The sequence below is a fragment of the Phyllobates terribilis genome, unplaced genomic scaffold (genome assembly GCF_046119375.1).
Source record: "Phyllobates terribilis strain yellow unplaced genomic scaffold, ASM4611937v1 Scaffold_4__5_contigs__length_816908805, whole genome shotgun sequence".
In the NCBI taxonomy this organism is placed as follows: Eukaryota; Metazoa; Chordata; class Amphibia; order Anura; family Dendrobatidae; genus Phyllobates; species Phyllobates terribilis.
The window spans coordinates 160,554,915-160,699,093 of NW_027362764.1; the positions used below are offsets into that span (position 1 = coordinate 160,554,915).

Below are 144,179 nucleotides of genomic sequence, written 5' to 3' on the forward strand. Positions count from 1 at the left end.
ACCAGTGGGGCTCGCCCGAATGTTCTCAGACACCCAGGCCCATTCCTACCCAGTACTCCTGTTGGGTCATTAGAAATACCTGCAATAAAGACCCTGGACTGTTTGAAGCAGACTCTGAACCCTTATTATTGCGGCCTGCACCATCACCCCCAGCATCCTATTATACTGCCCCGTGGCTACACTCTTCCCATGGGGAGTTATCCTATCCCTGTGCTGCATACCAACATCAGCCTCAGCGGTCTGCCTTGCAGCGGCGGTCATCCCTGACCAGAATCCACGGGTGGCATAGTCGGACATTCAAAACCCTACAAATAGACTGCCACAGCATTTGGTCTGACCACCCTGAGCCACGGGATCGGGTTGCCAGTACTACCCCCAACATTGCACTGAAGCCCGGTTCCGGGTTGCCCCACGGCCCAGGGGGTGAGTCAGCTTTGGAGTAGTCGGCAGGATTGTGACCAACCCGCCACAAACGGGTATTGCGTGCCTGAAAAAGACTGTGCACATACCTTTAAAAGAGATTTCCCACCATCTTCAGTCGTTTCCCGCCATCTTCAGCCGTTTTCCCGCCATCAGACGCCATCTTCGGGACGCCGCGCGGGAAGAAGAGGGGCGTCGACGTCCAAACCGCGCGAGACTTGACGCCCCGCCCTACGCACCGACGCTGCGCAAGGTCCTGGAAGGAGCGAGAGCGACGCTGAAGTCACCAGGACGCGACGCAAGGTCCTCGCCCGGAGCAGCACCAGCGGAGCCGCGGCCTACGGAAGAGGATCAATGGAAGGTAGGCCACGCTTAACTAGGGGGGAGGAAGATGACGGACGCGGAGGGACCTTCTACCACCAGCGTGGCTGCAGCAGCGGTGATGCCATTCTCCATGCCCTACATCCCCGGAGCAACCTGGCGGCCCCAATACTCAGGGGAATCCCATACGTTAACTGACTTTAAGGAAAGACTGCACAGTTTATTTAAAGTTTATCCCCTGACAGAAGAACAGAAAGTGAGCATTCTGACGGGGCAGCTAACCGGTGCAGCCCAGCGGGAAGTGAAATCATGGTCAGATGAGGAGAAAAGGACTGTAAAGGACATTCTGACCCGGCTGCGGAGTACCTTTGATACCCGTACCTCAGCCAAAATCAAAATGCGGTTCTATGGCTGTAAGCAGCAAGCCCAAGATAATATCAAAGACTATGTCTTGAACCTGCAAGAAGCTCTGGGAGCAATTAAACAAGCTGACCCTGGCAGCGTGCAGGACACCGATAAACTGTTGACTGACCAGTTCATAGATGGTCAGCTGTCCAGCGCCCACAGAACCCAGCTGCGCCTCATGGCCCTACAGAACCCCGATCTGACTTTTGCGCAGTTCAAGGATAGGGCCATCCGGGTGCTCCGAGAACCCGCACCAAGTGGCGCTGTAGCTTCCCGGCGCCCTGCCATCACTTACCACCAGGGGGCGGCGCCCTACCCCGCAGACCTTGTGGGGGCTGATGCACAGGCCCTAAATCCATCCCAGCCTGCAAACTTGTACCATCAGGTCCAAGAGCTAACAAAGAGTGTGGCTGCACTGACCAGGACCGTACAATCGCTGCAGGTGGAACCGTCAAGACCAATCAAGCTGGCTTCCAGTCCGGAGGATGTCCCGTGGCGTCGACAGAGGAGGATCCCGTCGTTCAGAGGGAGGCACGCCTACCGTTACACTGAGGATGGACAGCCAATTTGCCGCTGTTGCAGTCAGCCAGGACACATAGCAAGGTACTGTACTTTAAATGGGTCCGACCTGGGGCAGAGGGCCAACCCCCAGGCATAAGGTCATCAGGCCCGTCTAATTGGCGTGATAAGTACGTGGGGGGACGCCCGGTCTTACCCGTAGTGCTGGACGGTATCCCCATGAGTGCACTGCTGGACACCGGGTCCCAAGTGACTACCATCCCATACGTACTTTTCAAGCGGTACTGGAGTGACACGGATATAACCCGTTAACCAGACGATGACTTAAGCATCATCACCAGCAATGACCAACCCGTGCCGCAGGTGGGGTTCAGAGAGATGACCATCAAGATTGGTAAGGTGGAACTGCCGGCACAGGGAGTGATCATTGTGGACATTGACCGTCGTGAAAGTCACCCTAAAATAATCTTGGGTACTAATGTGATTAAAAACTGTCTTTCAGAAGTAATTGTGATTTTGCAGCAGGTGGCGATGAATGCGAGCTCCAGCCAACAGAGGGTCCTCCAGAAAGAGATAAGAGCCCTGATGAGACGGCAACAGGTAGAACTGTCTGGTGGTGAGATTGGTAGCGTGAGGATGAGCGACCCATTCCCCATTGCCATGCCTCCCAAAAGTGAAATGATGATCTGGTGTCGGACTGCAATTGGGTTTTAGAGGGAGAGACTACCAAGCCATGGTAGAACCCGTGTACTCAGACAGCAGGCCCACCATTTTGACTGCCAGGGGGGTGGTTGATGTCCGCCATGGAAGGATGCCCGTCCGGATCTTAAACATCAGGGAAAGGGAAGTACACTTGCCCCGGTACGCTACACTAGCGAAATTGTTTGCCGTCGAACACAATGCTATAAGGTTCGTGGAACCCTTGCCTCCATCTTCCCCGGTGGAGGGTAATGGCTCCCAGAAACACAAGGAGGACTGGTGCCAGAAACTCCATGTGGGTGCTGACTCCACTCCCCTGCACCAAAAACAAGGAGTCTACCGGGTGGTTCAGGAGTATGAGAGAATTTTTAGTAAGCACCCGCTAGACTTAGGCCGAGTAAAGGGAGTAGAACACCACATCCCCACGGGGAGCCACCCACCAATAAAAGAGAGACACAGACCTGTACCCCCTGAACATTATCAGAACGCAAAGGACATGCTGAGAGAAATGAAAGAAGCCGGGGTCATTAGAGATAGCTGTAGCCCCTGGGCAGCCCCCTTGGTTCTGGTAAAAAAGAAAGACGGTACCATGAGAATGTGCGTGGACTATAGACAAATCAATCGTATCACCCATAAAGACGCGTACCCTTTACCTAGGATAGAGGAGTCTTTAGCAGCCCTAAAATCAGCTAACTTCTTCTCTACTTTGGACCTTACTAGCGGGTACTGGCAGGTTCCTGTGGCAGAGGCTGACAAGGAGAAGACCGCCTTCACCACCCCGATGGGATTGAGCGAATTCAACTGTATGCCATTCGGGCTCTGCAACGCGCCCGGGACCTTCCAGAGGCTGATGGAATGCTGTCTAGGGCACCGAAACTTCGAGACGGTCCTACTTTACCTGGACGACGTGATCGTCTATTCGAAGACCTATGAGGACCACCTAAAACACCTGGCAGAGGTGTTCGAAGCCCTGGCAGGCTATGGCCTGAGGGTGAAACCCTCAAAGTGTCACCTGTTGAAACCGAAGGTCCAGTACCTAGGCCACGTGGTGAGTGCTGAGGGAGTAGCCCCCGACCCCGACAAAGTTACAGCCATCAAGAGCTGGCCAAGCCCCTCTAACATCAAAGAAGTGAGGCAATTCCTCGGGTTGGTAGGCTACTACCGAAGGTTCATCCCCGGGTTCACAAAGATGGCAGCTCCAATGCAGGACCTCCTGATAGGCCAGTCTAAATCCAGAAGTCACAAGCCACCCTTCAAGTGGGACAAGCCGGAAGAGGAGTCCTTCCGCCAGTTGAAGATGGCCCTCACGGGGGATGAGATCCTGGCCTACCCTGATTATGGCCAGCCTTTTATCCTCCACACAGACGCCAGTAATGTGGGGCTGGGAGACGTACTGTCACAAAACCAACGGGGCCGAGAAAGGGTGATCGCGTATGCCAGCTGGAAGCTGAGGCCCACTGAAAGGAACCCGGAGAATTACAGCTCCTTCAAGCTAGAATTCTTGGCAGTGGTGTGGGCCGTCACAGAACGGTTTAAGCATTACCTGGCCTCCGCAAAGTTCACTGTGTACACGGACAACAACCCGCTGACACACCAGGACAATGCAAGACTAGGTGCCCTAGAACAGCGGTGGATGGCCCGGCTATCCAATTATGACTTCACAATCAAGTACCGGGCAGGCAGGACCAACGCCAATGCAGACGCCCTATCAAGAATGCCCCACCTACCTGAAGGAGAAGAAGACTCGGAAGAACTGGAGGAAGTAGAGCTCTCTGCGTTCCACCGGTATGGGGCCACTCAGTATTCACACCGGGTAAGAGACAAAGACCTAACCACCGTCATGTTCAACCCCTTACCCCACCACGGCTGGGCTGAAACGCAAGATAGTGACCCTGCAATACGCCTGGTGAAAGACCTGTTATTCCCAGGCAGACGCTAGCCCTGGCCCGGACGCTCCAGAGGAAGCCAAGCAGATATGGAAGGAGAAAAGCAGGCTATTCCTCTACGAGGGTAAGCTATGCAGAAGGCTTGTCAACCACCGGATCCACGAGCTGACCTGGCAGATAGTGGTCCCAAGGCGAGATGCAGCGATGGTCCTGGAGGCCTACCATGACAGAGCGGGACACTTCAGGTGGAAGAAACTGGAGTTCCTACTGAGAGAGCGGTTCTACTGGATCGGTATGAGAGGGGCCATAGAGAAGTGGAGCAGGGACTGCAGTCCATGCCACCTCAGAAGGAAGGACCGTACCAGCCAGAAGACACCCTTGAGGCCCATCGTCACCAGGCAGCCTCTTGAGCTAGTAGCTCTGGACCATGTGAAGTTGGCTCCAAGCCGGTCCGGCTACGTCTATGCCCTCACGATTGTGGACCATTACTCCTGATTCCTGGTGGTGGTTCCTGTTAAAGACCTGACAGCCCAAACAGCGGCCAGAGCCTTCCAGCAACACTTCTGCCGTCCACACGGGTATCCGGAACAGGTCTTGACAGATCAAGGTCCAGCGTTTGAGGCTGGAGTATTCCAGGAGTTCTGCAACCTCTACGGCTGTAGGAAGATTCGGACAACGCCTTACCACCTGCAAACCAGCGGGCTGTGTGAGAAAAAGAACAATATCGTCATTGATCTCCTCAAGACGTTGCCCCTGGAAGAACGCAGCCTGTGGCCGGAGAAGCTGCCAGACCTGATTGACTTGTACAACCATATCCCAGTGAATGCTACAAATTGCACCCCGGCTTACCTGATGCGAGCAAGACCAGGTAAGCTGGACCTGGAGATGGGAGTCCTGACACCAGAGGACACCTCCCCAGACGCGGACTGGGATACGGAACGGCGGCTACAGTACAAGAAGGTACAGGAGAGCGTGGAGAGGAGTCTGGCTCAAGCGAGAGAAAAGCAAGAAAGGCTCTTCAACCAACATGCCCCTGCTGGTCCCCTGGAACCTGGTGAGCAGGTCCTGAAGCGGAAGAGAAGGCTTCACAAGCTGGACGACCAGTGGGAGAGAGACCCATACACAGTACTGCAGTCCGACCACAACAACCCAAAGGTATGTGTGATTACCAAGGATGGAGGAAAAACCACTAGCACCGTCTCCAGAGACCACCTAAAACTGTGCCCTGAGCAACTGCAGAGTCCAAGAGAAGATCAAGATGACCTTGAACCCGCAGAGGACAAGGAAGAAATGATCAGCACCGTTCTCGGAGAGTTCCCCCGCACCTGGACTCGAATAAATGATGCCATAGTGGTACCCGTCCTACACTTCCTTCAGCCTACCCAGCAGGAGCCTACAGAAGAACAAGAGGAACAAGCAGCACCAGAGGCAGCAGCCCAGGAGAGTCAACCCTGTGCTGACAGTGAGCCTGCCATGCCTGCGGTAAGCCAAAGAACCCGCAGACAGCTGCCTGCCCTGCCTGTAAACCCAGCTAGTAGCTGTACCCTTAATACTAGTGGGGAAAGCCAGGTTAGACCACCACCAGACAGTGGGCTACGGAGGTCAACCCGGAGCACTAGGGGTCAAATACCAGCTCGCTGGAAGATCTAAATGTATAATGTATCTATTTAATGTGTTATGTTTGTACCCTGGTTATTAATAATGTTTCTCCAGTTTTCCTAGATGCAATGGACTAACAGGTTATAGACAGTGAATAACCGGAACTACCATGTAGATAGTTGCACCTGGTGCCCTCTTATGAAGTTGGCCACAGAAGAAAAACCTGTCCGGCGTGGCCTCCTTGTGGTCCAAAGTATGTAGCTCAGCCTTGCCGCCACACCCAAGGCCAGGAACTTGGGGTTTATAGGGACAGGTCCCCACATCGCTCAAAAAACTTCGCCTTATTGGGTGAAATGAACACCCGGTCACGGATCATACTGTGACCCTCTTCTTTTGTTGGTGATATGGACACCCGGTCACAGACCATACTGTGACCTAAAAAACTCAATATGTGGTGTTGTTTGTTATTTATTTCCCTGTTGTGTTTATGGCCATGCATTTATACCCTGTATTTGTGTTTCCTGTTTAGTCCCGGAGTACTAAATTTTACTAGGGGGGAATGTGTCACTCCAGGCCTGGATGCCACAAATATTAAAGGCTATGTCTGAGAGTAGGAGGGAGGTTCCCTGGTCAGGGACTATTAGCGCGCAGCACCTCCTGTCCCAGGCCAGTAGGGGGAGCAGGCTGCCCCTATAAAAGCTGGAACTGAGGGCAGGGTTAGGGAGACCAGGACCCACTTCTGAAGCATCCAGAAGGGTTCCCAGAGGAAAGGGACAGGTCAGCAGCAGCTGCGTAGTCTGGGAGGCAGAGGAGGAACAGCAAGCCAGGGACAGAGGCGACGATAGACGGTCCTGACTGAGAGAGAACTACACAACCGGACACTGGGGTCCGAGGCTGTCAGGGTTGCAAGCCCGGCAGCAGAAAACCAACCCGCAAGGGATTTCAGGTTCCTTGGCCTAAGAAGCCTGGAGGCTCCGCCACACAGGGACCAGTACAGCACGGAGAAGTAGCAGGTACCTAAGGCCCGAGTCGCAAGCCATACAGGCGAAGTACACGGCCAGCTCAGGGACGTGGGCTATCATACCACGAAAAGGGGGATAGTCAGCAAGGGCAGAGAGAGAACGGTAGGCCTTCACACTCACCCTGACCAGTGGGGCTCGCCCGAATGTTCTCAGACACCCAGACCCATTCCTTCCCAGTACTTCTGTTGGGTCATTAGAAATGCCTGCAATAAAGACCCTGGACTGTTTGAAGCAGATTCTGAACCCTTATTATTGCAGCCTGCACCATCACCCCCAGCATCCTATTACACTGCCCCGAGGCTACACTCTTGCCGTGGGGAGTTATCCTATCCCTGTGCTGCATACCAACATCAGCCTCAGTGGTCTGCCTTGCCGCGGCGGTCATCCCTGACCACAATCCACGGGTGGCGTAGTCGGACATTCAAAACCCTACAAATAGACTGCCACAGCATTTGGTCTGACCACCCTGAGCCACGGGATCGGGTTGCCACTACTACCCCCAACATTGCACTGAAGCCCGGTTCCGGGTGCCCCACGGCCCAGGGGGCGAGTCATATACATGGAAGGGGCCCAGGATGAGGGACATTACTACATAATGGGGGAGGGGTGTGGCGATATGTAATGTATGTCCTTATAGGATTTAGAATTTTACAAGGACCCATACATCTGACCCACATGCAGGAGGGGGGGCAGGTCCAAATTTTAGAGGCGGGGGGAATATCAGACTTTAGTTACGCCATTGTAGGGAGTGCTGAAAAAGCATACCCCCAGAGAAGACTCTGAAGAAGAATTGGCCAGTTGAACTGCAAGCAGAAATTTCACATACTGGGCTTTAAAACCAACAGATGTGAATATCTCTGCAATGGAGTAATGCAGCACAAAATGGGGAAAAAAATGCAGAACCAGGGGAGCTAAAGGAGTTTTACAAGGTAATTCATGCAACTTTTTTGAGCAAGTGACATGTCCTCTTTAAATATTGCACCCTTTTGCAGCAGGTCAGATCACTCTCTCATATTCATAGAGGTCTCTAAATACATTTCTTGGTATTTCTTTTTTTGTCTATACATTTTTAATTGTATCTCATAGGCTAAAACTACATGGCAACATGTGTCGCAAGACAGAAGTTCTCTGACAAGTCGAGCAACCAAAAACATTTGTGTAATTGTCTGTGACTTGTTGACATATGACTATTTTAGAGCCCTGATGACTTTGCTGCAAATAAAACAGGCAAGTTCCATGTCATATGTGACTTGCATTAAAGTCTATGGCAAGTGTGTCACTTTCAAGTTTCGACCAGTGACAGAAAATTCTGTTGCAGTGTCTAGCAGGATGCAATGCGACACCATAGAAAATCATTACATCCAACGTTGCAATGTATCACTGTGATTTCAGTTTTGCGCAACACATGCTACCATTTAGCTATAGCCATTTCCTAAATAAATCTATTTTTTAGTAAAATCACCTGTTAAGACCAGATCTTTGATAGGAGCACAGATTTCCATATAAAGTGAATCGACCATTACAATATCATGTGGCAGCAAGTTCCATAATCTCACTGCTCTCACAGTAAAAAATTGCTGCCTGCGATGATGGAGAAATCTTTTACCTCTAGATGTAGAGGATGCCCCCTTTGCCATCATTGCAGGCCTAGGTGTAAAAAGATCATTAGAAAAAAATTCCTTACTGTCCCATCATATACAAATGCTTCTCACTAAATTAGAATATCATCAAAAAGTTAATTTATTTCAGTTCTTCAATACAAATAGTGATACTCAAATATTATATAGAGTCATTGCAAACAGAGTGATCTATTTCAAGTGTTTATTTATGTTACTGTTGATGATTATGGCTTACAGCCAATGAAAACACAAAAGTCATTATCTCAGTAAATTAGAATATTTTATAACAGCAGCTTGAAAAATAATGTTTTTAAAATCCGAAATGTTGGCCTACTGAAATGTATGTTCAGTAAATGCACTCAATAGTTGGTCGGTGCTCCTTTTGCATCAATTAGTGCATCAATGCGGCGTGGCATGGAGGCGATCAGCCTTTGGCACTGCTGAAGTGTTGTGGAAGCTCAGGTTGCTTTGATAGCAGATTTCAGCTCGTCTGCATTGTTGGGTCTGGTGTCTCTCATCTTCCTCTTGACAATAACCCATAGATTCTCTATGGGGTTAAGGTCAGGCGAGTTTGCTGGCCAATCAAGCACAGTGATACTAGTGTTTTTAAACCAGGTATTGGTACTTTTGGCAGTGTGGACAGGTGAAAAGTCCTGCTGGAGATGAATTTCCATCTACAAAAAGCTTATCGGCAGAGGGAAGCATGAAGTGCTCTAAAATTTCCTGGTAGATGGCTGCGCTGACTTTTGTCATGATAAAACACAGTGGACCTACACCAGCGTATGACATGGCTCCCCAAACCATCACTGATTGTGGAAACTTCACACTAGACCTCAAGCAGCTTGGATTGTGTGCCTCTCCACTCTTCCTCCAGACTCTGGGACCTTGATTTCCAAATGAAATGCAAAATTTACTTTCATCTGAAAACAATACCTTGAACCACTGAGCAACAGTCCAGGTCTTTTTCTCCTTGGCCCAGGTAAGACGCTTCTTGCGTTGTCTATTGGTCATGAGTAGCTTGACACAAGGAATGCGACACTTGTAGCCCATGTCCTGGATACGTTTATGTGTGGTGGCTCTTGAAGCAATGGCTCCAGCAGTAGTCCACTCCTTGTGAATCTCCCCCAAATTTTTGAATGGCCTTTTCTTAACAATCCTTTTAAGGCTGCGGTTATCCCAGTTGCTTGTGCACCTTTTTCTACCACACTTTTTCCTTCCACTCAACTTTCCATTAATATGCTTGGATACAGCACTCTGTGAACAGCCAGCTTCTTTAGCAATGACCTTTTGTGGCTTACCCTCCTTGTGGAGTGTGTCAATGACTGACTTCTGGACATCTGTCAAGTCAGCAGTCTTCCCCATGATTGTGGAGCCTACTGAAACAGACTAAGGGACCTTTTTAAACACTTAGGAAGCCTTTGCAGGTGTTTTTTGTTAATTATTTGAATTTACTGAGATAATGACTTTTGTGTTTTCTTTTGGCTGTAAGCTATAATCATCAACATTAACAGAAATAAACACTTGAAATAGATCACTCTGTTTGTAATGACTCTATATAATATGAGTTTCACTTTTTGCATTGAAGAACTGAAATAAATTAACTTTTTGATGATATTCTAATTTAGTGAGAAGCACATGTATTTGTACATTTTAATAAGATCACCCCTAAGCCTTTGTTTTTCCAAACTGAACAACCATAAGTTTGATAACCTGTCTTGATATTGCAGTTTACCAATTTCTGTAAGGCTGGAATCCCAAGATCGTGTCAAAAAATCGCTCCGATGTTGATCCAGAAAAGTGGGACAAGTGTCATGCGAGTGTCGTGTGAGTACAATGCGATTTTTCTCACCTAGAATCCTTATGACATCCATATGCAATGTGTTTTTAACATCATGTTTTACATACTGTAATTCTCTATGTAATTTAAAGCTAGTTTACAAACTAATAAAGCAATCTTATATACAGATATAGATTGATAGAATAAATAAATAGAATAGATAGGATAGATTAATAGGATAGATAGAATACCATAGATCGAATATACAGATATCCTCTAAACATATAATTTGACAAGCCCCCTGTCACAGGGATACTGTGACAGAGAGGGGCCAGCAGATCATGGCGTCTGGTTACCCGAACTCCTGCACTGGTTAAAACTGCTTCATCATCATACTAAACAGTGCAGATTTTCTTTGCTTTGGCATTGCTAGGGTTAATCGGTTCAGTTGATCTCCTGGAGCTCTCCATCATGGATTGCCTCAGCTGCTCTGTATTGGACACTCCCCTCTGCTATACATATTTCCCACTGGCACTTGGGAATTGACAGTGATAGTTCATTCTGCCTGGCTTGGGGTTGGAGGAGTTGTTTGGTGTTTTGGAGTTGGCGGTTGGAAAGTTGTTCTGGACATTTCTGCGTGTAGTTTGTTTGCGTGTTTATCATCATCCTCTTCTATTTGGTTTTACCTATATTACCCTCCCCTGTGTTCCACTTGGTTGTTGGTGAGTGTATTTTGCATGATTGCAGTTTTCATTTATGCCTGTCACACCTCCCTGGGTGGGGGAAGGTACAGATGAGGGTAAGTCAGGAGCATAGCAAGGCACGTGACCCCGGTGTCTACACTTTCTGGGGTAATTCAGGGGACAGGGATAGATTAGGGCGCTCCCTAGCGTGAGGGATAGGGAAGTACCCCTTGCCCGGAGAAATCCTTCAACAGTACCATGACATTATCACTGACCTTACCTTTTTGGATCCATTATGGATCTGTTAGCTGCTCTGGAAGGGCAGCTACAAGAACTCAGTCTGGAGGTGGCAGACTTGCACGCAGTTGCTTTGCAGCACCCATTCATTTCAGGCTTAGGACTCTCTGCTCCCGGGAAACCCTTGGTGGAGCACAATATTGCTATGCTGGATGGGTTCTATGGGGTCGGGATAAGTTTTTTGTTTTCAGGAAGGCCTGTGAACTTTTACATCATTACTCTTACGTCCTCACTCCTCAGATACCGAGGAGCAATGGTTGGGTATCGTAATTTCTCTCCTCCAGGGAGACCACCAAGCCTGGGCATTTTCTCTCCCATATGACTCTCAGTCACTTCAGACGGTTGAGGATTTTTTTCAGGCTCTGAGTTGTATCTACGATGACCCTGACCGCGCCTCTCTGGCCAAGTCTAAATTATGTCGGCTTCACCAGGGAGACCGGCCAGCAGAGTAATATTGCTCTGAGTTCCATAGGTGGTCTAAGGACACTAAGCGGAATGACCGCACGCTCCATAGTCAGTTCTGTCAGTGGCTTTCTGTTAGAGTAAAGGATGCCTTTGCCCTGTAAGAGACCCCGGATTCCCTGAAGGCAGCCATATCCCTGTGGACCACAAACAGCTGCTGTAAAACTAAGCAGCCGGGTTACGGGGAGGTTCGCAACCGTGGTATACATATTTCCTCTGTGGGTAGGTCACAATTCTTTTTACCGGTCGAGATTCATTTTGGCAAAAGTAAGGTGGTTATTTTAGCCTTTTTGAGCAGTGGGTCGGGGTTTAATCTGATTGACGCCTGGTTCATCCAGGACCAGGGTCTCAGTCTAAATATATTGTCTAGACCTATACCCGTAATAGCTATAGACTCTGCACCCTTGAACCAGGTGTATTTTACTCAGGTCATTCAAAAGATACGTCTGCAGGTATGGGCCATGCACTCAGAATCAATTGATTGTTATGTTCTAGAGTGCTTGCGCTCTCCTGTGGTTCTTGGACTACCTTGGCTTATGCTGCATAATCCATAATGGACTGGAAGACTCGGGAGGTAGTAAGGTGGAGTGAATACTGTCAAGAACTACTTGGACACCTGTTTAGCCAGGGTTGATACCCGGTCTCTGCCAGAATCCCTGTCTGGCTTTGTGGCTGTGTTCTGGGAACAGGGGTGTCAAGTCAAGGGTCATATCAGACCTTCCTCATCTCCCTCTGCAGCAGATTTTTTCTTTGTTAAGAAAAAAAGACCGGGGATTACATCCCTGCCTAGATTTCCGTGAACTAAATTGGATCACTGTCTGGGATCCATATCCTCTCCCTCTCATTCCGGACCTCTTTAATCAGATCTTCGGTGAGAAATGGTTTTCTAAACTGATCCTCGGAGGAGCATATAATCTCATCCATATAAAGAAGGGTGAAAAGTGGAAGACTGCTTTTAATATACCTGAGGGACACTATAAAAACATTGTTATGCCATTGGGGTTGACTAATTCTCCTACCATCTTTCAGCACTTTGTAAATTACATTTTTTGTCATCTGGCAGGAAGATTTGTGGTAGTCTATCGTGATGACATATTGATTTATTTGCCAGACCTCGAGTTATATCAGGCGCATGTCAGGCAGGTCTTACAAATACTCAGGGACAATAAATTATACGTCAAACCAGAGAAATGCATGTTTTCGGTTCAGGAAATCCCTTTTCTGGGTTATTACTTATTGTTCACCGGTTTTCTCATGGATCCGGCAAAAGTCTAGATTGCGATCGTCCTGAAGACTTAAAAGCCTTACAAAGGTTTTTAAGGTTCGCCAATTACTACTATAAGTTCATCAAGAACTCTTTGGGAGTGGCCAAACCTCTGACAGATATGACCAGCAAAGGGACAGACTTTTCTAAATGGTCCAGTCCTGCCAGTGAGGCATTTACTACTTTAAAAAATGTTTTGCTTCTGCGCTGATTCTAATACAGCCTGATATCACTCAGCCATTCATTGTAGAGGTTGACGTGTCAGAAGTGGGGGTTAGGGCTGTTTTGTCGCAGTGTTCATCTCCAAGTAAATGGCATCTGTGTGCATACTTTTCAAAGTAACTGTCATCCGCCGAGAGAAACTATGACATTGGTAATAGGGAACTCTTGGCAATAAAGTGGGCTTTTGAGGAGTGGCATTATTTTTTGAAGGGAGCAGTTCATCCAGATATGGTAATCACTGATCACAAAAATCTTTTGTATTTGGAATCTGCAAAATGTCTGACACCTAGACAGGCAAGATGGTCATTGTTCTTCATCAGATTCCACTTTTTTGTGACGTTTAGGCCGGGGGATAAGAACATTAAGACGGATGCCTTATCTCGATGTTTTTCTGGGGGAGGAGGTAATTGCGAACTGGTTCCTATATCACAGAAAGGGGTAGTTATTGCAACTATATGTTCGGATCTTGAGAGGGAGGTCGTAGAGGCTCAGGGGGACGCCCATGCGACCTGTCCTTCAGGTAAACTGTTTGTTCCTGTGAACTTCCATCTTAAAATTTTAAATGAACATTATGATTAATAATAATAATAATAATAATTATGATTCAGTTTTGGCCCAACACCCTGGCAGTAAAGCCACCACAAAACTTCTTACTCATCGTTTTTGGTGGGCTGGAGTGCACGGGAGTATGTAGCTGCCTGCAGTACTTGTGCCTGTTCTAAAACCTCACATACCTGTCCGTCTGGGGTTCTTTGGCGATTCTTTGTAGACCTTGGACTCATTTATCGCTAGATTTCCTCACTGATCCACCCATATCTGCAGGCAATGCTGTAATACTAGTGGTGGTGAACAGAGTCCGCAAATTTTTATTAAAGAAATTGTGAAATTGCATGGTATTCCATGTGATATTGTTTCCGACCAAGGGGTGAAATTTATTTCCAAACTTTGGAAATCATTTTGTACCCGTGGGGATTCATCTTTCATTTTCATCTGTCTTTCATTCAGAGTCTATGAGATATATCTTAGGTTTTTTGCATCCGAGAATCAGGAGGATTGGGTTTCTTATTTACCTCTAACTGAGTTCACTGTGAATAACCATTGCCATGAATCTACTGGTAAGTCCCTGTTCTTCATAAACTTGCACCCTTTAGTGCCTTTCATGTGGCACTAAAGGGTGTTTAACCTTATTTAACCTATTAAATATATAATTTTAAAACTAACTTGGGGTCCCCCCTACTTTTGTTAACCAGCCAAGGTAAAGCAGACAGGTGTGGGCTTCTATTATCAGGCTGTGAAGGTCCCTGGTTATTATGGCCTTCCCAGCCTAAAAATACAAGCCCGTAGCCACCCCAGAATTGGCACATTTCATGAGATGCAACAATTCTGTCGCTTTGCTGGGCTCTTCCCAATTGCCCTGGTGCGATGACAATCGGGGTAATGGTAGTTGGGGTTGATGACCACTGTGATTTGTCAAAAATCACAGTGCCATAAACCCCTGGGGTTAGTGATGAAGATGTGTCTATCAGACACCCCCATTACTAACCCAGTACTTAAAAATAAAAAGACACAGACAAAAAAAGTTTATTTGAATAAACACTCCCCCACACATTCCCTGGTTCACCAATTTATTAAAAAAAAAAAACATGCAGGTCCGCCGTAGTCCACTGAATCTGCCTTAGTCCACCAAATCTGCCATAGTCCACAAATGGATACCTGTAAGACATAAAAAGCAAGAAAAATAAACAATGCACTTCCCCTCATTCACCAATTTATTCCCAAAAACATTGCCATGCAGATCCAACGTAGTCCAAGGTTTCTTGAATCCGATGCCGGTGACTGTGAATAGCAGGGACGATACTGCTATTCACAGGCGTCGGGTACTGACATCACCAAAAATCTGAGTTGCCATCTACCCATAAAACTAAGTCTTTTTTAGAGACATTTTTAAAAAGTGTTTTACAATTTAATACATAATTATACATTTTATTTCCTCTGCCCAAGTGCATGACCGTACATGTATCTACATAAAACTTCAATTGCTATTTCTCAGCCTAGTCCTCCAGATTACATAAATTGATCTGTAATAATAAATTATCTTACTTGCACAGTTTAATGTCATCTGAAAATATTTAAATTTTACTCTTTATTTTATCTATAATGTTTATAATAAAAGTTAAAAATAAGAGAGCCCAATACTGACCCCTGAGGTACCCCACTATTAAATATGATTCTATCAGAGTGTGTTCCATTAATAACCACCCTTTCTTTCTATCATTGAGCCAGTTGGAAATCCAATTACACATTGCTCTCATTTCATGCATTAAACTTTTGTGTGGCACTGTATCAAAAGCCTTTGAAAAGTTCAAATATACAACATCCACTGCCTTACCCTGGTCCAGTCTGGAACTTACTTCCTCATAGAAACTGATCAGATTAGTTTGACAGGATAGATCCCTCATAAACCCATGATGATGCGGGGTTATGAGGTTATTTTAATACAGAAACTCCAGGATAACATGTCTATGAAAACCTTCAAAATTTTTCCCCAGAATAGAGGTTAAACTTATCGGCGTATGATTTCCAGGCTCAGATTTTATCTCCTTTTTGAACATGGTACCATATTTGCTATGCACCACTCCTGTGGTACAGACTCTTTTATCATGGAATCCTATGATAACGAACACTCATATAGTGACAGTTAGTAAGTTAGCTGTTAGTGGTTGTAACCATGGATATTTAAGCTACTGCAATGCCCTGCACATGGGGTAAGCGCCATAGCTAATCAGAAGAACTACACCACATTTCTAATTGGAGGTATATGCTAATATTATTATTATTATTATTATTATTATTATTACACCTACTATATATTGGGATATGACCTTGGAGATGGGAATACCCCTTTAAGTCAAACTTAAAAGGGTTGTTTCTTTTCAGCTAAATTTTAAATTTAATTACATTTTACTCCCCTGGCTGCAGTCTGCTATAAAAAAAACGCACTATACTTACCTTCCCGAGGTCCACCAGTGAGTTTCTGCCGCTATGCCTTGTGTTTGGCATTGGCTGTGGCGCTGATGTCTAGTTGACAGCGTGGCAGCCAATCAGTGAGCTCAGAACGGGGCATTCAGTCCACATGGAAACAAATAAACAGCACTTTCTGAGGTGACAGGTTTTCTTTTAGTTATAACTTTGCTACAGAGGTAGTAGAGTTAAATATATTTAGCACAAGAGGAATAGCAGAAATGTAGTAGAGGAGATGGACAGTCTATCATAGTAATGGCTGCTATATATGTACAAACTATGCAACTAGGATTTTTCAGAAAAAGAGATGATTGGTGATGATGAGATGATGGTGCATTCCTAATTTTGCACTACCATGCCGACTGGCTATATATTACATACACTGTGTTCCAAATTATTATGCAAATAATATTTTCTCAGATTTTCCCAAATTACCTACAGTATATGAATTGCAGTCATTGTAATTTTCCAGTCAAATAACTATTAGAGTACAATTAAAAGGTTTGTGTACCAACTGCCTATGATAACAGTATATTTTTAAAAAAATAAAAAACTCAAACTGCACTGAAAATGCATGTTCCAAATTATTATGCACAGCAGAGTTTTCAACCTTTTCATTTTAATAAAGAACAAAAAAAATGGTCATTTTTGAAATTATAAGCATTAGCAGGTTATTACAAACTGAAATCAAACAGTTTTCAACTCAAAACTTTATTCTAGGTGTTGTTACATTTGCACATAGGACCTCTTGTTCGAAAGGAGCTTCAGAACTCTCTCGTCCATTGAATTTGTCAGGTTTTGGATGGTTTCTGCTTTAATTGTTTTGCATGAGGACAGAATACCCTCCCAGAGCTGTTGCTTAGATGTGAACTGCCTCCCGCCATCATAGACACTCCTTTTGATGATGCTCCAGAGGTTCTCAATGGGGTTGAGGTCAGGGGAGCATGGGTGCCACATCATAAGTTTGTCCCCTTTTATGCCCATAGCAGCCAGAGATGCAGATGTGTTATGTGCAGCATGAGATGGGGCATTATCATGCATGAAATGATCTCGATGGTCCAGATGGATGGAGTGGAGGATGGCTGGTTGATGGACACCCCATGCAAACACGGCTACGGCGCTATCAAGGAGGAGGTGGAGTAATGTTTTGGGCTGGAATCATGGGGAGAGAGATTGTCGGCCCTTTTAGGATCCCTGAAGGGGTAAAGATGAACTCCATAATGTATGTTGAGTTTCTCAAACAGCACTTCCTTCCATGGTTCAAGAAGAAGAACCATGCATTCCGCAGCAAGATCATTTTCATGTATGATAATGCCCCGTCTCATGCTGCACATAACACATCTGCATCTCTGGCTGCTATGGGCATAAAAGGGGACAAACTTATGGTGTGGCACCCATGCTCCCCTGACCTCAACCTCATTGAGAACCTCTGGAGCATCATCTAAAGGAGTGTCTATGATGGCGAGAGGCAGTTCACATCTAAGCAACAGCTCTGGGAGGGTATTCTGTCCTCATGCAAAACAATTAAAGCAGAAACCATGCAAAACCTGACAAATTCAATGGACGAGAGAGTTCAGAAGCTCCTTTCGAACAAGAGGTCCTATGTGCAAATGTAACATCACCTAGAATAAAGTTTTGAGTTGAAAACTGTTTGATTTCAGTTTGTAATAACCTGCTAATGCTTATAATTTCAAAAATGAAGATTTTTTTGTTCTTTATTAAAATGAAACGGTTGAAAACTCTGCTGTGCATAATAATTTGGAACATGCATTTTGAGTGCATTTTGAGTTTTTTATTTTTTTAAAAATATACTGTTATCATAGGCAGTTTGTACAAAAACCTTTCAATTGTACTCTAATAGTTATTTGACTGGAAAATTACAATGACTGCAATTCATATAGGTAATTTGGGAAAATCTGAGAAAATATTATTTGCATAATAATTTGGAACACAGTGTAAATGTGTGCTGAACATCGCATGTGAATTTAATTAACTACGGTCTCATATCAGCATGCACATATCTTCTATAAACAAATTGAAAAAGAAAGTGAATTTCTTTCCTTTTTCTTGACATATTCATAAAATGACTGTGTGCTTTATTTGTAATGGGATTTGGGTAAAAGTCATCTAATCAACAAGCGCTACTAGATTGTGTTTCCTTTAGTGTTCTGCAATATTATTTTAAATAGATATGACACTTATTTCTCATGACTATTTCTCATGTGCTGGATTAGCAGCTTTATGGACGGTAGGCTGGTTTGTGGTTCTGGTTTGCAATAAACAGTTCCTGAATAAATTCTTCGTTTAGAATAGGTATTAAATACATTTTTACAATGTGCTAATTTACATATTAATTTAATACATTCTAATAATATATTGCATTTAATAGTATAGTGCACTTAAGGCTCATGTACATGCATGTATTAAGGCTTTGTACACAGCTATGATAGGACTGCTATACAGGTTCATGTTTTCTTTAATGTACTTCTGTATGCCTCCAATTTATTCTGGGAACATACAGAGTTTTACATACTTACATAGTTGCACAGGTTGAAAAAGAGTCCTAGGTCCATAAAGTTCAACCTTCCTCCCCCAATTGTACATTTTGTCACTAATTTAACTATAACCCACAATATTATGTGTATCGAGGAAATCATCCAGCCTTTTTTGAAAGCTGTTATAGTGTCAGCCATTACTACCTCTTGTGGTCGGGCATTCCACAGTCCGACTGCTCTGACTGTAAAGAACCCTTTCCTGTTTAGGTGCTGGAATCCCCTTTCTTCCACCGGTAATGAGTGCCCCCCGGTCCTTAGTATGGTCTTTGGAAGGAATAAGTCATGTGCTAGTCATTTGTACTGACCACACATATATTTATACATGGAAATGAGATCCCCTCTGAGGCATCTTTTTTCTAAGCTAAACAAGCCCAACCTTTCATCATATGAGAGGCCTTCCATCCCTTGTAATAATCTAATTGCCCGTCTTTGAACGGACTCTAGCTTCTGAATATCTTTTTTAAAATGTGGAGCCCAAAACTGGATCCCATATTCTAGATGTGGACACACCAGTGATTTATAAAGGGGTAACAATATGTTGGGATCGCAAGATTTTATCTCTCTTTTTAATCACCCTAAAATCTTGTTTGCTTTTGCGGCTGCCTGACGTTGAGTACTGCTGCTCAGGCTTACTTGTAACCAGAATACCCAAGTCCTTCTCCTGTTCTGTAGTCCCAAGTATACTCCCATTTAATGTATATGCAGCAATAGGAATACTCCGTCCGAGGTGCATTACTCTACATTTAACTACATTAAATCTCATTTGCCAAGTGTATTTTCATAGGAATAAAAAAAATGAGATACCATTCCGTGAACTCTGTACACTGCTTTCAGTCAACGGCTTTACTAGTCAAAGGTGATAATTAGGGGCATACACTGACAGCTTGGGGCCCCTGTGCAAGAAATATGTCTGGGCCCCCCTTGCTGCTCGGCATGCTGCTTATGGTGAGGGCAGTCTGGCCATGGCACCCACGGAGACTTGGGCTCTGAGCAACAGGCAACATCTCCGTTAGGATTCGGTTCTGCTGAGTAGTGTTGAGCCACCCCCGTAGTGTTCGAGTTCGGTTTGGTTCGTCGAACACCTTCGAACACCGTTAAAACCAATGGCAGGCAAACAAAAACACATAGAAACACATAGAAAACACCTTCAAAGGTGTCCAAAAGCTGACAAACTGTTCAGAAGACATAACTAACACATGGAAAAGTGACAAGTACATATAGTCATGCGAAAAGAAAAGAGGTGGAGGAGTAAAAGGAGGGGGAGACACAGATATAGGCATGTCATGCCGTTCTAAAATCCAAAAAGTGAGAAGCCGACACGGCCAGTCCGTTCCTGCCCGTGCCACCTCCGTTTGTGCCAGAGCCGCGGTGGACCCTGACGGCAAGCCCCCCTCTCCCAATACTGGTGCCTGTCCGCTGGTGGGTCGAGCGAGCCCCCCTGTGGTGGAGGCAGCTCTAAGCTTTTTAATTTAAATTGTCTCTCTAATTTGAATGAATACACTATAAATCCTTTTACAAGGATCTATTGAAGGGCAAGTCTCATGCCAGCAGCCGCGTAATTCCAGCTCCAGTAGCGTCTACTAAAGCTGCTGCAGTTAAAAAGCTTTTATAAGGATCGAGCTCAGCTGTCCACCGCAAGGCGTCCTACCGCCAGTCCCAGCCCCTATGCCTTGGTGTGCCTCCGATGCTCTTCACTGAGTATCCCGTGGTCCCGAAGCATTTCCTTTGAAAAAATTAAGTGTCCAAACTACAGGTGGTGTAGCTTGCTTAACAGCCGGGATAATCCGCTGACTAGCAGACATTGCTACTAGGCACAAAGTATTTCCTGGGCTAGATGCAGTTAAAAATTTGTAATTAGATACTCTCGTTGGATGCTGAGAAAGCATTCCATAGAGTCTCCTGGCATGCCATATATTATTCTCTTAAAAAGCTTGGGGTAGGGGTCTAGGGGACCCTTTTATAGCCAAAATCATGGCCCTGTATCGCAATGCGTCACCTAGTCTGAAGATAAATGGAACTGTAGCACCCCGAGGGCTCGGTTGCTGCAGAGGTATTGCACCTCACCCAGAGGTGTGATATATCACTCTCAGGTAAGGATGGAGTGTGGATCAGGACCCCGACACCTGCATGCATTACACCACATTGCCGTGGGGCAGGGCGACCAATATGCCCCTGAGATGGGCACGACAGTCCCTGTCCCTGGCTGGAGTGGGGGGAGGGAACACTGAGGAAGGGGAACCCTGTAGTGCAGGAGCAGGGAGGAAGCAGTTCCTGGGTGCATTGAGAAGGGAGTATAAAAGGTGGGCACCATCTTAGTTCAGTGCAGAGAAGTCTGAGCAGAAGTGACAGGGAGCAGGGGCTCTGCATGAGCTCTGCTCCGGAGGTGGGCCCAGTAACAGAGGCCCAGGCCTGGAAGAGGGAGAAGGAAGGAAGAGGAGCGGAGAAGGCTCCAAGAACGAGGAACGAAGGGATCCCAGGTGTGTGGACGGGCGAGTCGCCACCGCACGCCCGAATCCACCTGCGTGGAGGGGTCAGGCCAAAGGGGGAGACCGGTCGCCGAAACTAGTGGAGGCGGGAAACGACCCTCAGCTAGAAACCGGAGGCTGTGACAGTTTCTGTTGCGCAGCCCCTCGCTACACCCGCTAGGAGGGCTGCACATAGGGTCAGGGAAACTGGCGCCAAGTTTACCAAGAGGAGGCCCGAGGCAGCCGGACAGAAGGGTTGGTAAGAAAGGCCAGACAAAGGACACACAAAGGGGGTCTTGTGAAGCGCTCCAAAGTTATCTGGGAGTTGTCTGAGCCCCTCACCTGGTGAGCACAGTACGACGTGGGCAGCCGTTACCTGCAGAAGTGGTCTGGATAATAAGAACTGTGAGTAAAGGCCCTGGACTGCATCACTGACTCCGTGTCGTTACTGCTGCTGTCCTGCACCATCACCCCCAGCCTCCGCATACACTGCCCTGAGGCTATACTCCTCCCGTGGGGAGTTATGCTACACTCTGCTGCACCCACAACACCAGCCTCAGCGGTCTGCCCTGCAGCGATGGTTCACTCTGACCCCAATCCACGGGTGGCGTAATCGGACATTAAAACATCAAAACCACATAAATAGTTCCGCCACTGCTTTGACCGCCAAGACTACAACCACCAGCATCCACCAAAAAGGGTCCGGCTCCGGATGTCCCAAGGCCCAGGGGGCGCGTCAGAACATTTTCATCACCTTTCATAATCACCAATGGGACAAGGCAGGGATGTCCTCTGTCCCCTCTCTTATACATCCTAGTGATGGAGCACCTGCTCTCATCAATTCGCCATAACCCCAATATTAGGTGGATTGAGGTAGGAGGCACCGAGTACAAGTGCTCTGCATTTGCTGATGATGTCAATCACATATATCCATCAGCAGGCTGTTATGGCTGAAATAGATCACTTTGTTACATGGTCAAATTTTAAAATCAATACAGCGAAGTCTGAGGCCCTCGATGTCTCCCTCCCCAAATCCATACAGGATTCCATCCAGTCCAACTTTCCCTTTGCCTGGCCCTCACAGGGTATCAAATTCTTAGGAATTCCTATTCATAGAGACCTCTCCCGTCTATGTTATCTTAATTTTGGGCCCTTTATTGAACAACTCCATACAGACCATGGTTGGCAAGTTAGAACTGTAAGATTCATTACGTGAACCACTGGTGTTTTGTGGAAAAGCACATGTACACTGTGTTCCAAATTATTATGCAAAAAGTGTTTAGGAGTGATAAGGGAAGAATTTGTTTGTTTGTCAGTTAAACTCATTGATGATGATGTGTGTCAGGGCTCTTTATATCACTGTAAGCAATTGCAGACTCCTGTGCTAATTAGTTTGGCAGGTGTGTCCAATGAACGGCAAGACTACTTATGAAGGCTGTCCCACATTATTAAGCAGCCTACATTTTCTGCCAAAATGGGAAAGAAAAAGGATGTGTCGGCTGCTGAGAAGCAACAAATTGTGGAGTGTTTAGTTCAAGGCATGACTACAATCAACATTGTGCGATGATCAGGATGAAGTGTCTTGGCAATCAAGAAGTATGTAGCTGATTCTCAGTACACACGTGTGCGTGCTGATAAGGGCAAATTGAGGACTCTTTCCTACAGGCAATTACGTCAGGTTAAAAGAGCAGCGGCAAAAAAGCCTTGTCATAGCAGCAGACAAGTTTTTGAAGCTGCTGGTGCCTCCAAAATCCCCCGAACAACATGAAGCAGGCTCCTTCAGAGGTTTACAGCTGTGCGTACGCCATCCTGTCGACCTACTCTATCCACTGCACACAAGCAGAAACGGCTCCAGTGGGCCAAACATCACATGAAGACTGATTTCAAAACTGTTGTGTTCACGGATGAGTGCCGTGCAACGGTCGATGGTCCAGATGGATGGAGTGGAGGATGGCTGGTTGATGGACACCCCACGCAAACACGGCTACAGCGCCAACAAGGAGGAGGTGGAGTAATGTTTTGGGCTGGAATCATGGGGAGAGAGATTTTCAGCCCCTTTAGGATCCCTGAAGGGGTAAAGATGAACTCCATAATGTATGTGGAGTTTCTCAAACAGCACTTCCTGCCATGGTTCAAGAAGAAGAACCGTGTATTCCACAGCAAGATCATTTTCATGCATGATAATGCACTGTATCATGCTGCACATAACACATCTGCATCTCTGGCTGATATGGGCATAAAAGGGGACAAACTTATGGTGTGACCCCCATGCTCTCCTGACCTCTACCCCATTCAGAACCTCTGGAGCATCATCAAAAGGAGTGTCTATGATGGCGGGAGGCAGTTCACATCTAAGCAACAGCTCTGGGAGGGTATTCTGTCCTCATGCAAAACAATTGAAGCAGAAACCATCCAAAACCTGACAAATTCAATGGACGAGAGAGTTCAAAAGCTCCTTTCGAACAAGGGGTCCTATGTGCAAATGTAACATCACCTAGAATAAAGTTTTGAGTTGAAAACTGTTTGATTTCAGTTTCTAATAACCTGCTAATGCTTATAATTTCAAAAATGACCATTTTTTTGGTCTTTATTAAAATGAAAAGGTTGATCTAAGAGTGTGGGGGATCTAAGAGTGTGGCAACCCAGTAGTCAGGATTACTTTGAATTCTGACAATCTGAGGGTCATGTTGCAGGTAGTGCAGCAAGAAGGCACTTATGTGTCTTGCGCATCTCGGAGCCCCAAAATTATTTTCCGGGCTAGATGCAGCTAAAAATTATTATTAATTTTTAATCTGGTGGAGCTTAGTATAGATGGCCTAATAGAATCAGTACTGCACACTGCTACAAAGCCCAAATTATTTTCCAGCCAAGATACAGATAAACATGATTAGTAATTTTAAATCTGGTGGAGCTTAGTATAGATGGCCTAATAGAATCATTACTGCACACTGCTACAAAGCCCAAATAATTTTCCAGCCAAGATACAGATAAACATGATTAGTAATTTTAAATCTGGTGGAGCTTAGTATAGATGGCCTAATAGAATCATTACTGCACACTGCTACAAAGCCCAAATAATTTTCCAGCCAAGATACAGATAAACATGATTAGTAATTTGAAAGCTTAAAACGGTTGGTGAGGTGATTTTAACCAAGCATCAAGCTTTTACTCTCCCCAGGATGACACAGGGGTAGAAAAGTCGTTTCGGATCCATTATTTGTTCATCTTTATGAACGTGAGTCTGTCTACATTATCAGTGGAGAGCCGCGTGCGCTTATCTGTCAGCACACCACCTGCAGCGCTGAACACACGTTCAGACAGAACGCTGGCTGCGGTGCATGACAAGATCTCCAAGGCGTAAGTGGCGAGCTCCGGCCATTTATCCTGATTGGAAGCCCCAAAAGAGCAAGGGTCCAGTGACACAGTCATGGCTTCAATGTTTACTTGGAGATACTCCTGTACCATCGTCTCTAGGCGTTGACTATGTGTCAGACTTCTTGTCTCCTGTGGCCATGCAAAGGATGAGCTAAAAAAGTGGTGAAATGATTCTGCAAAATTGATGTTACCAGCAGATACTGTGTTTATGTTACGGTTTGAGTGCTGAACACTCGACGGTCCCACGGTTGGCAAGTTGGAACTGTGAGATTCACTACGTGCACCACTGGTGTTTTGTGGAAAAGCACATGTAAGATTCTGCAACAGTCTCTGCTGATACTCCTGCATGCGTGCATCCCTTTCTATGGCAGGAATTATTTCTGCAAATTTACTTTTGTACCGGGGATCTAACAGTGTGGCAACCCAGTAGTCAGGATTATTTCTAATTCTCCCAATTCGAGGGTCATGTTGCAGGTAGTGCAGCAAGAAGGCACTCATGTGTGTTGCGCATCCAGGAGCACCAAGTCCCTGTTGTGTTGGTGGCGAGGTAACAATCATGCTTCCTTCCTCTGTCCTCTCCCCCCAACCTCGCACAACAGAAATGTGATCAAGGTCTCCCTCATCTGATGAGTCTTCCATCAGTTCGTCCTCCACTTCTTCCTGGGCTCCTGCACCTTCCTCACTAGTTTGGCTGCTACCATGCGCCCTGGTAAAACCATCTCCCCCACCCTCACGTGCCTGCCGCCTTGGTGCTGCCGACCGTCTGGACCTTGCAGATGTTAGCCCTTCCGCATACAACTCCTCCTCCTCTACTTACTCCACCTCCTCTTGTGCCACCACCTGACTCCGAATTCTGTTTAACATGTGCTCCAGCATGTAAATCACTGGAATAGTCATGCTGATAATGACATCGTCAGCATTAAACATCTTCATCGCCATTTCAAAACTGTGCAGAAGGGTGCATAGGTCCCTGATCTGAGACCACTCCTCCAGCTTGATTTGCCCCACCTCTGGATCCCGTTGGCACAGGCTATACGTCAGAACGTATTGCACCAGGGCTTGTCGGTGCTGCCACAGTCGCTGCAACATGTGCAGAGTTGAATTCCACCGGGTATGCACATCGCATTTTAGCCGGTGAAGTGGCAGGCCCAACGACTTCTGTAGAGATGTAAGTCGCTGAGCTGCGGGATGCGAACGGCGGAAGTGAGCACACAGCGACCGTGCCCTCTGCAGAAGGCCATCTAGTCCGGGATAGTGGGCTAAAAATTGCTGGACAACCAGGTTCAACACGTGAGCCATACAAGGCACGTGTGTGACATTGCCCCGGCGAAGGGCCGCACCCAGGTTTGCAGCATTGTCGCACACGGCCTTCCCTGGTTTCAGGTCCAGTGGAGACAACCATTCATGAAATTGGTTCTCCAGAGCTGACCACAACTCCTCAGCTGTGTGACTCACATTTCCCAGACATTTCAAAGTAAAAACCGCCTGGTGACGTTGAGCCCTACTGCCAGCATAGTAAGGAGGTGTGCAGGATCCCTTCTGCGCAGTTAGAAAGCTTGTGGCATGACCAGACAGGCTTTGGGTGCAGGTGGAGGACCGAGAGGAGGTTGAGGAGGCAGAAGCAGTGGAGGAACTTTGACAAAAAGAGGATTGACGCACAACTCGTGGGGACAGCAAGACTTGGACAGCAGCCCCTTGTCCTGCTGTCACCATAGTTACCCAGTGCCCAGTCAGCGACATGTAACGCCCCTGTCCATGCCTACTCGTCCAAGTGTCTGTGGTGAAATGCACCCTGTCACACACAGAGTTTCTCAAAGAAGCGGTGATGTTGTGTGCGACATGCTGGTGGAGCGCAGGCACACCTTTCTTTGAGAAGTAGTGCCGACTGGGCATCTGGTACTGGGGCACTGCGACGGACATAAGGTCTCGAAAATCCTCTGTGTCCACCAGGCGGAAAGGCAGCATTTCTGTAGCCAAGAGCTTGCAGATGGTGAAATTCAACCTCTTAGCTTTCTCATGGCTAGGAGGAAATGGTCTTTTACTTGTCCACATCTGAGGGACCGAGGGCTGGCTGTTGTGCTTAGACGGGGTTGATAAGGGTGTCCCCGGCAAACTGCCGGTCTGTGAGGAAGATGCAGGCGGACATGTTAGGTTGACTTGATCCAAAGGTGGTGCTATCGATGTCGGACAGCGCTCAACACCAGCTGGTGTTGCCACCTCCAAAGAAAATGATGACCTGCCAATCACGCTGGCTGTTGCGGGTAAAGAGGTGGCAGGTCTGCGTCCCAAAACAGGTGTGACTGCTGTCCCCCCAGTCACAGAGGATAAAGAGGCCGCAGATGCACAAGATGGGGCAGACGGTGGTTGGCCCGGCCGGCTAGGCCACATTGTAGCACAGTGAGCTTCCCACTGCAACTTATGTTTCATGTCCATGTGCCGGTTCATGCATGAAGTACTCAAACTATGTATTTTTTGGCCTCTACTTAGCTTTTATTGACAAATGTTTCAGATAACACGAGTTGGGCCATCTTTATCGATCTGAAAAAATGCCCAGGCTATGCAAGGCTTAGCACCCATGCGACCTGAAGAGCCACCACGACTTGTGGTCAGAGGCAGAGTTGTGTTTGAGGATGCAGTTGTTGACGTGCTTCCAGTATTACGTCTCTGTCCAGGAAGGCGCAACCTGACCTCGTCGTCACTAGCATCCTCCTCCACCTCCTCTGCTGACCTCATCTCTTGGCTGACTGTGGGTTGACAGTAAGTTGGATCTCCAACCTCATCATCATCACCCTGTGCGTTATTACACCCGTCGTCCTCAGAGCCAACCTGTTCCTGCCCTGACAAAAAACTAAAATTGTCGCTCCAATCAGGTATTTGAGTCTCATCATCGTCTTCCTCATTGTCTCCACCAACAGGAGTTACAGTTTGGGAATGAGGGTCTACATTATGGTCAGAACCTTCTGCGTCTGGTCCTGGATCCAACTCATAAAGATTCTGGGCATCAGTGCAGATCATTTCCTCGTCTGGATTCACAGAAGCGCTGGAGCCGACCTCTGATTCCCAGGCTATAGTATGAGTAAACAGCTCTGCAGACTCAACCATCTGTTCTACCTCATACTCAGACGGGCAGCTGGAGATTTGGGAGCTGTGAGTAAGCAAGTGCGATTGGGGTGACACCTCTGAGGACTGGAGTATTTGTGATGTTGAAGTTGATGTGGAGGAGAGCCCACTTAAAGGAGCGCTTGATATCCGTTGAAGCACCTGCTGTTTTTGTGCCTCATCTGGAATTTGTAGCGATTGGCGTGGCCGTAAGAAAGGGATCTTATCACATTGTCCGCTAAAAGAAGTAGACATTTTAGTTTTGCTGGAAGATGGTCTTTCTTCTGCAGATGTTACTGTTGCTTTAACACCTACTCCACGGACACAACCTTTTTTCCCATTCCCAACACACCTATTCCCCTTTCCACCAGCAGCAGGCCTTTTTCCACTCATTTTGGTGGTTAACTAATTCACAACTCTGGAGTTGTTTGCACAAAAAACAATGGATGGGAACCGAGCAGAGCTGAGTGGCCAAACTGTGGTATTAGGCCAAAACTATTGTCTGGGTTAGATGCAGAAAAAAATTATATTCAGTTTGCAACCTGATGGAGGTCAGTATAGATGGACTAATAGAACAAGTCCCACACACAGCTAGAAGCCCAAATATTTTTTCAGAGGTAGATGCAGAAAAAAATTATATTCAGTTTGCAACCTGATGGAGGTCAGTATAGATGGACTAATAGAACAAGTCCCACACACTGCTAGAAGGCCAAATATTTTTTCAGAGCTAGATGCAGAAAAATATATTCAATTTGCAACCTGATGGAGGTCAGTATAGATGGACTAATAGAACAAGTCCCACACACAGCTAGAAGCCCAAATATTTTTTCAGAGGTAGATGCAGAAAAAAATGATATTCAGTTTGCAACCTGATGGAGGTCAGTATAGATGGACTAATACAACAAGTCCCCCACACTGCTAGAAGGCCAAATATTTTTTCAGAGCTAGATGAAGAAAAATATTATATTCAATTTGCAACCTGATGCAGGTCAGTATAGATGGACTAATAGAACAAGTCCCACACACTGCTAGAAGGCCAAATATTTATTCATAGTTAGATGCAGAAAAAAATTATATTCAATTTGCAACCTGATGGAGGTCAGTATAGATGGACTAATAGAACAAGTCCCACACACTGCTAGAAGGCCAAATATTTTTTCAGAGCTAGATGCAGAAAAATATTATATTCAATTTGCAACCAGATGGAGGTCAGTATAGATGGACTAATAGAACAAGTCCCATACACTGCTAGAAGCCCAAATATTTTTTCAGAGGTAGATGCAGAAAAAAATTATATTCAGTTTGCAACCTGATGGAGGTCAGTATAGATGGACTAATAGAACATGTCCCACACACTGCTAGAAGGCCAAATATTTTTTCAGAGCTAGATGCAGAAAAATATTATATTCAATTTGCAACCTGATGGAGGTCAGTATAGATGGACTAATAGAACAAGTCCCACACACTGCTAGAAGGCCAAATATTTTTTCAGAGCTAGATGCAGAAAAAAATCATATTCAATTTGCAACCTGATGGAGGTCAGTATAGATGGACTAATAGAACAAGTCCCACACACAGCTAGAAGCCCAAATATTTTTTCAGAGGTAGATGCAGAAAAAAATTATATTCAGTTTGCAATCTGATGGAGGTCAGTATAGATGGACTAATAGAACAAGTCCCACACACTGCTAGAAGGCCAAATATTTTTTCAGAGTTAGATGCAGAAAAATATTATATTCAATTTGCAACCTGATGGAGGTCAGTATAGATGGACTAATAGAATGATGCTATGCCCAAAAGGTTTTACTTTACTAGGTGCAGTAAAAAAAATTGGTATTCTATACACAGCTGGTGTAGCTTGCAACACAGATAGGCTACTCCACTGACTAACACACTCTGCAATAGGCCAAAAAGGATTAGCTTTGCTAGATTTAGCCAAATGCTGTGAAAAAAACTTGCACAGCACTGGCACAGACCTGCCTCTCAAAAACTGATAGGAACTGATGTAACTTAGTTCTGAAAAGGACTGCAATTACAATTAGTCTTTACTCCCACAACCTATTTAAGAGCACAGACCTGCCTGATAAAAGTCGTAGGAAATGCTGTAACCTAGTCCTTAAAAGGACTGCAATCACAACTATTCCCTACTCCAAAGCTATCTGTAGATTTGTGCGAAAATTGGCTTTAAATTAACAAGGTATAGCGCACACAGCAACAGCGGTGCCATCTAACACGCAGCTGCAGCAGTGAGAAAATGGTGGCGACGGGGAAAATAGCTGGGTCTTATAGGGCAAGGACATGTGACATACACTGCCAATGACACATGCCCTTGCTTGTGTGTGAAAAAAAGCACTTCGCTCCGTGTGTGCGCTGCTGATAGGCTGACAGATTGCACCTCCCCACTGTAAATGCGGAAAAGAGAAAAAAAAAATGGAGATCTTCATTATTCCTGCAGAGATCCATCCCCTGACCCTCCCCCCGCCCCGCTGTACACTCAAACTGCGTATTAACATTAATTTTCATCATTACTGAGAAAAAATCCAGTTATGATTTTGGTGCACGAACAGTTATCGAACATAACCTCGAACAGCCGAATTTTTTTCAAATTGTTCGTGTTCGCCGAACAGCTCGAACACCGCCCAAAACAGCTCGAATTTGAGATTGGCGAACAGTTCATCTCTACTGCTGAGCCAACCATGGATATATTATATTAAATTATATGTCTGGTATCTATACCGTCTAGTATCTGATAGTATACTACAAATAAAAGTATGGAATATTATAGTAAACTGCACTATTCCGTACTTAAAATATTTACTTTTTTTTACAGTGGCTGTTGCAACCACTGTTCGGCATCGATAGGATGCAACTGTTCAACTTATGCATCATGGTGAATATGCTGAACAAAGGCCATTTGAACTTAAAGAGTTATTCCCCAAATAAATCAAGTCATCCCCAATCCCGGTTATAAGGGATAATAACTGATTGTTGGAGGACTGACCATTGGGACTCCAGCAATCCTGAGAACAGGATTCTGCAACTCAGCAATGAATGGATTGGAGAGGTGCATGCTTTGACTTCTGCTCTATTCATTGTGTATGGAACTGATGGAAATAGCCGACCGCAGCGGTCAGCAGCTCCATAGATAATCAATAGAGCAGAGGCCATGTATGCACAACTCTGCTCCATTCTGTACGAGACTGCAGAGCTCTGTTCTCAGAAGCTCTCGGGGCCCAGTGGTCGGATCCTATAGGTTATTTATTGGTTATTATTTGGTTAATAACCCTTCACAGAGCCTGGTTGATTTTCCTATCCTTTACAATTACAGAATCACACATGACCGAATGTAACATACCTGGCGGCATCCTTGCATAGTGGTTCATCTCACACTGTGCAAGAGCGCGCACTTGATCTCCAGTCCAGTCTGCTAGCCTGGCTTCCCTCCATGCTGTCTGTTTACCTCTGTTTCTGCTGCTTAAGGGTGGCGCCCGATCACTTCCTGTTTCTTGTACCTGCTGCGGGCACACCCCTTGTGCGTCCTCAGCCTATTGCTGTCTGTCATCTGGTATTTAACCCAGCTCCTCCCAAGAAACCCTGCCTGAGCATTGTGTTTCATTCAGTGTGCTCTCTCACTCTGAATGTGCCAGGTCCCCTTCTGTGTGTGCTTGCCTGCCCTTCCTGGAGGCTGTATTTCCAGGCCTGTCTGAACTCTCTCCTTGTCTGTTCGTTCTGCCTTCTAGGGGCCGCATACCTAGACCCGCTCCTGTATCTTGTCTGTCCTGTTTGAACACGCTCCAAGCCTGTTCCTCCCGCCTTCTAGGGGCTGCATACCTAGACCCGCTCCTGTATCTTGCTACTGTGTCTGTTCTTGTCTGTATACTCTTCTAGCCTGTTTCCTGTGTTTCTCTATGTTCGTACCTTTCCTTTATCTGCAGAGTCTGAGCTCGTACCTAACTCCTGTTCGTTGTCACTGTACTTCCGTTTGTGAGTTTGTGGTCCACTCGCTACTTCACTGCAAGTACCCTGTGGGTATCTGGTTCTGCATTTCCCTTCCTGTCTGTTCCGTGTGAACAGAGCCCTGTCCCCCCTGCTCTGTCTTGCTCACTGCTCTGGCAATCCTGCTCCGCTCTGACCCTTTGCTCACTGCTCCGGCAGTCTCGCTCCGCTCTGTCCCTTTGCTCGCTGCTCCAGCAGTCTCGCTCCGCTCTGTCCCTTTGCTCGCTGCTTTGGCAGTCTCGCTCCGCTCTGTCCCTTTGCTCGCTGCTCCGGCAGTCTCGCTCCGCTCTGACCCTTTGCTCGCTGCTCCGGCAGTCTCGCTCCGCTCTGACCCTTTGCTCGCTGCTCCAGCAGTCTCGCTCCGCTCTGACCCTTTGCTTGCTGCTCCGGCAGTCTCGCTCCGCTCTGACCCTTTGCTTGCTGCTCCGGCAGTCTCGCTCCGCTCTGACCCTTTGCTCGCTGCTCCGGCAGTCTCGCTCTGCTCTGACCCTTTGCTCGCTGCTCCGGCAGTCTCGCTCTGCTCTGACCCTTTGCTCGCTGCTTTGGCAGTCTCGCTCTGCTCTGACCCTTTGCTCGCTGCTCCGGCAGTCTCGCTCTGCTCTGACCCTTTGCTCGCTGCTCCGGCAGTCTCGCTCTGCTGTGACCCTTTGCTCGCTGCTCCGGCAGTCTCGCTCTGCTCTGACCCTTTGCTCGCTGCTTCGGCAGTCTCGCTCCGCTCTGACCCTTTGCTCGCTGCTCCGGCAGTCTCGCTCCGCTCTGACCCTTTGCTCGCTGCTCCGGCAGTCTCGCTCTGCTCTGACCCTTTGCTCACTGCTCCGGCAGTCTCGCTCTGCTCTGACCCTTTGCTCGCTGCTCCGGCAGTCTCGCTCTGCTCTGACCCTTTGCTCGCTGCTCCGGCAGTCTCGCTCTGCTCTGACCCTTTGCTCGCTGCTCCGGCAGTCTCACTCTGCTCTGACCCTTTGCTCGCTGCTCTGGCAGTCTCGCTCTGCTCTGACCCTTTGCTCGCTGCTCCGGCAGTCTCGCTCTGCTCTGACCCTTTGCTCGCTGCTCCGGCAGTCTCGCTCTGCTCTGACCCTTTGCTCGCTGCTCCGGCAGTCTCGTCCTGCTCTACTCTCGCTCACCGCTCCAGGCGGCCTCGTCCTGCTCTACTCTCGCTCACCGCTCCTGGCGGCCTCGTCCTGCTCTACTCTCGCTCACCACTCCATGCGACCTCGTCCTGCTCTACTCTCGCTCACCGCTCCAGGCGGCCTCGTCCTGCTCTACTCTCGCTCACCGCTCCAGGCGGCCTCGTCCTGCTCTACTCTCGCTCACCGCTCTAGGCGGTCTCGTCTTGCCCTGCTCTCGCTCACCACTCTGGGCGGCCTCACTCTGCTGTGTTTGTCCGCCACATCTGTGGTTCTGTTCCTGAGTCCCAGTGTGTACTGGGTCCTATCCCGCCAGTGTTCCAACCTGCTAGTGCCTCCCTGTCTGCACTCTAGCCGTGCTTGCCTGTACCCCCCTGCCTGCATACCCGCCTGCCTGCATACCAGTCATGCCTGCCTATACCCACCAGTCTGTGTGCCAGCCTAACCCGCCTGTTCCTGTATTCCCCTGTGTGGGTCAACAGCCGTGTCCGGGGTCTGTCCTGGAGTAGCACCTGGTCCCTCTGCTCGGTTCCTCCTTGGTGCACTGGCGTCGTATGCCGTCGTGCGACCCTGGTCGGATCGGGTGAATACCTAGTTACGCCCCTCCAGGCATTCACTCTCCAGCACGGTCCAGTGGAATCACACGCACACGCTGCTCAGCCCGGGCGTGTGCATTACACCGAAACACAAATATGTTCACACTCATACATACACACACACATAAAAACACACACCCACACATAGATACACACACCTAAACATATATATATATACACACACACACATAGATACACACACCCACACATACATATATACAACCCCTGGCAAAAATTATGGAATCACCGGGCTCGGAGGATGTTCATTCAATTGTTTAATGTTGTTGAAAAAAGCAGATCACAGACATGGCACAAAACTAAAGTAATTTCAAATGGCAACTTTAGGGCTTTAAGAAACACTAAAGAAATCAAGATTAAAAATGTGGTACTCAGTAAGGGTAATTTTTTTCAGACCAAGCAGAGGGAAAAAATTATGGAATCACTCAATTCTGAGGAAAAAATTATGGAATCACCCTGTAAATTTTCTTTTCCAAAACTAACACCTGCATCAAATTAGATCTGCTTGTTAGTCTGCATCTAAAAAGGAGTGATCACACCTTGGAGAGTTGTTGAGCAAAGTGGACTGACATGAATCATGGCTCCAACACGAGAGATGTCAATTGAAACAAAGGAGAGGATTATCAAACTCTTAAAAGAAGGTAAATCATCACGCAATGTTGCAAAAGATGTTGGTTGTTCACAGTCAGCTGTGTCTAAAATCTGGACCAAATACAAACAACATGGTAAGGTTGTTAAAGGCAAACATACTGGTAGACCAAGGAAGACATCAAAGCATCTAAAGAGGAAACTTAAAGCAATATGTCTCCAAAACAGGAAATGCACAACAAAACAAATGAGGAACAAATGGGAGGAAACTGGAATCAATGTCTGTGACCGAACTGTAAGAAACCGCCTAAAGGAAGTGGGATTTGCATACAGAAAAGCTGAACATAAGCCATCATAAACAGAGAAAAACAAGGTTACAATGGGCTAAGGAAAAGCAATCGTGGACTGTGGATGACTGGATGAAAGTCATTTTCAGTGATGAATCGCAAATCTGCATTGGGCAAGGTGATGATGCTGGAACTTTTGCTTGGTGCCGTTCCAATGAGATTTATAAAGATGACTGCATGAAGAGAACATGCAAATTTCCACAGTCATTGATGATATGGGGCTGCATGTCAGGTAAAGGCACTGGGGAGATGGCTGTCATTACATTTTCAATAAATGCCCAAGTTTACATTGATATTTTGGACAGTTTTCTTATCTCATCAATTGAAAGGATGTTTGGGGATGATGACATCATTTTTCAAGATGATAATGCATCCTGCCATAGAGCAAAAACTGTGAAAACATTCCTTGAAAGAAGACACATAAGGTCAATGTCATGGCCTGCAAATAGTCCGGATCTCAATCCAATTGAAAATCTTTGGTGGAAGTTGAAGAAAATGGTCCATGACAAGGCTCCAACCTGCAAAGCTGATCTGGCAACAGCAATCAGAGAAAGTTGGAGCTAGATTGATGAAGAGTACTGTTTGTCACTCATTACGTCCATGCCTCAGAGCCTGCAAGCTGTTATTAAAGCCAGAGGTGGTGCATCAAAATACTAGTGATGTATTGGAGTGTTCTTTTGTGTGTTTGTTTTTCATGGTTCCATATTTTTTTTCCTCAGAATTGAGTGATTCCTTATTTTTTTTCCCTCTGCTTGGTCTAAGAAAATTACCCTTACTCAGTACCACATTTTTAATCTTGATTTCTTTTAGTGTTTCTTAAAGCCCTAAAGTTGTCATTTGAAATGTCGTTAGTTTTGTTGCATGTCTGTGATCTGCTTTTTTTCAACAACATTAAATAACACACATACATACCCACACATATATATACACTCATACATACACACATAGATACACACACATAGATATATTCAATCATATACACACACAGATACACTCATCTAAACACATACAGTATATACACTCATACATACACACAGATACACATAGATACAGATACTCATACACTCAGACACACATATATACACACAAATAGATACACACATACATATACACACTCATATACACACAGATAGATACACATACACATAGATACACAGATACACACACACATACTAATCTTCTATATCAGCTGTGCAGCCCTGGAGGAGCTCTGCCACAAAGTTCATAGATCAGCTGAAAAGTGCTGCTTAACCCATTGTGAGGGATGGAGGCACAACAGAAAGGACTGTCTGATATCAGCTCCTTTCTGTCCCGTGCTGTGAGCCTCCTCCTCTGACCTTTACTATGTGACAGGCTGCTGCTTAGAACGTAAGGCGGTGTGCCCAAGATGCACGCATTAAAAACGCTTGTTAAGTTGTCTGCCATGTTTCCCAATGATAATCTGCATAGTGAAAAAAGAATTAAAGCATAAAAAATAAAAAAAAACATTATACTTACCTCTCCGGCGGCCCCTGGTCTCCTCTCCGGTGGCTTCCTCTGTCATCGGCGTCCTGCGGTGTTCTGAAAGGTCCTGCGTTGACGTTATTTAGTCAGCTGACAGGTCACGCGACCGCCCGAGGCCCCCTGGCTACAGGTGAGTACTCACCATTGGGACGAGCCATGCAGGAGGTCAGAGGCTGCAGCCAGTGAGCGCTCTCTCACCAGTCTGACTGGGAAAGTGTTCATTGGCTGTGTCTCTCTTCCGGCATGACGCGCTCCCTTTTTCAGTAGAAGCTCTCCACGCACTACGCTCTCACCAGCTCTATGTATCAGTTTAAAATGATTGCATTCTGGAGAAAGAGGGGCCTGGTGTTGAGCAAGCACTGGGGGGCCCCTTCACTGAGGCGCCCCATAGTGGCTGAGTGGGCTGCTGCTATGGGCAATACAACTCTGCCTGCAAGGGCCCCCCTGTTTCTCTGGACCCGGTGCAGCTGCATCTGCTGCACAGGCGGTATGTCCGCCCCTGGTGACAATGACAATAAGCTAGAATTGGATGGGCTTTGCGACAAAAAATATTCTGAGAGTAAAAGTTTATGATGCTTTTGATTAATAGGTAGGTTAGAATTGTTTTAAGCCATTGTTATAATGGTTACATTTCATCTTGTGAATTATTTATGGTGAAAATGTTCTACTGTACATGTATTCGCAATGCTTGTATAATTTAGTTTTCTTGTTTTTAAGCCATGAAAGCAAGGCTTTTGTAGCACCCTGAGGACTCGGCTGCTACAGGGGTATTGCACCTCAAGCCAGAGGTGTGGTATTCCACTCCCGGGTAAGGATGGAGTGTGGAACTGAGCTCAGTTAGCTGCATGCACTACATACATCCCATTTCCGGGGGACAGAACTACGGTACTCCCACCAGTTTATGTGCAGGTACGACTGCGTCTGTCCCTGGCTGGAGTGGGAGGGGGGTGGAACATCCCAGTAGTGTAGGGGCAGATAGGGGGAGTAGTCTGGGTAAAGATAGGAGCTCATTGGGTGCTGGTCACCTGAGCTCACACATAGAGGGAGTATATAAGGTGGGCACCATCTTAGGACAGGGTCAGTCAGTCAGTCAGTCAGTGAGTCAGCAGTAACTCCAGGAGAGAAGAAGGAAGAGGGACCCAGAGGAGCAGTACGAGAGGGGACCCCAAGATCCCAGAATAAGGACAAAAGGGTGAAGGGTCGGCAAAAGGGTACCGGATCCCAAGCTGGTGGAGGCCAAAGCAAACCTTAGCCAGGAACCGGAGGTTGTGGGCAGGATCTGCCACGACCCTCACCAAATCCACTAGAAAGGCACACCGAGCATAGGGTCAGGGAGCCCAGAGGAGGCTTGACCAACAAGAGACCCGAGGGAGCCGGACATAAGTGGATCCCTGGTGGGAACGGCCAGAGGAAGGGAGAGTCAGAAGGGAGCTCAGGACCACGCTCCAGAATTGCCCGGGAGTTGACCGAGTCCCGCACCTGGTGAACGCAGCACGGCTTGGGTGGTCACTGCTGTACAGAGTGACCCGAGCAACACCAGTGAGTAAAAACCCTGAAACTGCATTTCATGCCTCTGAGTCACCTTGCTGCACCTTCACAACCACCATCCTCCACGTCTGACCCCCTGAGGCTATACCCCTCCCGTTGGGGGTTATACTACCACAGCTGCACACACACCACCAGCCTCAGCGGACCATCCTGCAGCGGCGGCCTTTTGACCGCAAATCAACGGGTGGCGTAGTCGACACTAAGAACATCTGCAAGGACTGCCGCACACTGAGTTTGACACCCTGGGCACGGACCGGGTCACAGCCACTCGGAGACTACAACCCCCATCTGATCCGGCTCCGGGTATCCCTAACAACATGGCCCAGGGGGCGCGTCAACTTTGGCGTAGTCGGCAGGATTCCGTGCCCGCAACCATCGGGTACTGCGTGCCTGAAGAAAAGTTCGCATTTACCTCAAAAAGAAGTCTCCCGCCGGTTCCAGAGGGTCCCCGCCATCGGACGCCATCTCGGATCAGTTCCCGCCATTTGCCCGTCATCTGCAGTCTTTTCCCGCCATCTGCAGTGTTTCCCGCCACTGGGAAGCGGTTCCCGCCATCTGAGAAGATTTCCCGCCTTGGCAGAGCGGACGCCATTATGGGCGTGCCAGAGGATGGCAAGAGGCCACCTCCCATCGTGGGCCAGGATCGGAAATGGCGCCAAAAGTGGAAACCGCCCCCACCAGCAGAGACTGTGATGATTGATATGTCCATCAGCGTGAGGGAACTGCCCCTGGAACTGGCAATCACAAAGTTGCCCCAGGACCACCCTCAATGTGGGCGGATACAGAACAAAAGAGCGAAGATGGGTGCAGCCTGGAGGAGTCTGGAGAGAGCGCACCCGGAGATGAGGAGTCTGGAGAGGAGTCCAGAGAGAACACACCCGGAGATGGAGGGAGAGTCAGGCAGCACCGACCCTGTGGTCAGGAGCCTGTTGCAGGCCGCCACTCCAGAAGGCCTGCTGGAGATCCTGGCACAGCTCCCCCGAGACCGAGAGCGTGCACAGACCGCGCTGGAGGGCCTCGCACGAAGGATGGCCCGGGTGCAGCAGGAAACACTGGCGGAGTGGACCCGAGAGATGGCCCTGCAGGCTGGAGCCTGCCAGCGAAGCATGCCACCCTCAGCGAGGAGCAAGTCCACCTCTGAGGACGGCGAAGGAGGGACGACGGCCGGAGACGACGCCGCGGAGGGAGCCGAAGAGATGAAGGCAGGTAATGGGGACGACAATATCCCGTGCCCAGAAGCCGTAAACCTGCCCCAGCTCCCCGTCGCAGAGCCCGAAGCCCCACTCACCGTTCCCGTAGCCGCTGCGTCATCGCTCCAAGCTAGGCCTCAAGCGGCCGGAGCCGCGGCCACGCCCCCTGTGACGTCACGCGCCTCGATCCAGAGCACGGCCAAGCAGGAGACGCCACCGGCCTGGTCGCAAGGCCGAGTGCCCCCGGGCGCCGCAGTACCAACAGCGCCCTCTACCTCCACTGAGCCACCGGCCTGGTCACTGGGCCAAGTAACCCCGGGCGCCGCCGTCTTCACGGTGCCCTTTACCTTCAGGGTACCCCAAGCCTGGTCGCAAAGCCTGGTGAACCCGGGCGCCGCCACAACAACAGTGCCCTCAACGTCCACAGCGCCACACCTGGGTGAAGACCTATTTGCCCAGCACACATGCCCGGATGGGCAGCCCTTTGTGTGGCCACCGGAGTTCCACCATCCCCGACTCCGGAAGGAAAGACCCCTGGATGAGCCCCTGATCCCGGCTCCGGCGCCCGCCAAGACCACCCCACTCTCGTTGGAGGAAGCACAGTTTGCGTGGGACCCCACCGGAGAAGACCTCATCGGGTTCACCGAGGAGACCCGGGCAGCCGCAGCCCAGCGTGCGGAGTGCTGCCGGCAACAATTGGAGGTTTTTGCTAGAGAGCGACGAGAGAGGCGGGTCCGCGAGGAGCGGCTCCAAGTGAAGAGCGCCGAGCAGAAGAGCCGAGCCCGCAGAAACCCCCGTGCTGCCCACGGTCCCCGTGCCAGCGGGACTGTAATAAAATTCCAGTTGGAGCACGGGTGGGGTTTCATCCGGGACCACAAGACCCCCGGCGACGTCTTTGTCACCCGCAGAGACGTTGAAAGTCATCTGCCGGAGGGACACAGAGGTCGTGACCTATACCTGGGTGATGAGGTCACCTTCACCCGGCATCAGTGCGCCAAGGGCCCGTATGCCCTGCACGTGCATAGACTTACTGAGAAGGAGCTACGGGGTGAGGAGGATCAAGAGGACCCGGACGGGTCTAAAGATTACCCTTAGCCAAGAGCACACCGCCACTGATGAACTGTAAATAGAATATGTAAATAGTTACCCGTGTGGGTACAAAAACTGTTGCTACAAAAGTGTAGTCCCCGTTGGGACCAGTGAACTGTTACAGTGTGTCCCATCTCCCCACAGGCTGAGGACTGTGAACAGCCATCCCTTTTCCCCACTGGCCGAGGACTGAGAGCGGCCATATTCCCCTTTGTACATAGTTGCGCTTCTTAAAGCGCCCCCTACCGGTTTTATAGGAAAGCTGTGTTTTTCTTTCCAGAAGAGACTGTTGCACTTTACCCGGTCACAAGTTGCACCGTGGCCGGAGGAACAAGAATGTTTTATATGAAAAGTTTTATGATATATATAATGTTTTATATGTTTATGATGTTTTTGAAAAAAAATTGTATGTTTGTGGATGTTTTTATTCTTTTACAGCCCGAGGACGTGCTGTGATTTACCAGGGGGGAATGTAGCACCCTGAGGACTCGGCTGCTACAGGGGTATTGCACCTCAAGCCAGAGGTGTGGTATTCCACTCCCGGGTAAGGATGGAGTGTGGAACTGAGCTCAGTTAGCTGCATGCACTACATACATCCCATTTCCGGGGGACAGAACTACGGTACTCCCACCAGTTTATGTGCAGGTACGACTGCGTCTGTCCCTGGCTGGAGTGGGAGGGGGGTGGAACATCCCAGTAGTGTAGGGACAGATAGGGGGAGTAGTCTGGGTAAAGATAGGAGCTCATTGGGTGCTGGTCACCTGAGCTCACACATAGAGGGAGTATATAAGGTGGGCACCATCTTAGGACAGGGTCAGTCAGTCAGTCAGTCAGTGAGTCAGCAGTAACTCCAGGAGAGAAGAAGGAAGAGGGACCCAGAGGAGCAGTACGAGAGGGGACCCCAAGATCCCAGAATAAGGACAAAAGGGTGAAGGGTCGGCAAAAGGGTACCGGATCCCAAGCTGGCGGAGGCCAAAGCAAACCTTAGCCAGGAACCGGAGGTTGTGGGCAGGATCTGCCACGACCCTCACCAAATCCACTAGAAAGGCACACCGAGCATAGGGTCAGGGAGCCCAGAGGAGGCTTGACCAACAAGAGACCCGAGGGAGCCGGACATAACTGGATCCCTGGTGGGAACGGCCAGAGGAAGGGAGAGTCAGAAGGGAGCTCAGGACCACGCTCCAGAATTGCCCGGGAGTTGACCGAGTCCCGCACCTGGTGGACGCAGCACGGCTTGGGTGGTCACTGCTGTACAGAGTGACCCGAGCAACACCAGTGAGTAAAAACCCTGAAACTGCATTTCATGCCTCTGAGTCTCCTTGCTGCACCTTCACAACCACCATCCTCCACGTCTGACCCCCTGAGGCTATACCCCTCCCGTTGGGGGTTATACTACCACAGCTGCACACACACCACCAGCCTCAGCGGACCATCCTGCAGCGGCGGCCTTTTGACCGCAAATCAACGGGTGGCGTAGTCGACACTAAGAACATCTGCAAGGACTGCCGCACACTGAGTTTGACACCCTGGGCACGGACCGGGTCACAGCCACTCGGAGACTACAACCCCCATCTGATCCGGCTCCGGGTATCCCTAACAACATGGCCCAGGAGGCGCGTCACTTTCATAACCTTACAGTTAGTACAATAACTTTTTGACCATGGTAATATTAAATTGTTTTATTACCAATTAAATTACATAATCTGTATGATTTTTAACAGTATGTTCATAGAAAGGGTTGAACTGACCCACGGGAGAACCGGAGAATCCTCCGGTGGGCCCTGGCCTCTTATTCAGGGGTGTCTATAGTGGCAGACATCACAGCTGCTATGGGTTCCCTGCCGCCTCCACCACTGTCTGGCATCCTGAAGATGCAGATACCATTGAATACAATGGTGAAGGAGAGAGCCGATGGATTGTGTGTCTTCAGCCTGTGCATCAGAGATTGAATGCGAAAGGCACAATGACATCACTAGTAGAGATGAGCGTTGTTCGACTCAAACTGTTCGCCAATCTCAAATTCGAGCTGTTTTGGGCGGTGTTCGAGCCGTTCGGCGAACACGAACGATTTGAAAAAAATTCGGCTGTTCGAGGTTATGTTCGATAACTGTTCGTGCACCAAAATCATAACTGGATTTTTTCTCAGTAATGATGAAAACTAATGTTAATACGCAGTTTGAGTGTACAGCGGGACAGGGGGAGGGTCAGGGGATGGATCTCTGCAGGAATAATGAAGATCTCCATTTTTTTTTTCTCTTTCCCGCATTTACAGTGGGGAGGTGCAATCTGTCAGCCTATCAGCAGCGCACACACGGAGCGAAGTGCTTTTTTTCACATAAGCAAGGGCATGTGTCATTGGCAGTGTATGTCACATGTCCTTGCCCTATAAGACCTAGCCATTTTCCCCGTCGCCACCATTTTCTCACTGCTGCAGCTGCGTGTTAGACGGCACCGCTGTTGCTGTGTGCGCTATACCTTGTTAATTTCAAGCCAATTTTCGCACAAATCTACAGATAGCTTGGGAGTAGGGAATAGTTGTGATTGCAGTCCTTTTAAGGACTAGGTTACAGCATTTCCTACGACTTTTATCAGGCAGGTCTGTGCTCTTAAATAGATAGGTTGTGGGAGTAAAGACTAATTGTAATTGCAGTCCTTTTCAGGACTAAGTTACATCAGTTCCTATCAGTTTTTGCCAGGCAGGTCTGTGCCAGTGCTGTGCAAGTTTTTTTCACAGCATTTGGCTAAATCTAGCAAAGCTAATACTTTTTGGCCTATTGCAGAGTGTGTTAGTCAGTGGATTTGCCTATCTGTGTTGCAAGCTACACCACCTGTGTATAGAATACCAATTTTTTTACTGCACCTAGTGAAGCAAAACCTTTTGGGCATAGCATCATTCTATTAGTCCATCTATACTGACCTCCTTAAGGTTGCAAATTGAATATAATTTTTTTCTGCATCTAGCTCTGAAAAAATATTTGGCCTTCTAGCTGTGTGTGGGACTTGTTCTATTAGTCCATCTATACTGACCTCCATCAGGTTGCAAACTGAATATAATTTTTTCTGCATCTACCTCTGAAAAAATATTTGGGCTTCTAGCTGTGTATGGGACTTGTTCTATTAGTCCATCTATACTGACCTCCATCAGGTTGCAAATTGAATATAATTTTTTTCTGCATCTAGCTCTGAAAAAATATTTGGCCTTCTAGCAGTGTGTGGGACTTGTTCTATTAATCCATCTATACTGACCTCCATCAGGTTGCAAATTCAAAATAATTTTTATCTGCATCTAGCTCTGAAAAAATATTTGGCCTTCTAGCAGTGTGTGGGACTTGTTCTATTAGTCCATCTATACTGTTATGTTCTGCTACCAGAGCTAAGGAAAGAGAGGAGATCTGTCCCTACGATAGAACTCAGCTGAATCCCTACGATGTAACAGGGAACCTGATCCTGCGATCAGACCTGCTAAAGTCCTAAGCTAGTCTGTACGAAGACCTATAGATGTGGGGGAGGAATCCCTACAAGTACTAAGGACTGGGAGGAATATGGGACAACTCCTAACAGAAATAGTAGCAGACAGACGAACAAACAAAATATAAAGAACATAGAGGTCAGTAAACCAAGCAAACTAACAGAGCAAGACACAGAGCACAGGCTAGCTAGAAAGTAGAAATACAATGAAGTCCAGCAAAGCCAGAAGGGCGGAGCAGGATAAATAGGCCAACAAGGTCATGTGACCAGCAAAGGAAAAAAAACCTAACAGCAAGGTTCTAACAGTACCCCCCCTTCTAAGAGGATCCTCCGGATCCCCTAGGACCAGGCTTATCAGGAAATCTCCTGTGAAACGCTCTGATAAGTCTGGACGCGGAAACATCAGACCTCACCCAAGAGTTATCCTCGGGTCCGAAACCTTTCCAGGCCACAAGATACTGCAAACTACCTCTATACCGTCTAGAGTCAAGGATGCGAGAAATTTCATATTCCCCGTCCTCCACCACCGGAGGAAAAGAGGCAGAGGCGTCACCATCCGACACAACAGCTTTTTTTAACAGAGAGACATGAAAGACCGGATTAATTCTCCAGGAGGTAGGAACCTCCAACCTAACAGCAGATTGGTTGACAACCTGAAGCACCTTAAAGGGCCCTACAAACTTGGGACCCAATTTCTTAGAAGGAATCCTCAACCGCAGATTCCTAGAGGACAACCAAACCATGTCACCAACAGCGAACAAATCCTCCTGTCGTTTCCTATCAAAGTAGTCTTTAGATTTTCTGTTGGCCTCCTGAAGATTACCACGCACATCCGTCCAAACTCTTTCCAAATCACCGGAAAAATTCTCCTCCTCAGGCACGGCAGATCCCAACTTGGAGAACGACCCAAACGACGGATGTCTCCCAGAACAACAAAAAAAAGGCGAACAACCAGCAGAAGAAGATGTATGATTGTTCAGAGCAAATTCGGCAAGTGGCAGAAACTCAGACCACCCCTCTTGATTGTCTGCCACAAAACAATGCAAGAACTGCTCAACATCCTGGTTTTTCCTTTCTGTCTGGCCATTAGATTCAGGATGATATCCGGACGAAAACGACAAATGAATTCCCAACCTGTCACAAAAGGCACGCCAAAAACGAGCCACGAACTGAGGACCCCTATCAGAAACAATGTCAGTAGGAACGCCATGAAGTCTGACAATTTCCTTGACAAAGGCCTTAGCGAGAGTTTTAGCGCAGGGCAGTTTGATGAAGGGAACCAAGTGACACATCTTACTAAAACGGTCCACGACCACCCAGATGACAGTAAAACCCTCAGAGGGGGGAAGGTCAGTTATAAAGTCCATAGCCAAATGTGTCCAAGGAGCACTGGGGACCTCCAAAGGACAAAGCAACCCCGCAGCAGGAGTATGTGAGGACTTAGATCTAGCACATACAGTACATTGGCGTACCCACTTAATGACTTCCTTCTGCCATCCAGGCCACCAAAAACTGCGACCCACCAGTCTCTTGGTCTCAGAGATTCCGGGATGACCTGCCAACCGAGATTCGTGACACTCAACAAACAAATCTCTCCTAAAGGTCCCAGGCACAAACAACCTCCCATGAGGAGTGTTAGATGGGGCATTCTCCTGAGCTTTAAGAATCTCATCTTCCAAAACGGAGTCTAAAGCAGCTATCACAACACCTTCTTGTAAAATGTTTTCCTCTTTCTCAGCACCGACTATGGGAGAAAAACTGCGAGACAAGGCATCCGCCTTAACATTCTTAGTACCAGGGATGTAAGTAACGGAGAAATTAAACCGCGAGAAAAACAGTGCCCACCTAGCCTGACGGGCATTCAGGCGCTTGGCAGCGTCAAGATATATCAGATTTTTATGATCCGTAAGAACCTGAACGGGAAATTCCGCACCTTCCAAGAAGTGGCGCCAGTGTTCAAATGCGAGTTTAATAGCCAATAATTCCCGATTACCAATATCGTAATTCAATTCAGTCTCCGAAAATTTTTTTGAAAAAAAGGCACAGGGATGTAATCCATCCCCGTTATCCTGAGACAATACTGCGCCAACCCCCACAGAGGAAGCATCAACCTCAACCAAAAACGGCCTAGTAACATCAGGCTGCATAAGGATGGGAGCAGAGGTGAACCTCTCCTTGAGATACACAAAAGCTTCAATGGCCTCAGAAGACCACTGAACCGCATCAGCACCTTTCCTGGTGAGATCAGTCAGAGGTTTGACAATACTAGAAAAATTTTTTATGAATTTTCTATAGTAATTGGCGAAACCCAAAAACCTCTGTATCGATTTCAAACCAATAGGCCTAGGCCATTCCTGCACAGCCTGAACCTTAACCGGATCCATCTCAAAACCTTTGCTGGAGATAATGTAGCCCAAAAAACTAATTCTCTGTACAGCGAACTCACATTTCTCCAGCTTAGCAAAAAGCGAATTGTCCATTAATAACTGTAATACCTCACGCACGCTCCGCCAATGAGACTCCAGATCTGGCGAATAAATCAAAATGTCATCCAAATACACAACCACATTTTTACCGATCAAAGGTCTAAGGATGTCATTAATCAGATTCTGAAAAAATGCAGGAGCATTAGTAAGACCAAAAGGCATAACCAGATTCTCAAAATGACCCACAGGAGTGTTAAAAGCAGTCTTCCATTCATCACCCTCCTTCATGCGCAACAGATTGTATGCCCCCTTAAGGTCAATTTTAGAGAACCACTTGGCCCCCAATAACTGGTTAAACAGATCAGGAATCAATGGCAGTGGGTAAGGATTGCGTACCGTAATTTTGTTAATCTCACGAAAATCCAGACAAGGACGTAAACCGCCGTCCTTTTTTTTTACAAAAAAAAATCCAACCGCCACAGGAGACTTAGAGGGCCTAATGTGACCGGCGGCCAAACTTGTCTGTATGTATTCCTCCAAAGCCTTCCTCTCAGGAATAGTAAGGTTAAATAAACGACTTTTAGGAAGAGTCGCTCCAGGGACAAATTCAATAGAACAATCATAGTCTCTATGGGGAGGCAAAACCTGCGATTCCTTCTCAGAAAAGACTCTCCAAAAATCCTGAATAGGAACAGGCAATTCTCCCCTATCCAAAGCTGCAATACGCCCGTTACAACACTTGTCATAACATTTATGGCTCCAGGATTTAATTTCACTGGTAGACCAATCCAGTACAGGATTGTGACATTTTAACCAAGGCAATCCCAATATTATTGGAGAAGGCAAGTTATTCAACACTACCAAATCCAATTTCTCATGGTGAACACCATTAATAGTGAGAGGAAATTCACAGACCTTGAGAGTAATATTCTTCAAAGGGGAGCCATCCACAGAAACCACAGCAATGGGGGATGATAAAGGTTCAGGTTTTAAATTGAGTTTTTCCACGAATCCCCCATCAATTACATTCAGTGTAGACCCGCAATCAACAAACACCCGAAATTCCATTAATTTTTCCTGAGCAATCGTGGAAGCAGCTAAAAATACACCCTTGGAATTTAAACAGGCAATACGGGCGTGACTGACCATTTTTTTTTCTTTCTTCATACGAAGCTCACAGCCTTTAATCAAATGACCAGATTTTCCGCAATAGAAGCACAAGCCTTTCGAAAAACGACGGTCTTTTTCTTGAGAGCGAGGTGCCACCGATCCAATCTCCATCGGTTCACCACTGTTAGTACACACATTATCATAACCAGAAACTGACATAGCAGAGGATTTGCTCTCATTAACCCTTGCACGCAGTCTCCTATCCACCCGTATAGCTAATTGCATAGCCTGTTGCAAATCCTCAGGTGTAGGATAAGCAATTAGCAGGTCTTTAACCCTTTCACTGAGCCCAGCAAGAAATAGACTTTTCAGAGCAGAATCGTTCCACCCTGTTTGAGTGGACCAACGACGAAAATGTGTACAATATTTTTCGACATTACCTGATCCTTGTTTTAAACGTCTCAACTCAGTCTCAGCTGATGCGACACGGTCAGGATCATCATATAATAGTCCTAAAGCAGTAAAAAAACTATCCACTGATCTGAAGCATGAATCACTAGGTTGCAAAGAAAAGGCCCACTCCTGAGGCTCTTTGCGCAAAAGTGACATTATAAACCCTACGCGCTGGGATTCATCCCCAGAGGACTTGGGTCTCAAACGAAAATACAATAAGCAAGCATTTTTAAATGAAAAAAATTCTCGATGTTCACCAAAAAATAAATCCGGCAAACATACCTTAGGCTCCAAGAAATGTGCTCCAGAACAGTTACTCACGTGCTGACGGAGCTCGGTCACTTCCAGAGAGAGTCCCTGCAGGCGATGAGCCAAATCCTGAACCGACACCATGATGGAACAGAAAAATCTTTCCTTAGAGAATTTGCTGGCTGGACTTACTGTTATGTTCTGCTACCAGAGCTAAGGAAAGAGAGGAGATCTGTCCCTACGATAGAACTCAGCTGAATCCCTACGATGTAACAGGGAACCTGATCCTGCGATCAGACCTGCTAAAGTCCTAAGCTAGTCTGTACGAAGACCTATAGATGTGGGGGAGGAATCCCTACAAGTACTAAGGACTGGGAGGAATATGGGACAACTCCTAACAGAAATAGTAGCAGACAGACGAACAAACAAAATATAAAGAACATAGAGGTCAGTAAACCAAGCAAACTAACAGAGCAAGACACAGAGCACAGGCTAGCTAGAAAGTAGAAATACAATGAAGTCCAGCAAAGCCAGAAGGGCGGAGCAGGATAAATAGGCCAACAAGGTCATGTGACCAGCAAAGGAAAAAAAACCTAACAGCATGGTTCTAACATATACTGACCTCCGTCAGGTTGCAAATTAAAAATAATTTTAATCTGCATCTAGCTCTGAAAAAATATTTGGCCTTCTAGCAGTGTGTGGGACTTGTTCTATTAGTCCATCTATACTGACCTCCATCAGGTTGCAAATTGAATATAATTTTTTTCTGCATCTACCTCTGAAAAAATATTTGGGCTTTTAGCTGTGTGTGGGACTTGTTCTATTAGTCCATCTATACTGACCTCCATCAGGTTGCAAATTAAAAATAATTTTTATCTGCATCTAGCTCTGAAAAAATATTTGGCCTTCTAGCTGTGTGTGGGACTTGTTCTATTAGTCCATCTATACTTACCTCCATCAGGTTGCAAACTGAATATAATTTTTTTCTGCATCTACCGCTGAAAAAATATTTGGCCTTCTAGCAGTGTGTGGGACTTGTTCTATTAGTCCATCTATACTGACCTCCATCAGGTTGCAAACTGAATATAATTTTTTTCTGCATCTACCTCTGAAAAAATATTTGGGCTTCTAGCAGTGTGTGGGACTTGTTCTATTAGTCCATCTATACTAACCTCCATCAGGTTGCAAATTGAATATAATATTTTTCTGCATCTATCTCTGAAAAAATATTTGGGCTTCTAGCAGTGTGTGGGACTTGTTCTATTAGTCCATCTATACTGACCTCCATCAGGTTGCAAACTGAATATAATTTTTTTCTGCATCTACCTCTGAAAAAATATTTGGGCTTCTAGCTGTGTGTGGGACTTGTTCTATTAGTCCATCTATACTGACCTCCATCAGGTTGCAAACTGAATATAATTTTTTTCTGCATCTACTTCTGAAAAAATATTTGGCCTTCTAGCAGTGTTTGGGACTCATTGTTTTAGGCCATCTATACCAAGCTCCACCAGCTTTTAAATTAATAATAATTTTTAGCTGCATCTAGCCCTGAAAATAATTTTTCTTCCCAATAGTGGTGGCAATAGAAATATGGGGCGCGCTCCTGGCTTACAAAAATATACGCTTCATAACAAAAAACACCAGCCTAGCGCACTGCATTAATAAGATGGCATCATCGTCTCTCCCAGTGCTAGGCCTACTACCCAGGCTAGCATTTCTGTGCTTAAAACACAATGTATGGGTCCGCGCTAGCCACTATGCTGAGGGGTCTAAAGCTGCTGCTAACGCTTTATAACAATTCAATTGGCAGATTTTCACAGAGCTCTTCCACAACGCCCACCCATCGGGCAACAGTTGCCCACCTTCCCTATGGGATCTAGTGGCGAATAGTTGATGCCAATAATCAGAGTGTCAGTTGCCCCGTCGACGTGGCAAGCATACGGTAAGGCATGGGAAGAGTGGACACGACTAGTAGCAGGCAGACGGGTTGACCAATGTGAACAAGCCAGATCACAAGTCACCATAGAATTTCTCCACCAGCTAATGATGAGGGGCATATCAGGGGCATCAGCGCAGCGGTGTCTGACCGGAGTAGCATTTCACTTCCAACTACTGAATTGGGGAGATGTGACAAAGATTCATCATCAGACAATCCATAAAAGGGTGGAAAAGGGGTCAGCCAAGTCAGGAGTGTAGACGTCCCGTCCCGTGTCACTAAAACTGATTTCTCACATCATATCCCTAACACCATTAACATGACACTCACAATTTGAAGCAACACTACTGTCTACTGCATTTGTGATCGCCTTCTTCGGGGCGCTATGCATAAGCGAATTAGTCCCTCAATCCAAAATTACCACCAGTGGAGGCTTATTACACCAGGACGTAGTCATAGCCAATAATGCAATACGTCTACGCATACACAAATCGAAAACGGTTCCAGCGGGCAGGGGCACTTGGGTACTTCTACAACCCACAAACGGTACACTGAGTCAGGTAACAATAGTAAAACCATATCTAACCATCAGATCACAAAGTAATTTCTTCCTATCACACATTGATGGAACGCCATTATCAAGATACCAGTTCCAAGCTATATTTAATAAATGCATAACATCGGCAGGGAACCACCCCAAAGATTACGGAACACACTCATTCCGCATAGGCTCGGCCACGGAAGCAGCAAGAGCAGGACTGTCAGAAACGGAAGTTCAGAGGATAGGGAGATGGCGATCCACGTGTTTGGCAAGATACATAAGACCGGACTTGTTATCCTAACGTGGTTTGTTTCTTTTACAGATGACGCTAAGCCAACAGTGTGGGTGATAGGCCACTCGTATATATATTGGGCAGAAAAAAGGGCGAAAGTCCGCCCAGGTGGGAGGAAATTAGAGTTTCATAACACATATTTCAACTGGAGAGGTATTAGAGGCCTGCTATGGCCACAGGTACTAATGGAGGTAATCAAGGTAGGGAGAGAGGCAAGATGTCCGGTCATCTTAGTTATACAGGCCGGGGGAAACAACCTAGGTCATCACAAGAGCGCATAACTAATGGCAATAATGAAACTAGACACTGAGCGCTTCAGAGAATTTTTCACAAAACTAGCTATAGTATGGTCAGAGATTGTGCAGATAGCGGTATGGCAAGGTGCGCGAGACATCACGGCCATCGAACGGACAAGGCGGGTAATAAATATTCGGATGGCAAAATTTAGAAGAGACAGAGGCGGTGTAGTGGTACGACACCGACAACTGGAAGGAGATAAAGCAGGCCTCATACGGCCCGACGGTGTTCACTTAATGGATATTGGACTGGACATATTCCTGTCAGGACTCCAGGACGGAGTGGAACAAGCGTTAAGAGTGATGGGTGGGGGTCAGAGTCCTGCATACGAGTACGCAGAATCCTCCGTGGCCTGGAAATAGAAAGGAAATGTTGGAGAGTTACACTTGTTGGCCAAGATGCCGGAGTGGAGACCCAGGGCATGCTGCAACAAGCTGAATTATTTTAGAAATAAAATGCCTTTCTAATGGAATGAGTATAAAGAGTTAATAAAGCTGTGACCGATCCTCACCCATCCAGTTGTAAGAGTTACATTATTGTATTGCCAAGGAAAGAGCGGCGGTAGGGGGGCTGAGCGTCTGGGTTTGGTTGGGGGTCCCACAGTCTGCCTAGGCTAGATGCATTTAAAAATTCTTATTAGATACATAGGCAGTGCAGCTTGCTTCGCCGCTGGGCTACTACGCCCAAAGTATTGCCTAGGCTAGATGCAGTTAAAAATTCTACGCTGACTAGCAGACACTGAAGATTTGGAGCAGACCTCTGAGTAAACAGCTCTTCAGACTCAACCATCTGTGTTACCCCAAGCCATAGTGTATGTAGTTTCTTACAGTTAAAAGGGGGGGGGGAGCGACCCAACCCACCTGGAATTGACGATGCCAACGTCACGTAAGACACAGCAAGGGGACTCCAAAAAGAGTCTCCATTTTTTCCCAAAATTGTGGCACAGACACCACTTAACCCTAGAACGCATACCTGGGGCCTCGCAGTCCCGCCCTGTTAATTGTTTTCTATTTTCTGCAAGATTACTTTAGTTAGAATTTTGAAACTCTAGGTATTCTTCATGTATATAGTTATTTGTCATTTGAGTTATTCCATGTTATTTGCACACGGGCCTAAAAGGCCCCAGGTATATGAAAGTGTAGATTTTTATGGTCATGCGTTCTAGGGTTAAGTGGCATCAATTGCCCCACAGTTGCTTAAAACGGTTGGTGAGGTGATATTACCAAATCCTCAAGCTTTTAGTCTCCCAAGGATAACACAGGGTTAGAAAAGTCCTTGCGAATCCATGATTTGTTCATCTTTATGAACGTGAGTCTGTCTACATTCTCAGTGGACAGCCGCGAGCGCTTATCTGTCAGCACACCATCAGCAGCGCTGAACACACGTTCAGAGAGAACACTGGCTGCAGGGCATGACAAGATCTCCAAGGCGTGAGTGGCGAGCTCCGGACATTTTTCCAGATTGGAATACCAAAATGAGCAAAGGTCCAGTGACACAGTCATGGCTTCGATGTTCACTTGGAGATACTCCTGCACCATCCTCTCTAGGCATTGACTATGTGTCAGACTTCTTGTCTCCTGTGGCCTTGCAAAGGATGGTCTAAAAAAGTGGTGAAACGATTCCACAAAATTGCTGTTACCAGCAGATACTGTGTTACTGTTACGGTTTGAGTGATGAAGACTCGACAGTCCCACGGTTGGCAAGTTAGAACTGTGAGATTCACTTCGTGCACCACTGGTGTTTTGTGGAAAAGCACATGTAAGATTCTGCAACAGCGTCTGCAGATACTCCTGCATGCGTCAATCCCTTTTTATGGCAGGAATTATTTCGGCAAATTTACTTTTGTACGGGGGATCTAAGAGTGTGGCAACCCAGTAGTCGGGATTACTTCGAATTCTGCAATCTGAGGGTCATGTTGCAGGTAGTGCAGCAAGAAGGCACTCATGTGTCTTGCGCATCCAGGAGGACCAAGTCCTTGTTGCGTTGGTAGCGAGGTAAGAATCATGTTTCCTTCCTCTGCCCTCTCCCCCCAACCTCGCACAGCAGAAATGTGATCAAGGTCTCCCTCATCTGATGAGTCTTCCATGCCCATCGCCAGGTCATCCTCCACTTCTTCCTCGGCTCCTGCACCTTCCTCAACAGTTTGGCTGCTACCATGCGCCCTGGTTAATCCCTCTCCCCCACCCTCCCATGCCTGCCGCCTTGGTGCTGCCAACCGTCTTGACCTTGGAGATGTTATCCCTTCCGCATACGACTCCTCCTCTACTTCCTCCACCTCCTCTTGTCCCACCACCTGACTCTGAATTCTGTTTAATGTGTGCTCCAGCATGTAAATCACCGGAATAGTCATGCTGATAATGGCATCGTCGTCAGCACTAAACATCTTCGTCGCCATTTCAAAACTGTGCAGAAGGGTGTGTGGCACCCCTGAGGGTTCAGTCGCCACAGAGTTACTGCATCTCACCCAGAGGTGTGGTATCTCACCCTCAGGTAAGGAAGGCGTATGGCTCGGGACACTAACACCTGCATCCAACACATACCCGCAGTGGGGGTAGGGCGAGATTGCTCCTAAGGGAGAGCACAGTCCCAGGTCCCTAGCTGGTGGGAGGGTCCTATGTAGTGGGTGCTTAGGGGAGCATCTTAGGGGAGCACATGACAGGGAGAGTATAAATAGGAAGCCATCTTAGAAAGAGCAAGCCAGTCAGAGGAGGAAAAGTGTCAGGAGCAGAGGCTCGGCATGAGCGCTGCTCCGGAGGCGGGCCTAGCCTGGGAGGCCCAGGACTGAAGGAGAGAAGAGAGGAGTGGGAGCAGGAAGGCTCCAGGAACCGAAGGGACCCTAGTGCTATGGGCCGTGCAGAAGGCCACCCGTACTCCCGCTGCTACCAGGAGGTAGAGGGGTCAGGCCAGATAAGGGGAACCGGTCCCTCAACTAGAGGAGAAACAGCAAGGCTCAACTAGAAACCGGAGGCTGCAGCATTTCATGTACTGCAGACAAAAGTCCACACCAGTCTCAATAAGAAGGTTGCCACATAGGACCCAGGGGACAGAACACAAGTTGCCCGCCAAGGCCCGAGGATACCGGATAGAAGTGTCACTGGGTGTGAGGTGCAGGGAGAAGGCCAGAGAAAGGACACACAGAGGGGGGTCCTGCTACATACTCCGGAGCTATCTGGGGGTGGACTGAGCCCCTCACTGAGTACGCACAGCACGACGGGTGAGATTGCTATGGTACATGTAATCTGGACTGCAACAACTGTGAGTAAAGATCTTGGGACTGCATCACACGGACTCTGTGTTCATTACTGACTCCCTGCACTACAACCACCATCATCCACCCACACTGCCCTAAAGCTACACTCTTCCTGTGGTGAGTAATACTACCATTGCTGCAAAACCACCAGCTTCAGAGGACTGTTCCGCAGCGGCGGCCCCTTTGGCCGCACTCCACAGGTGGCATAGTCGGACATTATAAAATCCATATATACAAATTACCATTGGATTGACCGCCCTGGGTCACAGACCGGGTCACCGCCACAGTGACTACAACCCCCAGCATCTACCGGCCCGGCTCAGGGTACCCCAGGGGGCGCGTCAACTTCATAGGTCCCTGATCTGAGACCACTCCTGCAGCGTGATTTGCCCCACCTCTGGATCTCGTTGGCCCAGGCTATACGTCAGAACGTATTACAATAGGGCTTGTCGGTGCTGCCACAGTCGCTGCAACATGTGCAGAGTTGAATTTCACCGTGTCGGCACATCGCATTTCAGCCGGTGAACTGGCAGGCCCAACGACTTCTGTAGAGATGTAAGTCGTTGAGCTGCGGGATGCGAACGGCGGAAGTGAGCACACAGCGACCATGCCCTCTGCAGAAGGCCATGTAGTCCGGGAAAGTGGGCTAAAAATTTATGGACAACCAGGTTCAACACATGAGCCATACAAGGCACGTGTGTGACATTGCCCCGGCGAAGGGCCGCACCCAGGTTTGGAGCATTGTCGCACACGGCCTTCCCTGGTTGCAGGTCCAGTGGAGACAACCATTCATGAAACTGGGTCTCCAGAGCTGACCACAACTCCTCAGCTGTGTGACTCACATTTCCCATTTCACATTTCAAAGTAAACACTGATGCCGTTGAGCCCTGCTGCCAGCATAGTAAGGAGGTGTGCAGGATTCCTTCTGCGCAGTTAGAAAGGAGGTGGCATTACCAGACAGGCTTTGGGTGCAGGTGGAGGACCGAAAGGAGGTGTTAGAACTCTCCTGTTAGTTTTTTTTTAGTTTGCTGGTCACATGACCATTTTTGCCTATTTAATCCGGCTCTGCCCTCCTGGTCTTGCTGGACTTCATTGTATTTACTACTCTTGAGCTAGCTTGGTGCTCTGTTGCCGTTCTCTGTTAGTTTTGCTAGGTCTTCTGACCTCTATGCTTTTTGTTGTGTGTTTGTCTTTGACTGCTACTATTTCTGCTAGGAGGTGTCCAACTTATCCCAGTCCCTAGTTCTTGTAGGGATCCCTCCCTCACATCTATAGGTCTTCGTTCAGACTAGCCGAGGACTTTAGCGGGTCTGATCGCAGGATCAGGTTCCCCGTTACATCGTAGGGATCTAGTTTAGTTCTATTGTAGGGACAGTTCTCCTGTCTTTCCTTAGTCCCTGTAGCAGATCATAACAGGAGGTTGAGGAGGCAGAAGCAGTGGAGAAACTTCGAGATAAAGAGGATTGACGCAAAACTCGTGGGGACGGTAAGACTTGGACAGCAGCCCCTTGTCCTGCTGTCACCATAGTTACCTACTCGTCCACGTGTCTGTGGTGAACTGCACCCTGTCACACACAGAGTTTCTCAAAGAAGCGGTGATGTTGTGTGCGACATGCTGGTGGAGCGCAGGCACACCTTTCTTTGAGAAGTAGTGCCGACTGGGCATCTGGTACTGGGGCACTGCGACGGACATAAGGTCTCAAAAATCCACTGTGTCCTCCAGGCGGAAAGGCAGCATTTCTGTAGCTAACAGCTTGCAGATGGTGAAATTCAACCTCTTAGCTTTCTCATTGCTAGGAGGAAATGGTCTTTTACTTTTCCACATCTGAGGGACCGAGGGCTGGCTGTTGTGCTTTGACGGGGTTGAGTAGGGTGTCCCTGGCAAACTGCCGGTCTGTGAGGAAGATGCAGGCAAACATGTTAGGTTGCCTTGATCCAAAGGTGGTGCTCTTGATGTCAGAGAGCGCTCAACACCAGCAGGTGTTTCCACTTCCCAATTAACTGACGACCTGCCAATCACACTGGCTGTTGCAGGTAAAGAGGTGGCAGGTCTGCGTCCAAAAACATGTGTGACTGCTGTCCCCCCAGTCACAGAGGATGAAGAGGCCGTGGATGCACAAGATGGGGCAGACGGTGGTTGGCCCAGCCTGCTAGGCCGCATTGTAGAACAGTGAGCTTCCCACTGCAACTTATGCTTCATATCCATGTGACGGTACATGCATGAAGTACTTAAACTATGGATTTTTTGGCCTCTACTTAGCTTTTGGTGACAAAGATAACACGAGTTGGGTCATCCTTATCGATCTGAATAAATGCCCAGGCTATGCAAGGCTTAGAGCCCATGCGACCTGAAGAGCCACTACGACTTGTGGTCAGAGGCACAGTTGTGGTTGAGGATGCAGTTGTTGACGTGCTTCCAGTACTCCGTCTCTGTCCAGGAAGGCGCAACCTAACCTCATCGTCAATAGCATCTGTGACGCCCCGCTGCGCTTGGTATCACAGATCCTAGAAGAGTGTATTGATGGAATCCTCCACAAGAGGCCCCCATAAACATTCACACATCTCCACCTTCCACCTCAGACCAGCAGAGGGAGCCCATTAGGGATATAAATAGGGAAGGTGGAGCTAGGCAGTTCAGTTCCTCTGAAGAGTTCCTGCAGTAGAGAAGCCTAAGAGAGGCCAGTCTGCTGTGGAGTTCAGTCTAGTCTAGAGAACTCAGTTAATAGTTCAGCAGTGGAGCACAAGGCTCCTGCTAGCTAGATTCAGGGAGCCCAGATAGAGCTTAAGGTGTGCCGGCGCCATAAGATCGGTGAAGCGCGGCAAGCTGCCGTTAGTGTGTATAGCTTACTTAGGGCCCGAGTAGGCCGAATGCGAGTGGCGAGTTAGTACATAAGGGGCAGAGGAGCTTAACCAGCTCACCCCGAAGCATTTACCGGACACCGGATCCGAGCTTACCGGGATCTCTATGACCCAGTAAGGCATAACCGGAATCCCTGGAGAGCTACAAGTCCCAGGATCGCTAAGGTGCTGATACGTAACAGAGCCAGGAGACGCTTAGACCCCGCATACTGGGAGCGTGAACTCCAAGAGAAGGCCCTACCACAATGTCAGCCAGCACAGGACAGAGACAAAGTTAGGCCTAGCTCCAGGCAGGTCAGAAACTTACTACGCAGAGGCAAGAAACAGGAGGCCCTACACCCGCTCATTGGGGAGGATCCTGATATGCACCCTTCACCCTACAGTGCTCCGGGATGTGCCTGAATTTCCTCCAGTAAAAGGTACTGAAGTGACTACCGTGTCCGTTCCCATTCTTGCTCTGACCCAGCTGGGTCTCGCCTGTCCTGCATTCCCCCTGCATACGCTGCCCTGAGACCTAGCTCCTCCTGTTGGGAGCTATACCATCGAGCTGCCTTATCACGGGCCTCAGTGGACTGCTGCAGCGCTGGTGCTTCTCACCAGATACCACAGGTGGCGTCACGAACTCTTATAAAATTAACAATTATCCACCCTTTTAAAGAGTGACCCCAGGGTACGGGCCAGGGAGCCGACCACCGCGACATTCCCAAGGCCAGGCAAAGGCCCGGGTGACCTCATCGACTGGCTGACTGTGGGTTGACAGTAAGTGGGATCTCCAACCTTGTCATCATCACCCTGTGTGTTATCACACCAGTCGTCCTCAAAGCCAACCTCTTCCTGCCCTGACCGAAAAGTCAAGTTGTCGCTCCAATCAGGTATTTGAGTCTCATCATCATCTTCATCATTGTCTCCACCAACAGGAGTTACAGTTTGGGAACGAGGGTCTACATTATGCTCAGAACCTTCATCTGGTCTTGGATCCGACTTATAAAGATTCTGGCCATCAGTGCAGATCATTTCCTCATCTGGATTAACAGAAGCTCTGGAGCAGACCTCCGTTTCCCAGGCTATAGTATGAGTAAACAGCTCTGCAGACTCAACCATCTGTGTTACCCCATACTCAGACGGGCAGCTGGAGACTTGGGAGCTGTGAGGAAGCAAGTGCGATTGGGGTGACACCTCTGAGGACTGGAGTATTTGTGATGTTGAAATTGAGGTGGAGGAGAGCCCACTTGAAGGAGCACTTGATATCCGCTGAAGCACCTGCTGTTTTTGTGCCTCATCTGGAATCTGTAGCGATGGGCGTGTCCGTAACAAAGGGATCGTATCACATTGTCCACGAAAAGAAGTCGACATGTTAGTTTGGCTGGAAGATGGTCTTTCTTCTGCATATGTTACTCCCCCCCCACCGCGGGGGGGCTCGACCCACCAGCGGACAGGCACCAGTATTGGGAGAGGGGGGCTGGCCGTCAGGGTCCACCGCGGCTCTGGCACAAACCTCGTGGGGACGGTAAGACTTGGACAGCAGCCCCTTGTCCTGCTGTCACCATAGTTACCCAGTGCCCAGTCAGCGACATGTAACGCCCCTGTCCATGCCTACTCGTCCAAGTGTCTGTGGTGAAATGCACCCTGTCACACACAGAGTTTCTCATAGAAGCGGTGATGTTGTGTGCGACATGCTGGTGGAGCGCAGGCACACATTTCTTTGAGAAGTAGTGCCGACTGGGCATCTGGTTCTGGGGCACTGCGACGGACATAAGGTCTCGAAAATCCACTGTGTCCTCCAGGCGGAAAGGCAGCATTTCTGTAGCCAACAGCTTGCAGATGGTGAAATTCAACCTCTTAGCTTTCTCATGGCTAGGAGGAAATGGTCTTTTACTTTTCCACATCTGAGGGACCGAGGGCTGGCTGTTGTGCTTTGACGGGGTTGAGTAGGGTATCCCCGGCAAACTGCCGGTCTGTGAGGAAGATGCAGGCGGACATGTTAGGTTGCCTTGATCCAAAGGTGGTGCTCTCGATGTCAGAGAGCGCTCAACACCAGCAGGTGTTTCCACTTCCCAATGAACTGACGACCTGCCAATCACACTGTCTGTTGCAGGTAAAGAGGTGGCAGGTCTGCATCCAAAACCATGTGTGACTGCTGTCCCCCCAGTCACAGAGGATGAAGAGGCCGCGGATGAACAAGATGGGGCAGACGGTGGTTGGCCCAGCCTGCTAGGCCGCATTGTAGCACAGTGAGCTTCCCACTGCAACTTATGCTTCATATCCATGTGACGGTACATGCCTGAAGTACTCAAACTATGGATTTTTTGGCCTCTACTTAGCTTTTGGTGACAAATATTACAGATAACACGAGTTGGGTCATCCTTATCAATCTGAATAAATGCCCAGGCTATGCAAGGCTTAGAGCCCATGCGACCTGAAGAGCCACTATGACTTCTGGTGAGAGGCAGAGTTGTGGTTGAGGATGCAGTTGTTGACGTGCTTCCAGTACTCCGTCTCTGTCCAGGAAGGCGCAACCTAACCTCGTCATCAATAGCATCTGTGACGCCCCGCTGCGCTTGGTATCACAGATCCTAGAAGAGTGTATTGATGGAATCCTCCACAAGAGGCCCCCATAAACATTCACACATCTCCACCTTCCACCTCAGACCAGCAGAGGGAGCCCGTTAGGGATATAAATAGGGAAGGTGGAGCTAGGCAGTTCAGTTCCTCTGAAGAGTTCCTGCAGTAGAGAAGCCTAAGAGAGGTCAGTCTGCAGTGGAGCTCAGTCTAGTCTAGAGAACTCAGTTAATAGTTCAGCAGTGGAGCACAAGGCTCCTGCTAGCTAGATTCAGGGAGCCCAGATAGAGCTTAAGGTGTGCCGGCGCCATAAGATCGGTGAAGCGCGGCAAGCTGCCGTTAGTGTGTATAGCTTACTTAGGGCCCGAGTAGGCCGAATGCGAGTGGCGAGTTAGTACATAAGGGGCAGAGGAGCTTAACCAGCTCACCCCGAAGCATTTACCGGACACCGGATCCGAGCTTACCGGGATCTCTATGACCCAGTAAGGCATAACCGGAATCCCTGGAGAGCTACAAGTCCCAGGATCGCTAAGGTGCTGATACGTAACAGAGCCAGGAGACGCTTAGACCCCGCATACTGGGAGCGTGAACTCCAAGAGAAGGCCCTACCACAATGTCAGCCAGCGCAGGACAGAGACAAAGTTAGGCCTAGCTCCAGGCAGGTCAGAAACTTACTACGCAGAGGCAAGAAACAGGAGGCCCTACACCCGCTCATTGGGGAGGATCCTGATATGCACCCTTCACCCTACAGTGCTCCGGGATGTGCCTGAATTTCCTCCAGTAAAAGGTACTGAAGTGACTACCGTGTCCGTTCCCATTCTTGCTCTGACCCAGCTGGGTCTCGCCTGTCCTGCATTCCCCCTGCATACGCTGCCCTGAGACCTAGCTCCTCCTGTTGGGAGCTATACCATCGAGCTGCCTTATCACGGGCCTCAGTGGACTGCTGCAGCGCTGGTGCTTCTCACCAGATACCACAGGTGGCGTCACGAACTCTTATAAAATTAACAATTATCCACCCTTTTAAAGAGTGACCCCAGGGTACGGGCCAGGGAGCCGACCACCGCGACATTCCCAAGGCCAGGCAAAGGCCCGGGTGACCTCATCGACTGGCTGACTGTGGGTTGACAGTAAGTGGGATCTCCAACCTTGTCATCATCACCCTGTGTGTTATCACACCAGTCGTCCTCAAAGCCAACCTCTTCCTGCCCTGACCGAAAAGTCAAGTTGTCGCTCCAATCAGGTATTTGAGTCTCATCATCATCTTCATCATTGTCTCCACCAACAGGAGTTACAGTTTGGGAACGAGGGTCTACATTATGCTCAGAACCTTCATCTGGTCTTGGATCCGACTTATAAAGATTCTGGCCATCAGTGCAGATCATTTCCTCATCTGGATTAACAGAAGCTCTGGAGCAGACCTCCGTTTCCCAGGCTATAGTATGAGTAAACAGCTCTGCAGACTCAACCATCTGTGTTACCCCATACTCAGACGGGCAGCTGGAGACTTGGGAGCTGTGAGGAAGCAAGTGCGATTGGGGTGACACCTCTGAGGACTGGAGTATTTGTGATGTTGAAATTGAGGTGGAGGAGAGCCCACTTGAAGGAGCACTTGATATCCGCTGAAGCACCTGCTGTTTTTGTGCCTCATCTGGAATCTGTAGCGATGGGCGTGTCCGTAACAAAGGGATCGTATCACATTGTCCACGAAAAGAAGTCGACATGTTAGTTTGGCTGGAAGATGGTCTTTCTTCTGCATATGTTACTCCCCCCCCACCGCGGGGGGGCTCGACCCACCAGCGGACAGGCACCAGTATTGGGAGAGGGGGGCTGGCCGTCAGGGTCCACCGCGGCTCTGGCACAAACCTCGTGGGGACGGTAAGACTTGGACAGCAGCCCCTTGTCCTGCTGTCACCATAGTTACCCAGTGCCCAGTCAGCGACATGTAACGCCCCTGTCCATGCCTACTCGTCCAAGTGTCTGTGGTGAAATGCACCCTGTCACACACAGAGTTTCTCATAGAAGCGGTGATGTTGTGTGCGACATGCTGGTGGAGCGCAGGCACACATTTCTTTGAGAAGTAGTGCCGACTGGGCATCTGGTTCTGGGGCACTGCGACGGACATAAGGTCTCGAAAATCCACTGTGTCCTCCAGGCGGAAAGGCAGCATTTCTGTAGCCAACAGCTTGCAGATGGTGAAATTCAACCTCTTAGCTTTCTCATGGCTAGGAGGAAATGGTCTTTTACTTTTCCACATCTGAGGGACCGAGGGCTGGCTGTTGTGCTTTGACGGGGTTGAGTAGGGTATCCCCGGCAAACTGCCGGTCTGTGAGGAAGATGCAGGCGGACATGTTAGGTTGCCTTGATCCAAAGGTGGTGCTCTCGATGTCAGAGAGCGCTCAACACCAGCAGGTGTTTCCACTTCCCAATGAACTGACGACCTGCCAATCACACTGTCTGTTGCAGGTAAAGAGGTGGCAGGTCTGCATCCAAAACCATGTGTGACTGCTGTCCCCCCAGTCACAGAGGATGAAGAGGCCGCGGATGAACAAGATGGGGCAGACGGTGGTTGGCCCAGCCTGCTAGGCCGCATTGTAGCACAGTGAGCTTCCCACTGCAACTTATGCTTCATATCCATGTGACGGTACATGCCTGAAGTACTCAAACTATGGATTTTTTGGCCTCTACTTAGCTTTTGGTGACAAATATTACAGATAACACGAGTTGGGTCATCCTTATCAATCTGAATAAATGCCCAGGCTATGCAAGGCTTAGAGCCCATGCGACCTGAAGAGCCACTATGACTTCTGGTGAGAGGCAGAGTTGTGGTTGAGGATGCAGTTGTTGACGTGCTTCCAGTACTCCGTCTCTGTCCAGGAAGGCGCAACCTAACCTCGTCATCAATAGCATCTGTGACGCCCCGCTGCGCTTGGTATCACAGATCCTAGAAGAGTGTATTGATGGAATCCTCCACAAGAGGCCCCCATAAACATTCACACATCTCCACCTTCCACCTCAGACCAGCAGAGGGAGCCCGTTAGGGATATAAATAGGGAAGGTGGAGCTAGGCAGTTCAGTTCCTCTGAAGAGTTCCTGCAGTAGAGAAGCCTAAGAGAGGTCAGTCTGCAGTGGAGCTCAGTCTAGTCTAGAGAACTCAGTTAATAGTTCAGCAGTGGAGCACGAGGCTCCTGCTAGCTAGATTCAGGGAGCCCAGATAGAGCTTAAGGTGTGCCGGCGCCATAAGATCGGTGAAGCGCGGCAAGCTGCCGTTAGTGTGTATAGCTTACTTAGGGCCCGAGTAGGCCGAATGCGAGTGGCGAGTTAGTACATAAGGGGCAGAGGAGCTTAACCAGCTCACCCCGAAGCATTTACCGGACACCGGATCCGAGCTTACCGGGATCTCTATGACCCAGTAAGGCATAACCGGAATCCCTGGAGAGCTACAAGTCCCAGGATCGCTAAGGTGCTGATACGTAACAGAGCCAGGAGACGCTTAGACCCCGCATACTGGGAGCGTGAACTCCAAGAGAAGGCCCTACCACAATGTCAGCCAGCGCAGGACAGAGACAAAGTTAGGCCTAGCTCCAGGCAGGTCAGAAACTTACTACGCAGAGGCAAGAAACAGGAGGCCCTACACCCGCTCATTGGGGAGGATCCTGATATGCACCCTTCACCCTACAGTGCTCCGGGATGTGCCTGAATTTCCTCCAGTAAAAGGTACTGAAGTGACTACCGTGTCCGTTCCCATTCTTGCTCTGACCCAGCTGGGTCTCGCCTGTCCTGCATTCCCCCTGCATACGCTGCCCTGAGACCTAGCTCCTCCTGTTGGGAGCTATACCATCGAGCTGCCTTATCACGGGCCTCAGTGGACTGCTGCAGCGCTGGTGCTTCTCACCAGATACCACAGGTGGCGTCACGAACTCTTATAAAATTAACAATTATCCACCCTTTTAAAGAGTGACCCCAGGGTACGGGCCAGGGAGCCGACCACCGCGACATTCCCAAGGCCAGGCAAAGGCCCGGGTGACCTCATCGACTGGCTGACTGTGGGTTGACAGTAAGTGGGATCTCCAACCTTGTCATCATCACCCTGTGTGTTATCACACCAGTCGTCCTCAAAGCCAACCTCTTCCTGCCCTGACCGAAAAGTCAAGTTGTCGCTCCAATCAGGTATTTGAGTCTCATCATCGTCTTCATCATTGTCTCCACCAACAGGAGTTACAGTTTGGGAACGAGGGTCTACATTATGCTCAGAACCTTCATCTGGTCTTGGATCCGACTTATAAAGATTCTGGCCATCAGTGCAGATCATTTCCTCATCTGGATTAACAGAAGCTCTGGAGCAGACCTCCGTTTCCCAGGCTATAGTATGAGTAAACAGCTCTGCAGACTCAACCATCTGTGTTACCCCATACTCAGACGGGCAGCTGGAGACTTGGGAGCTGTGAGGAAGCAAGTGCGATTGGGGTGACACCTCTGAGGACTGGAGTATTTGTGATGTTGAAATTGAGGTGGAGGAGAGCCCACTTGAAGGAGCACTTGATATCCGCTGAAGCACCTGCTGTTTTTGTGCCTCATCTGGAATCTGTAGCGATGGGCGTGTCCGTAACAAAGGGATCGTATCACATTGTCCACGAAAAGAAGTCGACATGTTAGTTTGGCTGGAAGATGGTCTTTCTTCTGCATATGTTACTCCCCCCCCACCGCGGGGGGGCTCGACCCACCAGCGGACAGGCACCAGTATTGGGAGAGGGGGGCTGGCCGTCAGGGTCCACCGCGGCTCTGGCACAAACCCGGCGACACGGAGGTGGCACGAGCAGGAACGGACTGGCCGTGTCGGCTTCTCACTTTTTGGATTTTAGAAAGGCATGACATGCCTATATCTGTGTCTCCCCCTCCTTTTACTCCTCCACCTCTTTTCTTTTCGCATGACTATATGTACTTGTCACTTTTCCATGTGTTAGTTATGTCTTCTGAGCAGTTTGTCAGCTTTTGGACACCTTTGAAGGTGTTTTCTATGTGTTTCTATGTGTTTTTGTTTGCCTGCCATTGGTTTTAACGGTGTTCGAAGGTGTTCGACGAACAGTTCGACTAGATTGAGCCTGCAGAGCCAAGATCACAGATCACTTGTTGCAGACTGGAGCACCATGTTGGCAGAATGCAGCTAAGGGTATGTTTCCATGTCCAGTAATGATCTGTTAGAACAGATCCAGCAGCAATCTGTTGGTAAAAAAGTTGTGCAGACGCAACTTTTTAGTCCGTTTTTAAAAAACTCTGCTTGTTTAGTTTTTTTTAACATTGAAGTCTATGAAAAACAGATCCGTTAATTAACCATCTGTTTTTCTTTCATTTGTAAAGAATCTGTTTTTTGATTACTGGATCCATTACACATGGAAGAAAATGGATGGCTAATTAACTGATCTGTTTCCATAGACTTCAATGTTAAAAAAATGGATCCAGCAGAGATCAGTTTTTTAAAGACGGACTAAAAAGTTGTGTCTGCACAACTTTTTTGCCAATGTATTGCTGCTGGATACGTTCTAACGAATCATTACTGGACATTTGAACATAGCATAAGTGAGAATTTTTACAGTTTTTCAGCCATTATTTGTAGAGACCCCATACTGTATATAGGGAGCTGTGGAAGCCCCAATACAGTATATCAAGGAGCTGAGGGGAACATCATGCTGTATATATGGAGCTGTGGTGCTCCTGACTCGCCCCCTGGGCCTTGGGGCACTCGGAACCGGGCTTCAGTGTAATGATGGGGGTAGTAGTGGCAACCCGGTCCGTGGCTCAGGGTGGTCAGGCCAGTGGTAGTCTACTATGTGCTTTGCAATGTCCGACTACGCCACCCGTGGATTGCGGTCAGGGCTAACCGCCGCTGCAGTGCAGACCGCTGAGGCTGGTGTTGTGGGTGCAGCAGGGAGTAGTACGACTCCCCACGGGAGGAGTGTGGCCTCAGGGCAGCGAGGTGTAGATGGTGGGGGTGATGGTGCAGAGAGTCCCAGTACCGTTAGTGCTGGCGAAGTAAGAAGCACAAAGACAACGTGTTGCAGTCCAGGGTCTTTTACTCACAGTTCGTATACTCCAAGCCACCTCTGTACAGGTAGTGACTGCCCAAGCCGTGCTGCATCCACCAGGTGAGGGGCTCGGTCAACCCCCAGGCAATTCAGGAGTATGGCACAGGACTCCACTCTATCCTTCCTCTGGCTCGTGCCCACCAGTGACCAAGCTTTTGTCCAGCTGCCGCGGATCTTTGCAGGTAAACGTGGGCCCCGTTTCCCGCTATCCTATATGGTGCCTTCCTAGCAAGGTTTAGCAGGGGGTCGCACCAAGTGATGATCATGACCTCCGGTTCTTGGCTGAGGGATAATTTACCTCCACCAAATTGGGATCCGGTACCCTTTTCTTGCCTGACCCGTCACCCGATTTCACGTTGGTCCTTAAGGTCCCTTCTGCCTTCTTGTTTCTGAGCCCTTCTGTTTCTCTGTCACTCCTTCTCCTTTCCTGTTCCTTCTTCTCCTCCTTCCCCCGGCCTCTTCTCTAGGCCTACTTCTCCTTCTCCTTCCAGGATCCGGCCTTCACCCTAGGGCTGCCTTTGAGCAGAGCTCCTACAGAGCCTCCACTCCCTGTCTTCTCCTCTCACCCTGAACTGACCACCGTCCTAAGATGGTGCCCACCTTTTATACCTCCCCTCTGAGTGTGAGCTCAGGTGACCAACACCCAATGAGCTCCTACCTATGCTCAGAAACCGTCCCCCTCTGCTCCTACATCACTGGGTTTTCCTCCCCCCTCCCCACTCCAGCCAGGGACATGGTCTGTCGTGCCTGCATTACTGTATAAATGGGAGCACCGTTGAGCTGTCCCCCGGAAATGGGGTGTGTGTGATGCATGCAGCTAACTGAGCCCTGGTCCATACTGCATCCTTACCCGGGAGTGGAATATCACACCTCTGGCAGAGGTGCAATACCCCTGTAGCGGCCGAATCCTCGGGGCGCTACACTCCTACACTGAATAAATAGGAGCATTTTGGGTCTATCAAACTGTATATAGGGAACTATGGTGTCACCATATTGCATATTGTGGGCTGTGGGTCCCATTATAATGTATAAAGGGGGTTGTGGGGCTCCCATATTGCTCATAGAGGAGCTGTGGAGGTATCATACTGTATATAGGGGATCCATGGTGGCCCCCATACTATATATAGGGAACTGTGGAGGGCACCATACTATACATAGGGGAACTGTGGAAGCCCCAATACAGTATATAGGGGTCTGTGGGTGCCCCCATATTGCATGTAGGGGAACTGTTGGGAACATCATACTGCATATAGAGAGCTGTTGGCATGATTTATATAGGGAGCTATGGGATGTCACACTGTATATAGGGAGCTGTGGGGGCCATAATATAGTATAAAGGGGGCAGTGAGGACATTATATATATATATATATATATATATAGGAAGTTGTATATATGTATACAACTATATGTATATAGGAAGTTGTGGTGACATCATATTATATATAAGGAGGTCTTGTAGTAGATGAAACTCCTAATAGGCTTCTCTTGGCAAAAAACATTGATAACAAGAATGCAAATTGTATATCAACGATCATGTGATGACAGATCAAAGCGGTAAGCAGAGCCAAATCCTAACATTGTGTCCCTTACGGCAATACCGTAAGATATAGTGCCTGTTGAAAGTTATCACCGGACCAAAAAACACCTTTTATGAAAATGCATTGGTTTTGTATAGATCAAAGGACGGCCCTCAAAATCAAGTCCTCAATTGGGCTCAATGTTCTTCTTCCTATAAAGAGGCAGCGTCGGGGAAATATTTCTGTGTAGTGTGTGGAGCATAAAAAAGAAGGTACTACTGTATTTCTGTGTGGGGCACCAGGAGTATTATTACTATATTTTTGGTAAATGTGATATGCTCCTCTATCATCTATAACTCACAAGGGCAGAAACATTTTTCACATTCACCTCATAGCAAGTGGGCTAATGTGCTTTCAATTGCTAAGTCTAAATTTCAGTTTCAGTCCGGCACTGATGTTTTTCATTTAATACTTTCTTTAAATAAGAAACCCTAGATAGCTTTCTTTTTACATAATGTGCTCTTGGACAGGATCAGAAAATATAGCAGGGGACCTTGAATTCACCAGTTTTCTGCAAAAAAATGTTGCAACTTTTGGTGATTTTATGTCAGTATTGGCCAGCTTCACCCAAATGGGTGGAGCGTGTGTGGAATGGGCTGTGGCTATATCTGCCCATCTTATTTACCATAATTCTTTTCACTTCCGTGGCTTAATAAATGAGGTGCACTTTACTCCAGTCGTATCATTCATTAACACTGCACAGCACATGCAAAATGTCAATTTCAACGAATCGGGCCCTAGGATACATTCACACTGCGTTGTTTGCTACGTTCAATGGTCACGTGGGAGCTTAAGTCTGAACCCCCTGCAAAACGTATACGCCTACTGGAAGTGGACACCCAGTCTACTACGTCTGGGTGTCCGCCTTCAGTAGGTGTATATGGCCAAAAATTATGCACGACAGAGCACACGTTGACTCTGTCCACACCATTATAGTCAATGACCTCGTTGGCGCACACGCCCAAATCCTGTTTTGCGATGGTTTGAACGTAAGCCTGAGGCGACCACTGAATATGGCGAAGAACATAGTGTGAAATCACCCTTAATGTTTTCCTACAAACGTTTTTTTTTACCTTCTGCATTTGATTGTTATGATGATTTTCTGTATGCCTTCCATGGTGTTGTTAATTTAAAATGATACAATAAATTGATATTTTCTGGTTTCTGATAGCATGAAATTTGGTAAGAAACACTTATGCTGTAGCAGAATGCTATGCAGGAATAACATTATCTTACTTTCATTTTTTTTTTGTTCAGAATCAATTATCTAACAAATGATTTAAATTTATAAATTATGTGTGCATGAGTTCTTCTATTAGACAATCAAATATTATTGAAATGGAAAGCTGAGAAGCACAATTTATTTTTTTAAAGTCAACTGCGCTTATCAGTTCTTTGATGGAACATCTGCACCTGTCATTATATGACGGATCATGGATACATCACTCTCATAGCAAATCTCAAGTGATAAAACACTGCATTAATTGTTCAGGGTACATGTGAAACACTTGAGTCGTAGATCTATGTGTAAAGTACAGAAATGCAGACCTTTAGGCGGAGGGTGAAGCAATGCTGACGCATGAGAACAGCTGGGAGTGACATTGTGAAGTAAAGACAACCATACCAAGTCTGTACTGCCAACGTCATTGGCATGTAAACCTGCCTTAAACCATGCCAATTACACTTACAATAGTGCAATCTACGTCCTATATATATATGCCATAAACATAAGCCAGTGGTGATGTAAAAGCAAATTTAGACATTATTTTAGACGAAGAAGCAGCTGAATAACTATGATTTTTCTCCAGTCTATAAAAATATATATAGCAGTTTCTTAGCAAATACAGACACTGACGGTTTCAATGCTTCATGTCAATTTTCATCACAAATACAATTCCAGATATAAAAATAAACCACACACACACCATAAATTTGTAGGAGGCTTATTTCAGATGCTTGTATGGTTTAAGAACTTTCCCATCTGGAACTTAAATATTGGACTTACTGTATTAACAAGGCATGTTATTTCCATATTGTAAAAGACTCATCTTTTCATGCTCCCACAATATCCTTTTATTTTGGCTACTGCTCTATTCTCCATAAGCTTGGGTGCCAAGTCATGCACACTCAGTACAGACGACCAAATGGGCAATTACACTAGTCGGTGCAGTTATTTAACTCCTTAAGGGCTGGGCGATTTTTCATTTTTGCACTTTCATTTTTTCGTCTCCTTATTCCAAGACCCATAACTTTTTTATTTTTTCATCGACATAGGTATGAGGGCTTGTTTTTTGTAGGACAAGTTGTACTTTTGAATGACACCATACATTTTATAGTATGATTTACTGGAAAGTGTATGGTAAAGAGCAACAAAAAGCGCAATTCAGAAATTGCTTTTTGGATTTTTTATTTGCAGCATTCATTTTATCGTAAAACTGGCCTGACCTAAAAATATATGAGGGATGGGAGACGGTATATGATGTACATAGTTCATCATATGTCATTAAGGGGTTAACCCCTTCACAACATGTGCCGTACACGGTATTTTAGTGCTCTGCGGGATGGGCGAGCACTAAAATGCTCGAGTGCTCGATGCTCGGGTCGAGCAAATTGGAATGCTTGGGTGCTCGACTAGAGCAGCAAGCCCAAAGTAAGTGTTTGGGAAACTCGAGCATGTTTCAGGCGGCTCCCCCCGGTGGTCTGCAGAGGGCCTAAAAATTGCCCAAATAAATGGGAACAGTGCTCAAATGACTATGCAGTGAATGCAAAAGCTGCCAAAAATTTGGAAGCACTCCAATGCCCCTTGGAAAAGACGTAGAGGTCAGAGAGCCTCCTAAAAACAATGTTCCCATTATTAGGAAGTGGGTCTCCCATAGTGTTTGCCCATGCAGTGAATGCAAAAGCTGCCAAAAATTTGGAGGCCCTCCAATGCCCCTTGCAAGACACGTAGAGGAGGTGATATGGTAGATATGGTGGTGAATGATATGGTGATGGAGGATGAGGAGAAAGAGGAGGACAAGAGCAAATATACAAAATCAGGAAGTGTATACCCATATGTAGGTGTGAAAAGGTGCATGGGAATAGACCTTCCAAAAAAAGACACTGTATTTGAGTTTATGTTACGCTGCTATCCTTCGGTGGTGTTGAGAAGTCTGGCCCAATCCAGCCCTTGTTCATTTTTATAAGAGTCAGCCTGTCAGCATTTTCAGTTGACAGACGGATGCGCCTATCGGTTATAATTCCACCGGCGGAACTAAAAACCCACTCTGATAAAACGCTAGTGGCAGGGCAGGTCAGGACCTCCAAGGCATAGAGAGCCAGTTCATTCCACGTGTCCAGCTTGGATACCCAGTAATTATAAGGCACAGAGGAATCATGGAGGGCGTTGGTACAGTCGGCAAGGTACTCCCTCACCATCTTCCCAAACTTTGCACTCCTTGTGAGAGTACCCCACGCCTCAGGGCCTGTAAGATGGGAGGGTCTGAGAAAACTGTCCCAGAACTTTGGCAGTGTTCCCCTGCCTCTGCTGGATTGGAGTTGTGTCTCTCTCGCCTGTACTCCTTGGTTGTCCAATGAACTGTGAACTCTGCCGCCAGCGTTTCCAGATGGGAATTTTTTTAATAATTCCGCAACAAGGGCCCTCTGGTACTGCCCTATTTTAGTAGACCTGTCCGCCTCGGAAATAAGAGATACAGTGGTGGCAAAAAGTATTGGCACCCCTGCAATTCTGTCAGATAATACTCAGTTTCTTCCTGAAAATGACTGCAATCACAAATTCTTTGGTATTATTATGTTCATTTAATTTGTCTTCAATGAAAAAACACAAAAAGAATTGTCCTAAAGCCAAATTGGATATAATTCATGTGATGCTTCTCTAATTCGTGCAATTAACAGCACCTGTAACTTACCTGTGGCACCTAACAGGTGTTGGCAATAACTAAATCACACTTGCAGCCAGTTAACATGGATTAAAGTTAACTCAACCTCTATCGTGTGTCCTTGTGTGTACCACATTGAGCATGGAGAAAAGAAAGAAGACCAAAGAACTGTCTGAGGACTTGAGAAACCAAATTGTGAGGAAGCATGAGCAATCTCAAGGCTACAAGTCCATCTCCAAAGACCTGAATGTTCCTGTGTCTTCCGTGCGCAGTGTCATCAAGAAGTTTAAAGCCCATGGCACTGTGGCTAACCTGTGGACGAAAAAGAAAAATTGACGAGAGATTTCAACGCAAGATTGTGCGGATGGTGGATAAAGAACCTCAACTAAACAATCCAAACAAGTTCAAGCTGCCCTGCAGTCCGAGGGTACAACAGTGTCAACCTGTACTATCCGTCGGCATCTGAATGAAAAGGGACTGTATGGTAGGATACCCAGGAAGACCCCACTTCTTACCCCGAGACATTAAAAAAGCCAGGCTGGAGTTTGCCGAAACTTACCTGAGAAAGCCTAAAACGTTTTGGAAGAATGTTCTCTGGTCAGATGAGACAAAAGTAGAGCTTTTTGGGAAGAAGCATCAGCATAGAGTGTACAGGAAAAAAAAGAGGCATTCAAAGAAAAGAACACGGTCCCTATAGTCAAACATGGCGGAAGTTCCCTGATGTTTTGGGGTTGCTTTGCTGCCTCTGGCACTGGACTCCTTGACCGTGTGCATGGCATTATGAAGTTTGAAGACTACCAACAAATTTTGCAGCATAATGTAAGGCCCAGTGTGAGAAAGCTGGGTCTCCCTCAGAGGTCATGGGTCTTCCAGCAGGACAATGACCCAAAACACACTACCAAAAGCACTATAAAATGGTTTGAGAGAAAGCACTGGAGACTTCTAAGGTGGCCAGCAATGAGTCCAGACCTGAATCCCATAGAACACCTGTGGAGAGATCTCAAAATGGCAGTTTGGAGAAGGCACCCTTCAAATATCAGGGACCTGGAGCAGTTTGCCAAAGAAGAATGGTCTACAATTCCAGCAGAGCATTGTAAGAAACTCATTGATGGTTACCGGAAGCGGTTGTTCGCAGTTATTTTGGCTAAAGGTTGTGCAACCAAGTATTAGGCTGAGGGTGCCAATACTTTTGTCTGGCCCATTTTTGGAGTTTTGTGTGAAATGATCAATGATTTGATTTTTGCTTCATTCTCTTTTGTGTTTTTTCCTTGCAAGCAAATTAAATGAAGATAATAATACCAAAGAATTTGTGATTGCAATCATTTTCAGGAAGAAACTGAGTATTATCTGACAGAATTGCAGGGGTGCCTATACTTTTGGCCACCACTGTAAAAAAAATTATCCTTGTAGCCTGGGTCTAGAAGTGACACCAACCAGCAATGACTGTCACCCAAGATTTGGAGAATGAGAGGGTCACGGGAAAGGCAGCGTAACATAAACTCAGCCATGTGTGCTAGACTGCTAACAGGCAAGACTTCCGTGTCCTCACCAAGAGGACAACTGACCATGCTCTCCTCCTCTTCTTCCTCCCTGTCCTCAGGCCATCCACGCTAAACAGACAGTATGACAGTTGTGCAGGTAGTACCATCTATAGCGCATGAAACTAGCTCCTCATCTTCCTCATTGTCACCCAATCCGCGATGGGATGAGATGAGGTTGGGCTGTGTGTAATCACCCTGTATGGTTCCTTGCTCCATCTCATCGTGCTCCGCATGCAATGCATCCTCTTTGATTGTGAGCAGAGAGCATTTCAGAAGAAAGAGAAGCGGGATGGTGATGCTAATTATGACTTCATAGCCGCTCACCATCTTGGTGGAGTCCTCAAAGTTTTGGAGGATGGTACATATGTCTGACATCCATGTCCACTCCTGAGGTCTTATGTGTGGAGTCTGAACTGAATACCGACGGCCTTGGTGATGCTGGTACTCAACAACTAACCTCTTCTGCTCAAAAATCTTTCCCAACATCTGAAATGTAGAGTTCCAACGTGTGGGGACATCACACATCAGTCGGTGAGCAGGAAGCTGCAAACGCTGCTGAAGCACGGCAAGGGCGGCGGAAGCTGAAGTTGACTTTCTAAAATGGGCACACAGGCAGCGTACATTGACAAGCAGATCTGGCAGCTCCGGGTAGGTTTTGAGAAATCGCTGAACCACGAGGTTAAGTACATGGGCCAGGCATGGTACGTGTGTGAGCTCACTTCGCCTCACAATCGCCACCAGGTTACGACCTTTGTCACACACAACCATGCCTGGCTGTAGGTTCAGCGGTGTCAGCCACAGATCTGCTTGCTCTTTCAGAGCTGTCCACAGCTCTTCAGCATTGTATGGTTTGTCACCTTAGCATATTAGCTTCAGCACAGCCTGTTGCCGCTTGGCCGAGGCAGTGCTGCAGTGCTTCCAGTTTGCGACTGATGTGGTCATTTCGGAGATGGATGCTCAAGAGGAGAAGGAGGTGCAGGAGCTGTAGAATGTGGGGGCAACCCTGATTGAACCAGGGCCCGCAATCCTCAGCGTTGGTGTGTATTTTTAGTAGTGAGGCCTGTGGGGCGTTGGCTGTGTATTTGCACTTGCATTCCAAGGACTGGTGTAGGAACAACTGAACGCTGCACTGTGACAAGGATGTGGACGTGCTTGCTGATGGTGTTACTTGAGAGGGTGTAATGACAGGTGCAGGGCAGGAGGCATCTTCGCATGCACTATGGACAGGGGATTGGCTTGCATACACAACAGCAGAAGAAGCAGTGGTGCCACCCACAGACACTGTTCCTGGACCCTGGGGTTCGGCCCACTTAGTCAGGTGCATTGCTGCCATGTGCCTGATCATGCTGGTGGTGGTTAGGCTGGTAGTTTTGCTACCCCTGCTGATGCTGGCCTGGCAGGTGGTGCAAATGGCCTTTTTGGGGTTATCGACAGAGTCTTTAAAAAAGAACCAGACTCGGGAAGACCTAACAATTGTACTGGCAACTTCTGTCGCGTTGATGTTATGGGGAACAGTTGCCCGCCTTCTGTCTGCATCCACCACACTGCTTCTTCCTGCCTGTTGTGGTGCTATGCCTCCCTCCCCCTGTGTGCTGCTGTCCTCACTCTGTATGTCCCCCTGCCAGATTTTGTCAGTTACCATATCATCCACCACCTCGTCTTCCACTTCTGCACCCTGGTCCTCCTCCTGACTTTCTGCCAATTGAATCTCATCATCGTTCACCTCTTGTGACAGTTTCCCACCGTCGCCTTTGTGTGACAGTCACTGTTCAAATATTTGGGCATCGCTACATGCGATCTCCTTTTGCCCTGCTTCAAGTGGACGGGGCGAGAGGCCTGAATCTATAAATGGAAAAGTGAACAACTCTTCGGAATGTCCAAGTGTGGGATCAGTTGTCTCCAGGCACTCGGCATGGTGGGTGGAAGTAGGATCAGGGTGAGGAATATGCGGTCCATACTCCCGGCTACTGAGACTTGACCGTGTGGAAGACAGGGTGGTGGTGGTCGCTAAGTGACTGGACGCATTATCTGCTACCCAACCAATAACCTTTTCACACTGCTCTGTGTTCAATAGTGGTATTCTGCGGTCCCCTATTAATTGGGACAGAAAGGTCGAGCGAGAAGATGTGGGTGTTTGTTGTGGCACAATTTCAGCTTGCCCACGGCCTCGGCCTCTGCATGCATCATCACCATCACGTCCACTTCCCCGTCTCTTGTCACGCGGCTTGCCCATTTTAAATGGTGGACAATATTTTCCACGTTCACTACAAATGGCTGGATTTGAACCGCAGTGATATGTGATACGTGTGACGGAAAGCCACAGTTTTAAATAGCTGGCCTGTAAGTAACTATTTTTAACAGCGACTTCGTGTCAATAACTTCGCTGATGCACTGCAACAAAATTTCAATGAAGGCCAGAAATGGCAGAATTTTCAGTGCACTTATGTGATCCGTATGACGAACAAACCACAGTTTTAAATAGCTGGCCTGTAGGTAACTTTTTTTAACAGCGAACTGGTGTCAATAACTTCGCTGACACACTGCAACAAAATTTCAATGGAGGCCAGAAATGGCAGAATTTTCAGCGCAATAATATGTGATCCGTGTGACGAACAAACCACAGTTTTAAATAGCTGGCCTGTAGGTAACATTTTTTAACAGCAAACTGGTGTCAATAACTTCGCTGACACACTGCAACAAAATATCAATGGAGGCCAGAAATGGCAGAATTTTCAGCGCAATAACGTGATCCGTGTGACGGACAAACCACAGTTTTAAATAGCTGGCCTGTAGGTAACTATTTTTAACAGCGACCTCGTGTCAATAACTTCGCTGACACATTGCAACAAAATTTCAATGGAGGCCAAAAATGACAGAATTTTCAGCGCACTTATATGTGATCCATGTGACGGACAAAAACGGACACAGTTTTAAACAGATGGATTTTTAGCACTGTAATACTGAAAGGATCTGGCTGCATTCTGCAGTGCCAAAAGCAAATGGAGCAGAAAAACGGAGTTCTCTGGATTGCTTTTTAAGCAAATAATCAGGATTAAGATAAAAAAATATATATATTTCTGGCCCCTGATAGCTGGGGCTATTTCTAGAAATATCTGTAAGAGCCCCAGCAGACAGAGCTGTATTGGACCCTCTTGCTATATGCACTGCAGTCTGCCACATACATTGCCTGCCTGCCTAACACTGATATCTATGCAACTGGATTAGTCCTCAGAAGGACTGTTAGTTGAGATGCATATGTGAATAATATATGGTGGAATACCTACACTAACTAAGAAACAAGCAAATCTCTCCCTAGCTCTGCAGCACATCTCCCTACACTGCCTGATTCCGGAGTAGATTGTGACGAACATGGCAGCGCCAGGTCTAATATAGACCTGATGACGCTGTGCGGCCAGCCAATTACTGTAATGCCACAACCAACCTGGCTGCGGCATTACAGTGTGTGGCAGACAATCCCTGCATGTTCATTGGCGCTCTAAAGAGCGCCAAACATGTAGGGAGGGGACCCGAGCTCCCGCTGAACAACCTCGGAAATGCTCGGCGAGTGCCGAGCATCTTGAGCAGTGAGATGCTTGGGTGAGCACCGAGCAGTAGCGAGTATGCTCTCTCATCACTAGTAAAAGCGCCAAAGCATAAAAAAAATATAAATGTGGTATCGCTGTAATCGTACTGACCTGAAGAATAAAGCTGCCTTATCAATTTTACCACATGCAGAATGGCATAAAAATCCCCAAAAAACAATTCCTGAATTTCTGGTCTTGTTAATTTTGCCTCCCAAAAAACAGAATAGAAAGTGATCAAAAAATGTCATTTGCCCGTAAATGGTACCAATAAAAACGTCATCCCGCAAAAAAACAAGCCATCATATGACTCTGTTGACTGAAATATGGAAAAATTATAGCTCTTAAAATATGACAATGTGCTAAAACTTGTTTTTACAATAAAAAGTGACTTTTAGTGTGTGACAGCTGCCAATCATAAAAAATCCAATATAAATCTGGCATCGCTGTAATCACACTGACCCAAAAAATAAAGTTGTCTAATTACGTATACCGCACTAGGAATGGCGTAAAAAATAAATAAAAACAATTCCTCACGTGCTGTTGATTGTTTTTCTCTGCCTTCCAAAGATCGCAGTATGGCTCGGCTCACATTTATCCTGCGCACTGCACTGAGCGCTTACACAGCGCGATTTCCATGTAAATCTGTGAAATACATGATTCAGACGGAATCCCCGGTGGAAGATTCCCTATAGTGAGGCAGATGGAGTCACTGTGGATGCCGTCTGGCCTATGATCCGGAGGTGTCCGTCTTTTTATTAGGCGTGCATAAAAGTGCCATCGGCCAGTTTTGCGCACTTCTGAAAAGAAGGACACCGCTAACAGAGGCCAAATGGAGTCCAGCGTAACTTTGCTGCCTCATTATAGTGAATGGATCCCTTGGGGATTTCATCTGAATCACATCACTAGGAGATATAGATTTAAACCTCGATATAAGTGCTCAGTGTAGAGCGCAGGATAAACGTGATCCAAAATTTTATGTAAAATGTTCCCAATAAAGGCTTCAGCCCCATTCACAAAAAAAGCAAGTCCCCATTCAGGTCCACCATCTGTTAATGAAAATATAGGGGGCTTCCACATTACTGGTAGCATAAAGGCTCTGGAAAAACAAAATGGCTCCTCGTCCTCCAAAAGAAATCCAGCAAACTCTGTACTCCCAAATTCAAATGTCCCCCACCCTTCTGAGTTCTAGTGTGTCTAAACCGGAGTTAGCGTCCACATGTTTGGCATTCCTGTAGCGATGAGAGCCTGCCTAATTTACAGATGCATGTCTCCAGAAGAACGAGCTGGGCATAACGTACTAGTCACTGCAGCGTACTGGTCACTACAACGGAAGTTTGCAACCTTCACTTAGCAACATCCACTGCTGCTTGTTTCTGGAAAACACCCATGGATCCAAACTCGTCACTACACCTGTAGATAAATTCGCAAAGAGGTATAATTTCCAAATTGGGGGATTCTTGAGGGGGATTCTGCTCTTCTAGCACGTAGGGTCTCTGTATATGGAGACCGCAAACTATTCTAGAAAAATCTGCTCTCCAGGAGGGAAAAAGCAATCCGTCCCTCCCGAGTCTCGCCATGTGGCTAAGCAGTATTGCACAGCCGCATATGTGGTATTTCTACATTCAGCAGAAATTGTGGGACAAATTTTGGTGCTATTTTTACCCATTTCCCAGTGTGAAAATGTAAAATCTGGGGCTAAAACAAAATTTTCGTGTAAAAATGTCATTATTTTTCCTTCACTGCCCAATGGTATAAAATTCTGTGACACACCTGTGGTGTCAATATGATCACTGCACCCTAGATGAATTCTTTGAGAGGTTTAGTTTGTAAATGGGGTCACTTATGGGGGGGTCGGCTTATCTGGCACCTCAGGGGCTCTGCCAATGTGAAATAGCACCCTCAAACCAGTCCAGCAAAATCAAAACTCCAATATGACGCTTCTTCCCTTCTAAACTTTGCACTATGCCTCAAAAGTATTTTTCAACCACATATGGGGTACCTGCGTACTCAAGAGTAATTTAACAACAAATTTTGGGGCCCATTTTCTCCTGTTACCCTTGTGAAAATGCAAAATGTTGTGCTAAAAAACATTTTTGCAGGAAAAATGTGTTTTTTTTTATTTTCACGGCTCAGTGTTATAAACTTCTGTGAAGCACCTGGGGGTTCAAAGTGCTCACCACATATCTAGATAAATTCCTAGAGAGGTCTAGTTTCTAAAATGGTGACACGTGTGGGGGGTTTCCACTGTTTAGACACATCAGGGGCTCCTCAAATGCAACATGGCGTCCATTAATTACGCCAGCAAATTTTACATTCAAAAAAACAAATGGCGCTCCTTCACTTCCAAGCCCTGCCATGTGCCCAAACACTGTTTTTTCCCCGATAATTGTATATCAGTGTGCTCAGGAGAAGTTGCACAACAAATTTTGGGGTCCATTGTCTCCTGTTACCCTTGTGGAAGTAAAAACAATTGGGTCTAATGTAAATTTTTGTGGAAAAAATGATAAATGTTTATTTTTTCCTTCCACATTCCATTAATTCCTGTGAAGCACCTGAAGGGTTAATAAACTTCTTAAATGTGGTTTGAGTACCTTGAGGGGTGCATTTTTTAGAATGGTGTCACTTTTGGGTATTTTCTGTCATATAGACCCCTCAAAATGACTTCAAATGTGATGTGGTGGCTAAAAAAAATGGTTTTGTAAATTTTGTTGGAAAAATGAGAAATCGCTGGTCAACTTTTAACCCTTATAACACTTCCTAACAAAAAGAAATTGTGCTGATGTAAAGTAGACATGTGGTAAATTTTATTTATGAACTATTTTCTCTGACAAAACTCTCTGATTCAAGGGCATAAAGATTAAAAGTTTGAAAATTGCAACATTTTCAACATTTTCGCCAAATTTGCGATATTTTCAAAAATAAACGTAAGTCATGTCAAAGAAATTTTACCACTATCATGAAGTAAAATATGTTACGAAAAACATTCTCAGAATCACTAGGATCCATTGAAGCGTTCCAGAGTTATTAGCTCATAAAATGACACTGGTCAGAATTCAAAAAATTGGCCTGGTCAGGAAGGTGAAAATAGGCTTCGGGGTGAAGGGGTTAAAGAAGAGCTTTCACTAGATTTTTTTATTATTTTTTTAAATTAAACTGAGTACCTCCTCCAATTGCCCCTGTTTCATTCATTGCTGTCCACTTCAGAACTCTCCAGCGCTTGGTTTCCATCCATTTCTGGGTGCTTCTTGAAGTATGTTTGGGGTCATTATCCTGCTGAAAGACCCATGACCCAGAACGCAAACCCAGCTTTCTGACACTGGGCAGTACATTACGACCCAAAATCCTTTGGTAATCTTTAGATTTTGCTGATGCCTTTCACACAGTCAAGACACCCAGTGACAGAGGATGCAAACAACCCAAAAATATCTTTGAACCTCCACCATATTTAACTGTAGGTACAGAGTTATTTTCATTGAGGGCCTCATTCTGTTTTCAGTAAGGAGTAGAATAATGTGCTTTACCAAAAAGCTCTGTCTTGGTCTCATCTGTCCACAAGATGCTTTTCCAGAAAGATTTTGCCTTACTCACATACATTTTGGCAAACTGCAGTCTAGCATTTTTATGTCTCTGTGTCAGCAGTGAGGTCCTCCTGGGTCTCCTGCCATAGCGTTTCATTTAATTCAAATGTCGACGGATAGCTCGTGCTGACACTGATGCACCCTGAGCATGCAGGACAGCTTGAATTTCTTTGGAACTTGATTGAGGCTGCTTAGCCACCATCCAGACTATTCTGCGTTGTAACCTTTCATTAATTTTTGTCTGCTGTCCAGGGTGATTAGCAACAGTGCCATGAGTTGTAAACTTTTTGATTATATTGTGCACCGTGGACACAGGAACATTAAGATCTCTGGGGATAGACTTGTAATCTTGAGATTGTTGACATTTTTCAACAATTTTGATTCTCATGTCTTCAGACAGTTCTCTTCTCCCCTTTTTATCTTGTTTCAGGTGTGATTTTACTATTACCCACACCTGTTACTTGCCACAGGTGAGTTTGAATGAGTATCACATGCTTGAAACAAAGTTGTTTACTCACAATTTTGGAAAGGTGACTCAGCGTGACTCAGCTTTCCCATCCTGATTTCCATGCAGATTTCTCTCTACCTCTCTGCTCCTATATACTAATGGTACGTAACTCAGCTTTCCCATTCTGATTTCCATGCAGATTTCTCTCTACCTCTCTGCTCCTATATACTAATGGTATGTTTTTCAAGCAACACCAGCTACCCCCCACTTTCAATTATGACCTTGTTTACTTAGCCTTTGACTATCCTGCATCTGTTCAGCCTTAATCAGCTGATAAAGATGAGCACAGACCACTCCCCTCTGGTTCACAGCTGAATGCATTCTGTTACAAATATATTGTGAGCTATGAGTCTATTAGACTTTAGTCTGTGTCCATAACCTTAAGTGTGTCCATTGCTTAAGTGTGAGAAATATTAATTAATCCTGAATTGAACCAGAAGTGAACTGAAGTTAACTGGATACTGATGTGGTAACCTTTCTTCTTTAGGGAAAATTTGGAATAGACAGCAAAGGGTCTTTACATTGCCAGTGAGATTCAAATTAAAATAATTCATAGATGAAGGAAGGGAGACAAAATACATGCGACATGTATTGTCAGCAGGTAGAGTCTGTCTGCGGCGGCTAAGACTCACCATATTTATTAGCTAGAGCAGAAAGCGGAACTACAACCATTACATGAAACTGAACAGGAAACTGAAATAGACTATCAGTGATAACACACTTCCCGTGGCCCAATGTAAAACCTTCTTGTTAGGAAACTCACAGGAAACCAGTATCTTAGTCAGACATTCCATGATGCATGTTTTAAGCAAAGACTAAAAACATAGTAAAGCATATAATTGTTTCTAAATAATAATGAAGCCAGATGTAAAATATTAACCATAACAACTCCTCCCTTTTTATTATTTCACAAAACAATTTATTCATCAGCTACTTCCCCATGCTATAAAAGCCTGGAGGGGACGAATCCCGTTCACCGACAAATATCTTGCTTGTAAATCTCATCATATATGTTTATAGGAGAAGTCGTATTATATTTTGCAGGTCTGTGATGCTTAACCTTGTGTGTTTCTTGCATAGTCTCTTAATAGCAAATATACTAATCTTGGGAGCTATATACACTAGTAATATCAAAATTTCTATTTGTAGAATACTTTGTAGGATGCCCATTAGCCATCCACCTATACCCTTGAACCAATTGACAGGATTAAGAAATGAAAAAACCTGAAGGTCTGAACTGAAACGTAAGTTGATGTGCATGCAAAATGTAAATGCATGTTCACACAAGGCCATTAAACAGAGAGAAACCAAAGACAAGAAAAATACCCAAATAACTGAAAGTAAATGTATAAATCGCACAGTGCAAAAATAATAATAAATAATAAAGTGTATTTAGTTAACATAATTTTGATTAAGAAATGAGAAAGTGTCACTCCACCAGAAATCTTTGTTGACATGATGTTCTTGGAGCCACGCATCCCTCATTTCTCTAACTATCTCTATCTTGGTCTTTATCTTGAAATTTCCTGCAGGGTCTATGTAGTGGCAACAGGTAGGGCCTATTATCTGACACATCCCGCCCTCTCTAGCAGTCATGTAATCTAGCACTATGGTGTGTTGGTTAGTAACTGCAATTAGTTGTTTCTGTACAATATTAGATGTATTGAAAACGTCATGAATATGGAAGATCTGGTCATCTAGATAATCAGTCGCCTCTACCAACTTATCCCACATTTGCATTATGAATGGGTAAATGAATAAGACACTGAAAAATTTGTTAGCCACCCCCATTTCTTCAAGATGCGGTTTACCATTTGGTCTCGGCTTGTCGTCTGCAGCTCCTCTGTACAGTGTGTGTAGAGGGATTGCTTTAATATCTACACTTTGTAACGGGTCTGGGAGGCGGAACCTCTGAGCTACTATACAAGGGGGCGGTCCTTGTAAGGGAGCGGGTGGCGACCAGGGAAGACGGGCAGGCAGTCACAGCAGGTGACCGGGACAGTCTCTGGGTGAACAGGCTGGAGGTCACGGCAAGTGACCGGGGTAGTCTCTGGATGAACGGGCAGGAGGTCACGGCAAGTGACCGGGGCAGTCTCTGGATGAACGGGCAGGAGGTCACGGCAAGTGACCGGGGCAGTCTCTGGGTAAAGGGTAGGTACGACCTGTGATGGCTGAGCCTCCAGGTAGGCTAGCAGGCAGATGGTAGATGTGTGCTCCCAGGTGAGCAAGCGAGAGTCTCTGGATAAACGGGTGGTCACAGCATGTGACGGCGGAGCCTCCAGGTAGGCCAACAGACAGGCAGCAGATGAGCGCTCCCAGGTGAGCGGGCAGGAGTCTCTGGAATGGCAGGTGGTCACAACACGTGACGGCGGAGCCTCCAGGTAGGCTAGCAGGCAGGTAGAAGATGTGCGCTCCCAGGTGAGCGGGCAAGCTGGTCCATAGACAGACTGACAGGAGTAGGAAGGCAGACCGTCGGACCTCAGGCTAGCAAGCAGGTAGGAGGAATGTCAGGCAGGAAACAGACAGCAAACTGGCAGGTTTCTGGCAGGTAACTGGCAGTTAACTGGCAACGGGACCTGAGGGCTGAAGCAGAGTAGTGAACAGTGCAACAACATTGCTCGGGCACCTCCATTTTGGAGGAGGTGCCTTATATATGGTGAAGTCCTCCGGCCATTGGCCGGGGACTCCTTAGGTCGGCGCGCGCGGCCCCTTTAAGAGGGAGGGAGCGCGCGCGCGCCCTAAGCACAGTGGCCGGGAAGGAGCGCGCGCTGCCAGCAGAGCGGGAGGAGGACGCCGGGCTCGGAGCAGAGGGGTGAGGGGAACAGCGTCCCTGCCTAGCAGAGGGCAGGGACGCCGGCGCTACACTCTTGTTGTGTGGTACCATAAAAGTAGAAGGTGTCAGAAAGGCCAGTGTGCAAACTCCTGTGAATTGTTGGGTAACCACTTGTAAGCCTGATGCCCACATACAATATATAAACTCTCTGGTGCTCCAACAACAGTGTTGTTGAACAGACTAGCAATCCATTTAGATAACAAGGTGGTGCTTAATTTTTCCATAATTTTTCCCTGATACTGAGTGCCATTTGAGGTAAAACCTGATATTAGATTTTGCAAGGTGACATTTACACAATGAAGCTTAGGATTGAGAGTGGCATCAACCGCTATACACTGTGGGAGTAGTGGTAGCAGATCCATTACACTCTGAATAGTCAGCAGTAAAGAAAGGAAACGCTCTGGATTTTATCTGAATACAGCTGCAAGAGGTAAAGTTCAGATAACAGGAGAGGTCGACACAACTGGTCACCCAAAGCATTTCAGTCTGACTTAGAGGTGGACTACTCCTGTTCAACAACAACCATGGCTCAGTCACCCAGGGTAATCAATACAGAGGAGGACAATTTTATATTACAGGAGGATCTAAGTAAACTAGAAGCTTGGGCTGATAATTGGCAAATGAGCTTTAATGGGGATAAATATAAGGTAATGCACTTGGGCAGAGGAAATAAAATGTATAATTATATGCTTAATTGTAAAACACTGGGCAAAACTGTAACTGAAAAAGACCTGGGTGTATTGGTGGACAACAAGCTCACGTTTAGTGGCCAGTGTCAGGCTGCTGCTGCAAAGGCAAATAAAATAATGGGATGCATTAAAAGAGGCATAGATGCTCATGAGGAGAACATAATTTTACCTCTATACAAGTCATTATCATGTTGGTGCTACGGGGAATGGCTGCCTTCCTTCTGTCTTTCCGCCACCACCCTGATTCTTCCTGCCTGTTGGGGTTCTCTGCCTCCCTCCCCCTGTGTGCTGCTCTCCTCGCTCTGCATGTCCTCCTGCCAGGTTGGGTCAGTCACTATATCATCCACCACCTCGTCTTCCACTTCCGTACCCTGGTCCTTCTCCTGACTTTCTGGCAATTGTGTCTCATCATCATCCACCTCTTGTGACACTTCCCCACTGTCGCCTTTGTGTGACCCTGGCTGCTCAAATATTTGGGCATCGCTACATGGGACCCGCTTCAAGTGGACCGGGCGAGAGGCCCGAATCTATAAATAAAAAAGTGAACAGCTCTTTAGAGAGTGTCCAAGTGTGGGATCAGTTGTCTCCGGGGACTCGGCATGGTGGGAGGAAGGAGGATCAGGGTGAGGAATATGTGGTCCAGACTCATGGCTAGTGAGACTTGACCGTGTGGAAGTGCCAAACATGCAGTGAGGGGAACCGAGCATCTCGCAAGTACTCGGTGAGCTCCGAGCTTCTCGAGTACTGAGATGTTCAGGCGAGTACCAAGTACTTGCGAGTATGCTCGCTCATCACTAATAGCTGTATGTAGTCCACCTGCAGTCTCTGAAATAGGTAATCTGGTATTGGTGTGCATTTCCGTGGGACTCGAATAGGCCTACCAGGGTTATGTTTTGCACAAACTAGACATTCTTGAACATGCTTTGCAGCTGTATTTGGGAACCTTGGGGCACACCAGTTTTGCAGCACCACTGCACACATAACACCCTTTGAGATATGCACTGGAGAATGTGCAAGGGCAGCCATCATGGGGAACAGGCAGCGTGGAAGGCAAATATGTTTGTTTACCTGCCATACCCCTGACATTGACTGTACATCACCCGCTTTGACCCATGCATTCTGCTTGTGGGGGGGGGGGAGCCTGGGTCTGGAAAACCTGCAGCAGTTCGAGGTCCACGGCCACTGGGAATGGTGCAGGGGATGTCTCCTTATTTGAAAGAGGGCTCCCTGCACTCCCTGACTCTGAGTCTCCTGGGGTTCCCGCACCTGCTATAGCCAGCATCTCTGTTAGAGGTAGTCGTGCTGGTTCCTTAGCCTCCTGGTCAGCCAAGGCATTCCCTACTGCAAGGGGAGTTTGTTCCCATGTGTGTGCTGACACTTTGACTATCGCTGCCCTTCGGGGAAGGGTGAGTGCTGTGAGTAGCTGCTCTACCGCTTTTGCATTCCTTATAGGTTTGCCAGCAGAGGTCAAGAAATTATGGCTTCGCAAAATGGCGCCAAAGTCATGTGCAACACCATAAGCATTTTGCAAGTCAGAAAATACATTAATTTCTTTACCTTTTCCCAGATTACACGCTTTAAGCTCCACCTCTTGGCAGAGCAGCTGGAGGGGAGTGGTTCTTGTATTACTGCCTTACCATTGTGGACTACTGCATACCCGGTGATGAATCATCCTTGTTCACTGTCCCAAGCTCTGGAAACATCTACAAAATACTCAGAAGAGGGGTTAGTGATTGGAACATCAGTAATATTTGCCAAGGCCTTTATTTCAGGTTCCATCAATGCCTGACAATCATGTTCATGTGCCATATCAAACAGAGCTTCCTCATCTGCTAATTTGAAAAACAGGGGCAGGTCTTGGCTCATGGTCCCTCCCTCTTCCCCATCCTGATACTTTGCTCACTTTTCTAAATCCACTGGAAGTAGTGTAGCTGGATTTAGAACATTACAGCATTTGATAGTTATATGGGTGGGTGTAAGGAGTGCGACTTCATATTTTGCAACCTTGATGCTGAGAGGTGGCGGGTCTGAGCCTGTTGAAGTATTTCAGATACAGCATGAGGAACTTGAAGTGTGAGGGGGTTTCCTAACACTATGTCCTCTGTCTTTTTAACGAGTTCTGAAGCAGCTGCCACAGCTCTAACACAAGTGGGAGACCCCATAATGACTGGATCTAGGGTTACAGAGTAATACCCTAGCGTGCGCTGCCTACCACCATGTTCTTGGGTAAATAAACCAGATGCATGTCCAGCCTGTTCGTGGCAGTGCAAAGTAAAAAACTTGTCATAATTCGGTATACCTAAAGCTGGTGAGGCAGAAAGAGTGAGCTTGAGGGCGTGAAATGCATCAATAGCCTCAGAATTAATGGTGAAAGGCATTGGAACAATGGGGCCATAATACTCGAGGCATTTCGTATCCAGAGACGGTAGTTCTGGACCAGGCCCAAGAATGCACGAAGGGAATTGGTAGATCTTGGAAGGGGTATTTTTAGTATAGCCTCAATCCTCCCTGGGCTGAGATGGTTAATGCCTGGAGACAGGCAATGCCCAAGGAAAGTGACTGTGGACTTGCAGAATTGGACTACAGTCTGAACTGTAGGTCTAAGGCCATTCATAAAACACTGCAACAATAATCTGCGATCCTTATCATCATTATGCTCATATCCAAAATCCAAACATGTTTCTTCTAATACAGAGGCATATTCTGAGACTGACTGAGCCTTATCCTGTACTACAGTTTGTAACAGGTCTTGTTTTTCATCCCGCTCTGCCCGTGCACAGTTTTACATCATTTGTATAAACACCTGACCCGACTCTGATGTATTTTTAATAGCCGGTTCCAGGCCTGGCAGCATCTGAGTAATTTCCATAGGTAAGGGGTCACTGCCTTTCTGCAGAATGACAGAAACTAGATCATCCCATGTGGCCCGATATGCCTCCTGAACACCCTGGAGGCGCATTCTAAATGTTAAGGAGGTTTTTCGGGGATCTGGGAGTTGGGTAGCGAGGGCAATAAGTTCACTGGGGGACCAAGGCCGATATGTTTCTATTGCCCATACTTGGGGGGGATCGTGTACCTGAACATTATCAACCATCCTAGGAGGTTGAAACTGTACCTAACTAGTGGTCCTCATAGGGAACAGAGGCACCCTGGGTGTTGTCCCTGGGTGTGAAGACCCACGGGACCTGCAACAGTTAACCCCAGGGGGATTCTGATGACCACAATGTCTGCAAGTCCATCCCATTGACCCAGCATAAGGTGGGTGTGCTGAAGGAGAAAGAAAGAAAGTCTTTCCTCTTACCCTTTTGGTGGCCAAAATGTTTTCTACCTCAAAGACGTCCTCAGCAGAGACTGGAGCTGGAGCAGTACCTGGATCATCAGAGAAAGAATTACGGACAACAGGTTTGAGGAGGGATACATGAAAGGAGTTGGGAATCCGTAAGGTGACCGGGTGTTTCAGCTTGTAAGCCACGGGATTGATTTGGTTCAGAACCTCGAACGGACCGATGAACCGCAAACCCAACTTATAGGAAGGTATCTTGAGACGAACATATTTGGAGGAAAGCCAGACCTTGTCTCCCGGACGGAATTGAGGCGGATCCAGGCGTCTCTTATCAGCATGTTTCTTCATCCGCTCGGAGGACTGAAGAAGTGCAGATCTAGTGTCTTCCCAAATGGCTGAAAATTCGCTTACCAGAGACTGCGGCAGGATTGTCCACTGAAGAGGAGACGGGAAACGGAATCCGGGGGTTTTGACCGTAGACCACAAAGAACGGGGATTTGTAAGAGGACTCGCTTTCATGGTTATTATAGGAGAACTCGGCCCAGGGAAAGAGCTCAACCCAATCATTATGGTGAGCATTGACAAAGTGCCGAAGAAAGCTGGTAAGAACCTGGTAGATACGTTCCACTTGACCATTGGACTGAGGATGATAAGCAGAGGAGAAATCCAAGGAGACTTCCAGCAGTTTACAAGTAGTTCTCCAGAAGCACGAAGTGAACTGAACCCCGCAATCAGACACAATGTGGAGGGGTAGGCCGTGGAGACGAAAAATGTGATGAATGAAGTCCTTAGCCAGCACAGATGCAGATGGAAGACCAGGCAGAGGGATGAAGTGGGCCATTTTAGAAAAGCGGTCAGCGGCCACCCAAATAACAGTACAACCGGCAGAAACAGGGAGATCCATAATGAAGTCCATTGCAATGTTTTGCCACGGAGTGGAAGGCATGGGAAGAGGAAGAAGATGGCTGGATGGAAGGTGCCTGGGAACCTTGTTATGGGCACAGGAGGAAAAAGCCGCGACGAAGTCCGCAACATCCTTGCACAGGGAAGGCCACCAGTAATGTCGGGCGATGAGCAAAAAGGTCTTCCTCTGGCCAGCATGACCGGCTAGTTTGGATGAATGGCCCCAGAGTAGAACCTTCTTACGATCCGGGACCGCTACAAAGGTCTTGCCGGGTGGAAGATGAGAAAGGTCAAACGGGGCCACAGTCATTACTTTGGAGGGGTCGATGATATGTAGAGGTTCCTCCTCTTGGTCAATGAGCGAGATAGAGCGTCAGCTTTAATGTTCTTGTCTGCCGGCCGGTAATGCAGAGTGAAGCAGAATCGAGCAAAGAAAAGAGACCACCTGGCCTGGCTCGGATTTACTCTTTGGGCGTTCTGCAAATAAGCGAGGTTTTTGTGGTCAGTGTAAATGACCAACGGGTGCAGAGCCCCTTCCAGCAAGTATCGCCACTCCTCCAGCGTTAATTTGATGGCCAGCAGCTCACGATCTCCTATGGAGTAATTGCGCTCAGACGAGGAGAAGAGCTTGGAGAAGAAGCCGCAGGTTACCATTCTCCCGGACGAGGACTTCTGGGTGAGCACCGCTCCGGCTCCGGAGGAGGATGCATCAACCTCCAGGAAGAACTGCTTGTTGCAATCCGGACTGTGTAGCAAAGGGGCGGAAGAGAAGGCTTGTTTCAGGGAGACAAAGGCCTCCTCCAGTTTGGAAGTCAATTCCCTTGGATTTGCTCCTTTACGGGGGAGCGTGGAGATGGGAGCAGTCCGGGAAGAGAAATGAGGAATTAAGAAGCGGTAATAATTTGCGAAGCCCAGGAATCGCTGAATCGCCTTCAACCCTTCCGGATGGGGCCACTTTAAGACGGCAGAGACCTTCTCTGGATCCATCCGCAGACCAGTCTCGGAGATAATATAGCCCAGGAACGATAGAGAGGTCTACTCAGAGGCATTTCTCTAACTTAGCGTATAGGCGATTCTGCTGGAGCCTTAGCAGAACCTGACGAACATCCCTCTGGTGTGAGGGCAGATCTGGAGAGAAGACCAAGATATCGTCCAGGTACACCACTACGTAAGAATACAGAAGATCACGGAAGATATCATTAACCAGCTCCTGGAAGATGGCTGGAGCATTACAGAGACCAACGGGCATCACGCGGTACTCGTAGTGACCATCCAGGGTGTAGAATGCCGTCTTCCACTCGTCTCCCTGGTGGATCCGGATCAAATTATACACCCCACGAAGATCGAGCTCAGTGAAGATCTTCGCACCTTTAAGGAGGTCGAACAGCTCCGAGATGAGAGGCAGAGGGTACTTATTTTTTATGGTAATCTGGTTAAGACCCCTGTAATCGATACACAGACATAGGGAGCAGTCTTTCTTTTTGACGAAGAAGAATCCTGCACCAGCCGTAGAGGTGGATTTCTGGATAAATCCCCTAGCAAGATTCTCCTCTATGTAATCAGACATGGCCCAGGTCTCAGCCAGCGACAAGGGGTAGGTACGCCCACTGGGAGAAGCACCAGGTACCAGGTTGATGGGGCAATCATACGGCCTATGAGGTGGTAGTTCCTTTGCTTCCTTTTTGTCTAAGACATATGCATAGGACCAGTAGGGTGCCGGCAGACCAGGTAGATAAGCCAGAGTAGACGGGGGTCGAGCTGGACGAACTGGAACCAGACAGGACTCATGGCATTCCTGATCCCAAAGGAGCACTTCACCAGATCTCCAATTCAGGACGAGCTCATGTCTTTGTAACCAGGGTAGACCAAGCAAGAGGGGGTGAGAGAGACCAGACAGCACATGAGAGGAGATCTTCTCCGAGTGCAGCATTCCCACCTGAAGGGTTACAGGCTCAGTGACGAGTAAGATGGTCTCCGAAAGAAGCCTCCCATCCATGGAGGCAACCGCCAACGGTTCAGCCAGGCGTACAGTAGGAATCTGATACCGCTCCACAACAGCCTGTTGAATGAGAGAATCTAGATGGGCAATCTTGAAGAAGCGGGTCTCACCACTGGAAGTAGAAACAGACAGAGTCAAAGACAGAGAGGATTTACACTTGCCTAGGACGACCTCTCCGAGCAGTCCTAGAAATTGGTGTTTCTCGGAAACACTGGGCAGGAACGGATCAGATGCTCTTTACTGTCACAGTAGAAGCAACTCCCCTCTGCTCGGTGCATCTCCTGGTGAGACTTGACCATCCTGGTTTGGTTAATTTGCATGGGCTCAGGAGAACATGCCCGGGGAATTGCTGGTTGTGAGACTGGCTTTTGGAATACAGGAGCGAGACGCAGAAATCTTCTCTCCCGGGTAGTCTCCGTAGCACGTTCCAGAAAACGGATGTCAATCCGGGTAGCAAATGACACCAGGTCCTCCAGGGTGGAAGGGATGTCACGACCGGCTAGCTCATCCTTGATCCATCCGGAAAGACCCTCCCAGAAGGTGGACACCAGGGCCTCGTTTTTCCAGGCAAGCTCAGATGCGAGAGTTCGGAAATGTATGGCATACTGGCCCATGCAGAGACTCCCTTGGAGGAGACGGAGAAGTGAGGAGGCAGTAGAAGATTTTCGTCCGGACTCATCGAAGACCTTCCGGAAGGCAGCGAGGAAAGCCGGAAGATCGGACACCAGGGGATCCCCTCTTTTCCACAGAGAGTTTAGCCATGCCAATGCCACCCCGGTGATGTGGGACATGATGAACGACATCTTGGCCCGGTCGGAGGGGAACTGATGTGCCAGGAGTTCAAAGTGCAGCATGCACTTATTTAAGAAGCCCCGACAAAAGACGGGGTCACCACCAAAACGTGGAGGCGCAGAGAGCCGGGGTCCAGAGCCGGGTGCCATAGCACCAGTAGGTTGAGGTGCAGCCAGAGCGGGTGCCGCTCGGCTAGAGACAGACACAGACGGGGTGGACAGCGTGTCCAGGTGGGAGTTGACAGTCCGCAGATAGGACAGGATAGTCTCCTGTTGGGATCTCTGACGTGAGACCTCCAGGTACAGGTCAGAGAGTGAAGGAGCCTGGGGACTACCGGGTTCCATGGCCTGTGCAAACTGTTACGAGTCCATGTGGTGGAACCTCTGTGCTTCGGTGCAAGGAGGGTGAAGAGGGGCGTGACTAAATGCCTACATGGCCTGACCAAGGTCGCACGGCGGCTCAATCGACTCCATGAACCAGGGAGGGACCGGGCAGGTGGACCAGGTGCCACTCTGGGACCGACCTTGTGTGAGAGTGACTCCCACGGGTCAGATGGCAGGAACTGACCGGTACAGCGGATGAACACGGCAGGAAGGCTGACGGGTGGATCTGGTAGATAAGCAGGCTAGCTCGGCAGATAGCCAGACGGGTGCTATGGGTAGGCGAGCAGGCGGGCACGGCAGGTAACTGGCAGATGCTTCGGGTAGACTGGCTGGCGGGAATGACAGGTAACAGGCAGGTGCTCCAGGTAGGCAGGCTGGCGGGCACAACTGTAGACAGACTGGAGAGCAGAACTGTTAGACAGGCTGGCGGGCTGGACTGACAGAAGACTGGCAGGCTGGATTGACAGGCAATGGGACCTGAGGGCTGGAGCAAGTGTTTAGCACACGGAACAACCTTGCACAGGCACCTCCATATCGGAGGAGGTGCCTAATATAGGGGAAGTCCTCCGGCCATTGGCTACGGACTCTATAGGACGGCGCACGCGGCCCCTAAACAAAGAGCCCAGGAAGCTGCACGCAGAGCATGCCACAGCAGCAGGGGAGCGGGAGGACACCAGATCTGGACCGCGGTGGTGAGGGGAACGGCGTCTCTGCCCGGCTGGAGGAAGAGACGCCGATGCTACATTAATCCCCCTGCTGTATTCGGGCTAAAAACTGCATTCAGTTGCCCCTTTCTTGAGGGTGCCCTTATCAGTTTAATGGGGAATTTAATACCCTCAGAGTACTACCTTACTCTGAAGGATTCCTCAGTTATAGGCAATCACACTTCCCTGATCCCCTTACGGACCGATTTTCATCTCCACTACATGTGAAGGAACACAACAGAATCCCTTATCAAGCAGAGACCGTATTCCCTTATTGGTCAATCAACATTTATGACGTAGACAAAACAAACAACATAAAACAATCCTCCGACTCCTGAAATATACAGGAGAGCTGCGGAGGTGCCTAATCCCGACACGCTGGGCAAGGTTGGTTACTCGTCACTTCATTCAATTATCATTCAACCATCATGCAATCGTCAATTATACATCTAAAAACACATTGAAACATATAAGACAACAAATTTTGCACATAAAAATTCAATCACTGGCAAGGGTTCAAAAATGATTGTCTTGTTAGGACCACCAATTACCTATCCTGGAGCTCTCTAGGTAACATTGAATTATTAGTAACACAAGGGGTTACTTACCACGGATTTATTTAGTGGTTCCCAGAGAGATCCTTGATGGGTCCAGAGGAGGTCCGGTTGTTACAATCCCGGGTTTTGGCACCATGTCCTGATGTGGTAACCCTTCTTCTTTAGGGAGAACTTTGGAATAGACAGCAAAGGATCTTCACATTGCCAGTGAGATTCAAATTAAAATAATTCATCGATGAAGTGAGGGAGACAAAATACATGCGACATGTATTGTCAGCAGATAGAGTCTGTCTGAGCTGGCTAAGACTCACCATATTTATTAGCTAGACAAAGCAGAACTACAACCATTACATGCAACTGAACAGGAAACCGAAATAGACTTATCAGTGATAACACACTTCCCGTGGCCCAACGTGAAACCTTCTTGTCAGGAAACTCACAGGAAACCAGTATCGAAGTCAGACATTCCATGATGCAAGTTTTAAGCAAAGACTTAAAACATAGAAAGGCATATAATTGTTTCTAAATAATAATGAAGTCAGATATAAAATATTAACCATAACAATATTAAATCACAGTAAAAAATGTTTGTCTTTGTTTTCACTCTCACCCCCTTAAATCCTTCACCTTTTCCAACCACCCCTAATCCCTACACCTAGTAATGAACTATTCATCTCTCCCTACATCCTCCCCATTCATCTCACCTTCTCCTCAGAACTATTCTTCAACATTCAATCCTGTGTCTCCAAACACAGACTGCCACCTCATGCCCTTTCCTGCTCCCACCTACTAACACTTTCTCTGCTCCTCCTCTCTGCCAGTGACATCTCTCCAAATCCAGGCCCTCCTCACCACATCCCTACAATCACTTTCACCTCCTACCCACGATTTATCCCAAATTCTCGTAACCCTTCTAATGTTATACCCATCCCCCCATCCCCCGCTTCCCCAGTCCCTCTAACAGGAGCTCTATCGCTCCATCTGCAACAAACTTTCCTACATTCACAATCTCTTCATCACTAACAAGCTTTCATTCCTCGGCATCATTGAAACCTGGCTCACTCCCTCCGACACACCCTCTCCTGTTGCACTTTCATACGGTGAATTCCAGCATTCCCACACCCCCCACCCCAAAGGCAAGAATGGTGGAGGAATAGGTTTCCTCCTTTCAGATAACTGCTCCTTCACCCAAATTCCACTGCTGCCTTCCATTACTCTCCCCTCTTTTGAGGTGCACTGTGTGTGCATCTATTCACCCTCTAACCTCCAACTGGCTGTCATTTACCGCCCCCTAGGATCAACCTCCAACCTTCTTTGACCACTTCACCACCTGGCTACTTAATTTCCTCTCCGTTGACATCCCCACTATCCTCATGGGTGACTTCAACATCTCCATTGACACTTCCCTCTCAGCTGTCTCTAAGCTTCTATCCCTCACTTCCTCCTTCGGCCTTACTCAGTGGTCTTCCATAGCCACCCACAAAGATGGCCACACACTAGACCTCATCTTCACCTGCCTCTGTTCCCTATCTAACCTCTCTAACTCACCTCTCCCTCTTTCTGACCACAACCTACTTACATTCTCTACCCTCTCCTCTCCAGGGCAACAATCCCCACTCCACAAACTTGCACAACCTCGCAGAAATCTTAAACACCTTTACCTACAGTCACTCTCTGAATCCCTTCTCCCTCTTACAGACATTAGGTCCTTACATGATGCAGATGTTGCTGCCACTTTATACAACACCACAACAGCTGCAGCTCTCAATTGGTCTCCCCCCTCACACATACCAAAGCTCGCACAATCACGACAAGCAAGACAGCCCTGGCACACCAGCCTAAATTAAGAACTGCAATGGGACTCCAGGGTTGCTGATCGTAGATGGAAAAGGTCCCACTCCAATGAGCACTTCATCGCATTCAAACAGTTCCTCACTACTTTCAAGTCCACACTCACTGCAGCAAAACACACATAGTTCTCATCTCTCATATCCTCCCTGTCTCACAACCCCAAACAACTATTCAACACCTTCAATTCTCTCCTCCATCCCCCAGTGCCTCCTCCCTCTCCTCTTATTTCAGCTGAAGACTTTGCCTCATTCTTCAAGCAGAAGATTGACACGATCAGACAAAGCTTTTGCCTAAAGTCCCCACAGCCCCTCCCCACTCCCTACTCAATCCTCCTCCTCCATAACCACCTTCTCCACCATTATGGAAGATCAACTTGACTCTCTACTCTCCAAATCACACCTCACCACCTGTGAACTTGACCCAATCCCATCCCACCTCATCCCATACCTTACCACTATCTTCATCCCAACCCTAACCCACCTTTTCAACCTGTCACTAACAACTGGCGTGTTCCCCTTCAAACATGCCTCGATCATACCCATCCTCAAAAAGCCCTCCTTTGACCCATCCTCTCTGACTAGCTATCGCCCCATATCATTTCTCCACTATGCCTCAAAATTACTGTTACAACATATCCATTCTGAACTGTCCTTCCACCTCTCCTCCTGATCCCTCTTCAACTGCCTACAATCTGGTTTCCGATGACCTACTAACCGCGAAATCCGAGCGACACTACTCCGTCCTCCTCCTGCTGGACCTGTCATCTGCCTTTGACACAGTGGACAATTTCCTCTTACTCCAGACTCTCTCATCTCTCGGCATCACAGACTTAGCCCTATCCTGGATCTCCTCATACCTAACAGACGGAACATTTAGTGTCTCCCACTCACACACCACCTCCTCATCTCACCCCCTATCTGTCGGTGTTCCCCAAGGTTCAGTTCTAGGACCCCTACTCTTCTCCATCTACACCTTAGGCCCGGGACAGCTCATAGAGCCTCATGGCTTTCATTATCACCTCTATGCCGACGACATACAGATCTACCTCTCTGGACCTGATGTCTCCTCCCTACTAACCAAAATCCCACAATGTCTGTCCGATATTTCATCCTTCTTCTCTGCTAGATTTCTAAAACTTAACATGGACAAAACAGAATTCATCATCTTTCCGCCATCTCATTCAACCCCCCCAACTGACCTATCTATCAGCGTCAATGGCTGTCCACTCTCCCCAGTCCCTCAAGCTCGCTTCCTTGGGGTAACCCTGGACTCTGAACTCTCCTTCAAACCACATATCCAAGCACTTTCCACTTCATGCCGTCTCCAACTTAAAAATATGTTCCAGATCCGCACATTCCTCAACCATGAATCTGCAAAAACACTACTGCACACCCTCATCATCTCCCGCCTCGACTGAGGCAACCTCCTGCTCTGTGGTCTCCCTTCCAACACTCTCGCACCCCTCCAATCTATCCTAAACTCTGCTGCCCGAATAATCCACCTTTCCCCCCGCTATTTCCCAGCCTCTCCCCTCTGTCAATCTCATCACTGGCTCCCCATTGCTCAGAGACTCCAGTTCAAAACCCTAACCATGGCATACAAAGCCATTCACAATCTGTCTCCTCCATATATCTCTGACCTAGTCTCCCGGTACATACCCGCACGCAACCTCCGATCCTCACAAGATTTCCTTCTCTACTCCCCTCTTATCTCCTCCTCCCACAATAGCATACAAGATTTCTCCTGTGCATCCCCCCTACTCTGGAACTCTCTACCCCAACATATCAGACTCTCGCCGACCTTGGAAACCTTCATAAGGAACCTGAAGACTCACCTCTTCCGACAAGCATACAACCTGCATTAACCATCGCTCCACTATACCGCTCCACAACCAGCCCTACCCTCACCTACTGTATCCTCACCCATCCCTTGTAGATTGTGAGCCCTCGCGGGCAGGGTCCTTGCTCCTCCTGTACCAGTCGCAATCACGTTTTGTTCAAGATTATTGTAATTGTTTTTGCTATGTATACCCCTTTTTCACATGTAAAGCGACATGGAATAAATGGCGCTATAATAATAAATAATAGTAATAATAATAATAATAATAATAATAAAAAGTGGCAACAATTTTGTCAGGCCTATTTTTGCAATTTTGTGTGAAATTATGTCCAATTTGCCTTTTTTTCCTGTTTTTTTGTGTGTTCATCCAATACACACAAAGGAAATAAACGTGTGTAACAAAACATGTATAATTGCAATAGTTTTCTGGGAGAAATGCTTAATTTTCTGGAACAATTTCAAGGGTGCCAAGACTTTTGGCTATGACTATATATATATATATATATATATATATATATATATATCGAATTGCAGCGACTTGCGGCATTACGGTAATGGTCCAGGATGTGTTTTGGCTGACCATGTACCTCCCCCTCAGGTGACTGGTCACATGACTGTGACATAGTGCAGGTCCTGTATGCACAGAATGTCTGATCACATGACTGTGACATCAGCACAGGTCCTGTGGGTGTGTACTACAGGATATAAACCCTGGTAGTCTTGACACAGGTGTGTAAGGCCTGAGGCCTGTTCCTGTGTGGGACACCGCTAGAGAGTGAAGCCTGGTGAAGTCTGGCAGCCTGAAAGGTCGAGGCTGGATCCTGTGTGTAGATGCCAGTGGCCTTGGAGGGAAAGCCGGCTTCGAAGGCAAGAAGCCTGAAAGGCGGGGGCTGGATGTTGGCTGTGTAAGCATACCAGTAGCCTTGGATGGTACGAGGGCTGGAGACCCCCATCTGGGAAGCCGTAAAGCCACAGTGGTGGCAGAATAACCCTGAAGCAGCTAAACCCCGCCAAAAGTAAAAACACTGCTGTTAGAACCTTGCTCTTAGGTTTTTTCTATTGCTGGTCACATGACCTTGTTGGCCTATTTAGTCCTGCTCCGCCCTTCTGGCTTTGCTGGACTTCATTGTATTTCTACTCTTTAGCTAGCCGGTGTTCAGTATCTAACTCTGTTAGTTTGCTTGGTCTTCGGACCTCTGTGTTCTATATTATTTGTTTGTTCGTCTGTCTGCTACTATTTCTGTTAGGAGGTGTCCATTTTGCTTCCAGTCCCTAGAACTTGTAGGGATTCCTTCCCCACATCTATAGGTCTCCGTACAGACTAGCTGAGGACTTTAGCAGGTCTGATCGCAGGATCAGGTCCCCTGTTACATCGTAGGGATCAAGCTGAGTTCTATCATAGGGACAGATCTCCTCTCTTTCCTTAGCTCTGGTAGCAGAACATAACAGTAAGTCCAGCCTGCAAATTCTCTAAGGAAAGATTTTTCTGTTCCATCATGGTGTCGGTTCAGGATTTGGCTCAACGCCTGCAGGGACTCTCTCTGGAGGTGGCCGAGCTCCGTCAGCACGTGAGTAACTGTCCTGGAGCACATTTCTTGGAGCCTAAGGTACGTTTGCCTGATTTATTTTTTGGTGAACATCAAGAATTTTTTTCATTTAAAAATGCTTGCTTATTGTATTTTCGTTTGAGACCCAGGTCCTCTGGGGATGAATCCCAGTGCATAGGGTTCATAATGTCACTTTTGCGCAAAGAGCCTCAGGAGTGGGCCTTTTCTTTGCAACTTAGTGATTCATGCTTTAGATCAGTGGATAGTTTTTTTTCTGCTTTGGGGCTACTATATGATGATCCTGACCGTGTCTCATCTGCTGAGACTGAGTTGAGACGTTTGAGACAGGGATCAGGTAATGTGGAAAAATTTTGTACTCATTTCCGTCGGTGGTCTACTCAAATAGGGTGGAACGATTCTGCTCTGAAGAGTCTGTTTCTTGCTGGGCTTAGTGAAAGGGTTAAAGACTTGCTAATTGCTTATCCCACACCTGAAGATTTGCAACAGGCTATGCAATTAGCTATACGGGTGGATAGGAGACTGCGTGCAAGGGTTAATGAAAGCAAATCCTCTGCTATGTCAGTTTCTGGTCATGAGAATGTGTGTACTGACAGTGGAGAGCCGATGGAGATTGGAGCGATGGCACCTCGCTCTCAAGAAAAGGACCGCAGATTTTCTGAAGGTTTGTGTTTCTATTGCGGAAATTCTGGTCATTTCATTAAAAGCTGTGTGCTTCGTATGAAGAAAGAAAAAAAAATGGTCAGTCATGCCCGTATTGCCTGTTTAAATTCCAAGGGTGTATTTTTAGCTGCTTCCACTATTGCTCAGGAAAAATTAATGGAATTTCGGGTGTTTGTCGATTGTGGGTCTACTCTGAATGTAATTGATGGGGGATTCTTGGAAAAACTCAATTTAAAACCCGAACCTTTGTCATCCCCCATTGCTGTGGTTTCTGTGGATGGCTCCCCTTTGAAGAATGTTACTCTCAAGGTCTGTGAATTTCCCCTCACTATTAATGGTGTTCACCATGAGAATTTGGATTTGGTAGTTTTGAATAACTTACCTTCTCCGGTAGTGTTGGGATTGCCCTGGTTAAAATTGCACAATCCTGTACTGGATTGGTCTACCAATGAAATTAAATCCTGGAGCCATAAATGTTATGACAAGTGTTGTAACGGGCGCATTGCTGCTGTGGATAGAGGGGAATTGCCTGTTCCTATTCAGGATTTTTGGAGAGTTTTTTCTGAGAAGGAATCGCAGGTTTTGCCTCCCCATAGAGACTATGATTGTACTATTGAATTTGTCCCTGGAGCGACTCTTCCTAAAAGTCGTTTATTTAACCTTACTATTCCTGAGAGAAAGGCTTTGGAGGAATACATACAGACAAGTTTGGCCGCCAGTCACATTAGGCCCTCTAAGTCTCCTGTGGCGGTTGGATTTTTTTTTGTAAAAAAAAAGGACGGCGGTTTACGTCCTTGTCTGGATTTTCGTGAGATTAACAAAATTACTGTACGCAATCCTTACCCACTGCCATTGATTCCTGATCTGTTTAACCAGTTAGTGGGGGCCAAGTGGTTCTCTAAAATTGACCTTCGGGGGGCATACTATCTGCCGTGCCTGAGGAGGAGAATTTTTCCGGCGATTTGGAGAGAGTTTGGACGGATGTGCGTGGTAATCTTCAGGAGGCTAACAGAAAATCTAAAGACTACTTTGATAGGAAAAGACAGGAGGTTTTGTTCGCTGTTGGTGACATGGTTTGGTTGTTCTCTAGGAATCTGCGGTTGAGGATTCCTTCTAAGAAATTGGGTCCCAAGTTTGTAGGGCCCTTTAAGGTGCTTCAGGTTGTCAACCAATCTGCTGTTAGGTTGGAGGTTCCTACCTCCTGGAGAATTAATCCCGTGTTTCATGTCTCTCTGTTGAAAAAAGCTGTTGTGTCGGATTGTGACGCCTCTGCCTCTGTTCCCCCGGTGGTGGAGGACGGGGAATATGAAATTTCTCGCATCCTTAATTCTAGACGGTATAGAGGTAGTTTGCAGTATCTCGTGGCCTGGAAAGGTTTCGGTCCCGAGGATAACTCATGGGTGAGGTCGGATGATGTTTCCGCGTCCAGACTTATCAGAGCGTTTCACAGGAGATTTCCTGATAAGCCTGGTCCTAGGGGATCCGGAGGATCCTCTTAGAAGGGGGGGTACTGTTAGAACCTTGCTCTTAGGTTTTTTCTATTGCTGGTCACATGACCTTGTTGGCCTATTTAGTCCTGCTCCGCCCTTCTGGCTTTGCTGGACTTCATTGTATTTCTACTCTTTAGCTAGCCGGTGCTCAGTATCTAACTCTGTTAGTTTGCTTGGTCTTCGGACCTCTGTGTTCTATATTATTTGTTTGTTCGTCTGTCTGCTACTATTTCTGTTAGGAGGTGTCCATTTTGCTTCCAGTCCCTAGAACTTGTAGGGATTCCTTCCCCACATCTATAGGTCTCCGTACAGACTAGCTGAGGACTTTAGCAGGTCTGATCGCAGGATCAGGTCCCCTGTTACATCGTAGGGATCAAGCTGAGTTCTATCGTAGGGACAGATCTCCTCTCTTTCCTTAGCTCTGGTAGCAGAACATAACAACTGCGTTATATGGACATTTATGTTGCTGCCTAGCTGAGGGCTGTAACTGGAGCCAAGTGGACGTGTCTGTCGCTGGAAAAGCTCCCGAATGTTATGTGTGTAATATGCCGGTGAGCCACTAAGATGGACTGTGTGATAAGCAGTTATGAAGTGCAATAAACTGCTGAAGTGTGAAAACTGAAAAACGTGGCTGGCGTGCTTTAATTGACCCGGTGCAGCGAGTATCCCCCAGTATGATGACTAGCGCTGCCTTGAAATATATATATATATATATATATATATATATATATATATATATACAGTACAGACCAAAAGTTTGGACACACCTTCTCATTTAAAGGTTTTTCTGTATTTTGTTGACTATGAAAATTGTACATTCACACTGAAGGCATCAAAACTATGAATTAACACATGTGGAATTATATACTTATCAAAAACGTGTGAAACAACTGAAAATATGTCTTATATTCTAGGTTCTTCAAAGTAGCCACCTTTTGCTTTGATGACTGCTTTGCACACTCTTGGCATTCTCTTGATGAGCTTCAAGAGGTAGTCACCGGAAATGGTCTTCCAACAATCTTGAAGGAGTTCCCAGAGATGCTTAGCACTTGTTGGCCCTTTTGCCTTCACTCTGCGGTCCAGCTCACCCCAAACCATCTCGATTGGGTTCAGGTCTGGTGACTGTGGAGGCCAGGTCATCTGGCGTAGCACCCCATCACTCTACTTCTTGGTCAAATAGCCCTTAAACAGCCTGGAGGTGTGTTTGTGGTCATTGTCCTGTTGAAAAATAAATGATGGTCCAACTAAACGCAAACCAGATGGAATAGCATACTGCTGCAAGATGCTGTGGTAGCCATGCTGGTTCAGTATGCCTTCAATTTTGAATAAATCCCCAACAGTGTCACCAGCAAAGCACCCCCACACCATCACACCTCCTGCTCCATGCTTCATAGTGGGAACCAGGCATGTAGAGTCCATCCGTTCACCTTTTCTGCATCGCACAAAGACATGGTGGTTTGAACCAAAGATCTCAAATTTGGACTCATCAGACCAAAGCACAGATTTCCACTGGTCTAATGTCCATTCCTTGTGTTCTTTAGCCCAAACAAGTCTCTTCTGCTTGTTGCCTGTCCTTAGCAGTGGTTTCCTAGCAGCTATTTTACCATGAAGGCCTGCTGCACAAAGTCTCCTCTTAACAGTTGTTGAAGAGATGTGTCTGCTCCTTGAACTCTGTGTGGCATTGACCTGGTCTCTAATCTGAGCTGCTGTTAACCTGCGATTTCTGAGGCTGGTGACTCGGATAAACTTATCCTCAGAAGCAGAGGTGACTCTTGGTCTTCCTTTCCTGGGGCGGTCCTCATGTGATCCAGTTTTTTTGTAGCGCTTGATGGTTTTTGCAACTGCACTTCGGGACACTTTCAAAGTTTTCCCAATTTTTCGCATTGACTGACCTTCATTTCTTAAAGTAATGATGGCCACTCATTTTTCTTTACTTAGCTGCTTTTTTCTTGCCATAATACAGATTCTAACAGTCTATTCAGTAGGACTATCAGCTCTGTAGCCACCAGACTTCTGCACAACACAACTGATGGACCCAGCCCCATTTATAAGGCAAGAAATCCCACTTATTAAATCTGACAGGGCACACTTGTGAAGTGAAAACCATTTCCAGTGACTACCTCTTGAAGCCTATCAAGAGAATGCCAAGAGTGTGCAAAGCAGTCATCAAAGCAAAAGGTGGCTACTTTGAAGAACCTAGAAGATAAGAAATATTTTCAGTTGTTTCACACTTTTTTGTTAAGTATATAATTCCACATGTGTTAATTCAAAGTTTTGATGCCTTCAGTGCGAATGTACAATTTTCATAGTCATGAAAATACAGAAAAATCTTTAAATGAGAAAGTGTGTCCAAACTTTTGGTCTGTACTGTATATATATTGTGGTCTCGGCTATGCATTGAGGTATAAACGGAACACTGTCTCTTCAAATTTTCAGTTGGTTTATTGAGCAGCACAAACCAATGTAAAGTTCATGAAAAATAGACACAGCCCATCTGGCTTAATGGCAAAGCAAAATAAGTAAAGAGTCCAGCAAAGTCCTTGCACTGGCCAGGGTCCAGTCACTCAGGGTTAGCAAAAACCACCCAATTCAGGTTTGGCAGAAATAAACAGACGCTCCTCTCTCTGGAGCTGGCCTCCAGATGCTGGACACCGCCTAAGTCAAAAGGCTGGCTTTTTATAGACCCTAAACCACGCCCTGGAGAGGAGATAGGGTGGATAGCTTCCCTCCCAGCACTTAGCTATCCACCTGTAAAGCATGCCCTTGTAACTATGCCTATTAACTCTCTCTTCACCTAATGTGCAGGAGAAACCTCCATGTTTTACATCACTGAAGCAGAAAGTCTCGGAGACACATATCTCCCCTCGAGTAATCTGCCAGTGACTTTTTCACAATATATATTTCATTGAAAGCACATGGTTAGGGCTGGATAACTTCAAACGATGTTAATTAAGAAAAATATTGCAAAGAAGGACTCTCTGTAATTTATAAGACTCTCTTGAATGAGAAGACTATCTTAAAAACAAGGTATGTTCTCAATTAAGAAAGATATCTATAAATCCTTTTCAGTAGAAGACTGGAGAAATGAATTGAATTAATTAAAATATGTATAAATCATATAGAAAACACAAAAAAAAACAACTTAAGTGGCATTATATTCCGGTTTGATTGGCAGCTTTTTTTCCCAATAGCATCATGTCAAAATTTAATGAGTTGCATACAAGACAAATGTGGTGGGACTATGACAAGGTTAAAGAAAAACTAAACACAGAAAATGTTCAAAACTTTGAAAACTATCCTAACACTTTCTCTGCAAGTTTGGAAGTTGTCCCCTGTCTATTGGTTAACTTCCCGTTCACTTGGGGTCTGACCGCTGGGTCTCCCACCGGTGCCAAAAATCGTCCAAAGAGCCCTGTATGAATTGAGTGATGTTCGATTATGCGCACATTTACTCCATTCATTGGAGGTCCCATATATTTACTTTTATTATTTTATTTCAGAATTGCTGCTAAACAAATAATTTGGGACCTCATTTAAATATTTATATTAATATTTTATATTTAATTAATTAATATTTATATTTAAATATCCTTTGTATAGGCTTCTTACACTGTTTATGGTAACTCAAATTTCCAAAGATTGGCAAAACTAGAGTGGGAAATTAATATTAAGAGCCCTATTCATCATTGCTTTTGAGATTTTTTGTATAGTTTGGTCTGTTTCCCACCTTTTTATTTTGTTTCAACCCAATTCATTATTCTATATGCCCTATTTTTCTAATCTTATTTTATATGTGCTTGACTTTTTATTCCTGGACGGAGTCTAGCAATTCGGGATGTTTTATCTGGATTCTTCAATTGCAACTTTTTCAAAATAGAAAAATTTGGCACAACTTTACTTCAGTCTCCTCCAAAGCCCCCACCCTGGAATACTTTTGAGTACGCCATTATTTTTGGTGCAATTTGTGTATCTTTTTTTTGGCATCAACGATGACTTTTGGTGACAAAAGTCGCAAAAACAGTTCAAGCCAAGAAGAAAGCCCATTTTCTTACTTTACACCAAAATCATGAACCGCACGCACCATTTTGATGAATTTGATGCCAAAAACTGCAATTAATACAAGAAAAAAGGAAAGTAAGTTAAAAAGAAATGCAAATGATTATTCGAGGTCATAGTCTATAATAAATGTAATTATTACTGTCTATCTTTATGAATTTGTAAATATACAAGACAGACATTTAAGAAATGAGAAGTTTTAATTAAGTGATTCTTATCCCACTAATGTGATTAAGTAGGATTAGATACCAAGTTGCTATTGATATGTTACTGAGTGTACTTATAACTGGAAACATGGTACAAAGATATCTTATAATCATAGATTTAGCTAAGAACAAGAAGGGAAAGCTCAGTTTAAGATACATCTCTTCAAGCCACATATTGCCATACAATCATGCCTAATTAATTTGATTTTCATTCAAACAAAAAACAACATAAAAAACTATTACAAATCAGAGCATTTACAGTGCATGATGCTTGTGTGCTTTAGAATTTGTATTTCTTTTGCAAAAATACCAGCACAAGTTAGAATCACCATCGAAAAGAGAAAGCTCATCAAGACTGTAATTGAAGACAAAATGCAATGATTTAACTACCTATGGCCTCATCATTCTCATTGCTTTGGAACCCATTTTCATAAGCTTTGTGTTGATGATTACGCAGGAAGCATAGTTAAAGAGCGTTTTGATATTTGCTAGATTCTGACCAGGTGCAAACATTTCAAGCCACTGACTGTACAGAGAATGAAACTTGTCACGAAGCTTCAAGTCATTACATGACACATTGTCTTTCTGAAGCATGATTCCCAAACAAATACAAGGAAAAATAAATGCAAAACTAAATTAAGATTTTCACTTCTTTATCAGCAACTTAATTTTTTATATAAAAAATAAACACAAAAAATGTTTTGCAAACTCAACTTATTGTGAACTTAATATGCTGTACATAAACTTCATAAAAGCTTTTTCAGATGTAGCATTATGGCTGCAAAACCTAGAGTGAACTCTGGCTAAACTAAAGCGAACCTAAAGGCGTTGTCCAAAATTACATTATTTTTTTTTTTACAGAGACCTTTAACTACACAGTATGAACACATGAAACCTTGCTTGAGATTCCTCTTTTTTCACTGTTTAGGTACAATTTTCTGCACTATGTCTTCTGACCAGGACAGTTACATGACCACTGCATCCAATCATTGACTGCAACACTGACCAAACTATAAGATGTCTGAAATCACAGTAATCGATGTTAATTCGGTTCTGCAGCCAGATGTATCATGCCAGATTGAAAAAACTTCAATCAAGGATAAGTAATAAAACAACTGTTTATTGATCTTAAAGGGAATCTGTCAGGAGTTTTTTGCTATGTAATCTGAGGACAGCATGTGGTAGGGGTTAAAACACAGAATTCCAGGATGTGTCACATGTCAGGCTGTGTGCTGTTGTTTACTTCGAAGGTTTTATCATCTGGTGATTAACATTGCTGTGACTAGCTGGCCATGTTCTTGCAATTTTGACTCTGCTCCTTTATGTGATAAGCAGGTCACTGTCTATAGACAATGTACATAAAAAGCCTGCTAGGGACGGAGTTAGCTTTCTTAACTCTACTGCATGAAGGAACCTATACGGTGCTGAAATGCATAACCTAAATAAAGTGACCCTACTTCTACTTATGTGCCATCTTTTTTCCAGCAGCGCCCAGCGCTTTTTTCTTCTACACCCTGCATTACTCATTGTGGTTGGCATTGTGCATTACCAGAACAGGGATGAGCAGCTGCTGGTCCACGCTTTACAAGTTCTCAAGCAGAGATGCTCTTGCTGTAAACACATCTTGCAAAGTAAGTAGTTCCGCTTACTGAGTCACCACACCATACTACAATACACTATGGAACACCACTTTTTATCATTTTCTTCTAGATTACTGTGGAATTTGGTGATCATCCTGCTGAAGCATCAATCATTCCCGTTGCCTGCAAAATGATGTAGGTATGGTTAGGTCTATCTTCTTTTTTGCTTCCCTGCTTACTCCCGCACTATTATGATGTTTCTAAATGTAAGCCTCCATATTTGGCCATGTGAAATGATGAGAGTTATAAAATATGTAGAAATTCAATATTGTTCTGAAGGGTTTGTTCACAACACTGGCTGTCAAGTGGCTGACTGCTGGGACCACCATTGATTCTAAAAACCAGGCTCTGCATTACTCCATTAGGTTGGAGCAATGGTCGTCCATTACATTTTGGTATATTAGACATATAACCCTATAATTATAATATATTATATATACTGTATTATCTTAAAGTCTTTGTATTTTCTTCTGTTAAGGCACAGCGCTGATATATTGTTTGTTTTTATTTTTTTTAATACTGCTGTTGTATTAAATATTTTTGGAAGTTGTAAACTGAGGATGGCACGCAATTGAAGTCTAAAATAAAGTTAATTTCAATGCTGTTAGTGCATTTCTTATCTCTCTGAAAACTCTGCAAGAAGAAAGCGTTAAATTAGCTCCAAAGGTGCAGCATTACATTAAAACTGAAATTTTGAATCAGTTTGATTATATTTTAATACAACAAAAACCTTGATCGTTGTACTATAAAACCAACTTGGCAAAATTTGTTCTACTCATAACATAAAAAATCTAAGTATGAATTACAATGTAATAAAAATCTGATTAAAATATTGCTTGCATAAATTAATTACTTTGTAAAACTCAGTGTGAAAGCTCCAGTTTGATTATTGACACTTGTAAAACAAGCAATCTGAGCTGTATGAACATTCTTTCCCATGACATTTCAATTAGATTTTTGAGAAACATAACATACTTTGCATTCATGAGGTGTTAAGTGTTTTGAAGTAAAGCATTATTGCTCTCCTTTTAAAAACTGCAGTCATTATTGTCCATGCACCAATCAGGTGCAAAGAGGTAGTAATTTAGCATTAGAGGAGAGGAAATGTATTTATTTTGGCAGCCAATAAAGATAGTGCACCAGTATACCTCTCTCAAGTAGTGTGCTAGATTCACCTACTGATAGATGACAATTGTACCTAAATAGAATGCCACACAAATGCTCCGCATCATGCAATATCCAGGGAAATGCAAATGGCACAATTTACCTACGTAACACTACTTTCCTAATTTTGGATGGTAATACTCAGGTTTTCCCAGGACATGGGTGCCCAAAACTATTCCAGTACTGGAATAAGTGAAACAAAAACACGTGGGAATAGTTTGTTGATATGTTTATGTGAAATGACAATAGAAATTCAAAGCAAAAATGTATCAAGGAGTGAGGGTGAAGGTAAATTAGACATAATCAAACTATCCAAGGTCATTATCAGAGATAGATTCACACTGTGGATCCATCAGAACTATATCAGAATACTCTTGCCCAATCTGCTGTCAGATAACTCTCTTCTTACCATTTTTCAATCTGATGCCGCTCTTTACACTCTACAAAAACTGCCCTTACCAAAGTCTCTAATGATCTACTAGAACCTAAATCTAATGGTCACTACTCTCTTCTTATTCTCCTGGATCTCTCTGCAGCATTTAACACCAAAGAACACCAACTCCTCCTCACAGTGCTACTGTCACGGGTGAGTCAGGTGTAATAGACAGTCGCTCTGGATCTGGCTGTTGAAGGTCACTGGGCTTGGCATTACGGATGCCTATTTAATCCTTATTCTTTTAGGACCTAGCAGTAGAGATGAGCGGTGTTCGACTCGAACTGTTCGCCAATCTCAAATTCGAGCTGTTTTGGGCGGTGTTCGAGCCGTTCGGCGAACACGAATAATTTGAAAAAAATTTGGCTGTTCGAGGTTATGTTCGATAACTGTTTGCGCACCAAAATCATAACTGGATTTTTCTCAGTAATGCTGAAAATTAATGTTAAAACGCAGTTTGAGTGTATAGCGGGGCGGGGGAAGGGGCAGGGGATGGATCTCTGCAGAAATAATGAAGATCTCGATTTTTTTTTCTCTTTCCCGCATTTACAGTGGGGAGGTGCAATCTGTCAGCCTATCAGCAGCGCACACACGGAGCGAACTGCTTTTTTTCACACAAGCAAGGGCATGTGTCATTGGCAGTGCATGTCACATGTCCTTGCCCTATAAGACCCAGCCATTTTCCCCGTCGCCACCATTTTCTCACTGCTGCAGCTGCATGTTAGAAAGCACCGCTGTTGCTGTGTGCGCTATACTTTGTTAATTTGAAGCCAATTTTCGCACAAATCTAAAGATAGCTTGGGAGTAGGGAATAGTTGTGATTGCAGTCATTTTAAGGACTAGGTTACATAATTTCCTACGACTTTTATCAGGCAGGTCTGTGCTCTTAAATAGATAGGTTGGAAGTAAAGACTAATTGTAATTGCAGTCCTTTTGAGGGCTAGGTTACATTAGTTCCTATCACTTTTAGCCAGGCAGGTCTGTGCCAGTGCTGTGCAAGTTTTTTTCACAGCATTTGGCTAAATCTAGCAAAGCAAATCCTTTTTGGCCTCTTGCAGTGTGTGTTAGTCAGTGGAGTAGCCTATCTGTGTTGCAAGCTACACCACCTGTGTATAGAATACAATTTTTTTTACTGCACCTAGTGAAGTAAAACCTTTTGGGCATAGCATCATTCTATTAGTCCATCTATACTAACCTCCACCAGGTTGCAAATTCAAAATAATTTTTATCTGCATCTAGCTCTGAAAAAATATTTCGGCTTATAGCAGTGTGTGGGACTTGTTCTATTAGTCCATCTATACTAACCTCCACCAGGTTGCAAATTCAATATAATTTTTTTCTGCATCTAGCTCTGAAAAAATATTTTGGCTTGTAGCAGTGTGTGGGACTTGTTCTATTAGTCCATCTATACTAACCTCCACCAGGTTGCAAATTCAATATAATTTTTTTCTGCATCTAGCTCTGAAAAAATGTTTAGGCTTGTAGCAGTGTGTGGGACTTGTTCTATTAGTCCATCTATACTAACCTCCACCAGGTTGCAAATTCAATATAATTTTTTTCTGCATCTAGCTCTGAAAAAATATTTTGGCTTGTAGCAGTGTGTGGGACTTGTTCTATTAGTCCATCTATACTAACCTCCACCAGGTTGTAAATTCAATATAATTTTTTTCTGCATCTAGCTCTGAAAATATATTTCGGCTTGTAGCAGTGTGTAGGACTTGTTCTATTAGTCCATCTATACTAACCTCCACCAGGTTGCAAATTCAATATAATTTTTTTCTGCATCTAGCTCTGAAAAAATATTTCGGCTTGTAGCAGTGTGTGGGACTTGTTCTATTAGTCCATCTATACTAATCTCCACCAGGTTGCAAATTCAATATAATTTTTTTCTGCATCGAGCTCTGAAAAAATATTTCGGCTTGTAGCAGTGTGTGGGACTTGTTCTATTAGTCCATCTATACTAATCTCCACCAGGTTGCAAATTCAATATAATTTTTTTCTGCATCGAGCTCTGAAAAAATATTTTGGCTTGTAACAGGGTGTGGGACTTGTTCTATTAGTCCATCTATACTAACCTCCACCAGGTTGCAAATTCAATATAATTTTTTTCTGCATCTAACCCAGCCAATACCTTTGGGCTAATACCACAGTTTTGCCACTCAGCTCTGCTCGGTTCCCATCCATTGTTTTTTGTGCAAACAACTCCAGAGTTGAGTGGAAAAAGGCCTGCTGCTGGTGGAAAGGGGAATAGGTGTGTTGGGAAGGGAAAAAAAGGTTGTGTCCATGGGGTAGGTGTTAAAGCAACAGCAACATCTGCAGAAGAAAGACAATCTTCCAGCCAAACTAAAATGTCTACTTCTTTTAGCGGACAATGTGATAAGATCCCTTTCTTACGGCCACACCAATCGATACAAATTCCAGATGAGGCACAAAAACAGCAGGTGCTTCAACGGATATCAAGTGCTCCTTTAAGTGGGCTCTCCTCCACCTCAACTTCAACATCACAAATACTCCAGTCCTCAGAGGTGTTACCCCAATCGCACTTGCTTCCTCACAGCTCCCAAGTCTCCAGCTGCCCGTCTGAGTATGGGGTAGAACAGATGGTTGAGTCTGCAGAGCTGTTTACTCATACTATAGCCTGGGAATCAGAGGTCGGCTCCAGAGCTTCTGTGAATCCAGACGAGGAAATGATCTGCACTAATGCCCAAAATCTTTATGAGTCCGATCCAGGACCAGACGCAGAAGGTTCTGACCATAATGTAGACCCTCGTTCCCAAACTGTAACTCCTGTTGGTGGAGACAATGAGGAAGACGATGATGAGACTCAAATACCTGATTGGAGCGACAACTTTAGTTTTTTGTCAGGGCAGGAAGAGGTTGGCTCTGAGGACGACGGGTGTGATAACATACAGGGTGATGATGACGAGGTTGGAGATCCCACTTTCTGTCAACCCACAGTCAGCCAGTCGATGAGGTCAGCAGAGGAGGTGGAGGAGGATGCTAGTGACGACGAGGTCAGGTTGCGCCTTCCTGGACAGAGACTTAGTACTGGAAGCACGTCAACAACTGCATCCTCAAACACAACTCTGCCTCTGACCACAAGTCGTGGGGCTCTTCAGGTCGCGTGGGTGCTAAGCCTTGCATAGCCTGGGCATTTTTTCAGATCGATAAAGATGACCCAACTCGTGTAATCTGTAACATTTGTCAGCAAAAGCTAAGTAGAGGCCAAAAAATACATAGTTTGAGTACTTCATGCATGAACCGGCACATGGATATGAAACATAAGTTGCAGTGGGAAGCTCACTGAGCTACAATGCGGCCTAGCCGGCCGGGCCAACCACCGTCTGCCACATCTTGTGCATCAGCGGCCTCTTCATCCTCTGTGACTGGGGGGACAGCAGTCACACCTGTTTTGGGACGCAGACCTGCCACCTCTTTACCCGCAACAGCCAGCGTGATTGGCAGGTCATCATTTTCTTTGGAGGTGGAAACACCAGCTGGTGTTGAGCGCTGTCCGACATCGATAGCACCACCTTTGGATCAAGGCAACCTAACATGTCCACCTGCATCTTCCTCACAGACCGGCAGTTTGCCGGGGACACCCTTCTCAACCCCGTCTAAGCACAACAGCCAACCCTCAGTCCCTCAGATGTGGACAAGTAAAAGACCATTTCCTCCTAGCCATGAGAAAGCTAAGAGGTTGAATTTCACCATCTGCAAGCTCTTGGCTACAGAAATGTTGCCTTTCTGCCTGGTGGACACAGAGGATTTTCGAGACCTTATGTCCGTCGCAGTGCCCCAGTACCAAATGCCCAGTCGGCACTACTTCTCAAAGAAAGGTGTGCCTGCGCTCCACCAGCATGTCACACACAACATCACCGCTTCTTTGAGAAACTCTGTGTGTGACAGGGTGCATTTCACCACAGACACTTGGACGAGTAGGCATGGACAGGGGCATAACATGTCGCTGACTGGGCACTGGGTAACTATGGTGACAGCAGGACAAGGGGCTGCTGTCCAAGTCTTGCCGTCCCCACGAGTTGTGCATCAATCCTCTTTATCTAGAAGTTGCTCCCCTGCTTCTGCCTCCTCAACCTCCTCTCGGTCCTCCACCTGCACCCAAAGCCTGTCTGGTCATGCCACAAGCTTTCTAACTGCGCAGAAGGGATCCTGCACACCTCCTTACTATGCTGGCAGCAGGGCTCAACGTCATCAGGCAGTTTTTACATTGAAATGTCTGGGAAATGTGAGTCACACAGCTGAGGAGTTGTGGTCAGCTCTGGAGAACCAGCTTCATGAATGGTTGTCTCCACTGGACCTGAAACCAGGGAAGGCCGTGTGCGACAATGCTGCAAACCTGGGTGCGGCCCTTCGCTGACGTGTTGAACCTGGTTGTCCAGCAATTTTTAGCCAACTATCCCGGACTAGATGGCCTTCTGCAGAGGGGACGGTCGCTGTGTGCTCACTTCCGCCGTTCGCATCCCGCAGCTCAGCGACTTACATCTCTACAGAAGTCGATGGACCTGCCACTTCACCGGCTAAAATGTGATGTGCCTACCTGGTGGAATTCAACTCTGCACATGTTGCAGCGACTGTGGCAGCACCGACAAGCCCTGGTGCAATACGTTCTGACGTATAGCCTGGGCCAACGATATCCAGAGGTGGGGCAAATCACGCTGGAGGAGTGGTCTCAGATCAGGGACCTATGCACCCTTCTGCACAGTTTTGAAATGGCAACGAAGGTGTTTAGTGCTGACGATGCCATTATCAGCATGACTATTCCGGTGATTTACATGCTGGAGCACATGTTAAACAGAATTCGGACTCAGGTGGTGGCACAAGAGGAGGTGGAGGAAGTAGAGGAGGAGGAGTTGTATGCGGAAGGGCTAACATCTGCAAGGTCCAGACGGTCGGCAGCACCAAGGCGGCAGGCATGTGAGGGTGGAGGAGATGGTTTTACCAGGGTGCATGGTAGCAGCCAAACTAGTGAGGAAGGTGCAGGAGCCCAGGAAGGAGTGGAGGACGAACTGATGGAAGACTCATCAGATGAGGGAGACCTTGATCACATTTCTGTTGTGCGAGGTTGGGGGGAGAGGGCAGAGGAAGGAAGCATGATTGTTACCTCGCCACCAACACAACAGGGACTTGGTGCTCCTGGATGCGCAAGACACATGAGTGCCTTCTTGCTGCACTACCTGCAACATGACCCTCGAATTGTGAGAATTAGAAATAATCCTGACTACTGGGTTGCCACACTGTTAGATCCTCGGTACAAAAGTAAATTTGCAGAAATTATTCCTGCCATAGAAAGAGATGCAAGCATGCCGGAGTATCAGCAGAGACTGTTGCAGAATCTTACATGTGCTTTTCCCCAAAACACTAGTGGTGCACGTAGTGAATCTCACAGTTCCAACTTGCCAACCGTGGGACCGTCGAGTGTTCAGCACTCAAAACGTAACAGAAACACAGTATCTGCTGGTAACATCAATTTTGCGGAATCATTTCACCACTTTTTTAGCCCATCCTTTGCAAGGCCACAGGAGACAAGAAGTCTGACACATAGTCAACGCCTACAGACGATGGTACAGGAGTATCTCCAAGTAAACATTGAAGCCATGACTGTGTCACTGGACCCTTGCTCTTTTTGGGCTTCCAATCTGGATAAATGGCCTGAGCTCGCCACTTACGCCTTGGAGATCTTGTCATGCCCCGCAGCCAGCGTTCTGTCTGAACGTGTGTTCAGCGCTGCTGGTGGTGTGCTGACAGATAAGCGCTCGCGTCTCTCCACTGATAATGTAGACAGACTCATAAAGATGACCAAATCTTGGATCCAAAACGACTTTTCGACCCCTGTGTCATCCTGGGGATAGTAAAAGCTTGATGATTTGTTAAAATCACCTCACCAACCATTTTAAGCTTTCAAATTACTAATGATGTTTATCTGTATCTTGGCTGGAAAATAATTTGGGCTTTGTAGCAGTGTGCAGTACTGATTCTATTAGGCCATCTATACTAAACTCCACCAGATTTAAAATTACTAATCATGTTTATCTGTATCTTGGCTGGAAAATAATTTGGGCCTTGTAGCAATGTGCAGTACTGATTCTATTAGGCCATCTATACTAAACTCCACCAGATTTAAAATTACTAATCATGTTTATCTGTATCTTGGCTGGAAAATAATTTGGGCCTTGTAGCAGTTTGCAGTACTGATTCTATTAGGCCATCTATACTAAGCTCCACCAGCTTTCAAATTATTCATAATTTTTAGCTGCATCTAGCCCAGAAAATAATTTTGGGGCTCCTAGATGCTCAAGACACATGAGTGCCTTCTTGCTGCACTACCTGCAACATGACCCTCAGATTGTCAGAATTCAAAATAATCCTGACTACTAGGTTGCCACACTCTTAGATCCCCCACACTCTTCGATCAACCTTTTCATTTTAATAAAGAACAAAAAAATGGTCATTTTTGAAATTCTAAGCATTAGCAGGTTATTATAAACTGAAATGAAACAGTTTTCAACTCAAAACTTTATTCTAGTTGATGTTACATTTGCACATAGGACCCCTTGTTCGAAAGGAGCTTCTGAACTCTCTTGTCCATTGAATTTGTCAGGTTTTGGATGGTTTCTGCTTCAATTGTTTTGCATGAGGACAGAATACCCTCCCAGAGCTGTTGCTTAGATGTGAACTGCCTCCTGCCATCATAGACACTCCTTTTGATGATGCTCCAGAGGTTCTCAATGGGGTTGAGGTCAGGGGAGCATGGGGGTTACACCATAAGCTTGTCCCCTTTTATGCCCATATCAGCCAGAGATGCAGATGTGTTATGTGCAGCATGAGACGGGGCATTATCATGCATGAAAGTGATCTTGCTGCGGAATACACGGTTCTTCTTCTTGAACCATGGCAGGAAGTGCTGTTTGAGAAACTCCACATACATTATGGAGTTCATCTTTACCCCTTCAGAGATCCTAAAGGGGCCGACAATCTCTCTCCCCATGATTCCAGCCCAAAACATTACTCCACCTCCTCCTTGTTGGCGCCGTAGCCGTGTTTGCATGGGGTGTCCATCAACCTGCCATCCTCCACTCCATCCATCTGGACCATCGAGCGTTGCACGGCACTCATCGGTGAACAAAACAGTTTTGAAGTCAGTCTTCATGTATTGTTTGGCCCACTGGAGCTGTTTCTGCTTGTGTACAGTGGATAGAGGAGGTCGACAGGATGGCTTACGCACAGCTGCAAACCTCTGAAGGACCCTGCATCTTGTTGTTCGGGGGACGTTGGAGGCACCAGCAGCTTCAAAAACTTGTCTGCAGCTATGACAAGGCTTTTTTTCCGCTGCTCTTTTAACCTGACGTAATTGCCTGTAGGAAAGAGTCCTCAATTTTCCCTTATCAGCACGCACACGTGTGTACTGTGAATCAGCTACATACTTCTTGATTGTGCAATGATCAGGATGAAGTGTCTTGGCAATGTTGATTGTAGTCATGCCTTGACCTAAACACTCCACAATTTGTTGCTTCTCAGCAGCCGACACAGCCTTTTTCTTTCCCATTTTGGCAGAAAATGTAGGCTGCTTAATAATGTGGGACAGCCTTCTTAAGTAATCTTGCCTTTCATTGGACACACCTGCCAAACTAATTAGCACAGGTGTCTGCAATTGCTTACAGTGATATAAAGAGCCCTGACACAAATCACCATCAATGAGTTTAACTGACAAACAAAAAAATTCTTACCTTATCACTCCTAAACACTTTTTGCATAATAATTTGGAACACAGTGTACATGTGCTTTTCCACAAAACACCAGTGGTTCACGTAGTGAATCTTACAGTTCTAACTTGCCAACCGTGGTCTGTATGGAGTTGTTCAATAAAGGGCCCAAAATTAAGATAACATAGACGGGAGAGGTCTCTATGAATAGGAATTCCTAAGTATTTGATACCCTGTGAGGGCCAGGCAAAGGGAAAGTTGGACTGGATGGAATCCTATATGGATTTGGGGAGGGAGACATCGAGGGCCTCAGACTTCGTTGCATTGATTTTAAAATTTGACCATGTAACAAAGTGATCTATTTCAGCCATAACAGCAGGGATGGATATATGTGATTGAGTGATATATACTAGGACATCATCAGCAAATGCAGAGCACTTGTACTCGGTCCCTCCCACCTCAATCCACCTAATATTGGGGTTATTGCGAATTGATGAGAGCAGGTGCTCCGTCACTAGGATGTATAAGAGAGGGGACAGAGGACATCCCTGCCTTGTCCCATTGGCGATTATGAAAGATGATGAAAATGTTCCATTTATCTTCAGCCTAGGTGACGTATTGCGATACAGGGCCGTGATTTTGCCTATGAAAGGGTCCCCTAGACCCCTACCCCAAGATTTTTAAGAGAATAATATATGGCGTGCCAGGAGACTCTATGGAATGCTTTCGGCATCCAACGAGAGTATCTAATTACAATTTTTTAACTGCATCTAGCCCAGGAAATACTTTGTGCCTAGTAGCAGTGTCTGCTAGTCAGTGGATTATCCCAGCTGTTAACCAAGCTACACCACCTGAATTTGGACACTTAATTTTTTCAAAGGAAATGGTTCGGGCCCCAGGGACACTCAGTGAAGAGCACCCCAAGGCACAGGGGCTGGGACTGGCGGTAGGATGCCTTGCGGTGGACCGCCAAGCTCGATCCTTATAAAAGCTTTTTAACTGCAGCAGCTTTAGTGGACGCTACTGGAGCTGGAACGCTTTTTTTATTTTATATAAAAGTACAAAAACACTAAAACAAAACACAAATATAAACCACAAATACAAACATTATACAAGAAAAACAAAAAACCCCAGCAAGACATAGCCCAAATCCAAAATTATATAGAGTCCAACAAACTAACACATGACACTTGACACGAAACACAAGACACAAAATGTCTTCGTTCTTTCCAAAAGACCTCCCAGCAAGGGAAGACCTTCCGTACCTACCAGCCAGGCCACGCCCTAAAGCGCACAAGACCCCTAACATCCGCAACATTCATACCTGCACATTCACACCTAACCCCAAAAAGGAAAACTAAATAACTGTCCCACCGCCAAAAATAAGAGATGGGCCACCTGGCCAAAACTAACACTCTACAACACAAAAAAAAATTATTTATTTTTTTTTTTTTTCAATTTTTTTTCAATTTTTTATTTTTTTTTTAATTTTATATTATTTATTTATTTTTTTTCCCCACCACCATTTTTAAACACCCAAGGTCCCACGAAAGTCTGTGGCCTCTTAACACCAACAAGGTCCCACGAAAGTTTGTAGCCATTTACGCGCAAAAAGGGTCCTTTTTCCCGCATCCCGCAGGATGTCCTTTTTCTTTTTTTTTACAAAAACACCCCTTCCCCCTCCCCCCCTTGAAACCCCCCACCAACCTAAAACTACACCCCCCCACATGCAATACACATATATATACATACAATACACATATACATACAATACACAACATAAAAAGTCTGTTTTAACACTTAGCAGTAACATGATAATTTCAAACCACAAAGAACCAACCATAAATCAAAAATCAGACCCAAGTTCAGTGCTTGCAAGCCCTATATTCCGATTCCGATACCGCAAAACAAAAAACTACAATGTGAGGGGAGCAGCCCACCACCAGTAAACTGGAGACTACAGAGGCTCTCACCCTAATCTAACACACAACACCCTGTCCCTCCCTATAAAAAAAAAAAAAAAATAATAAAATAAACACCTGTCCCTAACGCCCTACCAATCTTTCCCTACCTGTCCCTCACTGACCCTCACTACCAACCTAATACTAAACTACCTATCCCTGATGACTGTCCCTGTCTGTCCCTCCCTGACCCTACACGACTACCTGACCCTACAAATAAATATAAAGTATAGAAGGAGACTAACTCACCCTATCACAGACACGCATAACCTAACTCTCCCTAGGGCACATTGAATGAGAACCCCCTCCATAGAAGTGAAGCCCTCCCTGCACCCAGCCTCTCATACTCCAGAGAGCGCACTTTTGCCAGGTAACCCAGGATGTTCCTAATCACCTCTTCCCGGGGGAGGGCTTTCTGCTGGGTGGACACTAAGCACCGTGCGTTCCACGTGTAAAACCTGGTCACTAAGCTAACTAAGAAAACAGTGCCCCGATCTCGGCCACCCAGGGACCTGAATGCCCCATAGGCCCACTCCGCATAGGAAAGGCCTGCCAGCCTGGGCCAGCCAATGGAAGCACCCACCCTACTGTAGACCTCTGTATTAAAGGGACACCGAAGCAGGAAGTGCTCCATGCTCTCAAGCATGCCGCCACACTCCTCGCTGGGACAATCCCGGTCATCAGAGTTCCTGTACTTCAGGTTGTCCCTCACATACAGTCTCCCATGGAAGCAGCGCCAAGCCAAGTCCCAAAACTTCAAGGGGATCCGTTTAGAGTTCAATAACCCAAGCCCTACCTCCAGATCCCGGCTTGGGCAATCCTTGAGCGCCAGGGGCTTCTGAAAGTGGGTCAATAGGACCTTATTATCAAGTAACCTCCTTGACAAGGTCCTGATCTCCCACACTCCCAGACCCCACCGACGGATCACCTTCAGGACAGGGGTAGCATAAGCCGGAAGATGCCCATGAGGCGTTCGAAGGTCCTTCACCTGCCCTCCTGTCTCCCATTCCTGGAAGAAAGGCTGAAACCACCCCCTACAGGAGAATACCCACGGAGGAGCCCTCTCTAACCAGAGGTTGGTGATGTTTGTCTTAATAAAGGTGTTTACTAGGAACACCACTGGGTGACCATACCCAACCCTCATAGTCTCCTCGTGCGGTACGTGACCTCCCTCTTGATTAGGTTCAGCCTATTCCCCCATAATAGTTGAAAGAACAGGCTGTAGACCTGTGTCCAAAGAGGCTCTGGCAAGATGCAGACACTGCCCAGGTATATTAGTAAAGGAAGCAAATACCCTTTGGCCAGGCTAACCCTTTCCCTCAGGGTCAGGGACCAGCCCTTCCACTGATCCACCTTCTGGGCGGCAATCTTAAGTCTGCCCTCCCAGTTTTGCTGGGGGTAGTCCCCCGGGCCGAAACTGATGCCTAGTATTTTTGCTGTGGCCTGAGGCCCTGGAAGAGTGTCTGGGAGATCAAAACTAGGATCTCCCCCTCCCAGCCAGAGACTTTCACACTTATCCCGGTTGATCATGGACCCGGATGCCACCGAGTAGCGCTCAGCCTCAAACATGACCCAATCTGCCTCCCCTCTCGAGGTTACAAAAACCCTCAAGGTGGCATCTGGCTCTGCCTGGTCCATCCCGACTCCCACCAACGGTCCGCGCTCCACCCTCCTTAGAAGAGGGTCAATCGTAAACACGTATAACAGTGGGCTCAGAGGACAGCCCTGGCGGACACCAGACTTCACCTCAAAAGGGGGTCCGACCCAACCGTTCACAAGTGGAAAAGTCTCTGCCCCATTGTATAAAACTCTCAACCAATCAACAAATCTCCCGGGCAGACCGTACCTCAGAAGGACGGACCAGAGGTACTCGTGGTTAACCCGGTCAAAGGCTTTCGCCTGGTCTAAGGACAGCAAGTACCCCTTCCAGTGACCTGCCCTGCTCTGCTCCACTGCCTCTCGGACACCGAGCACAGCACTAAAAGTACTGCGGCCTGGAACAGAGCAGTGCTGGGCCCCCGACAGGAGCCGGGGTGCAAACTTCACCAACCGATTAAAAAGCACCTTTGCCAGAACCTTTCGGTCCGTATTGAGAAGCGCTATGGGACGCCAATTCTCAATACGGGACGAGTCTTTACCCTTTGACAGAATAATCAGGGCTGACTTCCTCATTGAACTGGGCAGAGCATCCGAGGAGAGACACTCATTAAACACCTCAGTCATGAGGGGGACCAAGGAGTCCCTAAAAGTCTTGTAAAACTCGGATGTTAAGCCATCCGGACCAGGCGACTTTTTGGGCCGGAGCCCATCAATCGCCCGTCTCACTTCCTCTTCCCTGATTGCTTCCGCCAAAACATGAAGAGAGGGGTCATCCCCTGGCTCAGGGTTGGTTTCAGCCAGGAAAGCCGACATCTCATCCCGAGCAGGTTCCCTCCCCCCCAAGAGGTGCGAGTAGAAGGATCTGACCACCTCCAGGATCCCTGATTTGGATCTGTTCAGGGACCCCGTACTGTCGATCAGTCCTGTTACCACCTTACAACTCACTGACATCCTGCAGTTCCTGTAAGGGTCGGGCGAGCGGTACCTCCCGAAATCCCCCTCAAAAGCCAAGGATGTGTGCCTATCATACTGGCACCCCTTGAGCAAGGCCTTCACCCTAGAGATTTCCTCATGGTCCCCTCCAGTCGAGACGAGCTGCTCGAGTTTCCTCCCCAGATCCCGATACAGGCGGTGCCTGTTCAGGCCCCTGAGGCTCGAGAGCTGACGGAAGAACCTTGCAACCCTTCTTTTGAAGATCTCCCACCACTCAGACTTAGTACTACAGAGACCCAAGAGAGGTACCTGGCTCTGAAGAAATTCCTCAAAGGATTGTCTTACATCAGCTTCTTCCAACAGGGACGAATTCAGCTTCCACAGGCCTCTCCCCATCCGGGGGGTCTCTGTAACATTCAATGAAAAGAAAATGAAACAGTGATCGGAGAATTCCACCTCAACAGCGGACACTGCAGAAGAGACGGCCTCCTCCTTTAAATAAAACCTATCTATCCTAGACCTACTGCTACCCCTATGAAAGGTGAAACCCCCGTGACCTGGGGTGTGCCGGATGTGGACATCCACCAGGTGAGCTTCACTTGCTATGCTATTCAGGGCTATGCTATCATAAGCAAGCCGGTCTCCGGGGCCTCCCCTATCACGGGATCTAGTTACAGTGTTAAAATCCCCACCGAAGACCACCTGCCGGCTTGTAAAAAGAGCTTGACCTTCAGGAAGAGACATTTACGGTCCCACTTAGATTGCGGGCCGTAGATATTAATGAGCCGGAGCTCCTGTCCCCTCATGAAGACGTCAAGAACCAAGCACCTCCCCATTTCTACCTCAATCACCCGTCTGCATTCCACCGAAGCGGTCTTAAAAAGGACCGCTACCCCGCTATATGGCTCGGCCGCAAGAGACCAGTATGAGGGCCCACACCTCCACTCCCTCTTTGCTTTATAAATGGCCCCCATGTCCGTTAGTCTGGTCTCCTGCAAAAATAAAATGTCAGCCTCAACTCGGGTGAAAAAATCAAAGGCCGTAAATCTGGCCGCATCTGACTTTATACTGGCGACATTAATCGACGCCAGAGTCAACGGGGTTGGTTCCGCCATCATGGGTGATTGAGTTAGATGGCCTTCTTTTTCCCCGTACCCCCCTTTTTCCTCTCGCCTTCTGAGGAGGAAGGAGCCCGAGTCACCCCTCCTCTTTAGGGATACCGAGGTGTCCATGCCCGCCCCTCCAGCATCGGACACCTCCTTCCTAGCACAGGTTTCCTCGCCTCCGGACCCAGTGGCAGTCCCCCCCCCCAGGGGCAGCCGAGTCCCCCGGGGGACAGACCCCGCCGCCCCCTGAAGGCACCCCAGATGTTGTCTCTGGCTCCTTACCCCCGACCTCCGACACAGCAGAGTCATCGAGGGCTTGGAACCGATTGGAGAGGGGGATCAGAGGGGAGCCGGTGAGCCCTTCCGTAGGCACCGTAGCGGTCAGGGGGGGGGGGGGGGCTTTAGGTTTTTTTACCCTTTTCCTGTTCTTTTTCCTCCGACTACTGGTACTTTTGTCACCTGATTTTTTTGGCTGCTCCACCACCTCCTCATCCAGACTTTCATTCTGGGAGGAGTTATCGGAAGCAGCCGCCTCCTCCCTCTCCATCCTCCTGATCTCCTCGCTCACCGCCTTTCCCCCCAGGGCCTCAGAGGCACCGGCTGCAACCTCCGGGGAGGGGACAGTCATCACCCCAGTCGCCTGGGGCTTATCCTGCCCCCTGTCCCTTCGGCGCCTCACCTGTTGCCACTGGTGGGCAGGTGTATTCGCCTTGCCTTTCCTCCCTGACCCCTCAACTCCCCTCCCGCCCCCACCTCCAGTTCCAGCAGAAGATGAACCACTGGGGACCCCCCCGCGGCCCTCCTCCACCTGACCAGAGATGGTTTTGGAAAAGGAATGTGGGCAGCGGCTATACGGGTGACCTAGATCACCACACAGGTGACACCTAATGTCACCACAGGCCGCGGCCAGATGACCTACCCCGCCACACAAGGCACATTTCTGCAGCTTGCAGCCCGCGCTGAAGTGGTGGGGGTCACCGCACCTGTGGCAGACCTTCGGCTGCCCCTGGTAGAAGATCAGGATCCTGTCCCTCCCCAGGAATGCCGAGGAGGGGATGTGAGTGACAGTACCACCTGAAACCTTCAATTTCATCATGAAGGTCCAGCCCCCTGACCAAATGCCAAACTCGTCCCTGTTCTTCTTTGGGACCTCTGTGACTTCCCCATAATGAGAAAGCCACGTCATAATATCGATCCCTGAGAGTGACTCGTTATTTGTTAGAACGGTCACCCTCTTTACGCCATTTTGGTGAGACACCGCCTGTACGGCAAAGTCTCGCCAGCCGGGCTCCCCCTTCACCAGTTCGAAATTCAACCAAAAAAGCTCTAAGCCCTCTGGCCGAACAAAACTGATGTCAAAGATGGAGGAACCAAAAGGATGGATCAGGGCAAAGATGTCAATTGCCCTGAAGTCCATCTTCAGGAGGAGCTCCACGACCTTCGCTTTAGGCGGGCACGCTTCACTGCCCCTCCACCGAAGACGGACCACATTCCTCCTGCCCACCCCCTGCCCGGCTGTCGGGAGGGACCACACTGTTTCCCCCTCCCTTTTATCTTGGAAGGCAGCCTGGCCATGCCTGTCCAGCCAAAAGGCCAGATCCACCTCTCTTCCCTCTACCGTGATCGTCCGCTCTCCCTTCTTGAGGGCCTCCAGAAAATGGCGTTGCAAGTCACCGTCCCTGAGGTCCAGAGGCGAGGAAACCCCCCGAAAGGACCCCGAGGCCCTGGCCACTACCTCCGCAAAACTCCGGGGGCTCGCGGCCGGGGGAGCAGATGGACCAGTCCCCCTCCCGTGCTCCCCGCTACCAACAGACACTCCATTCACGCACCCTACCGCAGACACCCCACCATTTGCATCCCCAGCCACAGACACATTCGTACCCACACCATCCCCATTTGTGTCCACAATCACCCCACTCGCCCCGCTCCCACTCACATGTGCACCGGGGTCAATGTTTTTCTTTTTTGTGTACACTTTCTGGGCACAGTTTCACTACCACCGTCCATATTACTTGTGTTGCCGGTACTGCCGCCTGCTGGTGGCGTCTTCCCTGCCGGGGGTTCACTTTTAATGCTGCTGGCCTATCAAGCACCATGCTACAGAACTTAAGCAGTGCAGCACCACTGCTCCCAGCCTACCTGGAGCTTCCTGCTTTACTGGCAGGAAGAGAGCCAGGTGTAGCTCCTCCCACTGCACCATCCAGCCCTGCTGCAGCTTTCCTGGATACCCGCAGTGCCGGAGCCCCTGCTCCAGGTAAGCCCCCAGACACAGCGGACCCCAGCACACAGGCACCCGCATCAGCCACAGCAGCAGCCCCCACACTGGCACTGGCCGCAGCTGCGGTCTCTGTTGCTCCAGGAGCAGCCACCGGCATCAGCGCTAAGCCCCGCCCCCGGGCGTGGCCACACCCACATGGGCAGACCCGGCTCGGGAAGCCACGCCCCCAGCGCCCGGCAGCACAGTACTGCTCACTGTGGCCACTCCTACATGGGCGGCCCCTGCCTGGGAAGCCACACCCCCTGCACCCGGCAGCACAGTGTGGCCCTCCGTGGCCACTCCCACATGGGTGGGGGACGCCAGGGAGGCCACGCCCCCCGAAAATGGCCGCGATGGGACCCCCAAAACCGGCCCAGAGCCGGGTCTACTCTCGGGGGTTCCCGGTCCAGCGGCACCAATTCCCGGAGGCACAGCACCCCCCACCGTCACTCCCTTCGCCACAAAGAGCTTGGCCACAGCAACTCCGGCGGCCGGCCCCAGGCTAGACCACTCCCCCTCGGCGTCCACCGGCGGCAGAGCCCTCAGCGCCGACCCCTTACTGGGCCCCTGCGCCGGGGGCCCCGACTTCGCCACGGACCTCGCCGGGGGAGCAGGCCCCACCACCTTCCTTTTACGAACCGGCTCTGCCGGAGCTGCAGGCCCCACACTTTTTGCCCCACCAGATGCCTTACCGGGTGCCTGGGTCCCCAAAAGTGATCCAGATTTAACGGATCCGTGAGTGAGGGACCCAGACACTTTCCCAGCACACGCCGCCGGAGATGCGGCCCCGGCTACCGGTGTGCCACCAGCAGTGCAGGTGGCAGCAGCAGTTACGCTCGCCGCCCCCCGCACGCCAGCAGGCACACCAGGTGCCAGGCCAGCCCCCTCTCTCACAGGGGACCCAGCCTGAGCACCACCATGGTTTTTGCCCGCCGCCGGGCCACCTTCCGTGCCATGCTCCATGTCAGACACATCCGACACACCACCTTCATTACTGCAAACAGAGGCAGCGCTCTGCGTGCCATGGCCTATGGTCTCCCCGCCCCCTCGCTGCGGACCCACATCAGGGCCCCAGCCGGGGTGGGTGGCGGGTGCCGCACAACGGGACCGGGGGCCCCAGAGAGGGGGACATACACAAATTTATGTGTTACCGATGTTTTCTTTTTCATAGCTCTCTTCGCTTTCCTCTTCATCCCCCTCCCGGTTGCCTCGTCCTCGCAGATCTCGTCCCCGAACGTCAGCTGGTTAAAACGTACCGGGGACTCAATCTGCCTGATCTGCTTCATGACGAGTCAGCCCCCCTCACTAGTACTACCACCATGCTCATCCTCCCCTTCGCTCCCGCTGCCCTCTGAAGGGCTAGAGTCAGACGGGAGAGCCATCTGCTGAGGGGCTATCCCGCTATGCGATGCCTGGAGATCACTTACCAGGCCACCAGATGGCGGGTAGGGCGCAACCTCCTCCTCACAGTCCTCTTCCTCCTCATCCTCCACCGCGACCACCTGGCTGGAGCTCCGTGACCCCTCCAGAGATCCACCGGCCATGGCTCTGAACCGGTCGTCGTTCTCCAATTTTTCTCTGAATGGCCCGCTGCCGGCCAGGATGGTACACCGCCGGTTCTCCACCTCCTGGATGGCCTTCTTAATCCTCCTGACCGCGGCAGATAGCTCAGGCTTCTTGCTGCTAGAGGCCCTGTCGGACCTCTCCTGAGCTACCCTCAACTCCCCCCAGAGGGATTTTAGCTTCCTAGAGGCGTCCTCATACTCGCAGAGGTGCGCATGGATGCGGGAGCCATAGATGACAGTGGACTCCTTCGCCACCTTGGTGCCCCAATCAGGGGGCACCGCTGCAGCACCCCTGCACGTACTCGGCCTACCTCCAGGGGGAGGAGCTGCCGCGGCCGTGGCCTCGGGGGTCCCTCTGGTCTTCATGACGGACCCCTTGCCTTTTCCGGACATGGTCATCCCAGCCACGATGGTATTCCTCCTGCCCCCCGCCGGCTTGGACCGGGGGGCAGGAGCTGGGGGCCCAGCCCCGGAGGCCAATCCCACAGCAAGTCTCCTTTCCTGGGAAGGGGGCAGACAAAAAGTCCCAGATGGAAAAGGCAAAACCTCTCTTCCCAGGAGCTCTCTCCACACACCAAACACAGCAGCACACGGCAGGCTCCGCCTCTTCCTCCTCCTGCAACCGTGGCTGCTGGCATGAGACTTGCCCTTCAATAGATCCCTGTGAAAGGATTTAAAGTGTACTCATTCAAATTAGAGAGACAATTTAAATTAAAAAGATTAGACCTGCCTCCACCTCAGGGGGGCTCGCTCGACCCACCAGCGGACAGGCACCAGTATTGGGAGAGGGGGGCTGGCCGTCAGGGTCCACCGTGGCTCTGGCACAAACCCGGCAACACGGAGGTCGCACGGGCAGGAACGGACTGGCCATGTCGGCTTCGCACTTTTTTGGTTTTAGAAGGGCATGACATGCCTATATCTGTGTCTCCCCCTCCTTTTACTCCTCCACCTCTTTTCTTTTCGCATGACTATATGTACTTGTCACTTTTCCATGTGTTAGTTGTGTCTTCTGAGCAGTTTGTCAGCTTTTGGACACCTTTGAAGGAGTTTTCTATGTGTTTCTATGTGTTTTTGTTTGCCTGCCATTGGTTTTAACGGTGTTCGAAGGTGTTCAACGAACAGTTCGACGAACATACGGGTGTTCGACGAACCGAACTCGAACACTACGGGGGTGGCTCAACACTACCCAGCAGCGACCTCCCTCCTGCTGCTGATTGACACACCCTTGCCTGGGAGTTTAAAACACTTAGCTTGCTCCAGGGAATCGCTGGTGATACTTCTATGTACCTTTGTGCAGGCTTGGAGCACTAGCAGTCAGCTAGCTTCTTCTCTGGTGCCCTTGAAGGACAGTTGGCATTACTCCTCTGGAGTCTGCTCAAGCTAAGTTTATTTCCTTTGTCTACCTTGTTGTCTTAAGTTTGTAGTGGGGCCTGACCAGTGCTCACCCCTCCCCCTCCCTATTTAGGTCCAAGCTCTAGGGAAATCCAGGGCTTAGGGTCCTGCTGGGCGATAGATGTGGAACCTATATAGGGACTGTAGGGTAGGCATGGTAATATTAGATCTGCCTAGGGGTCTCCACTCCCCCTTTCCATAGTGTTTGGGCTTCCTTCCCCTCTTCTCTTCGTGTTGCACTCAGTCTTTCCCACATCTTGCATGACATTATCACTGGTCATGCATAAATAGAAAAAAAAAAACTGACACGTGGTTTTGTTTGTGTCTATTTTTTTTTCGGGTGTGTTTTTTTTTCTCCCTTGGTTCATGGATTCTGCTGCAGAGCTGGTAGAGCAGCTGCGCAGGCTGTCTTCGGAGGTGACTGACCTCCGCTATGAGGTTCAGCAGCAGCAACAGCGGTTGCAGGTGCCTAATGTTGGGGTCTTTGCGGGTAAGCCAGTCCAGCTTGAACCCAAGGTTGCCCTGCCGAAGAGGTTTTCAAGGAGGTAGGGACAAGTTTTTTTGTGTTCAAGGAAGCTTGCAAACTGTATTTTAAACTTTGTCCTTACTACTCTGGAGGTGAGGAGCAGCGAGTGGGGATTGTGCAAGGAGATCCTCAATCCTGGGCTTCCTCTTTGCCGCAGGGCTCGGTTTGTCCCCAGTCTGTGGAGGGGTTTTTCAGGGCTCTAGCCCTCATCTATGATGACCCTGACTGAATCTCCTTGGCTGAGTCCAGGCTGTGTTGCCTTCAGCAGGGGAATCAGTCAGTAGAGATGTATAGCTCCGAATTACACAGATGGGCAACTGATACAAAATGGAATGACCCGGCTCTCAGAAGCCAATTTTGTCAGGGCCTTACTGAAAGGTTGAAAGATGCTTTGGAAGTGCATGAAACCCCAAAGTCATTGGAGGCTGCCATGTTTTTGGCCATAAGTGTTGATAGACGCCTTCAGAATAGGTGGGTGAGACCACCTTCTCCGGAGCCCTCTTTTCCGGGTTACGCCCCTTTGCGGGGGAGCAGTCTGGGGGTGAACCAGTACTGGGGGAGGTGGAAGAACCCATTCAGTTAGGGGGTGCCTCTGCATCATAAATTTCCCCTGAGATCCACAAAATAAAGGTTGTGTGTTTTTTGTGTGAAAAAAAGGGACATTTTATTGGAGCTGGTCCCTCGATTGCTAAGCAAAAGGAACCTGATTAACGCTTGATAGTCTGGAGTTGGATAATCAAGGGGTGCGTTTATTATCAACCTGCAGTTCTCGATTTGTCCTGACAGCAAAGATGGTGCTAGAAAGCAAGACTGAGAAAATTTCTGTTTGATGACAGTGGAGCTGGAGTCAGAATGGTTGATGCTGAGTTTGTGAGAACACATGGTCTTGCTTGCTGTACTTTAGCTAAGCCCATTCCCATCTCTGCCATCGACTCAGCACCCCTTGCACAGAAAGCTCTGACTTAGATTGTACATAATGTAAGACTGACGGTGGGGTCGGTTCATTGTGAAATAATCCCTTGCTATGTCCTGGACGGTCTTCCCACTCCAATTATACTGAGTCTACCCTGGTTGGTGAAACATAATCAGTTGGTGGATTGGCAATCCAGAGAGATCATTGAGTGGGGAGATTACTGCCTTAAGAAATGTTTATACATTTCCCTTTCTACAGTCTCTACAGGGAGCATACCTGCGTTTTGTCTGGTTTTGAGGATTTGCCTCCTCATCGCGCATATGACTGTTCTATTAACCTGACGCCTGAGCTAAACTACCAAAGTCCAGATTGTATAATCTTTCTGGCCCTGAGAGACAAGCCATGAAGGATTTCATTGCGGAAAGTCTGGAGAAGGGACATATCAGACCCTCATCTTCGCCCGTGGCGGCAGGGTTCTTCTTCGTTAAGAAAAAAGATGTCCCTGTTTAGATTTCCAGGAATTAAATCAAATTACCATCCGAGATCCATAGCCTCTTCCTCTGATTCCAGATTTGTTCAGCCACATTGTGGGAGCTAAGGTGTTCTCCAAGTTGGATTTAAGGGGAGCCTACAATCTGGTTAGAATCAGAGGGGGATGAATGGAAAACAGAGTTCAATACCCCTGAAGGGCATTTCGAGAGTCTGGTTATGCCTTTCGGTTTGACCAATGCACCTGCGGTGTTCAAACATTTCATTAATGATATTTTCCATCATTTGGTGGGCAGGTTTGTGGGGGTCTATCTGGATGATATTTTGGTTTACTCACCTGATTTTGAGACACATCGGGGAATGTTAAACAGGTGTTTTAGATATTAAGGGATAACAAGCTATATGCCAAACTAGAAAAGTGAGTTTTCGCCGTCCAGGAGGTGCAGTTTTTGGGGTACCTGTTGTCATCTTCGGGTTTTCGGATGGATCCCGAGAAGATCCGTGCTGTCCTTGATTGGAACCGTCCCGAGAACCTGAAGGCTCTACAGCATTTTCTGGGCTTTACTAATTTTTACTGGAAATTTATTCAAAATTATTCGGTAATTGTGAAACCCCTCGCTGACATGACAAGGAAGGGGTTTGATCTTTCTAAGTGGTCGGATGCCGCCCTGCAGACTTTTTCCTCCCTAAAGAGCTGTTTTGGCATTGCACCTATACTCAGTTAACCCGATGTTTCTCAATCTTTTATTGTGGAAGTTGATGCGCTGGAGGTGGGGGTTGGGTCTGTGTTGTCTCAGCGTCCATCCCCCGGTAAATGGCTTCCATGCGCTTTCTTTTGTAAGAAATTATCTTCGGCTGAGAGAAATTATGATGTGGGAACTTTTGGCGATTAAATTATCGTTCGAATAATGGCAACATTGGTTGGAGGGGGTAGTCCATTCTATTACTGTTATCACAGACCATAAGAACCTATCATATCTTCAATCGGCTAAACATCTCAACCCTAGGCAAGCTAGATGGTCTCTGTTTTTTACTAGGTTCAATTTTGTTGTCACTTTCCATCCAGGGGTCAAAAACGTCAAGGCTAATGCTTTGTCCCAGAGCTTCCCTGGTGGTGATGACCATGAGAACCCTGCCCCGATTTTGCAGAAGAGGGTAATCATTTCGGCATTGTACCCTGAACTGGAGGGTGAGTTGTTGGAGACTCAGGGGACGCCCCTGCCTCCTGCCCTTCAGGAAGGTTATTTGTACCATCTAATCTGCGCCGCAAAGTAATTAGGGAACATCACAACTCTGTGCTTGCTGGTCATCCAGGTGGTAAGGCAACTGTGGACCTCCTGTCTCATCGATTTTGGTGGCTGAGGTTGCATCGGGATGTGATTGAACATGTGCCCGCTTGTAGTATTTGCGTGCATTCTAAAGTATCGCATACCCGTCCGTCTGGTACTCTTCTTCTGCTACCTATTCCTAGCAGGCCATGGACCCACTTGTCCATAGATTTTATTACTGACTTACCGGTATCTGCAGGCAAAACTGTGGTTTTGGTGGTTGTAGATAGGTTCAGTAAAATGGTTCACTTTGTCGCATTACCAGCACTTCCGAATGCCAAGACTCAGGTGTTTATAAGTGAGACCGTGAAGCTTCACGGGATTCCCTCCAATGTGATATCAGATCGGGGGGCCCAGTTTGTTTCCAAATTCTGGAAAGCGTTCTGTTCTCTACTGGGGGAGCAACTGTCCTTTTCCTCTACCTTCCATCCTCATTGAATGGGCAGACTGAGTGCATTAACCAGAACCTGGAGACTTACCTCAGATGTTTTGTCTCCAAAAACCAGAATGATTGGGCATCTTACTTACTGCTGTCAGAATTTGCTACTAATAATCACCGCCAAGAATCTACTGTCAGGTCATTGTTCTTTGATGCATACGGTTTCCATCCACACTTTTGTACTTTTAGTGGGGGATGGGCTTCGGGAGTTCCTGAGGAGGAACATTTTGCTTCGTCACTCTCCTCGGTGTGGCGGGTGGTTCTAAATAATTTGAAGATCATGGGAGACAGGTATAAACGTATGGCTGACAGGTCCGGACCTGAGTGTGAATGACGTTGTGTGGTTGTCTACCAGGAATATCAAGTTGAAGGTTCCTTCCTGGAAGCTGGGACCTAGATTAATTGGTCCCAATAAAACAACCGCCGTCATTAACCCAGCAGCGTTTCGTCTTGAGCTACCTCAGGCCCTTAAGATCCACAATGTCTTTCACAGGTCTCTACTCAAGAAATATGTAGAACCTCTTGAGTCCTCTCCTCTACCACCGCCCCCAATCACGCTTGATGGTAATTTTGAGTTTCAGATTTTGAGGATTGTAGATTCTCATCTCCAGCATCATTCCCTTCAGGACTTAGGTGCACTGGAAGGGTTACGGTCCAGAGGAAAGGATGTGGGCTTCACCATCACAGATGAATGCTCCTAGGTTGGTTTGTGCATTCCACACCTCTTATCCTGAGAAACCTGGTCCTGAGTGTCCGGAGGCCACTTGTAGAAGGGGGGGGGGGTACTGTCATAGGTGTGTCAGGTTTAATATACAGTGGCTTTGGATCTGGCTGTAGAAGGTCACTGAGCTTGGCATTACAGGCGCCTTCTTAATCCTTATTCCTTAAGGACCCAGTGGCGACCTCCCTCCTGCTGCTGATTGACACACCCTTGCCTGGGAGTTTAAAACACTCAATTTGGTCCAGGTAATCACCAGTGATACTTCTATGTACATTTGTGCAGGCTTGGAGCACTAGCAGTTGGCTAGCTTCTTCTCTGGTGCCCTTGGAGGACAGTTGGCGTTACTCTTCTAGTTTCTGCTCAAGCTAAGTGTATCCACTTTGTTTGTTTATCTTGTTGTCTTAAGTTTGTAGTGAGGCCTGACAAGTGCTCACCCCTCCCTATCTAGGGCCAAGCTCTAGGGACATCTAGGACTTAGGATCCTGCTCGGCAATAGGTGTGGAATGTATATAGGGACTGTAGGATAGGCAGGGTGATATTAGATCTGCCTAGGGGTCTCCACTCCTCCTTTCCCTAGTGTTTGGGCTTCCTTTCCCTCTTCCCTTCGTGTTGCACTTAGTCTTTCCCACACCTTGTGTGACAGCTACTCTCTAGCAGTCTCTGGACTCTCTTTTGGCTCTCCTCTTACCTCTCTGACCGTTCCCTTAGTGTATGTTTTGCTGGCTCTACTTTCTCCTCTTTTCCCCTTACTGTCGGGGTACCTCAGGGTTCAGTATTAGAATCCCTCCCTTTTCTCTCCACACAGCCCCTAATGGACAAAGTATCATCATAACTTTATGCTGATAACATCCAATTTTACAAATCTTCCCCTGATATCACCCCTGCATATCTACAAAATACCAGGGATTGTCTGATGTCGCTGGCATATTGTCCTCTCTGTACATGAAAATTAATCTTTCCAAAACTAAACTATTTGTATTCCCTCCCTCTACTAACTTTTCTAAAAACTGATACTGCGATACTACCATAACTCCCAAGGAGCACGCTGTCTTGGGTTTATATTTGACTCAGATCTTCATTCCCTATATTCGATCACTAGCTTGTTCTTGTCACCTGCACCTCAACAACTACTAATCGGGCTCCCTCTAACTAAGTTCCACCCTTTCCAATCAATCTTGAATGCAGCCTCCAGGGTAATATTTTTGTTTAGTTGCTACACCAATGCCTCCACCTTGTGCCTGTAATTGTACTTGTTGCCCATCCACTAAAGAATTCAACAAATTTATCACATTCACTCACAAAGTTCTCCACAGTTCTGCATCTCCCTACATCTCCTCCCTCATCCCTACTACCATCCTAGCTGTACTCTCTGTTCTACTAATGATTGAAGACAAACATCTTTCATAATCCAAACCTCCAGCTCCTGTCTCCAAGACTTTGCTTGTGCTGCTTCAGTACTCTAGAATGCGCTACCACAGAATATCTGGATAATTCCCAGTATTCACAGTTTTAATTGCACCCTAAAAACATATCTCTTTAGGCTGGTCTATTATATCTCATCACCACTCTAAGACCACGGCTCCACTATCGGTATTTGGTCACTATTCGGTCAGTATTTTTCTCAGTGGGTGCCAAAACCAGGAGTGGGTGATAAATGCAGAATTGGTGCACTTGTTTCTATTACACATTTTCTCTGATTGTTCCTCACCTGGTTTTGTCTTCCACTCCTGAGAAAAAATGCTGACCAAATAGTGACCAAATACTGATAATGGGGCCGTAGCCAAACTCTTCTCAGCTTTCCCATCCTGCACTTTGTTCAGAATCTGGTCACTTCTCTCATAAGTTTACCACCCCCTCCATGCACTCAGTAGCACTTTGTATCTGGACATACAAAAATACTGGCTATTTGCCAATTGCTGCAGCTTTATATAAATACCCTTATCAATAATATTGATGTCTAAGACCATACAAGATAAGCACTTTTTACCTTTTGTGCCCCCCATATTTCCTCATAGATTGTAAGCTTGCAAGCAGGGTCCGCACTCTTGTTTAATTGCTAAATTATGTGTTACTCTGTCATGTTTGATATTGTTTGTATATGCATTCTCTGACTTATAAGGTGCTGCAGAATATGCTGTCGCTATATAAATACAATTATTTGATTATAATTAGTGATTAGTGCACTAAAATGCTTGGGTACACATTGCTCGTGTCGAGCAAATTGGAATGCTCGAGTGCTCAGTCCGAGTAACGAGCCCAATGTAAGTCTATAGGAAACTAGAGGATTTTTCCGGAGCCCCCCACCCCTGGCGGTCTGTAGAGGGCCTAAAGATTGCCCAAATCAATGGGAACAGTGCTCAAATGACATGGGAACAGCATGGGAAGACCCCTGGAAGCATTTATGACTCGCAGGTCACTGCTGTTAACAATGTTGTCAGAGGTATTACACCACTTTTACGGACTCACAATAAAACATACAAACATGAAACCAAAATGGATTTTCCTGGAAAATATGTTAAGGAACATCCTTTCCAGGGTAATGACTTGTATATAAGGCAAAATAAATATGCAAAAAAATGCTCCTCCACATCTTGGGCTATGTTCACACATAGCGTTTTTGATGCAGTTTTGCACTTTTGTATTGCTTTCAACTGTAAAAATGCATTCAACTGGAAATGTCACTTTAACATTTTACAACCGTATCTGGCCATGTGTTGTGTGAAACATCATCAGACACATCGTGTTTCATTTATGAAGGAGGGACTCTGAAAGTCACAAAGCCTATTTTTATAGGGCCATCAGGCATTCTTTACTATTCTTAAAGGGCCAGCAGTCGGCCCTCACTATTCTTAGAGAGCCATCAGCCGGCTATGATTTATTGTTCCCATTACTAAAGAGTGGGTCTCCTATACTGTTATTGCATATGCAGTGAGTGGCAGGGCTGACCAAAATTTGGACGCACCCCAATACCACTTTGAAAATTTGAATGCACCCAATCTATAATATAAGGCGGCATGCGTGTCTCTGTCTGAAGCCTCGATAGACTGCGCATGCATGACGCGCAGTCTGGCTCCAGACAGAAGACCGCATCCAGCCGTTACAGGTAAGAGGAGGTGTATGGCGTCGGAGATCGCGGTATGCGTAGGCACTGAACGCATCCCGCAATCTCCGGCACTATACTTACATACTTACCTGACCGGGAGGAGCTTTGCCGCGGCGCCTCTCTTCGCTGGGGACCGGGGGCGGAGTGAAGGCGTCAGACCGGCACGTACGCATTGCACTATCCGGCGCCATTTTACTGAAGACACATTTACAGTGTGTCTTCAGCAAAATGGCGCCGGACAGCATGGTGCTCCAGCGCCGCACTCCTCCCCTGGCCTCCGGCAGAAGAGGACGCAGCAGCGCTGGTGTACAGAGAAGAAAGGTGAGTATAACTGTTTTTTTTTGTATGTGTGTACAGTGTCAAAGGGATGAGGGGGCCACACATAACAGGATTGTGGGGTGAGGGGACCATGCATACATCAGGATTGGGGGATGAGGGGTACCACACATACCAGGATTGGGGGTGAGGGGTACCATACATACCAGGATTGGGGGTGAGGGGTACCACACATACCAGGATTGGGGGTGAGGGGTACCATGCATATCAGGATTGGGGGGTGAGGGGTGCCACGCATACCAGGATTGGGGGGTGAGGGGTGCCACGCATACCAGGATTGGGGGGTGAGGGGTGCCACGCATACCAGGATTGGGGGGTGAAGGGTAACACGCATACCAGGATTGGGGGGTGAGGGGACCATGCATACCGGGATTGAGGGTGAGGGGTGCCATGCATACCGGGATTGGGGATGAGGGGTGACACACATACCGGGATTGGGGGGTGAGGGGTACCATGCATACCAGGATTGGGGGGTGAGGGGTACCACGCATACCAAGATTGGGAGGTGAGGGGTGCCACACATACCAGGATTGGAGGGTGAGGGGTGCCACGCATACCAGGATTGGGGGGTGAGGGGTAACACGCATACCAGGATTGGGGGGTGAGGGGTAACATGCGTGCCAGGATTGGGGGGGTGAGGGGTAACACGCATACCAGGATTGGGGGGGTGAGGGGACCATGCATACCAGGATTGAGGGTGAGGGGTGCCACGCATGCCGGGATTTGGGATGAGGGGTGCCACGCATACCGGGATGGGGATTAGGGGTGCCACGCATACCAAGATTGGGGGATGAGGGGTGCCACGCATACCGAGATTGGGGATGAGTGGTGCCACGCATACCGGGAATGGGGATGAGGGGTGCCACACATACCGGGATTGGGGATGAGGGGTGCCACGCATACCGGGATTGGGGATGAGGGTTGCCACGCATACCGGGATTGGGGATGAGGGCTGCCACGCATACCGGGATTGGGGGATGAGGGGTGCCACGCATACAAGGATTGGGGATGAGGGGTGCCACGCATGCCGGGATTGGGGATGAGGGGTGCCACGCATTCCGGGATTGGGGATGAGGGGTGCCACGCATTCCGGGATTGGGGATGAGGGGTGCCACACATGCCAGGATTGGTGATGAGGGGTGCCACGCATGCCGGGATTGGGGATGAGGGGTGCCACACATGCCGGGATTGTGGATGAGGGGTGCCACACATGCCGGGATTGGGGATGAGGGGTGCCACGCATTCCGGGATGAGGGGTGCCATGCATACTGGGATTGGGGATGAGGGATGGAGTGCCATGCATACCGGGATGAGGGATGGGGTACCATGCATGCCAGGATGAGGGGTGCCACGTATACCAGGATTGGGGGTGAGGGGTGCCACGCATACCAGGATTGGGGGGTGAGGGGTGCCACGCATACCAGGATTGGGAGGTGAGGGGTGCCACGCATACCAGGATTGGGGGGTGAAGGGTGCCACGCATAACAGGATTGGGGGGTGAGGGGTGCCACGCATACCAGGATTGGGGGGTGAAGGGTAACACGCATACCAGGACTGGGGGGTGAGGGGACCATGCATAAAGGGATTGAGGGTGAGGGGTGCCATGCATACCGGGATTGGGGATGAGGGGTGACACACATACCGGGATTGGGGGGTGAGGGGTACCATGCATACAAGGATTGGGGGGTGAGGGGTACCACGCATACCAAGATTGGGGGGTGAGGGGTGCCACACATACCAGAATTGGGGGGTGAGGGGTGCCACGCATACCAGGATTGGGGGGTGAGGGGTAACACGCATACCAGGATTGGGGGGTGAGGGGTAACACACATACCAGGATTGGGGGGGTGAGGGGTAACACGCATACCAGGATTGGGGGGTGAGGGGACCATGCATACCAGGATTGAGGGTGAGGGGTGCCACGCATGCCGGGATTGGGGATGACGGGTGGCACGCATACCAGGATTGGGGATGAGGGGTGCCATGCATACCGAGATTGGGGGATGAGGGGTGCCACGCATACTGGGATTGGGGATGAGGGGTGCCACGCATACTGGGATTGGGGGGTGAGGGGTGCCATGCATACCAGGATTGGGGGGTGAGGGGTGCCACGCAAACCAGGATTGGGGATGAGGGGTGCCACACATGCCGGGATTGTGGATGAGGGGTGCCACGCATGCCGGGATTGGGGATGAGGGGTGCCAGGCATGCCGGGATGAGGTGTGCCACGCATACCGGGATTGGGGATGAGGGATGGAGTGCCATGCATACCGGGATGAGGGATGGGGTACCATGCATGCCAGGATGAGGGATACCATACACACCAGGATAGTGATGAGGGGTGCCATACATACCAGGATAGGGATGAGGGGTGCCACGTATACCAGGATTGGGGGTGAGGGGTGCCACGCATACCAGGATTGGGGGTGAGGGGTGCCACGCATACCAGGATTGGGGGTGAGGGGTACCACGCATACCAGGATTGGATGGTGGGGACAAGATGGGGGCAGCACAAATACAAGGAGGGGGGCAGCATATACCAGCATGGGAGACCATATATCAATAAAAATGCTTGCCACCCGGGCGTAGAACGGGTTCAATAGCTAGTACCCCTTTGAAGAGACTTAGAGGAGGGCCTCCTGAAAACAATGTTTCCATTATTAGGACGTAGATCTTCCATTGTGTTTGCCTATGCAGTGAATGCAAGGGCTGCCAAAAATTTGGAGGCACTCCAATGCCCCTTGGAAGAGACGTAGAGGAGGGTCTCCTGAAAAAAAATGTTCCCATTATTAAGAAGTGGGTCTCCCATTGTGTTTGCCTATGCAGTGAATACAAGGGCTGCCAAAAATTGGGAGGCACTCCAATGCCCCTTGGAAGAAACGTGGAGGAAGGCCTCATAAAAAAATGTTCCCATTAGAAAGCAGTGTGTCTCCTATACTTGTAATGCCCATGCACTAAGTGCATGGGCTCACAAACATTTACCCATGGGGGGTATACATGAACATACTGTATAATTATTTTTATTTTTTTACGGGCATCATAAACACCCTTTAAAAAATTATGTGGGTGTTGCATCACGGACCACGGTCACCCTAGTGATATAGTGGTGGAGGATGAGGAGAAGGAGGAGGACAAGAGCAAATAGCCAAAATCAGGAAGCGTATACTCATGTGTGGGTGTGAAGAGGTGCATGGGAATACACCTCCCAAAAAAAGACACTGGATTTCAGTTTATGTTACGCTGCTATCATTCGGTGGTGTTGAGAAGTCTGGCCCAATCCAGCCCTTGTTCGTTTTTATTAGAGTCAGCCTGTCAGAATTTTCAGTTGACAGGTGGATGAGCTTGTCAGTTATAATTCCACCAGCGGCACTAAAAACCCGCTCTGATAAAGCAGGCCAGGCCAGGACCTCCAAGGCGTAGAGAGCCAGTTCATTTCACATATCCAGCTTGTATACCCAATAATTAAAAGGCACAGAGGAATCACAGAGGATGTTGGTATGGTCGGCAAGGTACTCCCTCAGTATTTTCCCAAACTTTGCACTCCTTATGAGAGTACCCCGTGCCTCAGGGCTTATGCGATGGGAGGGGCTGAGAAAATTCTTCCAGAACTTTGAAAGTGTTCCCCTGCCTCTGCTGGATTGAAATTTTGTCTCTCTCGCCTGTACTCCTTGGCTGTCCAACGAACTGTGACCTCTGCCACCAGCGTTTTCAGATGGGAATTTTTTCAATAGTTGTGCAACAAGTGCCTTCTGGTACTGCCCCATTTTTGTAGACCTGTCCGCCTCAGGAATAAGAAATATAAAGTTCTCCTTGTAGCATGGGTCTAGAATTGTCACCAACCAGTAATGACTGTCACCCAAAATTTTGAGAACGCGAGGGTCATGGGAAAGGCAGCGTAACATAAACTCAGCCATGCGTGCTAGACTGCTGACAGGCAAGACTTCCGTGTCCTCACCAAGAGGATGACTGACCATACTCTCCTCCTCCTCCTCTCTGTCCTCTGGCCATCCACGCTGTACCGACGGTATGACAGTTGTGCAGGTAGTACCGTCTATAGCACATGAAACTAGCTCCTGTTCTTCCTCCTCCTCTTCCTCATTGTCACCCAATCCACGTTGGGATGAGATGAGGCTGGGCAGTGTGTAATCACCCTGTATGACTCCTTGCTCCATCTCATCATGCTCTGCCTGCAAAGCATCCTCTTTGATTGTGAGCAGAGAGCATTTCAGAAGACAGGGAAGAGGGATGGTGACGCTAATTATGGCGTCATCGCCGCTCACCATCTTGGTGGAGTCTTCAAAGTTTTGGAGGATGATACATATGTCTGACATCCATGTCTTCTCCGGAGGTCTTATGTGTGGAGTCTGAACTGAATACCGACGGCCTTGTTGATGCTGGTACTCAACAACTGCCTTCTTCTGCTCACAAATCCTTCCCAGCATCTGCAGTGTAGAGTTCCAACGTGTGGGGACATCACACACCAGTCTGTGAGCCGGAAGCTGCAAAACGCTGCTGAAACACAGCAAGGGCGGTCAAAGCTGTACGTGATTTTCTAAAATGGCGTTCTTTAAAAAGCAGATCCAGAAGCTCCGGGTAGGATTTGAGAAACCGCTGAACCACGAGGTTAAGCATGGTTCGCGTGTGAGCTCGCCTCACCTCAGAGCCACCACCAGGTTCGGGCCATTGTCACATACGACAATGCCTGGCTGTAGGTTCAGCGGTGTGAGCCACAGATCTGCCTGCTCTTTCAGAGCTGTTCACAACTCTTCAGCATTGTGCGGTTTGTCACATAAGCATATTAACTTCAGCACAGCCTGCTGCCGCTTGGCTGAGGCAGTGCTGCAGTGCTTCCAGCTTGTGACTGATGTGGTCATTTCGGAGATGGAGGCTGAAGAGGAGGAGGAGGCTGAGGAAGATGAGGTGCAGGAGCTGTAGACTGTGGGGGCAACCCTGATTGACCTAGGGCCTGCAATCTTTGGCATCGGGAGGACATGTTCCGTCCCAAGGTCCAACTGGGTCCCGGCTTCCACTATGTTAACCCAGTGTGCCATCAGCGAGATATACCGTCCCTGCCCACAAGCACTTGTCCACATGTCTGTAGTTAGGTGGACTTTCCCGGTAACTGCGTTGTTGAGGGCACGGCTAATGTTTTGGGACACGTGCTTGTGTAATGCGGGGACGACACACCGGGAGAAATAGTGGCGGCTGGGGACCGAGTACCGAGGAACGGATGCCATCATCAAGTTGTGAAATGCTTCCGTCTCTATGAGCCTAAAATGCAACATTTAGAGCGCAAGCAGTCGTAAAATGTGGGAATTTAGTAGTGTGCCCTGTGGGGCATTGGCTGCTTATTTGAGCTTGCCTTCCAAGGACTGGGGTATGGACAACATGAACGCTGATCTGGGACAAGGACGTGGACATGCTTCCTGATGCTGCTACTTGAGAGTGTGCAACGACAGGTGCAGGGCAAGAGGCATCTTAGCATGCACCATGGATAGTGGATTGGCTTGCATGCACAACAGCAGAAGAAGCAATGGTGCCACCCCCAGACACTGTTCCTGGACCCTGGGGTTCGGCTCACAAAGTCGGATGCTTCGCTGCCATGTGTCTGATCATGATGGTGGTGGTCAGGCTGGTCGTTTTGCCACCCCTGCTGATGCTGGCCTGGCAGGTGGTGCAAATGGCCTTTTTAGGGTTATCGGCAGAGTCTTTAAAAAACAACCAAACTCAGGAAGACCTAACAGTTGTACTTGCAACTTCTTTTGTGTTGGTGTTACGGGGAACGGTTGCCTGCCTTCTATCTGCGGCCACTATACTGCTTCTTCCTGCCTGTTGGGGTGCTCTGCCTCCCTCCCCCTGTGTGCTGCTCTCCTCTCTCTGCATGTCCTCCTGCCAGGTTGGGTCAGTTACTATATCATCCACCACCTCGTCTTCCACTTCCTCACCCTGGTCCTCCTCCTGACTTTCTGGCAATTGTGTCTCATCATCGTCCACCTCTTGTGACACTTTCCCACTGTCACCTTTGTGTGACCGTGGCTGTTCAAATATTTGGGCATCGCTACATGCGATCTCCTCTTGCCCCGCTTCAAGTGGATCGGGCGAGAGGCCCGAATCTATAAATTGAAAAGTGAACAGCTCTTCAGAGTGTCCAAGTGTGCGATCAGTTGTCTCCGGGGACTCAGCATGGTGGGAGGAAGGATGATCAGGGTGGGGAATATGCGGTCCAGACTCACGGCTACTGAGACTTGACCGTGTGGAAGACAGGGTGGTTGTGGTGGTGGCAAAGTGACTGGAAGCATTATCCGCTATTCAACCAACAACCTTTTGACATTGCTCTGGGTTCAATAGTGGTATGCTGCGGTCCCCTAGGAATTGGGACAGGAAGGTTGGGCAAAAAGATGTGGGTGTTTGTTGTGGCACAATTTCAGCTTGCCCACGGCCTCGGCCTCTGCATGTGCCATCACCATCACGTCCACTTCCCTGTCCCTTGCCACTCACCTTGACCATTTTAAATGGAGGACAATATCTTCCACGCTCACTACAAATGGCTGAGTTTAGAGCGAAGTTATATGTAATCCGTGTGATGGAGAAATCACAGTTTTAAATACCTGGCCTGTAGGTAACTATTTTGAATAGCAAACTGATGTCGAAAACTTTGCTGACACACTGAAAAAATATTTGAATGGAGGCCAAAAATTGCAGTATTTTCAGCGCAATTATATGTGATCCGTGTGACGGAGAAACCACAGTTTTAAATACCTGGCCTATAGGTAACTATTTTGAACAGCCAACCGGTGTCCAAAACTTTGCTGACACACTGAAAAAAAATTTGAATGGAGACCAAAAATGGCAGTATTTTCAGCGCAATTATATGTGATCCGTGTGATGGAGAAACCACAGTTTTAAATACCTGGCCTGTAGATAACTATTTTGAACAGCAAACCGGTGTCAAAAACTTTGCTGACACACTGAAAAAAAATTTGAATGGAGGCCAAAAATGGCAGTATTTTCAGCGTAATTATATGTGATCCGTGTGGTGGACTAACCACAGTTTCAAATAGCTGGATTTTTAGAGCTGTAATATGGAAAAGACCTGGCTGTATTCTGCAGTGCCAACAAGCAAATGGCGCAGAAAAACGGTGTTCTCTGGATTGCTTTTAAAGCAAATAATGGGATTAAAATCCCAAAAAAATTATTCCTGACCCCTGAGACCTGGGCCTTTGTCTAGAAATATCTAACAGCAGCAGAAGGCAGAACTGGAATCAAGCCTCTTGTGCTATATTCACTGCAGTTTGCTATATACCCTGCCTGCCTGCCAATATACACTGGTTGCCTGATATCTCTGCAGATGGATTAGTCCTCAGAAGGACTGTTTGTTGAGATAGATATGTGTAATGTATGTGTTTTCTCCCTACACTACCTAATACACAAGCAAATCTCTCCCTAGCTCAGCAGCACCTCTCCCTACACTGCCTGATTGCGGAGTAAACTGACGAGCACAGCGGGATCAGGTCTGATATAGACCTGATGACGCTGTGCGGCCAGCCAATCACTGTAATGCCACAACTAACATGGCTGTGGCATTGCAGTGAGTGGCAGGCAATCCCTGCATGTTGATTGGCACTCTAAAGAGCGCCAAATATGCAGGTAGGGGGCCCGAGCATCCGCCCGAGCATCTTGCAAGTACTCAGCGAGTTCCGAGCATCTCGAGTACTGAGATGCTCAGGAGAGTACCGAGTACTTGCGAGTATGCACGCTCATCACTACTCATCACTAATTATACCGTATTTTTCCGACTATAAGCCGCACCGGACCAGAAGACGCACCCCTAATTTTTGGGGTGGAAAATAGAAAAAAATATTTTTTATAAGATGGGGGTCTGAATAGGTACGGTATCTTACCTGGGGGAGGGTGAAGCGAGGGTCACAAGAGGCAGGGTCCCTCAGGAAGTCGGTGGCTGCAGCAGAAGAGGTCAGATGCTGTGGAGTCTGTGCCGGGCCAGGCCCTGTGTTTGGCTGAAGCCCTTAGCCTGGCCAGATCCTGTGCGGAGGCCTCTGGCTGGGGCTGGGGCAGAGGCCTCTGGCTGGGGCTGGGGCTTGGGCCAAGGCCTCTGGCTGGGGCTGGGACCAAGGCCAAGGCTGGGGTTGAGGCCATGGCCTCTGGCTGGGGCTGAGGCTGGGGTCTTGGTCTGGGGCCTCTGGCTGGGGCCGGGCTGCAGTCGATGTCGGGCTGTGAGCGGTGAAGTAGTGCGGCCTGCGCATGTTTCCGGTGTGCGCGGCCATCTTTCTAGCTGTGATCTACAGGAAAATGGCAGCCGGAGCTACCGGTCCGCGAATGCGCCGGCTCGGGCGGCTATTTTCCTGTAGATCACAGCTCTAGGAAGATGGCCGCGCACACCGGAAACCTGCGCAGGCCGCACGCCACTCACAGCCCGACACCGGCCCCAGCCCCAGTACTGGCCAGGCACAGGTGCCAATCCCAGCCGCTCACCTCTGCTGCTGCTGATGCCGTCGACGCTACCACCGCCGCTGCCGCATTCCTGGAGGGCCCTGAAATCCCACTTTACCACCACCGCAGGTAACGTTCGGACCATAAGACGCACCCCCCATTTTCCTCCAAATATTGGGGAAAAAAAGTGCATCTTATGGTCCGAAAAATATGGTAATCACTATTATTCTGAGAAGTATACTGGTTTAACAAAGGACGCACAGAACAGACATATCTTACCAATCAGTAAAATGCAAAACTAACCCCCAAGCCAAAACAGGGGCTTTACCTTATCTGGCATTGTCAAAACAAGTAAAAATATAAATGTTGCTCTTATGAGTCCAAAAAAGGGGGTTTAGGAGCTTAGAAATATTGAGTTAACTGCATACAGGAACTTCTATATGATGGCATTGTGTGAATTAAACCTAACACAGCCTACTCCAAAATAATGGGGGCGCTTTCTTAAGCGAAATAAGCCAGAATTTTGGCTTAATTTGTGAGAAAAACAGTATTAAAGGGATAGACTGAAATACAGATTAGTTTTCATCCTAAAGGCCTATCTATTTAATGCCATAATCGAATCTGTTTTCTAATACACTTTAACTAAAAATTCCCCTTAGTTCCCTCACTTCACTACCTAACTGCTTTTCTTTTTTCTTTTTTTACAACTTCCATTTTAATGACACTTTATTTGAGAATCCCAATGCATGCTGGGATACTCAAACAAAGCTTCATCATGGGGCATCACCATTATTTTCTGCCATTTTTTTCTGGTGATTTTTCAAAAGCATCTAAAAAATTGCTTTATATCCTGCGGGGGTGAATATATCCTTAGGCCTCGATTCATCAATTGTGGGGGTTTTTAAGTGACTTTTTTTTTGTCATTGTCAGTTTACTCCAAAAACTTAAAAATGGTGAACATAAGTTGATGAAATTTGCTCAAAATCCCAGATTTTTTTGCCTTTTTACAGAAAAAAAATGAATGATTCTTTAATGTATCGCAGATTAGTCAACTGCGCATAAATAAAATTTAAGTACAATTGCACAAACATTTTTGTGACATTACATAAAGTCGCAAATATTGAATTAGCCTAAGCTATCAGAAGTACCAAAACAGGAAAAAAAATATAGTTAAAGGGGTGTTCCCATCTCCATGGATACCTAAGCTACTGCAATGCCCTGCACAAGGGGTAAGCGACATAGCGATTCAGAAGAACTATACTATATTTCTAATGAGGTATTTGCTAATATTATTATTTTTATTATTACACCTACTACATATTAGGATAGGATCTTGGAGATGGGAGTACCCAGTTAAGTTAAAAAAGGAGCAAGTTAAATAAAATAAAAATATAAAGGTCACTATTAGAACAATTTTTTTTTTTTTTTACTCCAGAAAAAATGCAAAGACAATAATCAATCAACCTAAATACTTTTTGTTCAGTTACATCATCTATATCTTTATATCCCCATATGTAAAAAAAACAACAGCAAAAAATTACATGGGGTGTTCCATAACTGTATAGTGAATAGAAAGCCTCCTATAACAGACAATAACAGCAAATATACATGAATGACTAATTACATCAACGTAATTATGCTTTAAGGATAATTAAGCATGCTAAATTTTTATAGGCATAGATAATTCTGAATATGTGATAATAATACGCTTCTAGAGTGCATATTAAGAATACAGCTTACACATATTCATATGTTCTCATATTACAAGTGTGTTACTGGATGAGAGGGCATAACACTGATAATAAAGCCATCTTCACAGTCACCATTAAATTACCATTGCTTGTTGCCAAATTAAATTAATCATGAAAATAGATCCCTTTAATTCTCACGAGATACCTCCGGTAAATTAAAAGTAAAAAGCAAGGATCATTCTTCTAGTTCTCAAACCACAGTTCTGGCTAAATAAAACACCAAGGATACAATTAAATACGTCTGTAATAAGAAGTTTTCTCTTTTGTGTAAAATCTATGATGATATCCTGGGTAAGGTAATGATGCTTGATGTTACTTGCTTAATAATGCTTGCATCTACAACTGCAATATTCTAATAAGGTACAACATAATGAGACAATATTTTATTGATAGTATTATTTCTTCTATTATGTTATTTTTATACAATACTAATTGATTTTTTTATGATAAAACTTTAGAATGTCTTTTTCCTCTCAGATGGTAATTTGTGCTTGTTTCCATATGTAAAGAAAATTCTAAAGTATGCATTTAATACAGGCCTTTGACAGATGCTATATAGTGACATTCATCATGTATTGAATTGCAATGTAAAAAAATGTATAACAAGTTGTGATGAAAAAGCTTAAGTTATAATCTTAACCAGCC

The 144,179-nt window shown here is 47.3% G+C and overlaps 1 long non-coding RNA gene across 1 annotated transcript; it reads left to right on the forward strand.

Annotated features, from left to right (window-relative positions):
- The first annotated feature begins 10,183 nt into the window (after positions 1-10,183).
- On the forward strand, positions 10,184-105,484 carry LOC141264261 (uncharacterized). The gene is made up of 3 exons (XR_012319861.1): positions 10,184-10,314; positions 105,198-105,340; positions 105,420-105,484. It is a non-coding gene; the product is annotated as an uncharacterized lncRNA (long non-coding RNA).
- The last annotated feature ends 38,695 nt before the right edge of the window (positions 105,485-144,179 follow it).